The sequence below is a fragment of the Amblyomma mixtum genome, chromosome 10 (genome assembly GCF_055824585.1).
Source record: "Amblyomma mixtum isolate Tamu chromosome 10, ASM5582458v1, whole genome shotgun sequence".
Lineage (NCBI taxonomy): Eukaryota > Metazoa > Arthropoda > Arachnida > Ixodida > Ixodidae > Amblyomma > Amblyomma mixtum.
This window is the reverse complement of record NC_143021.1, coordinates 152,330,061-152,474,239: the sequence shown is the minus strand read 5'-3', so window position 1 is coordinate 152,474,239 and position 144,179 is coordinate 152,330,061. Positions and strand designations below refer to the sequence as shown.

Below are 144,179 nucleotides of genomic sequence, written 5' to 3'. Positions count from 1 at the left end.
CCTTTTGCGTACCCTTCCACTGCGCCTCGCGGTGAGTGTATAGGAACCGTGCAGCTCACTGATTTTGTTCTTTAACGGGATGCGACTGACAATGTGCTGTCCCTCACCGTAAACGCCTTGAGCCCCCCACTTCCCGCTCTCGACACTTCGCATACAGACGTTTTCCTTCGCTCCATCGGCACAACCCTTCCTACACCTGAACGCACGCAACTTCTTTCTCTGCTTCATCAGTGTCTTTCCTGCTGCGATCCCCACAAGCCCTCTTTTGACCGCACGTCAATTGCCGACCATCACGTCGACAGCGGTAGCCACGCTCCTCGACGCCAGCCCCCAAACCATATCCCTGCCACTGAGAGCCATGTTATTGAGGGACAGGTTGACACCGGGCTTCTGAGCCGCGTAATCGCAGGCCTCTCACAGTTCATAGGCTTCGCCTGTGGTCCTTGTGAAGAATAAAGACGGCTCTATTCGTTTCTGCGCTGATTGATGCCGCCTCAATAACATCACACAGAAAGTCGCTTACCCTTTCCCGCGTATTGATGACGCTCTGGACTGTCTCAGAGACCTCAACTATTCTCTTCTCACGATTTGCACTCTGGGCACTGGCAGGACCCCATGGGAGCCGCAAATAGTCCAAAAACCGCCTTTGTGACCAGTGACGACGCGTATGAATTTACTTTCTTGCCTTTTAGCCACTATAATGCTCCGGCTAGTTTTGAGCGCATGATGAACATACTTTGCGCGGCTTGAAGTGGAAGCCGTGCTTGTGTTATCTGCACGATACCGTGGTCGTGGCGCCTCGCTTCGCGATTAATCTGTCACGGCTCAAGCACGTATTGACCTGTTTTACATATACCGGCCTGCAGGTTGTGTCTCGTGCTGTTCCTTTGTGTGTGTTGTTCCCTAGTTCTCTTCTTCCCCAGAACTTAGCGCTGCCCAGTCTCAGCCTGCAGCTCAACTTGAAAAAGTACCGCTTTGCTGCTTGCGAATTAACCATTTTAGGCCGTGCAGTGACAAAAGAGGGCATCCGTCCTGAACATGCTAAACTTCATGCTATGACTGCTTTTCCCAAACCTACTTCCATCAAGGAACTGCGCAGCTTCCAAGGCCTCTGTTCCTATTTTGGACATTTTATTCAAAACTTTTCTGTGATTGTTGACCCTTTAACTCACCTTCTTGGCAGCAGCGTAGATTTCTCGAGTTGATCGCCAGCATGCGACGATGCCTAGTACACCTTGCGCTTTGTCTCACAGCTCCAGCCATGCTGCGCCACTTTGACCTGCAAGCACCAACCGAAGTGCACTCGGACGTCAGTTGTATTGGCCCCGGTGCTGTGCTCGCTCACCGCAAATCTGGCTTCAAAGAATATATAGTTGCGTATGGCAGCCGCACCCTGACTAAAGCAGAGTCCAACTACTCCGTAACGCAAAAAGTATGCTTGGTGATCATTTTGGCCCTCGGCAAGTTATGCGCTTACCTCTATCGGCGTCCTTTTGACGTCGGCACACACCACCGTGCCCTTTGTTGGCTTTCTTCATTAAAAGATCCCTCCGGTCGCCAGGCTCGATGGGCTCTCCGCCTTCAAAGCAGCGTAAGGATCAATGGATTGCCTCTCTTCTAAACTTTGTCTCCGCTTTATCTACGGTTCGGCATCCCGGGCCCTTCACCGCCAAGCATCACATTTATTATTCTTGATAACCTCCTTTAACGGCGTAACTATAACCTCGATGGACGTAAATGGCTTTTTGTCATTCTACGCCATCTAGCTCCATCTACGCCAGCTGCACCTGTTTTCACGCTAACACCGCAATATGGACACGCCGGAGTATTCAAGACATAAACTCGCATCCATCTCAGATACTACTGGCGCGGCATGCGCCACTTCATCCTCAAGTACGTCCGGTCGTTCCCACCTGCCATCGTCGTAGGCAACAGCGTGGTCGCACCGCTGGTAAGTTGCAGCCACTATCCTGTCTGTCTTGCCCCTTCGACCGAGTTGGAATCGATCCATGCGGCCATCTGCCATACAGTGCAGCTCGCAAACGCTGGGTCATTGTTGCCATTCATCATCTCACCAGGTATTCTGACACCGCTGTGCTCCTGGCTGCTACAGCTCGTGATATGGCATCGTTCATTTTGCAGCTTTTTATTTTTCGCCACGGTGTTTTTCGTGAACTCCCCCGTGACAAATGACGCGTCTTCTTGTCGGACGTCGTTGAAGCTCTGCTCGCCGAGTGCAATAGTGCAATATAATTCATCGGACCTGTACTATTTACCACCCAGTAAAGTTGTGCCGGTGATGTTGGTCCGGTGGTTTCCAGCAATTGGATGCACCGCTTGAAGGGCTTCTCGATGAAGTGACTTCCAGGCGAATCGATTTAGGGAGAAACGAAGAACTTTTATACAGGCTATTTACAGATGGGTACAAGATTCAGTACGGCCAAACTATCGCGGCCGGCCTAGCCGACCGCCTGCACAGAGGCGAGGGACACCACGTCCCAACAGTCGAACTGGCGCGCCTTGCACCAGCTCTCAACGGCCGCTACCTCCGCGCTCGGCCCGACCGAGCGCCTGACAGCTACGAGTAGCTAGAGCCAAAAAAGCCCCCGGGCGCGGGTCTCTTCACGAGTTCACCCCGATCCCGCGCCCCTTTCCGCACGCCAAATTTGAACTGTATTACAGCTTCCTGCCTGACATCAGTTTTAACGAATAGGAAAGCTCAGAACTGATGTCAGGGTTTTTCCCTCACCCCGAAATTCCTCCCTACGTGGCTGCGCAATCCTCCGCCAAGTGGACCGGAGGCGCGCCAGACGTGTGGGGCCAACGGACACTTTCAGCTCCTAACCGTGCTGGCCTAGTATACCGCCCGTCGCGTAACGCGACGAAACCGAGACCGTTCTCGCTTGTTTATGGCCGGCGGCTTCTCCCCCCGGGAGGCAGGATTCCGGGAAGATGGGGGACAGGAGCCCAAGGTCGATGTCGGCAGAGAGCCCCGCCATCTGGAGTGGCAAGGGAAAACGCAAGTACGAACGGGGAGACCAACCGAAGAGCATGGTCGTTCGAGCCGCTCCTCCCCTTCCAACGGCACGCACTAAAACAAAACAAACAAAACGAAACAAAACGGGGCGCGCAGCCTAGTCCACTCTCTTCTCGCGGAATGTTCGTAACACATGTACAAAAAGAGGCGGCAGCGTGCCGAACCCTACACCTTCCCCCCAAGACTCGGTTAATCTATTAAGAGATAAGCCGAGGCAACAAACAACAAAAAGGGTTCGGCAAGGATAGCAGTTGAGTACATCGGCACGAGTAAGCTGCAGGAGCCTGTGGGCCAGCATGCCGCGGCCTTTCGTTACACACTTCACAGATACATGCTAGAGAGTTCACTAAACAAACACACACCGAAATTTACCACTTTCGCTGGGTTGGATCAGGGTGTGTCTCTTAAGTCCAACGAGTCAGTGTGCACTGTTCCCTGGTCCAGTTTCCCAGCGGTCACTGCGGGACGTCAGCCAGTGTACTATTCCAACAAGCGTTGGGGATCCCAGACAAGGCATCCGCGTCACCGTGGTCGACTCCCCTGCGATGCTCAATGTTAACATTGTAGCGTTGGAGCGCCAGAGCCGAGCGCGTAAACTTTGCACTTTGGGGCACGCTGCTTCTAAGAAATGAGAGCGGATTGTAGTCAGTGATGGCTGTCACGGTGGCGGCAAACACCTAAGTCTCAAACTTTTATTTAATGCCCAGAATAACCCGAATTCCTCCCTCTCGATTGCAGGTCCCCGCATTTGCAACGGTGTGGCTGGAGAAGGCTCTCGGTGCCTCAGTGCCGTGGCCAGAAAGCTGCACTAAACATGTGCGCACTGCTACTGCCAACGCGTCTGTAAAAAGCAGATACGGTTTTCGCGGGTCCAGAATGGTCCGTGAAATCGCCTCGCGCAGAGCTTTCCTTACGGCATTCAAACATTTCGTAACAGGCAAACGCAGTTAAGGGTGAACTGGCCCCGGCCAACGCGACCGACGATTTCGGCGGTGTCCTCCCGGGTCGAACACCCGCACTTGCCGTTTACGACCGAACATCCCTGCGGCACCGGCAGTGCGCGCAGTGACGATATTCCCCTTTCGCAGCGCTGTTTTTGCTTCAATTGTGACACCGGCCGTCAGCGCACTTAGGCCGCGGGTTGTCACTCTAGACGCACTTTTGTGCGCTGGGGGCCCTCTCACGCACGGCATTCTCAGCTTAAAGTGTGCCGGTGTTCCTTTGTTCTGGCCACTGTGACTGACGCATTCCCTGTCACCACTACTGCACTTCCTTTCATCTGGTAATCGCTCTGCTGCCTTATTGTCTGTACCTGCATTAGCTGTTTCAGAATCAGCTCTCAGCAGCTGCGACACGGGTTCCTCGTGCGCCACCGCTGCTACTGAGGTCGCTGTTTGAACCACGTCATCGCTGCAACACACTTGATGCACTGTTTCCACGTCGGTGGGCGACAAGAGCTCCCACGGGACACCAGCGCCTGTCCAGTCGCCCGTGTCCTCATGCTCATGCGGTTCAGCGCAAATGTCTTCCACGCCCTCACGCGCGTCGGCTACCTGGCCACTTTCAACGACATCTTGCATGTCACCCAGCACGCTCTCGGGGCTCATCTCAGTACAGGCAGGTCGGGATTGCTGTTCTCTTTCAACCTGGATGTCTGACTCAGCTACATCCGGCAACTCTGCGTCAACACTCTCTGAAGCACTTGACGGGACGCGCCATTCCACTCGCACGCTCTCAATTTCAACCGGCTTCATGCCGTCGCGACCAGCCGGCTCATCTGCAGCCTTGCTCTGCGCCTTACTGACATCTCTATCTGAAGGGGATGATCGGCTCCGAGTTCGCTCTAGTTCATTACTGTCAGCCATCCGCTGGGGTAGGGTTTCGCATTCGAACGCCAAGACTGGCTCGGCGCCTGCGTTTGGCCCTGATTCATCTGGTCTGTCTTCACCTGGTGGCGACAGAGTTCCAACCGCCTGCTCGAGACCCTCGCTGTCCGATATGCGCGTGTCGTGCAGCTGTTCCCATGCGTCTGCCGAGATTAGACAATCGGCGTGCGTGAGTTTGTCGGTGAGCGCACACGTCACCGGTGTCGCATCGTCCACATTTTCAATTAAGGAAGCACCACGATACAGCTTCAACGGAACAACTGCCAGCTTCGCCTCTACTTTTTCCCCGAAGGCGGAGATGAGATCTATTGTCCCATGTGGGGACACAAACTCCTCAGGTACAAGGCTTTCGCGCACTACGGTGATATCTGCGCCGGTGTCCACAAGGGCGCTGATAACTGCTTCCCGACAGCTGATTTTAACGTCCCTGAGAGTTGGACGCGTGGTTTCCGAGGCATGGGTGGACACGCGTACCGTTAACCTATCCTCGCGCGGCGGACGCTCTCGTTTGTCAGCTGGGTTCTCACGATCAAATGGGCAGTTCGCAACAACGTGCCGCCAGCTTCCGCATCGGAAACAGCCACCCGATCGCAACGCCTTTCTCTTTTCTCCTCCTGGCCTGACTGCAGCCCTTACGTCTCCTCGTTCTGCCCCAGGCTTCTGAGCTCGTGGGGCCTCAGTCCTCGGTTTTGGACGGTTGTCAAAACCCTTAAAGCTGTCGGCTTTCCGCTGTGCGCTTCCTTTCCCAGCGGCTTCCTCGTACGTCTGTAGTAATGCGGCTAACTCATCCGCGTTCAGCCATTTTTCCCCCTCGCGCAGCTTGACATATCTGAGTGCTTCCTCTGATAGCCCCTCTTTGAGCTGGTCGGCAACCAATAGCTTAAGCAGTCCTTCAAAAGACGACACACCTCGAGACCTTAAATAAAAATTTAAGTAGCTCTGCACGCGTGTGACGAAACCCTTCCAAGTTTCTTCACGTCGCTTGGTGGCCCCAGAAAACCGCTTCTCGTACACTGCGGCTGACAGTTTCAACTCGTCTAGGACCTAGAGATGTAAAATTTCAAGACATTTTGAATAGCGTGAAAAAAACAGTTTTTTTCAGGGTTTTTTTCATGAAAAATTGGAAATTTTGCAAAACATGACAAGAACAGATTTATTTGCAATAGCACAACAATCAATAATAATGCTCCGAAGTTCAGTCGAATATGCAGTTATAGATGTCATATTGTGAAACGAACTTCTTGTTCTATTGCACCGAGAAGATAAATAATGATTTCCACTTGATGCGAATATGGAGGTATAAATGTCATATTTGTGGAATGAACTTCTTGTTCTATTGCACCGAGAAAGGGAACATGAAAACTGATCTATAACTGATCTATATGGGACTCAGAATCACTGTCGCTGGATGCGGCACTACGCGCAGCAGCATGGATTGAAGCTGTGTCCACAGCTAGGTTCGACTGCACATACACAAGCTTTCGAACGCATTTCCCTGAAAGCCTGTTGCGAATCCTTGTATGGACGTTCCCGAAACGTGACCAGTTTGTTCGCAGCTGGCGGATGATGGTGGTATCTGCAGCAGCCGGCAAGCCAGACGAGTTAGCGACTGGTTGGGGTAAAGGCCTTGCCACCAGGTAGATGGGGTCACGTGCTTCGCTGAAGTCCCCTGTCCTGTACCAAATTCCTGCGGATGTTCTGTACTCTGCTACGTTAGAAATCAAGAAGCTAGGCTTGTATTTGGCTAAACCCGCTTACATGCACAGCAGCCTATGTTATTTATGCCGTGTGTGTAGCGCTGTAGAATTTGCAGCCGTTTTGTTCTACTTCAGACGTGAGTTCAAGTATTAGTGTGTTTTTAAGTCAAGCCTGGATCTTATATGTGACCTGGCCTTCAACCCGCGTACTTGTAGCACGAACGTTTTAAAAAGCACTACCTGGCACCGGCGATGACGACTGCCCTCCAATCTTTCAACGATGCACGCTGTACTTGTTTTCAAAGCAAAAACAAAAACCTAAACTAAAAGCAAGCAATCGTAAAACCTTGAAATTTCATTGTGAAATTTTCAATGTTTTTTTCCATTTTCCCTCGTCTGAAAAAAACGAAAAAAAACGGTTTTTTTCCAAAATTGCAGTGTTTTTTTCAGGCCTTCACATCTCTACTAGGACCACCGTCTTCAACTTATCGTAGTCCCTGTGCTGTTCTGCGGTGAACCGAGTCGATAAGTAGGTCACCCGTTCGGCCAGCACTGGGAACACAAGCTGCGCCCAGTGTTCCTTCGGAACGTTGTAAGCCCTGAGCGAGCATTCCACTGATTCAAACCAGACGGGCACTTCACCGTCTGCAGGCAATTTGGGGAACGCGCCGGCGAGTAGCTTAGCGTACTGTCTCACCCGTTCGTCTTCGGAAGGCGCAGCATTCTGGCTTCGAGCACGAATGTTTTGCATTTCAAGCTCTAAGGCTTTTATCTTTTTTTCGTACAATTCCAGCTCTTTATCAATGTTTTGACTACGCCGTGGCCTCGACACCTCCTTGCTGCCCTTGTCACCACCGTCCCCACTGTCACCACTGTCACTATCGCTGTTCATTGTGGATGCCTTGTCGGGGTTAAGATGCCCAAATCGGGTTATCATTAAAGTAAAGATCAGGTTCTTCTTCTTCTTCTTTATTGCACCAGCGGTGCCCCGTCGGAGACGGTTGTTTCCAACTGGAAGACTGAAGCTCTTCGCACCAGTGGTGCACCGTCAGAGACGGTCTCACGATGAGTTGACACGCAGGGATGAAAAAGGCAATGACTGGAGATTTATATACAAATATGTACAATAGATACAAGTTAAGGCACTGGAGACATTAAGCAGCAAAAAGGACAAACCAAACAACAAAAAGGGTGGAACTGGCTAATCACTAGGGGAGGCCCCTACTCGGCGTAGCCGACGATGCATAGCATCTCACCTTAGCCCAGAACCCCGCTTTCGGCTCCGGGGCCCAGTTTTAAAGACTTAAAGGCCCGGCCCACATTTGGTGGCTTCCAATCATGTTACGATGTTCACATGATTGGTTTATCGAGAGCCTGGCCAGCCCTCCAGCTTCCGTAGGGCAAAACGCCCTTTCCACAAACCCAAACGCCCGGTCGTGTCAAATGAAAATAAACACAAACATACATTCATGCTCGGTACCGCGTGTCGGGTGGACACCCGTACTTCCCGGCGCGTTCGCGAGCGGCCGCGTTCCAAGAAAGGAGACGCTCCGCTTTGAGTGCCCCCAGCCGCGTTCCGATGACCCCCGCGAACGCTACCGATACCTTACAATTAACTACGCCCGCCGTAGTCAAACAGTGACCGCCAAGAAAAAGGAACCAGGGAACTCGCTCGGAGCTGCTCGCAGTGTCCTTTTTTCGGGCAAGAATGGAGTCGACCTCTTAAGGTGCCGATTGAAGCCGCTAGCTGCTGCTGTTGCTCGGGGATGCCACTTGGCGTCCGCTGAAGGTCGTGTCCGCTTCAATTTCCCAATCGCCGCCGTTGCTCAGGGATGCCACCCTGTGTCCGCTGAAGGCCTTGTCTTCAGCGCTTCACGCCCGATGCTCCTCGCACCTTCGTACCCTTAGCCAGTCGTCCACTCGGTATCTCGCCTTGGATACCGAACTTCGTCCTCTCCTGGGGGCCGCTGCAGTGCACCAATCCTGTCGACTGCGCCAGTAAAGTTGTGCCGGTGATGTTGGTCCGGTGGTTTCCAGCAATTGGATGCACCGCTTGAAGGGCTTCTCGATGAAGTGACTTCCAGGCGAATCGATTTAGGGAGAAACGAAGAACTTTTATACAGGCTATTTACAGATGGGTACAAGATTCAGTACGGCCAAACTATCGCAGCCGGCCTAGCCGACCGCCTGCACAGAGGCGAGGGACACCACGTCCCAACAGTCGAACTGGCGCGCCTTGCACCAGCTCTCAACGGCCGCTACCTCCGCGCTCGGCCCGACCGAGCGCCTGACAGCTACGAGTAGCTAGAGCCAAAAAAGCCCCCGGGCGCGGGTCTCTTCACGAGTTCACCCCGATCCCGCGCCCCTTTCCGCACGCCAAATTTGAACTGTATTACAGCTTCCTGCCTGACATCAGTTTTAACGAATAGGAAAGCTCAGAACTGATGTCAGGGTTTTTCCCTCACCCCGAAATTCCTCCCTACGTGGCTGCGCAATCCTCCGCCAAGTGGACCGGAGGCGCGCCAGACGTGTGGGGCCAACGGACACTTTCAGCTCCTAACCGTGCTGGCCTAGTATACCGCCCGTCGCGTAACGCGACGAAACCGAGACCGTTCTCGCTTGTTTATGGCCGGCGGCTTCTCCCCCCGGGAGGCAGGATTCCGGGAAGATGGGGGACAGGAGCCCAAGGTCGATGTCGGCAGAGAGCCCCGCCATCTGGAGTGGCAAGGGAAAACGCAAGTGCGAACGGGGAGACCAACCGAAGAGCATGGTCGTTCGAGCCGCTCCTCCCCTTCCAACGGCACGCACTAAAACAAAACAAACAAAACGAAACAAAACAGGGCGCGCAGCCTAGTCCACTCTCCTATCGCGGAATGTTCGTAACACATGTACAAAGAGAGGCGGCAGCGTGCCGAACCCTACACACCCACAAACAAATGATCCAACCGAACGCTTTAATCGCACCATTGGTGACATGCTGGCCATGTACGCCGCTGCCAACCACACGTACTGCGACCTCGTTCTCCCCTATATAACGTACGCTTAAAACACTGCTACACAGTCCACCATCGGCTTCTCTTCATTTTTCTGCTGTATTGCCTGCATCCAACCGCTCCAATCGACGCAGTTCGCTGCCGCCCTTCCGCGTCTGAATGTACAACTGTCTCTGAAGCTCTCCAGCACGCCGAGCACTGCCGCCAGATCGAACGGTTTCTCACTACACACACGCAGGGGCGCCCAAACATTGCAGTTACGTAGATCAGCTTGCACCGGCCTTCCCACCCGTTTCCCTGGCGTGGCTGTGGATATCTTCCAGTACTCCCGTCCTCTCCAACAAACCTATTTCCCAATATAAAGGCCCCCACCGCGTTTTGGAGCTGGCATGCACAGCTAAGTACTGTTGTGCCATAGAGGTGGTCCCGTAGCGCTCGCCACCCGTTTCGTGACTGAGCGCTGCCAGCTCTCCTGGCGGTAGCGTAGACTCCGAGTCCGGCGTCGGTGAGATCAGGAAAATGGTTTATACATTATGTACAGGGCATAATATAGTTCAACATCGGCACGGGGGCCGAGAGCTACACAACGCGACTGTTCTCGCACAGCGACTATCAGCGAGACACCAGCACGTCACACCATCCGACTCCACTCGTGAGCAGCACTCGACTAACGGTGGGTCGGTCACTTCGGTAGTTGTAGCTGTAGCTGCTATCCAAGCGGCAGCGGTGGGGCTTATATAGCCTGAGGAACGGCGGTCCCTCAGAACTGGCCAATCCAAAGGCAGCACTCGACGGCAGTCCGAAAGGACCAACCAGCGATCGCGCGGGCCAACCGCTTCAAGTTTTGCCGCGCGCGGTGGCGTCCGGGAGAGAAGGAATCCGGCGCCTCGCTGTCTGGCCTCTTGCGACAGGTCCAGGCGTGTTGCTTGCAGATGCTTCTCCTTAGGACTCCGCTGCCGTACGGCGCAGCATCGTGGCTTGTCAGGGAGCGTTAGGGCGCGTGCCTTGCGGCGCAGCACCGGGGCTTGTCAAAAGCGACGCTCTTAGGAGAAAGCGGCCGGCAGAATTGGAATCCGGGCGGGTTTCCCGGCATGACAGCATCCGCGCCATCAGATAAGGCGCCGGGAAGTCGAGCTGCTTCCAAGTGGCTCGGATGCCAGGCGCGCATCTTCGTCAGGCTCTTCCAAGTTCACGTCCAGTCCAGGTAACTTCACGAGCACCAGGTCCCACTCGCAGGCCAGGAGCTCTGTTGACCTCGTTGTCGCCAAGGCACCTCGATCAGCTTCGCAGAGGTCGTTCTGATCCCCTTGCTTCTCGCCACTGGTCATGGTTGGTCGTTCTGCAGACAACAAAACCGACCGGCAAAAGGCAACACCCAACACAAGCAAGTGCCCTCTGTCTCCCATCAAACACCAGACGAAGCCATAATCCAAATTAACCTAACAAAATTGCTGTCCGCATTTATTGCCGCTGCAACAAGAGGCATGTGTACGATCTGGTACACAAGGTTCAAACAACCATTTTGCAAAGTATCAACACATCAAAATAGCAGGAGCACTTAATAATCAGCAATAATAATGAATATCAGATTGGTCCACTTGAAATCATTTGGACCGAAAGCACACTACTGAGGAAGCAAATGAGGTCAGTCATTTTTGCCCCTTTCTTCCTTCGAACATGATAGTTTGTTGCAAAGCGAGAGAAGGTAAGTAACGAGGAGGTCACTGAAAGAAGCGAGGCCTAGAATGCACGACTTAGAGCATCGGCGTTCGCGTTCAACCTTCCCTTCTTATAGCGGAAAACCAGATTGTGCTGCTGGAGGGTCATGCTCCACCTCAGCAAACGGCCGCTTTTAGACGACATGTTACTTAACCAGGTTAGAGAACAATGATCCGTTTCCAGAACAAACTTAGAACCGGAGACATAACAAGCCAGCTTCTGAACTGCCCACACAAGGCAGGCGCACTCTTTTTCAGAGGTGCTGTATGCCTCTTCCCTACAGCTTAGTTTGCGACTCAAAAACAAAATTGGTCGTTCATGACCACTAGCATCTTCTTGGCATAGCACCACTCCCATTACGCGATCACTCGCGTCACATTGAATGATGAAACCTTTCGAAAAGTCTGGCGCCGTTAGAACCGGCTTATGGCTCAAGGCTTGTTTCATCATTTGGAACGCATTCTCTGCCTTCGTGTCCCACGTCACCTTAACGGGCTCCGATTTTCGAAGCGCGTCTGTCAGCGGTTTGGCAAGGTCAGAGTAGTCTCTCACATAGTGTTGGTAATTTCCAGCTAAACCTAAAAAAAGCCCTTATATCCGTCTTGGCGGTTGGCTGGGGATAGTTTACAATAGCGGCTACCTTGACGTCGCAAGGTCTACGCCGGCCGCGCCCCACCACATGGCCCAAATAAGTCACTTCACCGCAACCTAGATGGCATTTAGCTGGTTTCACAGTAAGGCCTGCCTCTTTCAACCTGCACAATACGACTCACAAGTGCCCGAGATGTTCTTCCCAAGTGTCCGAAAAGATGGCAACATCGTCGAGGTATAGCAATGAAAACTCGCCCAAAACATGAAGCACTCTGTCCATCAGGCTAGAGAAACAATACGGCGCGTTTTTAAGTCCGAAGCTCAGCATGAGTGGGCGGAAGGTTCCGAACGGGGAGACGAACGCGGCGCAACGGCTAGCCCGTTCCGTAAGGGGTACTTGCCAATAGCCTCGCACGAGGTCCAGCGTAGATATATAATTTGACCTCGACACCGTCTCCACTCTTTCTTCTAGGTTCGGTATCGGATATGTCTGATCTCGGGTGACCGCGTTCAGACGCCGATAATCGACGCATGGCCTCGGATCCTTTCGCGGAACCTGGACAAGTATCAGGGGCGATGTGTAGTCGCTCTCACTTGGCACTAAAACCCCCAAGTCACGCATGCGCTGAATCTCCTCAGCCATGATTTTTTTCTGCACGGGTGAACAACGATACGGTTTACTGCTGATCGGTTGCTCAGATTTTAGCTCGATGTCGTGCTCTAAGACCGTGGTCTTTCCGGGACCGTTCGCAAAAACCTCCTTAAACTCGGAAACTATTCCCTTTCAATCCTCCTTTTGGGTGGCACTTAGACGCGCGTCCAAAGTCAGCTGTTCTAACATTAGCTCTGAACCACAATCTTTCATGTCAGCTGTCGTGAGGATTTCCGCCCCTTCCTCATCGGCAGCATTTATCAGCATGCTTACAATCACGTGACGCTGAATGTAGGGCTTCATCAAGTTGCTGTGATAAATTTTGTTGGGCCGTCTCCCTAATTTCACTTCGTAGTTGGTATCGGAAAGCTTCGGTAGAACCTTCGCTGGTCCTTCCCAGTGAACTTCGAGCTTGTTTTTCTTCGACGGACGCAGCAACATCACTTGACTACCTACTTCGAAGGTGCGTTTTTTTTGCTGACTTCTCGTAATATTCCTTTGACAAGATTTGCGCCGCCTTCATGTGGTTCTCTACAATATCTTTTGTTTTCCCGAGCCTCTGAAGAAGGTCGAAGACGTAGGAGACTACATTTGGGTCGTCATCACTGCCTTCCCAAGACTCTCGCAACATGCGCAGCGGAGTTCTAAGGCTTCGGCCATACACGAGCTCTGCGGGGCTAAAGCCTGTGCTCTCATGGGGAGCAGACCTCAAGGCGAACATAGCGGCGGGAAGGCAGGCCTCCCAGTCACAGTGACGCTAAAAGCACAGGGCTCTCAATATGCGTTTCAGCACCGAATGCATTCGCTCTACTGGATTAGATTGCGGGTGATGGATAGAACTGTGCACCACTTTAATGCCGCATCTTTCCAAAAAGGTAGAAGTTAGGCAGCTGGTGAAGACGCTGCCATTGCCGCACTGGATCTCAGAAGGGAACCCGACGCGTGCGAACAATGAGAGCAGAGCGTCCACGACCTGGGAAGAATTTAGCTCCTTAAGTGGTACCGCCTCTGGGAACTTGGTCGCGACACACAGGGCGCTCAGAACATACCTACACCCGTTCGTTGATTCTGGCAGAGGACCTACAATATCAATTACCAGTCGCCGAAAAGGTTCTGTTATGACTGGCACTAACTTCATCGGCGCCTTCCATTTGTCAGTGGATTTGCCCACTCTCTGGCAGGTTTCGCAAGATGGCACGAATTGTTCGACATCCTTCCAACAATACGGCCAATAAAACTCCTGAGCCAATCTAGCCTTGGTCTTTTTTAAGCCAAGATGCCCTGCCCACGCATTTTCGTGCGCGAGTTCCAGTAACTGACAGCGATATTTTCGAGGGATCAAAATCTGCTCATATTTGCGACCCTGCTTATCGGTGTAGCAGCGATACAATAAGCCAGATCTCTCGTAAAATGAAACCCTCTTTTTCTTCACTCCCAGTCTGACGCTCTTCATCAGATCGGCTATTGAGCAATCTTGCTGCTGCTCGCGAATGAGCGTTTGCTTGTCAACTGCGGCCAGCTCCTGCCAGCTGGCGGAAACCGGAGCGAGTTTGGAGCCCGCGTCGCCTAACTGCGGCGTCGTGTCTAGATCGCAGCCAGCAGTGCACGTATCGCTCTCAGTCTCGTCCAAACCGCGCTCTCCCAAGCCAGTCTCCGAGCTCTGCATCTCCCGTGTCCCGTGTCTCCCGCCACTCAAGTTACCTTGATCGCTCCGCGTGCCGAACCACTGTTCGTTCACCGACTCTAAGTCCAGTTCCCTCGACAGTTGGTGCGCTTTGGATCGCGTGAGGGCCATGTACGCCACGTCGGCAAAGAATGATTTGCCCTGATCCTTCAGCATCTGCTCCGAGCTATTTGAGAATAGGTAGGGGAAGTGCTCCGGAAGGGCGGCAGACACAGCGGCTTCTGTGTTAAGTTTTCCAAACTCTCCTTCAATGATGACCGCTGCGATCGGTAAGCAGACACTCTCATCCTCGGCCACTTGCCGTATCCAAGCGCATTCTCCTGTAAAGTCACTTGAGGAGACGAAAGACGGGTGGACGACGTCCATAGTTGCTGCCGAGTCCCGAAGTGCTCTGCACTTCTTGCCGTTTACTTTAATTTCCTGCATGTAGGGCTCCAACAGTCGCATGTTTTTGTTTGTTTCCCGTATCGTTGCAAAAGCAAGTTTCTCCTGGCAGTTCGCCGCGATGTGCTCTTGCTTTTTGCAGTTGTAGCAGATTAACGGCTTCCGTTTTTCAAAAGAACGCGTCGCATCGTTTCGCTGCTTGGGACCATCGTTAGCATTCTGAGATGCATTCTGTCCTTCCTTTACATTTTCTTTGGTAAGGGACTCGTCATTCCGAAACTCGCGACGCGTGATTTGCTTCCGTTCGTCGGGCTTCCTTGAAAACCCGTCTCTCTTATCTGCTTTTTCTACATGCACTGCCCTGCTGTGCAAGATGCGGCGGATGTAATACTCTCCAGCTAACTCTGCTGCCTTGTCTAGCTTGACCTCCTTTAGCCTATCTTGCAGCCAGAGCCTTACATCCTCATCAATGCAACGATAGAACTGTTCTAACGCGACGGATTCGACGACTTTATCGCGGTCGTCGTAAACCTCTTCGCCTTTCAGCCATTCAACCAGGTCGGCTTTTAGACGAAACGCGAAGTCAACATGTGACTCCCTGCCCTTTTGTGCATACCGGAACCTCTGCCGGAAAGCTTCGGGCGACAGTTTGTACTTTCGCAATAGCGCCTCCTTCACATCACTGTAGCTCTCAAACGCCTTCTTCGATAAGCAAGTTATCACGTCAGATGCCTCCCCGGGAAGCAAGGCTAACAGATTATGTGCCCAGAGGGATCGCTCAATGCCATTCCGTTCGCACACATGCTCAAATTTAACGAGGTATTTAGCCATATCCTCGCCGACTATAAAGGGCGGCAGTTGGTCGCGTATTTTTGGAGCGTTAAAGGGAACCGTCGTAGAAGCAAGACTAGGCGCTGACGAGGCTTTTCGGAGTTCCAGCTCTTTCATTTTAACCTCGTGCTCTCTAAGCGCCTGGCGCTCACGCATCTCCTCCTCGCGACGTGCCTTTTCTCTCTTTTCCTCCCGTTCACGCCTTTCATTGATATCAGCCCAGGCCTCTTCGGCTTCCGCAGCCGTCACTTCCTCGGTTCTCATGACCTCAAGGATCGCTTTCTTTCTTTTTGTTGAGCCCAAATCAATGCCCAACTCCTCACAAATTTGGAGAAGTTCTTTAACCTTGTAACTCTCCATCGTTCACACTGCCTCTTGCTGTTTGCCCTTTTAGAAACTACTTGCCGTACACTACTATATCGCTACTAGTTAGGTACGCGCAAGAATTTCACACACTGCCTTGTTTACCCCTCCAGCATCCCTTGGTTTTCAAAACACTCTTCCTAGGCTTGAAACACACAAGGTTAACGCAATGCTACACCAATTCTTTCTCTAAGCTACTATAACCTGTGTTAGAGAAAGTCTGGCGTTTGAGGAAACCTTCAGGCACTCACCGCGCCGAGGTAGCTGATGTCGGTCGATCCCATAGCTGCCATCCAATGTTGTGCCATAGAGGTGGTCCCGTAGCGCTCGCCACCCGTTTCGTGACTGAGCGCTGCCAGCTCTCCTGGCGGTAGCGTAGACTCCGAGTCCGGCGTCGGTGAGATCAAGAAAATGGTTTATACATTATGTACAGGGCATCATATAGTTCAACATCGGCACGGGGGCCGAGAGCTACAAAACGCGACTGTTCTCGCACAGCGACTATCAGCGAGACACCAGCACGTCACACTATCCGACTCCACTCGTGAGCAGCACTCGACTCACGGTGGATCGGTCACTTCGGTAGTTGTAGCTGTAGTGCTATCCAAGCGGCAGCGGTGGGGCTTATATAGCCTGAGGAACGGCGGTCCCTCAGAACTGGCCAATCCAAAGGCAGCACTCGACGGCAGTCCGAAAGGACCAACCAGCGATCGCGCGGGCCAACCGCTTAAATTTTGCCGCGCGCGGTGGCGTCCGGGAGAGAAGGAATCCGGCGCCTCGCTGTCTGGCCTCTTGCGACAGGTCCAGGCGTGTTGCTTGCAGATGCTTCTCCTTAGGACTCCGCTGGCGTACGGCGCAGCATCGTGGCTTGTCAGGAAGAGTTAGGGCGCGTGCCTTGCGGCGCAGCACGAGGGCTTGTCAAAAGGGACGCTCGTAGGAGAAAGTTAGCGGCCGTCAGAATTGGAATCCGGGCGGGTTTCCCGGCATGACAGTACATCACTAAGCCATTCACGCCATCTGCCGATCTCCGCCACTGTGGACGCGAGACTGTGCATGTCAACGCATCAGGCCGTACTACCACCTGCTTGTATTGTAGGCTCCATGAGTCGCCAGGATGGCATCTTTTCCAATCATACAATCTTAGGAATAGGCTGGTAAGAAAACTTCTAATGATAATTATAGAATGTCGCTTGCTAAGAAATTCTAAAGTTCATTGGCATGAGGGAAGAAGCTATACTTAAATAAGTTAGCTCGGACATAAAAGGGCTAATTATTTTGGACATGGTGGCTCCTTGAAAATGGCGGTTTATAAAATGCGAGATAACTTCTGGCGAAGAAAAATGAGGTGAATTGACAAAAGTGTACATGAATTTGAGAAATTCTTGGAGACGACCTGCTGCAAAAGCGCTTGGTGATGCAAGAAGCGACCAGACTTATCTGCATTGATCGCATCCAGATGGAGCTGATTGTACATTGTTCCAAGATGTAGTAAGTTTGCGCGCGTACTTCGAATGTTCGCTATCAGCGTTAAATTCAGTGCAGCTGAGCTGAGAGCGGAAGGCATTCGGTTCGACAACCACCGAGCACTCTTGTTGCTTCGCAGCCGCCTAGTGATTCAGAAAGGCATATTGACGGGCTAGTTGGTATAGCATCTTGAAACTTGGAAAAAACCTCTTTGGCGCCTGTCCGTTGTCTTCTCGTCTGTTTTGTCCTTGTGAAATCATTTGCGCCTAGGTGGTTTTTTCCAAGTTCCAAGAGTGATTGAAGTCTTTGTGAGCGCAAGTCAGCCTAACAAAGAGTTTCATTTGGAAGGCCCAATCGCTGTCTTTCTTCACGCTGGACTGGCGTCACCACTGCATGAAAATATAGTGATCACTATTCTCAACACTCAAAGTGCGTCTCCTTGCAAGCCATTTGTCTCTTTGTTCCTGGCGGGTAAAACGACTGATGATGCCGGGTGTTTTGCTTTGTTTCGACAGTAGCCTGTGAATAGCTGTGATGTCTTGCATCACGAAGCGTTCGAGACTCACAGTTGCACCAACTTCCATGATTTTATCGGGAAGAACTTCAGCTTCAGGGATGCCATGAATTTCTAAGTGAAGCTTCCGGCTTCGTCCTTCAATGTCGTTCAGTTCAGCTTTTAGTTGTTAGACTTCATTCGAATCACATTTGGTTTCCAATGTGCTTATTCTTTCTTTCAGCAACTTTGTTCCTTTCTCTTCTGCATCAAGTCGGGAAACAAAGTTCTCGAATTCAGCCGAGCGCAACTCAATTTACCTCTCAACAGAATCGCAACTAATCCACCTCTTTCCCGCCCTTATCCTCACGAATACAATAATACCTCTGCACATCTCTAGCCTAACCCACTCAACGACAATATTTAGGAACACCTGGTGGAGCGTCAAGCCACGAGCAATAGGAGGGTGCGCAGCTTATAAAAGAGGCACCGTATCAGGAAATATAGAAACCTGTTCATAACGTGACCACGTGGTTCAGTTCTCTTTTTGAAGCTCTCAGAAGCAAGAATTGATTATCTTGGGCACATCAACAAATTTTTCGAGTTGATACACTAACAGTTTGCAGTTTTGTGGTTGATGCTTTTCCTCTGGCAAGTGAGCTCTCACCCAGGAATATTTCCTTTATGATTTTGAAAGGTTTCGCTATAAGTCAACGCCTAACCCGTGACACCATTGCTGCTCCCTGTAGCTTCGCGGTGTTTTTGAATACAATGTTTTTGGAACCATAGTGTGGAGTGGCACCGAATCTTTGGCACTGTGTACCTCGGAAATCACATTTATGCCGGGTGTGTAAAAGAGAAATAGTATGACAATGTCAGCGATGCATTTTGACAAAGATTTTATTTTTAACCGCGCTCACAGAGAAGACGGACGAACAAGTGCAGTTCCCTTAAGGCCGTTTTCAAACGACGCAGCGCTGTTGCTTTGTCTTTTTCAGCCTGAAATAGAAAACCGCAGGGCTCGCTAAATTATACTGTACCACCCCAATCATATAGCGAAAATGGCTGTTAACATAACATTCAATCCTACATTATCCGTTCGTATTTCCAGTAAAATTAACATGAATTAAAATATTACATTGGGCTGGAATGTTGGAGGTGCAACGCTGCTCTCAAAATTTTCTCTCGCTTCTGTCCGTCAGAAAAATTTTGTTACTTCGAGTTAAGATGATGATTATGTTCATCTATGCAGGGCATAGTATATTCTTAGGTCAAAAAAGCTGTAGGTCAAATAAGGAAAGATACACAGATTGAGGGCCCTTTCTTGATTCAGCGGATGGTGGTGAATGGCCAGTCTTAGTTGGTGGAGCGATTTTTCTCCTTAATTCCGATAACAAAGGAGGTTCTAGCCTATTAAATATGTGTAGGGTTCCCAGAAGCTTACAACTTTCTCAGAGGGACAAACGGCTCCTGGCCGCATGAAACAGAGCAAAAACCGTTGTCATGCCCTTAGTTGCCCTTCAACCGGAGCGATTATCTTGTGGTAAAACATGCGCCTCGCATTTGGGAGATGCTGGGTTCGATCCCCCTTGCCACCGAGTGCCCAAGTATTTTCTAATAAATACAAGATTTCCGCCGGCCTGGTGCTCGACTCTTCTTGGCTGAGATGGTTTGGAAAAGGGTTTTGGACGAAAGACATGTGCTGACGGGCGAGTGATTTGTTCCGCCGGCAACCAACGCTAAATCGTCCCCGTGCGGTAAAAGCCCCCTTGAGGCCTTTATCATTTAGTATTTAAACAAGGTAGTAAAGTTGCATAATCCATATGCTACAAAAACAGCAAGCGATCAATTTCAGGTGTGAGCTGCTGGCACTGAATCCTTATGTATTGCCTTTAGCGGGAAGCCGCGCAGCTCGGCGGGTTCGTTGAAAGTGTGGTGGCAGTTGTAGCCCATTCTGAATCCGCAACAGAATGCGAACACGACGGGCTACGCACGCCTTTTGAACAGCATCAGAGAAAACAGGGCACCGAGACAAAAGGCAGTACCAACTTTGGTTAACGCGCCGGCTACGCACTTATTCAACTTTTCGCAAAGAACGTCCTCCGACCCTCTCGCCAGAAATAATGCCACAGTTGAAATTCAATGTAATAACAAAATCTAGCATCAGTGTGCAAAAAACTCGCACGAGCTCAAGCGTGAAAAGATTTCGAAGTCAGCCATGGAAACAAAATGTAATGGTCTTCATGTTGGACATTGTAAACAAGGAATGTGCAGGAAGATAGGTGGGAGAACATGGCCATGTTTGAAAAAGTTGTCGAAGTCCGTACTGTATTAGGGACTGTGAACTCAATGGAGTAAGCTTTTTTTCTTCATGTAGAATCACCTGCTCTTGATGTGCCTATAATTCCGGTGATAGCGGTCAACACTGCCCAAAATAATAGAACCTGCTTTTTGAATCATACTGTAGCAAACATACCACACTCCGTAGTGAACTCGCCTATGAACTGCAACCTATAAGTGGCGCATTTTCCTACTTAAACTTTACAACGTTTGAGAACCAATTTCACCACTTTGCTTTCTGAATCCCGATGACAAAAATCAAATTTCTTTTGGGTTGCCATGGCTACTGCTGACGTTTACAGAGCGTAGTACCAATACGACGAATTTTATATTTTATTGGTACCGAATGCACGTTAACGACGTGATAAGGTCTTTCCGATACGATTTTCTTTTCTAGAGACAGACTGCGCGGTGACGTCTTACAGTAATTTTCATTATTCCCTTGTACTATGGTGTCTTTACTTTTACAGGAATCAACGTATAATGAGCTTTGAGGAATCATATCGGTATTGCTAACTGAAACTAAGCAATAGGAATCAACTTACTTTTAAATCAGTTATCAAACTGAAGGCGTCGATGAGGAACAAAAATCGTCCAGATAAAAATTTGCAGGTACTCTTTTGTACGATAGCTATTTAAAACTAACCGCCAACTCATACCTGTAGTCGTCATCGGAGACTACGAATATCGGCAATGACGAATCACACTCGTGCGGCTCGTTACTGCGGTATTGCGATATTGACTCGACATTGCCAAAGAGTAACTACTGCTGCCAATTGCATAACTGGATATTTTCAAAACTAGAGGACCGTAGTTGCCCAAGAAAAAAACGCGTTTCATGCCTTCTCGAGCCTGTTTTAAGCGTGGCAACGATCAATCCATAATGCCGTCACCCATGAAGGATGCCAGTAGCGGCGATGACGGGAGAAAAACGCGCTATTTCTTGGAGCAGTTCCAACAACAGCGTTCCTGGTGGTGTAGAATTTCTTTGCGACAGTGACTCAGACATCCGCTAGAGGCGATTTCAGATGACAGCAAGAACAACGGCAACGACGACGATTATGACGCGGTGTTAGCGCACGTTAATTATTAATATTGAAACCTTGCTTGCGTTTGGAGGAAGCAAATTCTGGCAATTTGCAGAGTGCTACTTCGTACCGAATAAAGTAAATACGGCGAATTTTTGTACGTTCTAACTTCTTAGTATGTATGACATGACCTAACAGATAGTAGCCCTCGAAAGCAGCTTTTTACTTGTGAAATTTTCGCGTTAATTCTATTGAAACATCAATGAAGTAATATACAATCTCAGTATGTGTTACATGTAAAAACTTGTGATAAAAAAATTAAATTTGGTAGTTATGGTATGTTTTCTTGAATTATTTTGGTTGTTAGAGTTAAAAATGAAAACCTTGGCGTGAAAATGGTCACCACACATCACAGTCCACGATTTCACAAACAATCATTCGTTTTTTTTCTCGCGCACCAAGAACTGACAAGGAGTACTGCATCGAGCCCCGACGCATTGGGAGTGCTATATGTCCACACTGCAAAGTGTGCCTACTGCTGTTATCAGACGCTCATTAAGACAGCCTCATCAACACAGCGCCGTGCTCTGGAACCAAGAAAACATGATAGCAATCTTCTTAAGCAAACATTGCCGGCCGGCGCTCTCCGCCACAGAGAAAGCCTATCAGAAAGCTTTATCACACGCACACATTATAGTTTTGTCAACTAAAGCGCTTTCTGCAAATCTGGGCAAAGATTAAGTTCCAGTTTACCGGAATTTTGAAGTAAGAGCAGGGGCAGAGAAGTCACTACAGATAAGTGCGTTCCAACTGCTCAGGCAACTCTTATGTGCAATGCACAAGGTTAGTGCAATAATTTTTAAGAAGTGAAAATTTTTACGCACAACTAATTAGCAGTAATTGCTATTCAAGGTAGGCCCTATTCCTATTAAAGCTGTGCATAGAAAGCTTCCGAGGCGTCATTCTGCACATTACAAGATGTCGACACCGTACTGCGCCGTGGCAGAAGACTTTCGTGTCCAGAAGCTATAAATTGACTCCATCCAAATTTTTTAGGGGACAGTGCTCTAGAGATTGTCGCCTTTGTTCTTTTCTTAATATGATGGGCCTTGAAACAGGCAGCGTTTAAATATTGAAGGCACTGGGGGAGGGGAGCGGAAGCTTTCACTACGGTGTTTATTTGTTTTTCCTGAGGGTGACGAACACGCCAATTGCCACTATAAGCAATCGAAGCACGGCGATTTATGCTCTACAATCAAAGAACTGAAGTCCAGGGTATTGAGTAATGATTAGAGAAAGCACGCTTGCAGTCGAGGATTATTCTACCGAATCCACTTGCGACCAGTTACAAGAGATCTTACTCAAATCGCTGAGGTAAACAAACAGCGTGATCACGAAGATAGAAAAACGTCTTTGATTATTATCTCTGGCATAATTGGTCGCTACTGAGTAGATGGCCTTCAATAGAAGTCGGGAGGTCATTAAGTTCAACTGCGATATGCAATTAAGTGTGGTTGTGATATAGTTTTCACGACTCACCGCGCACACACTGCCTGTGGCAGCTCGCGTAGGACAGGAAGTTGTTCCGTCCGGCCCCGCATCCGTAGAAGGGAAACCAGTAGCACCGGTTAGTATTTTGGTGGTAGAAAAAGCGATACGATGGACGTCCTTGGGGGCAGGGGTATCCTTGGGTAGGGCGCTCACTGCAGCGGCCGCCAGCCCGCGAAGCGAAGTTCGTGACTCTTGAGACTGAAAAGTGTGGTGTTCATTACTGCTTTTGCAGACATGACAATCTAGTTTGTTACTAGCAAGCAGTCGTGCACGTTTTAGCAAGGAAACGTTTTTCACATTTGTGCCCTCAAGGGAGAGCCAATGGAGAGGTCTTAAGAAAGCATATTCGCACTTGTGTTCAAGCAAGCAAAACCATTGAAACTGGAAATGTGAAAACAAAACATGCCGCAGTTACAAAAAGAAGGCATCAAAGCCAGTGAAAGTCTATATTACAGAAAAAAAACAACCAAAATGAGACATTTAAGATCCCCCTTAAGGGTGTGACACCATTGACTTAATGGTGTAATGCCCATGCTAATTATCTACTTTACATTCATTGATCGCTGGAAGTCCGTATACCCCTCCTGACGCAGAGGTGCAGCGTAGAAGCGAGGCGCCTCAGCCCTGCAGGTGTTGTCACAGATGGGGCGTGTGAGACCCGGTTTGCTTTCTCAGAGCAACTCGTCATGACTAATTAATTTAATTGCTACTTGTTTCAGTGGGCAATTTGCTCACGATCTGGTGGCAAGTTAACATGACGTCACAAGATTATGTCCCCAAGGTGGCTCAGCTGCCCCTTGCCCCTTAGGTTACAGCTTCTTGGATATTGCGTAGAATTTTCGCTCATGGACAGCGACACCGACTACGACGCCAGGTATTCTGCTACCCGGACTCCTTAACGCAACCGCATATCTCAACCAGTCCAGGAATGAATCCTCCATTCATTATAAAGGATGTCTCAAGGGTAAGTACTTGAACTAGGCGAAATTACGCATGTCCACGTCAGGCTGGCGCGCAAAGCCGCAAAAATACCTCAGTTAGCGCATTCTATCGTAGCCCCTGTTTTCGCAGCGGCGCGAATGAAAAAAAAAAAACGTAATTTGTTCACGAGCTCAAACCAACGTTGGCAGCTCCTTCCTCTGTACATGTGTAGCCCCAGTGACGCTTCCTCGCTATGATTGCTGCAAATGCACATCGAAGTAACAGACGCTTAAAAAGACAATTTCAACGTCAGAAGTGCGAGGCAGCTGAAGTTCAACGCTGATTGCGCAACGCAACACCAACTCCTCCTAGACTCACGTGCGCGCAGCTGACTAGCTTTAAAAGCAGCAAACTGATCTCTAATTTTGGATTGCGGTTGGGCGCAAGCTACGGAGGTTGACTAAAGTAAAGCAGCTAAGGTAGCCTGAATTTTCTTTCAAGTTAGCCTACAGCCATCGCGATTGAGCAGTTAAAGAAGGCACAGTTAAAACTTTGCATTAGTTGAAAACATTTGCATATCAGTTTATTTTAAATTTTTTTCACACTTGCAACTTCATGCATACTGGCTGCCGCAAGACACCGGAACTCAAAGCGTACACACCAGCCTCGGCCAAGCAATTTTGGACAGTAGTTTTCTGAAGAAAAAAAATTGCACTATGCGAACCAATCTGCACAGCTCAGCCACATCCTCAAGATGGCAACGGCGACACTTCTCATTGAAGAAAGGGTTAATCGACGCATATTCGGGCACTAATTTCTCTGGGGCTCATCGTAGCCTGGTTTGGTTTCCAATTCTATTGTTAAGCGCGCAAATACAATACACGAGTTGCGTTAAAAATATGAGCTTTGGAATAAGATAATTTATTATAATGTTTTTAAAATTTCCTCAAGGAAGAGAGTAGTTCTCTAAATTATTCCCTTACAATGTGGGATGTCTTAGAAACAGTGTCTTCGTAGTGTGATCTTATGGCCAGTGGTGAGTCCCTAGCTTCGCCAAGGAGTAGACAAGAAACAGTACCTTGCTGCGCAGATGAATAAGGCGCACCTGTATTTTACTCAGAATTCAAAGATTTGGAGTGTGTGATTTCAAAAAATTAATATCGGTCTCAAAAGAACTCTCTAACCTTTTTGATGGAAATTACTCATACATGGCAGCCAAAACAAGACGCATACAAATACTGTTTCCTTGGTTCGCTCTCGGCTGGGGAACAAGATTATATCAATTGGAAACATTACCTGCCGCGAGCACTGTAAGCGATCAAACAAGGTCGTAAATGAGCTGGTCGGAATGAGGTTTGTATGCAATGGCGTTGCCTTATCGTGCGCGCAGCAACAGCCATAGGGGCAAAGAAATGAACGAAACACAATAGGCGAGGCTACTGCTAGTGGCCGCGCTTGTGCGCTTAGCAATTGCTGCGAGCGGTGCTTGCGGGCTCGCCTTCTTCAGCACGCACAAGGCTGCTCGGCCGGCAGACACTTAACGGGGGCGGTAGTCATTCCTTCATAACCACCCTATGGCGAGGGATGATGCTAGCTCCAAGCAATAATAACCTAATATCGTCTGCTGAGAATAAAGAATGTAACCTCCTAAATGTTCTCCCGTTATTCTGTAAGCATAATGTAGTCGGTGGTGTGAAGTTACGCCACGGAATGTTTTCCATCCTTTTTGCCATTCTGATATAGGTGCAGTTCTATAAGGCAGAAGTATATTATTTGGCTAGAATGAGAGCATGGATACTGGCATGAGTGATAAAAGAAAGCCTGGCGAGAACCTCAAATGGCTAATTGAGTGAGCATTCTGTTCCCAAGTAGAGAGAACTTCGTTGCCCGAGAGCAATAAGTCGGCATTACCTTCTTCAAGGATCCGAATTTTTACGCTCACGACTGCATGCAACTTAAACCTGATAGCGACCATTCGAAATCAGTCGCTCACGACACCCACAAGAGCCACCAGCATGGTGGAAGGTGATATGCCCTGTCACGGCGCTTCCAGAGCAGCGTGTCAGTGCCTCACAATTGAAAAAAAAAAGCTCATTATTCGGGTGGTAAGCTTGTCATGAGGAAAACCGGCTAAAACATATGCTGTTGTCAAGCGGTAGCGAATACAACAGGGAAGTGAAGAATGGAGCAGGAGACTGAGAAAAGCTAGGCGTTTGAACTAACGGCTGTTTTTGAGCTTCAGTCCTTTACAATGCCTCAGTCGACGAACGGCGACCCCGACCCGACCGCACTTTCCCCTCCGATCGTCCTTCGCAGCGGCCGAAAAGTTCTATGCACCACACCTGCCACCTCCCTTTCTTACGCGGACGGCGTCAATGTCTCCTCGGTGGATTTCTTGGCGGATTCGGTGCCTTCCCCTACCGAATTCATGTGCACTATATGCCAGCAGCTGCGCGACCTCATGAACTCTGTCACAGTAAACCTGGCCGCCCCGCGATGCCTTCCCCCGTTCAGCGTCGCTGTCGGATTACGGCGGATTTCCTGAGGACCCAGTTCAGCGCATTGAGGCCATCGAAACGGCTGCCCGAAGCTCGGCCGGTCTTCTGAGACCGCTCTGGCCATGACGGGAGATAGTCTCCGCGGTGTTGCTCAGGTTTGACACCAATACGAAGGTCGGAACTGCTCCACCTAGTCGGCTTGGACAGCAGGCCTCGTGGCCGCTTCCGCCCCATTGCCCAGTGCGCATTATGCAAAGTACGTGCGCATGCGATCACGGCGGAGAGCACAAGATGAGGACGTCGCCTCTTACAATTACGTGAATCTCGGTCTGCAACATCTTGTGGCCCACGCCCGCCGCTAGGCAGTGCATAGTATATGGACTGCACGATGCCACTCACGCGTCGATCTTGGCCATCTCGAGACCCTTTTATTGGTCCTCTCAAAAAAGAGGTAAAAAAGACATAAAAGAAAGAGAGAGGCACAAAACCGCCCTATGTATTTGCACTTAACTGGTCGTCGAAGTTTTTTTTTTTCAAGCATATAGGCTCGTTTATTCAGGGCAGCGGTTTTTTCTGGCAAGTCAGGATCAGTTACGGAGGGGTCTATCGGCAGCCACGCAGCTAATTCATATAGCGAATGAAATAATGATGACACTAGGTCATGTCGTACACTAAGACCAATATTTTTTTTTCTTCAAACAGCGTTTGAGTTGTTATTGCATCCTGACGTACTGTTAAAACTTCAGCTGTTGGTAAATAACCGGCAAGTTGCAAAGTTACATTCCTGCATATCACAGTGACACCAGCTTGATCGAATATCTCCTTATAATTCCTCAACAGGAACAGTCATGTCCAGGAATCCTCTAACCATCCGTCCTAAGTCCGCTTCTCCACGTTATTTATTTTAATGACACGTCCTTCGGTTTCCGCGTACGTGGCCGGTTGTTAGACAACGACTGCGATATATACCTAAGCTTCCATCGACACAAGACTAGTCACACTTAAGCGTCTTACACTCTGCTATGTCTAATAGTCTGGACACTTGTAAAATAGTCATACAACACTCCAAATCGAGAGAAATGACCGTGCATTGAAAACAAAACAACTTTAACACACATGCCACATTAACTGCCTTCCGATTACTCTAGATAATCAGCTAAAACATCTCTCTGCGGCTGGAGCCGCCGCGGTGGCTCAGTGGTTAAAGTTCTCGGCTGCTGACCCGAAAGACGCGCGTACGACACCGGCCGCGGAAGTCGAATTTCGATAGAGGCGAAATTCTACCGACCGCCGTGTACTCTATGATGTCAGTGCAGGTGAAATAGCCCCAGCCGGGTGAAATATCCGGAGCCCTTCACTACAGCCTCCCACACAGCCTGAGCCGCTTAGGGGTGTTAAACACCCATAAACCTAGAGCAAACCATCTCCGTGTAACTGAGGCTTACATATCAAGTCCGCTGTGTCGGCAGTGTCCGATACTGTCTGGCTATTGAAACACCCGCTAAGCACTTAAAGAACAAGAATAAATTCGTAGCATACACATCTCTCATGCAGCCACTCTTACAATACGCCGACATTGTCTAAGGCCGGCACCCCAAAATAGAAATAAGCACTACTAAGAGATTCTAAAAAAAAAGAATTGCAGTTCATATACCACGCGTAGGGTACATAGGTCTAGGCGTCAGCCGTTCTGGGTTCAATGCGCTAAAATCGCGCCGCAAGCGTCCACATTGCATATTCTGTTCAGCATAGTACCCAACAGACGAAGCTGAAATTTCATAGCGACATGATATACAACACCTGGTATGCCACACCTGAAACATACATGAGCGTGAGGTTTTAACGGTAAACTGCAGGGCTAATGCTGTCTAATTTTCTTTCTTGCCACACAGCATTTGCAAATGGCACGGGCTGCCACGTCCTATGCGTACCATGTAAACTGAAGAAAGTTTTTTTCGCGCTGTTTCTTCTCGTGTGTTGCGTAATGTGTTCATTGCTTGAATTATTTTGTTTGCCATTGTCTTCTGCGCTTGACATTATGTGATGTTATCACTTGCTCCTATTTTTTGGTCTCTCAACTAGCCTACAGTACCATATACTGGCGGCTCACTGCTATATTCTTCAAAAAAAGGAGGCTATCCGAAGGAGGAGAAAGAAGACGCGCAACGAAAAAAAAAGCACCAAGGAAATTGGAAGAGCACAGGCTGCGCAGGGGCAGAGTGTGTCCTGCACGTTCGCCTGGTGGGCATTTTCTCCCTCACCCTTCCCTTTTTTTGCACCTATCACAAGTGGCATACATTTTTATAGCTCTCATCTTTAGCATATTGTGGTGAAGAGGCAGCGATGCGTTTCCGTGCTTCCCCTCGATCTTATCCATAACGTCCCCTGGGGCGACAACACCTTGATATAAATATATGTTTCCGACACATGGTATGTACTTTTTGAGAATTCTGCCATGCAGTTGTGACCGCAAGAAGCAGCAAGACCTTTTCGCGAGAGTGCTTTTTTTTTTATGGCCACGGCATGGTGGATAAATTCAGTTCCTGGAGTTCGTGGACCAACAAAGAAGGCACCTACCGCGCTTAAGGCTTTTTACCGCTGTTTTCGTCTGAATGAGTCGAATTAGGCGAGATTCTTTTATAGCTAATGGCAATCTGATCACGGAAGCGTTCGATCTTTACAGCAAATATTTAACAATCTGAGCGGTGACAAACCCAGTATGCTCGTGTTTCGCTTTAAAACGACTTGGGAATAATTTCACTTTCCTATTTGGTCTTTCTGACTTCCTGGTTTATTTATAAGACGGATGTGCCAGAAAAATCTGCGCGACGTCTTCTGGACGTTCTGAATGGTGGTACACAACTGGCTGGCACTTCGCTCTTCTCTACCTTCGTAACGTCCAAGTGAAGCAGCAAAATAATGCCTGAATTGCTCGCTCTCTGCGCTGTGCCCTCTCCACGCATATAAACAGGGCGTTATAGTTCAGCTTCTTTCACAAATGTTTATTCTGTGCCAAGTTATATCAGAGCTATGGAAAAGAACAAAAAAAAGACAATAATATTTCTGCATTAAATTTTCAGGTATGAAACCCGGGTGCTGCATACTCAATGTGGCGACTGTTTACTTTTTTATATAAAATGATTTCAAGGTAGTGATAATGTGCCAACTTCCCTTTTTAAATACTTTCCCAGCAATGGCTGTCGCCTTATTGCTTGCCCTTGGTAACACAAAGTGTAATTTTTTACTTAGACATTATCGGTGCAGCGCATACGACGGAAACGAGAAGACACACAGACACCAGGCTGAGCGTGGTGTATGTCTCCTGTTGTCCTCGTCGCATACGCTGCATCTAAATGTGTAACCAACATGACCAAGCGTCTACATTTTTACTTAGGTACGCCTCTTTCGAGAACTGCATATCTCGTCTTCACGGTTACCCTTTTGGCTGTGTTCTATTGCAACTCACTATTTGCTTTAATAAATGCAGTAGTAACCTTCACTAAGACTAAAAAAATCAAGCCCTGGCCTTGGCTTTTCCTGAAAATCGTGCAAGACCAAGTTAGTCATGATGTCAGTGGTTGCCAGTTCCGAAGGCTATTGATCTTCTGACTTTTATTTTTATAAGCCATGCCACCATATCTCATATATCAAGGCGCGAACCAAGTGTGACCTCAGAGCAAGTGGGGCGCTTATGAATGATTATACAGGGTAACCTCATGAGTGTACACTGCGCACCGGTTCCTGTATAAAGCACGCAGTTCTCAGAGCTTTCACTTTATATTGTGCCAGTCATGCCTTATTTAACGTATATGAACGTAGAACTTTAAAACACAAGTTAGCCGCAGCTTCTGCAGGATAAAAAAAAATACTTACTGCTGCCACAAGTTTCCTCGCACTCTTCTTTGGTTGGAAAATTATTGCCAAAGTAAGTGCATGTCTGGGCTTCAATACATGTTCTGCTGTACTGGTCATAATAAAACACCGTCCCTTCGGAACCGGGCTTGCAAATTGTCGCCGGTCGTGGAACTGTGCAAATCACTTCTGAAATTGACAAGAAGTATGAGCTTAGGAAATATCCTTCACAACGGAGGCAAAGTTTTTTTTTCTGATTTACGAAGAAGCCATTATGCGGAAAAACACTGTTACCAAGATATGGCTGTTTAAACTCAGTATTTTTCATTTTTCAACTCTTTTTCGCCAAAATAATCAATCTGGCTTAACTTTTGACCGCAAAAAAATTGTCTATGTTGAGTGATTTTGGCTTCAAAATAAAGAATACTAGATGTAAAAGCTCAAATATAAAAAAACATGGTCTCTGTGCTATAATTCATCTCCAATAACAATCAATGTGGCTTAGTGAAACAAAGTGCACGGCCTTAAGCCGCGAAGAAACCCCACAGAGTTTTCAGGCATAAACAAAATAATCAATTGATTCAGATCGTTTACGCTGATTGAAAAGCGCGCACTACTTTGATAGTTAGTCGCGAAAAATAGTGTTTCATATATTTTGAAGCCTGTGTGACGAAAAATGCTCCTGTTTTTATAGCCGGGAAATTTACTACGCAAGAGGCCCGTGCTGCAAGCGCCCGTGTTGTCTTCTTTCTTGTGTATGCTGTTTTGGCGCAAAAATCTTTTTAGTTTGCTAAACCAGCTCTCTTTTTACTGTGAGTTACCGGGTCGTTAATGCACTGCGGTGAATAATCTCCCTTCACGCATTATCTATGTTCCTCACGGCCTCACTAATGTAATAAATTTATGCTACGCAGCTGAACTACACTGAGAAAGAATTAAGAAATAATATAATTTGGATTGGTTGCTGCAATCTTTATTTTCAAATCAAAAGTCAATGCTGACCATATACAGTATTCCACAGTTAGGCATTGGGTGATTGGCCTGCCCAAAGATATTCTGAATTGTGTAACATTTAGTTCCTCTCTTTAGCTACATGGTGAAGGAGGAAACTTAAATTGACAGCGTTCATATCTATTACCTACAATAGACAAGTAAGGCAGGTTCTTCAACTGTCTACCCTAGCTCAGCGAGCCTTGAATAAACACACGCAGCTCCTTTCAAGCATTAGAATATAGAGAACTGCGCTTTATAATACGGCAGCATATCGGATGGTCTTCAATAGCTCCGAGGTAACTTCCTAGCGCAGGTTTGAGCATATTCTCGATTCAATTATTACAGAGCATGGTGGGAAACGATGATATGAAACTTCTCTGTGGTTTTATTCAGTGCAGGGGTCAGCATGTTCGGAGCGCAGCTGCAACGTGGGGGAGGGTCGCGCCGTATGCGACAGGTTCCTAGGGGACGAAGAGGCAGATCCATGCATGTGACTTCGTTGGACACGGTATTACCCTAAACACGCTAGCTAGAGTTCGGACAGTGGAAAAAGTGTCCATCACCACTGATTGCTATCCTCTCCTTTCAAAGCCGAATGATGAGAAACATTTTAACGATGCTTTTTTTTTTCCTTAACAGTGGCTCCACACATCCACTCAGCAATATACGAAAATCAATGAAGAGGAAGTAGGTTTTAAAGCGTCTATGTACTACTGCCCAAATTTTTCTGTCCCTGTTCTTCTAGATGCAACGCACGATAAGCCGCACGTCCGCCATGGTCATCAGGTGGAATATGTTAAATGGTGGAATATCTTACGTGCAGCAGAAAAGCTGTTAACGCTGTGTTCATCTCGTAAGAAAGAGCTTGTTTAAAATAATATCCCTACTCATACTCCTACTGAGTAGATATATGTGTGTTCTCTATCAACTGATTTCCTAGTAACAGCCTGTGCTTTATTCCCTCTCTGCTTGGTGGTCAAACACACTTTCGTTATCTTTCATGCTTCCTTACCTATGAGTGGATTAAACAAAGATTACACCTTTGCAAACACTGCCCTATTCACGGCGGTACAGTAGTAGCCAAACAAATGTATGAAGTATTCTTATTGTGGAATGACCGCATTCGTTCTCCAAAATTGCTTCTCGGCTTCCACATTCCTTCCAGGCTATGACGCCGGACACTTAAAGTTGCAGTGAAAAGGTATCTGAACTCGTCTTTTTGCCGCGGGAACTCGATCTACACGTTCCAAGCGTTCTTAGAAACTCGGAATTATTGCCCTGTGTGGCCGATTTCTCTAATTAAATCGGATTAACGTCCAGCTCCCGCCTTTTTTTTTTTTAATTCTCCGCGTACGGTGGGCGGAGTCGACCAATGCGTGGAGTGCCTTTCAGCCCGCTCCGTGGAGGCTTTGCTTTCGCTTTACTTTGTTTTTTAGGTTTCCGTGAATAAATAGTTTCGTTCGCAGATAATATAGCCGCAGAGTAAGCCCGCAGAAATAAATATACGCGCGGACTATTTGCTACTACGGACTACTACGTATTACTCCGCCGATAGCAAAGCGGCAAGCCTCCACGGAGCTGGGTGAAAGACACTCAACGCGTTGGTCGACTCCGCCCACCGTACGCGGAGGATTAAACAAAAAGGCGGAAACCCGACGTTCATCTAATTTCTTTAGGGAAATCAGACACACAGGATAATAAATTGAAGTTTCTGAGAAAGCTCGGAACGTGTAGATCGAGTTCCCGCGGCAAAAAGACGAGTTCAGATTCCTCTTCACTGCACTTTTAATAGTTATGAATGTGTGTGTCTATTCAACGAAAGATGAGGCCTCCTGGAATGAAACATGCAAGCACTAAGCACATAAGAAAAAGAAAATTCTGAATACCTTTTCTATACGCCGAAAACAAAAAGAAGGACACCAGGACATAAGAAGAACACTTACATAAAGAAGGACATAAAGAAGGACATACAGAAGGACATAAAGAAGAACACTTACTACTACGGCAGTGTGAATCGCATGTCATTTTGTCGTTAAAAGGCGCCTGGGCATGACAAGTAGGCACGCACTGTTTCAACCTTCTATTAAACTGGTAACCAGGAGTAGTACAACCTGTAGTCACGCGGCGTTTGATATTGCAATTTGGATCTGTAATAAAAAATACCATTCATCACACAACGCAATCTCTGACCCTTCAAACTAGCCCCGATATGTTCGAAAACAGCACGTTTGTGCGGTGAGCTCAACATTAAAAAGGCATTGGGTGTAATTCTGTTCGCTTTTCCGACAAATTTATTCCATTCTTCTTTTTGCTATGATAACAATTCTGCTGCAAAACAAGTCTCACTTATGCTGACAGCCTTGCATTTATAAGGGAGAATTCTTTTAGCCACGTCATTTCAACTCCTGCCGAGAAGTCCTAAAAACACGCCTTATCCAACGTATGAGAGTCAGTGACGGCTTAGCCAAGAGTCGGATATCGGCAGAAAAGAAAATTGTTTTGATGATTGAATAGTCGGTATGTCAGAACAGGCGGTTGTGGCAATTACTCTAATTGAATTTTGACATTTTCATTCTATTAAATGCTTTCTTTTTAATTAAAGCTGTCTATGTTTTGTTTGAACTCGGTAGGCGCTCTATATAACCCAACTTCAATTTTTTTCCGAATGTTTTTAGGCATTTTGAGCATGCTTTACTGTTCTACACCATTTCTTTGCAACCCAGTGAAAGCGGACGTCCAGAAATACACAATATGTGGTCAATGGACGATATTAGCCTACTGCACATATTTAGTTCCTCTTAAAACATCGAATATTGGTAATACTTCTTTATTACGATATATTTGTAGTGTAACTGCCCCGTTTGAATGTAGGAGAGTCACGTCGAGAAAACTCTTCGAATAAAACCAGTTTTTTAGCAAGTATGATTATAAGGAGCTTCCACTGATGGCACCAGCTATACCAACGACGGAGCGAAGCAAACAAAACGCAGCGAACAACTGGCCAGACAGCATTCCTGCAGCCGAACTACCGTTGTAGTGACAGAGTTAGAGACTCTGCGGTCTTGCAGCTTTCCGTTCATAGCTAGATAAAGTTGCCGCCGAGAAATGCGATTAATAGGTGCCAATTATGCCCTGTTCAAGATCTGTAATGCCCGGTTATAGGCGCTAACAAGCCTTGTCGTTTCCTCCGTGTTCGAGAAGGCGGGATTACATCAGCACTTTTCTTTCAATATGCGGCTGACCTCGCCATCCACCGAATTAGACCACGCGAAGCTACCGTACGGAGCAACTTCAGAAGCACGGGTTTGCAAGCCCATATGTGCCTTATAAAAAGAGCCAACGTTAAGAAACGCTAAACGGCTATAAATCCGTTTAAGAAGAACATTGATGCTTAGCAGTGTTTTTTGAATTCATAAAACGTTGAAAATTCTGGTACAGTGCGTAACAATTTCAACCGCGCTCTGCCTTACACCTTACACCAGTATTGACAAAACACAGATCGACTTGATACTGCACTGGTATCCATCGAGTGGAGAAAACATTTGTTCCTGCGCAAATAGTCGTGCAGGATCAAACAACGCCCCGCGGCGTTCCGCCCGATGAGGCACTCCTAGAGGGATCTTCCTCCTCAGCGCTTTCTTCTAAAAGCCGTCAGTGCCGTGTGGGGAGGTTATCAGGACGAAACATTGACCACCGCTGCGGTAGCGTAGTGGTCTGAGCATTTGCCTTGCATGTTGGAGGTGCGAGCTTTGTTCCGCCAGTGGCGCCGGTCCCCCACCAGTGATACAGTGGGTAGAAGCTTTGGTCGGCTTATTCAGGCTGAAATGCTTGGGATATAGGTCGTTTAGCTCGCCTTGAGTAGAACAAAATACCTTGTTCCATGAGACTCCGCCATCATCATCATCATGGTTACTATGGCGGGTTATGTCTACGGAATGATCTTAATAAGGAACTTCGTTGTTTTTACTCCAGTTTAACCTGTTTTTCCTGGTGTGCAGACGAATCTTGAACCAGAAACTGGCGGAAGCAATTTCGCATGTGTAACGCGCTGACGTAGCCTTTGCGTACGGTGGTCGGAAACGATCTGAAGCATTTCAAAGCAGGTGGCAATCTCTGTAAACTGTATAGAAAATAGGGCCTTCAACCCACTTGTGCAAGCGCATAATTCCTTGAACCATAGCGCTCTTTGACCAAACGATGCCCTTTTCCCATAAAAAAATTCGTAATTTAATCGCAGTCATCATACTTGTGAATTAATTTCAATACCTGCTTTGGAAATACATTTCAGCTAGATATCTTGCTAAATGCTTGAATCATACTATTTTCTGGGCCAAGGAGGGCACACTTAGAAAACTTGAAATGCGCTGCGCGGCGGTGCATTTCCGTACATAAAATGAAGAGTGATGCTTTTGTCCTGCTCCTCTGTTTGTGCGAAATTTAATGGACACTGTTTTTTTTTTCGCTGAAGTTGTTATATTAAATGGCTAATTGTGCATCTTAAGCGTAACAGCGTTACAAGCGTCAACATCGCCCCTAACGTCTCAGAGAAAAGAAAGAATCCTTAGGCTCCTCTTATGCTCGCATCATTTCAACATTTTTAAACACAATTTTCGGTGAAGAGTTCCTAGTCCTAGACTGCCTGATTTTATTTATAGTGCGCTATTGCTTGCTGACCTAATGGTGACTTCACATCCACTTTTCTTTCTCTGCGTAATTGTAGTGAAGTGCGCATCATTTCTCCATTACACTATCGAGACCAAGTGCATTCTTGTATTACGTCATTCTTTTCAAGAACTCTGGAGATGCTGGAACATTTTAGCACCAGCAAACATCAGCGCCACTTCAGCGCACAAAGACAAGAAAGAAAGAGGTTATTTGTTTCGAGTTCCATTTTCACCGCGCTAATAAAAGCAGTTCATGCTTACCATTCTCCTGCGGCCTCTCGCCAAGAGCGAGTGCGATGAGACAGGTACCGAAGACTGTGTAGACCAACATAGTGCTCTGTGTCGTCTGAGCCTGCGAGGGTTCGTGCACTTTTATATGTGGTAATCAAGTTCCGTAAAAAAAAAACTCTGCTGCATGCATTTTTTGGAAACAAAGAAAGGGCCTTTGAAAATGAAACTTCTAAAATTATGTCTAAAATTCACTAGCAAAAATTCAGTCCTAACACCACAATGCATATAGTTCCGGTTTTACCTTCTTCCCTGCATATCACACACAATAGTTATCTGGCCACCAAAACAAAAAGAAGGCTAGGTTACTAAACAAAATGCATGAGTTTTGGAACTCAAGCGTTTGTCTGCTGAACGAAAATCTAAGGTTATTTTTAAATTGATCACTTTGCGCTGAGCGCGGAGCGCGTGAGAAGAATAGAATATATTTTTCAGTACAGCGGCTTCTGTTCTTTGTTCTTTTCTCCGAATGCCTTTTAACTAACCACAACAATGAGTGCGATTATGAGTAACGTCTACTTTTCTTTTTTTAAGGAAACGATTCGTTAGCATGTGGGGTGTCGTAGGAAACGCATACCAAAATGCACGATCTTTGCTTACTGAAGTAAAAGAGATCGCCTTTCGTTACTAAGCATGAATAGGGGCGATCGATTGAATAATACAATATTGTCACGACCAGAGGAGCCGTGAAGGTAGACGTCGGGAAGAACCCAAGACTGGGAGCCTTCTTTTAATTATGGAGCCAGCTTCCACGACACAGAACAGAACAGCGCGCCACGAGAGCCCACCGCCGCTTCGTCGTCGTCTTCGACTCAGCGCGGAGGCCGCGCGGCGCGTTAGGCGCGTGGCAATATAATCAAATCTGGGGACTTGCAAAGTAGCCACGAATGAACGCACAACCACAAATTGTCTAAATTTCTAAATATGTCATGTGAATGCTTTTGTGATGTGCACGAAATCATAGGGTTGTTAGAGGAATATTCGTGTATTGTACGGTTTCACTATCACACCTGGACGCTTTTCTTCCGTCACTCCGCCCTGGATTTATGAGCTGACTCTTGTTGAGAGTCAACGCTAAATCTTAAAATCAGCAGGCATGGGCTTATCGAGCTTCTTCTTGACGCTGCCGCGCCCTAATGCACTATCTTATTCATAATTAATGCCACATTGGGTTTCAACTTCGGCGCTGTCGAAAAGAAAGGCAGGAAACCTCGAACTTATCAGGTTCCAACGAAATATATTCGCAAAACTATAAATCGCACCATCAACGGCTGTTTGCAGAAAGCCGATATTTTACCTTTTGCAGTTGTACCTTCTGCCTTCCGCAGCGTAGTACAATTGCATGTTGAAATTTTCTTCAGGGTACTTGTCAGTACAGCACAGAAAGAAACAACTCCTGAGACCAAGCAGTCGCTTCTGAACCTAGACAAACGTTTACTTTTTATTGGCTTGCACTTATATTGGCCACTCCTTGCATTTAACCGTTGTGTGTTCGTTTTGTGGCAGACTGCTCACCTGCCCACCGGAGGGGGGCAACCTGCCCAGGTGTGTGTGTGTGTTTGTGTGTGTGTGTGTGTGTGTGTGTGTGTGTGTGTGTGTGTGTGTGTGTGTGTGTGTGTGTGTGTGTGTGTGTGTGTGTGTGTGTGTGTGTGTGTGTGTGTGTGTGTGTGTGTGTGTGTGTGTGCCTGCGTGCGAGCGTGCGTGTGTACTATGCGATGTTCGCGGCACAGTTTCTCATTCATCACAGAAACAGCAGCGCCAGTATCGACAAGCGTCAAGGCGGTGTGGCTCTCCACAGAAATATCGAGCCCGCTCGCTCGGGACAAACGAGGCCTCAAACTTCCCGCCGAATACGCAGTTCTTGCCTCGGGAACTGCGGGAACTAGTCTTCCTGGGGCGTAGGGGCATGACTACGCAATGGTGAAACCGAGGGGCGCTGCGGGAATGGCGAACGGCGGCGAACATACGGCGGCGATCAGATGCATCAAAGTGTTCTACAGACGGCGGACTTGAGGGGGGGGCAGTGCTGTCGCGTAGGCGTTGGTTCGGTGGTCATCCACAGATGGTATCACACGGTGACGAAAGAGACGCGCTGCGTGACCAGGGACACCACACGCATAAATAAGATTAAGGTTGTCATTGTAACTAGTGCGCCAAGGGTTAACACGAGCACGGGGTGGCCGGGATGGAAATGTAGGTGGCGGCGGCGTTGCAGGACGAACAGCACGAACAGGCTCTTAGGGCAAAAGGACGAGGAGACGCCGGGATAATGAAACATAGGGCATTATGGGGGTACAACAAATATGAAGTACTAAGAGGTATTTGGAAAGGAATAATGGTGCAGTGGCTTACTTTCGGCAATGCGGTTCTGTGCAGTAAGGGCAGAAGTTGAGTCGAGATTAGACGTAAATCAGAGAGCTGTTGGAAGATTAGCACTAGGTGCCCACGGAAAAACCACAAACGAGGCAGTACAAGGGTATATGGGCTGGGCATCGTTCGAAGCTCGGGAAGCTAAGAGTAAAATACTATATGAAGAACGCCTGAGGAAATTGGACGATAACAGGTGGGCAGCTAAGGTATTTAAATATTTATACAGAAAGAGCGTTGACACACAGTGGCGGAAAAGAACTAGAAAACTAACCAGTAAGTATGCCGGTCATGAGGACGGAGAAAGAAGGAGCATTAGAAGAACAGGTTAAAAACGCGGAAGTTAAAAATTGGATGAATTCAGTGGAAAAGAAACATAGTGTAGAACTATATCGATACTGGAAAAGGCAGATCAGGAAGGAATTTTTCTATGATAACTCAAGAGACAGTGCCCTACTTTTTGAAACTAGGTCAGGGTGTCTTAGAACGCGCAGCTACAAAAAGAAATTGAACGAAGAAGACACATGTGCAGTGTGTGGTAGATCTGTGGAAACAATTGAACACCTCGTAAACAAATGTGATGGTATCCGAATGTCGATGCAGGCGCAGTCATTCTTCCTGAGGCCCTAGGGTTTAAAGATAGCAATGGTCATGTAAATAAATCTGCAGTGGAAGTTAGCAAAAAGCGATTGGAGGATTGGTGGCTGAAAAGCAGAGATGTGGCATAAGGTTAGAACTGAAGGAAACCGTAAGTTAAGATGATGGCGATTTTTAATGAGAATTGCCAACGCAGTAAACAAAAAAATAATAAAGAAAGAAAAGCTCAGCATGGTAGCAATTGCCACTACCCCGTTTCAAAGGGGGCGCTCCTATCCATCCATCCATCCATCCATCCATCCATCCATCCATCCATCCATCCATCCATCCATCCATCCATCCATCCATCCATCCATCCATCCATCCATCCATCCATCCATCCATCCATCCACCCACCCACCCACCCACCCACCCACCCATCCACCCATCCACCCATCCACCCATCCACCCATCCACCCATCCATCCATCCATCCATCCATCCATCCATCCATCCATCCATCCATCCATCCATCCATCCATCCGTCCATCCGTCCATCCGTCCATCCGTCCATCCGTCCGTCCGTCCGTCCGTCCGTCCGTCCGTCCATCCATCCATCCATCCATCCATCCATCCATCCATCCATCCATCCATCCATCCATCCATCCATCCATCCATCCATTGGAACGGTACAAACTCGTCAGGCCTTGCACTTCGAACGCGTATGTCGGCGTATGTGAGCGGCGCCGCAGCAGGAGCCGAGGGACGAAGAGGTGATTGCGCTTCAGATACTTGCTCGCGAATCACAGTTTGGAGGGTCGGAGCGAAGTTGGAGGGAGGTGCCTGAACGCCGTGAAGAACTGACAGCGAGCCACCTCCTCACGCACAAAGCCTTTGATCTGGTCAAGCAGCGAGCTGTCAGATGTTGTCGCATCGAGGCTGCAAAGCGAGACAGGCTGCACGGAAGGCATTGGCACCAAAATGCGCTGCTTGCGGAGCTCGTCGTAAGAGTGACACGGGGTGTATACGTAGGCAAAAGTGGCAGGGTTTCGGGCGATAAGCATCTGAACTGCCTCAGCTTCGATGCCTCTCAGGACGCTCTTCATCCGGTGCGCATTGTACATCGACAAGTCCACCCATGTACAGATGTTGATGAGATACTCGATGTTGCTGGTGAACGATTCTCCCTGCAGCTGTTCATCGCGCAGCTTGGGCACTGGACTGCGGCCAAGGATATCAGAAAACACGCATTTTAAGACCGACCAGCTAGTGAAGTCTGCTTCGAGGTTTCTGTGCCATAGGCTGACCACGTTTGGCACGTAAAACACCACGTTGTTCACCGTCATGGCGTCGTCCCACCGGTTGTGGGCGCTTACCCGCTCATAGGAGGCAAGCCAATCTTCCTTGTCATGGTCATCGGACCCGCTAAAGATGGCTGGGTCCAGTTGTTGGAGAGAGGAATGGCAACCGACGGGTGTAGGTGAAGGGGCCGATGACTGGCTTGCGTCGGTGGACACAGTTGGCGCAGGGTTCTGCTGCGAAGCTCGTGAACGTGGGCCAAAGGCTGGACCCAGTACATACACCAAATTGTAACAGGATTTCCAGAGAAATAGCCTAGGGACAACGAGTGAAAATGGCGGTACGAGCTCCGGCCATCAGTCTGCCCAATGACCACGCAATTTAATATTTGGGGTGTCATAGCTAACTTCGATCAAGATTTCAAAACAATTCTATACGTTCTTGAGAACTGAAATCGCGATGATTTTCGGGGTTCTCTGAAGTTACAGTACCATTTTTTGGTCGTCCTATTCGAATAATTATTCCAGATAAATAAATTAACTTTTTACATGTACCTTGAAGCGTTCAGGCGTCAATACGAAAGTTGTGGAGCTCCAAAAATATTCTCCAACACAGGCACATCTAACGAGATAGGCTTAGGGTTGCCGTTTTTATTCGGGATAAACGAAAGGCCGCGGAGTTAAAAAATACCTCATGAAAGCGCGCTCCGTGCGCCCAAATACGCCGCGATTACAGCGCTCTCATCCATGGTCTGTAAAAAGCATGATTCGCTTCGCGTCTTTCGTGCTGCCCAAGGCAGAGCTTTGCGTTATGCTTGGTTTTAAGATAAGCGTCAGTGGGTTCAGGCGACAGTTGAAGGAAAGCGCGGCTCCTGTTTCAGCGGCGATCATTGCGTTCTCACGTTAGCAGAATGCATGCGGGGTAACGATGAAAATCTCATGAGTTTCAATTTGGGAACAAGATCCCATCAAGCAAAGTAAATTACGATGAAAAAAGAGAGCCGCGCTTTCTTTCAACTATCGCCCGAACCCACTGGCGCTTATCTTGGAACCAAGCGCAACGCGAACCTCTCTCTTGGGCAGCACGAAAAGCGCGCGAAGAGTGTGATGTGTTGACAAAGCACGGATGAGAGCGCTGTAATTGCGGCGCATTCGGGCGCACGGAGTGCGCACAAATTGCCCCTTTGTACAAGCAAAGGACAGCGTAAAGTATCTCGATATCACGCTAACAGCGAAGTTGGATTGGACCGCACACGTCAACACGATAACTGCCAAAGCTTCCGGCGTTCTCAACCTTTTTCAGAGAAACTTTAAACATACAAGTCCATCCCTAAACGAAACAATGTACATTACGAATGTCAGGCTAATTCTCGAATATGAATGCGTCTGTTCGGACCCGTTCACAAATATTTTAAAAGACAAGCTAGATCGAGTTCAGAAGCGGGCAGCAAGGTTCGTAACTGGGAATTATAATTTTAAGGTTATAAGTTCTGAACTTCGGGAAGCTCTTGGTTGGATATTTTTATCCCACCAGAGAAAAGCTTCGGGAGTAAAGTTTTTGTATGAATCTACAATCACAAAACAGGAATTAATAAAAGCGTCAATTTAAGGAAGTCTTACTACGTGCAGAGAAGAAGATACAATACGATGAAAATCAGAGAGTATAATTGCCGGATTATTACACTTAAATATTCCTTTTTACCAAACACAACAAATGACTGGAACTTGCTGCCGAATGAAGTATTTGAGAGTGAGCATTTCCAAGCCGCAATTGACAATGCAGTAATCTGATTATGCTGTTCTCAGCGTTGGTTCTGCGTCTCGGATGTAATCGGAATACTATTGTCTTTAGTGGAAGTTCTTAAGAATTTTCTGTAACTTCTTTTTGTTCTATTATGCTGTATAGAATTTTACGTTAATGTACTTACACCCCCCCTCCCCCCCTATACAATAATACCTCTCAGGGGGTTGTAGCTACCTTGACTAAATAAGTGAATAAATAAGCAGTGCTCCAGAGAAAACTTGCACGAAATTCGCAGCGAACGCAGGGGATAACTGGGCGAAGGTCCGGACTTCCCCGCCCGTTGAGCACTTGGAGAGTATTGAAGTCGAGAATGTGCTCAATTTCGGGCTTGCGATGCCGTGAACATGGGAAATAAGCCTCAGACTCCTACGTTAGAAATGCTTTATTTCTAAGACAGAAAAGAAGGAATTCGAGAAAAATGCGTTGACATGAAAGCAAAATAAGGGAGTAATTACTCAATGCCATCCACCCGAGCGCTGCCATACGGCTACAAAGGAAAGCTATGCAGCTTTCTCAGAAACTTCGCAGTTAAAGAAAAATTCGTCCTGGTCCGGGGTTCGAACCCGGGACACACCGCTTCACCGGAGCAGTCGCTCTATCAATTGAGCTAACCGGGACTTCTTTTTTTCTTCAACATGGTATTTATTACAGTGGTGTAATCTTCTATGTACATGAACTATATACAAGCCATTATGAAAACAGTGTTAAACAATACATATTGAAAAGACCACGCACTAGAAAAGGGGCACTGCAGAGCACATCACTAATAGTGAGTGCCACTCCGGTTCGTACTCAGTCTGGGCATACACGTCTCTTAGATGAACAACCATTCGACTGAAGTGATCCTTTGTAGACACAACAGGTTCACAGTGTCTGTCCATCATGCGGGTTTTCCAGAGGCTGCGCAGTCCAATCAGAAAGAACATGTCCAGGGGTTCATCAACAAACGGCAGCGCAGTGAGATAGCGAACAGAATGTGGAGTCAGATTAATGTTTTTTTTTAAATGTGCGTTGCAGGATATCCCAGAAGAGTACTGCATCTTTGCAACTGATGAAACAATGCTCAATTGTTTCTGGTTCATCACAAAGGCGGCAATTAACAGTAGACACAAAAATGCCCTTTTTCTCTAACCATGTTCTAACGGGCCACGTACCGGTGTGTAACTTAAAGAAAAAGGTCTTTGTACACGGCGAGACTGGCATCTTACGTACTCTTTTGAGTACGTCATGCCCCGGTAAACCAAGATACAGAGAGCAGTAGATGGGCGGAGGGAAGAGCATAATAATCAATCCTTGTACAACTTTTTCCTCGACACTATAAAAAGTTACTCGGGAGAAAAACAAACAAGTAGGAAACGGACAGCCAAATACACCTCTTGCATCATGCCCCACAAACACGGACGGTCACAAACATTGGAAGACAAAATAAGGTTGGGTAAAACATGAACTAAATTTGTTTGTAGGAATGAACGTACTATTGGGTGTGTAGTGTCCCAGAAAAACAAGAAACGTGACACTATCTGTCGGACATACAGATGAACTAGACCAAGGCCGCCATCGTTTACAGGCCGAAAAAGGTTATCACGCTTCATGGATTCAAAAGACGAATCCCACACAAAGGTAGCGAAAACCCTGTGAAAATGCTGGATAGGAAGTCTTGCGCAATGAATAATTTGCAGTACATAATATATTTTAGTGGCGAGAAACAGATTACAGGCGGGCGCCCTGCCAAAAACTGAGAGGCCATGGGGAACAAACGTTTGAGCATAGCGCTGAAGAGTTGACGCGCGGTCTTTCCAATAATGTGCGCTATGCTTATAGGCACTCAAAGGGACGCCAAGGTAATTTGGTGGCCTGCATGTCCATGTTATACCAGCATATTCAGCAGGTGTCGAACCCCAGCTACCAAACCAAAGACCGCAACTCTTAGAGCGATTAATCCGACTTCCTGACACCGAAGTATAATACGAACAGGAGCGGAGACAGTGGGCACCCTTGTTTCACCGAAGACTGAATTGGGACTGGTTGCGAGAGACAGCCATTAACAATCAAGCGCGTGGTACAGGATTTGTAACAAAGGCGTATGCCAGTAGAAAGTATTGAACCGAGATTGACGTCATTTAAAAGTGCAAAAAGAAATGAATGGCACACTCGATCAAATGCCTTTGCCAGGTCAAGTTGCAGCATTGCTAATCGTTCTTGAGCGTCACTGCAATACTGCAACACCGTACGCGCTACATGGAGGTTAGATTGCATTGATCGTCCCCGCAAGCCACATGTTTGATGAGGCCCAATCAAAGTAGACATTGCAAGCTGCAGCCGATTTGATAGTACTTTAGCAAAAATCTTATAATCTACATTAGAAAGCGTGATTGGTCTGTAACCATCTACAAATCGAAATTTTTCCTTATTCTCGGTTTTTGGTATAAAGACAATATGACTTTTCGTAAATGACTGAGGCAGAAATCTAACATCAATACTTGTCTCGAAAATTTGGAGCAGGACAGGGGCTAGAACGGATTTAAATGCCTTGTAAAATTCTCCTGAGATGCCGTCAGGCCCCGGGGTTTTCGAAAGCGGCAATTGATCAATTGCATCTTGCAATTCAACCAAGCTTAAAGAGCCATTTATTGCCTTGCACTCATCCTCATTGAGTGGGATAATCATGGACACCAATCGCGCTATATGATCATCATCAGCAGTGCTAGACGTGGCAGCAAACAGAGAGCTATAGTGGTTTTCAAACTCGGTAACTATGACATCTGCACTTGTGACCAGGGCACCACCACAGTAGAGCTCAGAAATTCGCTTGGCAGCCACGTGACGACGCTCATCTAGCAAGGCCTGTCTAGTAGGCTCCTCAGAGTGCAGAGAACGGTTGCTGCGGGATCGTACACGGGCCGCACGATAGCGTTCTGCATCAAACTTCTGAAGGTTGCACTTAACAGCACCAATTTCCTCTGTGTACAAGCCAGGAGGCTCACATTCAAGCGCATGCAGATTATAAAGAATCCGAAGTAACCGTTTCTCCTCACCATGCTTAAGATAAGACTTCACGGAGCCGATCTCAATAGCTATGCTACGAACTTCAAGATTAAACATCTCCCAAGCTGCAAATAATGGGACATCCATGACCAAGCAAGATTCCAAAGCTGTCATCACTCGCTGCTGAAAATGCTCATCATTTAGAAGCTCGCAATTAAGCTTCCACAGTTCCCACTGCGGCTGAAATTTGAGACGGCCGCATTCTCCAATCCGCGCAATGACCATAGCATGATCTGAGAAAGAAACAGGCTTGAAATCACATGAAATGTGCCGTTTAAGGAGATCTACGGAAACGTAAATGCGATCAAGGCGTGAATGTGAGGCTCCTCTGATGTATGTGAAGGCGGATGACAATCCGGCATCAATTGAACCTGCGTTTTCGGTAATAGACAATAATATACCAGAGGTCTTATCGGCGTTTTGGTTAGGACCTGTGCGATAGCGTGGGTAGCACACACAGTTGAAGTCACCCATGAAAACGACATAACGTCGTATCCTAGGAGAGTTCCAATGTCATGAAAAAAACTGCTCGTTGCACCGGATTATTTGAAGCATACACATTGATAACCCTCCACGACTCGCCATACAGTCGAAAGTCACAACATATCAGACGCCCTTCTATGTCAACCTGGAACTTAAAGTCAGAAATATGTAGGCTGTTCTTTAAGAAAAGAAAGCAACCTGCCGAAAGACCCACTGAGTGCGACACACAGACGTTGTAATCTGTTAGGAAAGGTCGCAGGGCTGTCTCTGTATCCACTTCAGTTTCTATCTTAGTTTCTTGAATAGCGACAATGTCTAGCCGATTGCCCAAAAGCAATCGGCGTAACTGTACCTGTTTCTGCCTTGAACGGAGTCCACATATGTTGAGTGTTGCGACAGTGAACTGCTGGTTAGACGCCATGGTGGCTAACTTGAGCTTCAATCAGGCATCCACGATGTCTGGGGGCATCACTCCGGAAGGTGAGACCTCCCTAGAGTTGACGCCCTTTCTCCTTTATCTGAAGCGCCGAGGAGGTTTCTTATTCTTTGACTTTCGATGGCGGGACTTGTGCTTGGCGGGGACACTGTCCTCCTCAGAGGAGGCAGAACTCGGAGACACACCGCGCTTCGAGGCCACACTTAAAATTTGCTCATCGGCATCACAGTTGCCGTCGGGGAGTGAAGTGCCAGATTGGCACTCTGTTACCTGTGTGGCACATCCGGCAGGAGCCTCAGAAGATGTAGCAGTCCAGGCACTCGGCGCCGGAGCTACACCGTCGTCCTTGTCTTCCTCTGGCTCACGCACAGCACTGGCACGTGCGCCAAGAGTGCCATCACTGACACTGCATATAGCTGGAGCCTGCTCTGCCAGGCATTGACGCTCATCATCTGCAGAGATCTGCTCATCTGTGAAGGCTGGGTAGGCTCATGCTGCACAGTGTTGTGTGGCGCCCTCTTGGGTCGACACACAATTCACTTAGCTGATTTGTAAATCTGGTCTAACAACAATGACTTTGTTTGCTGTGTGAATAAAACCGTGGGGAACGGGCGCAAGCCCGCTTTTTGTTCCGCTCGGAACTGAGTCGTGTCCTTCAGTGCCCGATGCGGGCCTTGCCGGGGTGTTCATGCAACACCACACACAGCAGGAACGGGGCCAGACAGCGGGTCAGTAGTCGTGTAGTCAATGGGCGCAACGGCTGGCGTGCCACCAGCAGCATCCAAAACTTCTGTTGCGTCCATCAAGTCCTCCTGCAATGCGTCGTCCATGGCACGGGTGCCACCGCGTAGCTTATCAGCATACGACACTACGCTCTCCTCTGTAGTATGGCCGAAACGCCGACAATCATCGCACCGAGGAGTGCGGCAATGACGGCGTATATGGCCAACCCTGTGGCAACGGAGACACAGTGGTGGCCTTCCTGGCACTAAAACCAGACATTGTACACCGCAAATTGTCAAAATGTGAGGCACGTCGTTGACAGTGACGCCATCAGCAAGAGTCAAGGCAACGTCTCGATTCAAGGTGCGCATGCCCTCCATATCTGGAACCCTCCAGTGCTCCACTGTGATGGACGTAATCGTTCCGCAAGCGCGAAGGGCGTCCCAAATGTAAAAATCTTCAAGATGTTCTAGGAGCCAAAGTATCTTGAGCTTTACTATCTTCGGTTCAGGGTCAATCACTAGACAACGGCAGTTTTGTAACTCCTGAGTGCCCACGAGCTTAGCTTTCGCTAACGCTGTCTTGCATGTTATCATCCATACGTGAGACATCTGAAACTTTCCGATAGAGCTGATGTCACAGAGGTCAATGACACCCCATAAGACATCTCTAAAGTCCTGGGCACGATAGGGACGGCCAGCAAAGTCCGCATGCAGAAATACGCAGTTGAAAACCAGCTTACCAGCAGGCAGACGGGGAAGAACAGTACGGTAAGTATTACTGGCAGCAGAAGCCGCAACAGTACCTCGGCCTAGGGCCGATTTATCTATTTCTGCGGAGAGCACCAAAAACGCGACCGTTCGGAACGCCGTCTTCGTCTTTCTCCGAGCTGCGCTCGGCTGCTAACCGGGACGGCAAGCTTATGGTAGGGCGAGAGAGAATTGATCAATAACTCGAAGTGGGAACAATGTTGGCCAAATGTTTAGGGGAATCCCCCAAGATGGAGTAGATTTGTAATAAGGGAGTAATTACTCATTGGCATCCACCCGAGCGCTGCCATACGGCAACAAAGGAAAGCTATGCAGCTTTCTCAGAAACTTCGCAGTTAAAGAAGAATTCGTCCTGGTCCGGGATTCGAACCCGGGACCACGGCTTCACCATAGCATTCGCTCTACCAATTGAGCTAACCGGGACGGCAAGCTTATGGTAGGGCGAGAGCGAATTGAACAGTAACTCGAAGTGGGAACAGTGTTGGTCAAATGTTTAGGGGAATCCCCGAAGGTGGCCTAGATTTGTAATAAGGGAGTTTCAGAAAAAGCTGCAGAGCTTTCCTTTGTAGCCGTATGGCTGCGCTCGGGTGGATGCCAATGAGTAATTACTCCCTTATTACAAATCTACTCCACCTTGGGGGATTCCCCTAAACATTTGACCGACATGAAAACATATTCTAAGAAAATGTACCGTCAAAAGTGGCGTATTTGGTGAAGTGCATGCCACACCAAATCAAAAGAATAAACTGTATTTGCGCGTCATTTGACAGATATCGTTGTTATGTGAGGTCAAGGAGTGCTATGATTAGGGGAGTAAAGGGGCTGCGAATGTTTGCACCTAAACAAAATAGACCTGTATATATACCAGGTCTGTCAGCGAAGATGTTCTGCAATTTTTAAAAGTAGTCGATAGGGCGCTTTTTTCTTCATAGGAGTCGTGCAGTTTTTTGGCGCACGATAGTCTTAGATGCTTATGCACCACTAAACCCAACACAACACAATTCGTTGTCAGCCGTGCAGCGCATCATAATACAGGGACGACGTGCGAGCTGTTAGTTTGGTTAACTAATATTCAATCGCTAACTTTTGAACTATTACTGTTAATCTCCTAATTTTTTTGTTTTTCCTACTTTTCCTTCTTTTTACCTCTTTTTGCCTTTTCTTTAGTATGACCGTCGGACACCTGTATACCCCCCTCCACTTTTGTAATGTCCCCACGGGACTCTTATGTGTTCATAAATGATGATAATGGTAATTGAGAGGCGTGTAGCGCATCGTATCTAGTAGCCATGCCAGTTTTCAGCATTTGAAAAATGCAGTTACCGCGTACTGTGCGATGTCAGTGCACTTTAAAGAACCCCAGGTTGTTGGAATATTCAGAAGCCCTTCGCTACGGCATCGCTCATAGCTTGAGTCGCTTTCAGCAGTGTGCCGAAGCCGTAATATCCCGAAGACGTCCGAAAGTTTCGCTGCTGCCCGCGCGTTCGAGCCTTGACCAGTCATGGAGCTCAAAGATGCGCGAGTAGTTGGGAACCTGCGTTTCAAAATGTGTGGAAGCGGCGATAGCGTCAACTCGCTTTCGGACATTGTCTTTAAATGGTCCCTTAACAGTTAATGTATGCTCTTCTTCTTTGAACGCCGATAATTTCATAATATACGGTAACGTCTCTTTGTCCTCGGTGTCCCTTCAACATATCAGGAAATTTCCCAATGTGTATATCGCAGCGGTGGCTTCGTGGCAGGCGCAGGGTTAACAACCCGCATGGGCAAAGAATTTATACGCGTTGCCTTTTGATTTCAGTTGTTTGTACAACATGAAAGATCATGGCCTAGTCCTGAGAAAACCTGTTTAAAGGAAGTCCTTTTCTTTGTCGAATTCTAGTGTAAAGTATTTCGTCTAGCAGGGCCTGCACAAAAGAACCTGCCCATATGCAAGCCGCACACAAAGAACCCTTTATTGCAACGCGGCTGTTCGTTTCGCAGTTTAGTCTACACCACCACCGAGCGGTTTTTCGATGAGGCTAACAAAAGTACAAAACGTCACTTTCCATATCGAGATACTTTTCCGTGTTTCTTTGTTCTGCGCTCAACAATTGTGTTTTTATTCCACTGACGTATCCTCACCCCAACTTGTCTTTGTCTGCCGTGGGCAGAGATGCTTCCGAATTGCACAGCCTCTTTGTCTAGTTGTCTTGAATTCGTGTCCAGGAGGCGCAGGACGCCTTCAACCGGCTCGTTACGCAAACAATGCACGCGATCTATTAAGGCTTTTCTTAGAATTTATGACTGCTGCTTCTGTTATAATCCTTTTATACCTTTCTTGGCTTTTATCCGGAAGCTAAGGAAACGACGCTTCCGTGGTAGCATATGCGACAAGCGAAGTTTCTCTGCCTGCATGGAAAAGGGGCTCAAGATCAAAGATTATGCGGAGTGTATTAGACTCGCCTTAACCCAACACCAGAGGCGTCTGCAGATCAGTTTTCAGCCCTGTTCTTACTGATCCACGCATAACATCCGGCTGGTTCATAGACAAAGGACGCGGTTAATAGAAAGGGGATAGGCTCACAACTTTCCATTGGATGCTATCGAAGAAGCCACTCAAAGTGCACCTAGGCGTAACAAATTCCTTTCAAGAACTTGGAAGAAGATGCACTTGACAACCGGTTGGACATAATGAATGACGTATACCAAGGAGGAAAAATTACAGTCGAATGGAAACACTCGGGGATGGCCTCAGTATTAAACGCTGGGAACCCTCCCAGAAGCGTACAATCTTTCCGTCTGTTTCACTAAAGCCCAAAATTTGCAAGATTTATGAAAACATGAGTGTCACGCGCCTATCATAGTGTTCCGAAAATCAACGAAATTACTGTGCTGGACAACTGGGTTCCTTAAAGGTCTTGGCGAAGCATTTGGGTTGGTATACTGGCGGTTAACGTCATGCACGTTCCGCACCATTGCCACCTTAAACCCGCAGAGCTGGCTACTGACCTGGCCAAGCCATACGACTTCGTGTTGCGTGCCCTGAGCCTTGACAACATGGAACGTGTGGGCGTTGCCCAGCAGTTCATAAAAGTGGTAGATAATCTGCTTAAGAGCAGGACTTTCCTTTTCGGATAAATGGCCAACAAATCGATGATTACACCTCGCACAGGGGTGAGGCACAAGGTTCTGTTTTAAATATTTTGTTATTTAATATTGCGCTGGTATCATTTTTGTAGAATTTAGCTGAAGTACCAGAGGTGAAGTTCATTATTTAAGCAGAAGATGTCAAGGTTTCGTTTACTCATAAACAGCTTGAGGCACAAACTTTTTATCTGTAGCAGGCCTTAAATGGACTAGATGAGCACGTCCATGACGCAGGCATGAAATTGCCGCCCCAATAGTGCAGCTGCTACATCTATGTTGCAAACAAGAATGCAAGAAAGCAATCGGCAGCGAAAAGATTCACGCAATTACAAGAGGTAGACGAGATAAGAGTTCTTGCCCTAGACATACATATTTCTATCAAAATAACACATTGGCTCCATAGGATGAAAACGCAGTTCCGGGTTGTTCCACTTTGATCAAGCACATTTCGCACAGCAGAGGAGATCGAACAGAGATTGCAAGGCGTCTTGTACAATCGGAACTTCAACCCATGATATTTTATCGGGCCGAGTTCCAATGATTGACGAGGCGAGAATGTGCGGCAGTAAGTAAGACAGAAATGCGCATCATCACGGCATCGCCATAACCTAGCCCAATCCTTATTCTCCAGTATTTTGGACAGCTGACCACACGTACAGAACTACTAGAGGAGCGAGACGCAACAAGAAATATGAAGCGCAAGTACGTTATGCCCATAACGACCTTGTACAATTTGTAGCATGCAGTGAGAGCGCAAAACTGATAATGGCTGATTCCCCTCCATAGGAATTCACGGGTAATGAAACGAGCAAGACGACTAAACTTTGTCCTCCAGAGAAGCAGTGAACTCAACCTCTGGTTGATGTGCGCCTAGGAATATGTATTGCATATACGGACGCGTCTATTATATAAAAGGGCGGTTGAACAGCAGCCAGGAGCCCGACACAGAGGCAGGTAAACAAATATCTTGAATAAGTATGGAACCACCGAGAGCCGCTTGTCATGGAACTTTATTCAATCCGCAATTCTGTGGGGGAAGTAAATAAAATACTCTATAACAGAATCCCATATCTATACAGACTGTTTAGCTGCCATAAAACAACTCAAATGAGTAACAAAACACTATATGTAATTCAAGAGATCCGTAGACTCAACAAGAAAAGAGACGCATCCAAAACATTCAGGGGACACTTTTTTGACCTAAAGTGCGGTGAGGCGGAATCCTTAAGCGCGGTGTTGCTGCTTGTGTCACTGATGTGTGGTTAAGAAGTTAAACTTTTTATCTGACTGGAACGGAAACGCTGCCTTGAAACGCTGCCAGGGAGTCCACAGAACGCCTTCGCCCGTTCGGTTCTACGCGTTGCTTGTCGTTAGATTGGTTTTTCAGGAAAGGGAATCTATCTGACTCGCATACCTCGGTGGACACCTGAACCTCGTCGTAACGGGAAGACAGGAAGATGGGAGGGAAAGAAGACACCGTATTCACCAGACGCGCCTTTGTTTTAATTCCACATCACCGAGCTGGCATGGCGGAGTGCCTTCAGGTTGTTGGAAGTGCGTTTTTCACTAGAATAGCTGTGTAACGTTCCCAAAAAGAAGCTGTATAGGGATCTGGTTGATATTATGCTGCCGCCACTTTTGTATCGTGCGCCTTACCGTGGAGGCCCAGGGCAGGATATATTAAAACGGGTGAAAAAGATGCCGGTCCGGCCGACAGTGAAAATATTCTTTTTCAAAATTGCTCTCTAATACACTACCCGTTACCTGGCTCCATGAAAAAGGAATCTTTGTCCCATGGACAACAAATTGCCTGTTATGTAAGCAGCCGGAGACAATTGAATATGTTTTCCTAGACTGCTGGGACGCCATATTTTTCTGGGATGTCCTGCAGAGAACCATCAAGAAAGAACTACCACTGCACCCTTATTGTATCAGATTTCTATCAATTGATCGCAAAGAGGTACCCTATGACTTATTAATGCTTCTTGGCCTCCACAGCTAGTGGAAAACGCGAATGCAAGTAAGGCATGCGGAAATAAACACTCGTAGTACACGTGAGAACTTTGTTGAAAGTGCTGTTTATCTGCGGGAATGTTACCAGGCGCAGCGTAACCCACCCCAGTGGGTAACAGTACTAGATGATCTAGTGAAACTTAAGAAATTTTAACTTCACCCGTATCAGCTCAAGTGTAGCTGAAGTGTTCTTGTTGTTTTCATGTCAGTCTCGAAAATTAAGAAAAAAAAAACCTGGCATAGCGGAGTGGTAGCGTGCTCGTCTCGCACTCCGGAGACCGGGGTTCGATTCCCGAGCTCGACCAGTTTCCTACTCGGTTTTATTTACTTACCTGACCTGACTAGAAAAGTTAATTAGGCTTATTAGGTAATTAAGCACTTAACTGAACTCATTCCCACTTATTTGGAGCATCATTATAACACCCCTGTAATTGGTTGCGTCGTTACTAGCCTAAGTACAATTGGCCCCGTTTGAAATTCACGCGCTCTGACGTCACGACCTTTTTGACCAATTGATAAGCGTGACATATCTGTCGACAACTTCTGCTTACAACGATGAGGCATTAAAGGCTTCCGTCTTAATACACTGCACGCAAGAGGGCGCTGAGTTTAACGGGAACAGCGCGCAAATGAGACGACCGAGAATGGGAGACATTACCACACACAGCGCTGGTAGGTTGAGGACGCCGAGAAGAGATAAGTAAATAACCTTACAAATTTCCAAACAATAATCCATCCCCTACCAGCTTCCCTTTTAATGCCTGCGCCGCTCTCCATATACCCATTGCACATGCATAAAGAAATAAACATTTATTACACGCCGCCGCGGCGGCTCAGTGGCTATGGTGCTCGGCTGCTGGCCCGAAAGACGCGGGTTCGATCCCGGCCGCGGCGGTTGAATTTCTTTGGAGGAGAAATTCGAGGCCCGTGTACTGTGCGATGTCAGTGCACGTTAAAGAACCCCAGGTGGTCGAAATTTCCGGAGCCCTCCATTACGGCGTCTCTCATAGCCTCAGTCGCTTTGGGACGTTAAACCCCATAAACCAAACCAAACCAAACATTTATTACACATTACACATACAAGCATTACACTACACGTTACACATTACACACATTACATTACACATTAAACATACATTCATTCCACATATTACATCAGGAAAGTACACGTGCCCTCCTTCTCCCGTGCGCATAGGCCTTCCCTCATTATCAACGCGTTTTGAGGAGGTATTCCTTCGAAGGATAAAGGCTGGGAGGCCCTTTCCTTGTCGTTTGCATTACGGTGCAGCTCTCACTACTCAGGACCCACCACCTGTCCTGGGTGTTCCCCACCGATTGCAGAGGTGGATGCTCTCCAGCTGCTGTGGACATCTGCAGGGACAACGGCTTCAAACATACGGATTTACAGGAAGTCGGATGAATGGTGACAAAGATGGAGGATTTATCCAAGTGGCAGGTCGACAGCAAGAACACAATCAGCGTTCTCCGGTTCCTGCACGAAAGTACATTACATGAATTCCTATAGTATACAAAAAGTGTGCGTAATAAAAATGCAAGTGTGTGTAATAAAAAAACACTATTTCTCCAAATATTGAGACGCACTTTACCCACAGCAATCACCTAAAGGTTCCCATTCCAGTGGTCTGTACATTGGACATTTGGTGAATACGTTACATGGACATCGTCGCACTCTCAGTTTAAGATAACCAGACTACTTTTTTACTCTCTGCTGCGAAAATTTGTGCGAAACAAAACGAAACTACTCACTTCGAAACTTCGCACAGAAAGTCTAAAACAAAAATACTAAGTCCAATTGCATGACGTGAGGGGCATTGAACACTCCGCTTCCACTTATTATTACTCATATCGGCTGTCAGTATATCATGGAGGATATAATTGGTAACAACACTAATTGAACAATAAATACGAAGCCTCTTGATGCTTAGCCAAAGTTTAGACATGATCACTTGTTCTCGTTTGTTCAAGTCCTCTCTTTGAAACACTGGCTAAGCGCCGTGAAGCTCTCCCTTACATTTTTACTTTCTCGATGCAGTTCTTTGTTGAAACCTTTTTTATCCCTTTTTTTTAATATAACCAGCTACACAACGTTCAAATACGTTTTCATAATGCCCAGAGGGTGCACAAAAATCGCTATTAAAGTTTCCGTGCGCAACACTGACGCGCTGGTCGCTACATAACACCACAACCAGAACTCGTGTTCGCTTCACAAAGATCAGAAAGTGAATAGGCACAGCTATCATTATGTGGAGCACAGAGCAAATATATCGAGTCAACAACTCGACAAAAAACGTGCCGTAAAACAGCAACCGTGTGCAATATAAAAAATGAAGTTCCATCGTTACACCTTTCTTTCAACGAAACCGAATAATGAGTGCCTTTTTTTTTGCTTTTTTCTATCTCCGTCCTCTGATTTGCTTTCTACTTGTGCCAGCTTCAATGTCGATCTCGGAAGTGACAATGATGGAAACTATTCAGTGAATTTTTGTGCTAAAAATAGATTCCATGCCGCATTCTCACTGTGTCAATATTTTCTTGGTACAAAAGACGCATATATTGTGACGAAGACGAAGCTGGCAGTGGCGCGGGACGGAGCGCTCGCGCTAGGCCAGCGGCCATTAAATCATCTCTCGTTCATGGTTCACCACGCCTCATTCTTCGGCTGGCCGCCACGTTACATTTGGTGTGAGGTGCTGGGATCCCTTCATCGCCATCCTGGTCACGGAGCTTCGGTGTCCTGCGCCTGCGTTGGCCGTCGGCCGTGGGTGCCTGCTCCGCGCCGCCCGGCCATGCCCCAGCCTGCCCGACCTGAACCGACCTCGCCGCTCACCCCAGCCCCGTCCCCCGCCCGGACCACCAGACACGACGACCCAAGACCCGACCGACCCGAGACCCGATCGACCCAAGACCCACACGTGAAGACACCGCCCCCCTACCCCTGCAGTCAGGTGTGTCCAAGGACCTCGGCCGTCAGCTCCTGGCACCCTCCGGCCCGGATGCTTCGTGGACCGGGACTCATCCTTCGATCATCTCATCCACCGTAGCGACCAGCACTGCACCATCTTCTACATACTGTTCAACCCTCCACTCAAGACCATCGCAATTTCGCGCGTCTGTTCGTCACTGATCGGGACGATCGATCGGTGGCCCCGGGTAATGTTACGAAGAAGACGCAGCTGGCAGTGGCGCGGGACGGAGCGCTCGCGCTAGGCCAGTGGCCATTAAATCATCTCTCGCTCATGGTTCACCACGCCTCATTCTTCGGCTGGCCGCCACGTAACAATATTAATGCGAACATTTCAGCTACACACGGGGGATTTTTTTCGAGCCACTGAACTCAAACTCGTCACATCAAGAGGGAAAAGGACTCCTTGATGGCCCTTTGGATGAACTTGAACTTTTTCCCCAGCCTGAAGAACCCGCATGAAGAACGGTATTGGCACAGACGTGTTTCGCTTTCAAAAGTGTACCTGGTGGCACTGCTGTTTCAATTTCGTCCTTTCCCGGATTATCAAACTCAGGTTGCTACCTAATAAAGCGTATCCATCACCGGAATGCATTGATGTATCGAGAGGGACAAACATTCCAGGCAACACAAAGACGTCCTGAGTTTCACCTCAGGCTGTTCAGGAGTAGGACCTTAGGGTGGGCCTGATGTAATACACTGTAAAGGGCATTTAAGGGCCCAATAAACGATGATGACGATGATGATGACATCCTCAGGATGTGTCTAACTGGTTACAAGCAGTCTATTTATTTATTTATTCATAATTGCTTACAGGGCCTAGAAGGGCATTGATTAAGGGTGGCAAAGAAAGACAAAATGTGCAAAAGAAACTAATTCCTCTGGCATGCATTTCGTCCGTCCGTTGCACATACTCATTCCTTGAGAGTCATGTTTGGGGAGGTCTTCAATAGTACTTCAGGATATATATCAAGAGTTTTTTTATAGTACTGCAGTATTCAAAGCTAATTTAAGAGATGCTACCCAGAACAAGCAAAACGCAGAGTCACAGCCCGGGTCGATGTGCTCCCGCAGCCGCAGAGAGTTATAAAGCTCTCTGCAGTTCTATTCTGCTCCCCAAATTGAGAAGATAAGTGCCCCAAAAATCTACGGTCAAACTTCACCAGAATCATGCGATATATTAGATTAGGTGTAACAGCAAACACACCTCAAGTCATCTCTTCAAGGCAGATAATTTTTGGGGCGACAAAAACGTCCTTTCATACCGCAAACATGATTTAAGACATTACTCAACGCAGATAAATTTTGCGGTCACAAAGATTTCCTTCAATATGTGTTCATAGACTTGAAACGTTGCTGTTACTCTTGGCTGCTGACATCGAAGAAAAACTCGGACATAACACCCGGTCCTCATCGCAGCAAGCATCATTCGATGTCATCTCTATGTTGCAAGAAATACAAAGCGGACAAGCCACCCCCGTAATAGAGTTAGAGTCAGTTTATTCCCAACTAACCGAAAACGACAACGTGCTTCAAGGTTTAACAGAAAGACTAACAAAGTTAAAAGGCGGAAACTCTTCTTTGAACTTTAAAAAAAACGGCTTCGAAAACATGCAGGCCCTCGCAACCGAAAATAGCCAGAAAATTGATAACCTGTCAGCCAGAATTAACGCTTCTGAGAATCACGCTAGAAGATGAAGCCTTGGTTTTTTTTTTCATCGGAATGACAGCGACAAAGAAACCTGGTCGCAATCCGAAATAGCAGTTCTTGGAGTGTGCCACTCGAAACTGAGCATCTCTCTCCAACCAAGGGAGCACAGAATCAGTCGATTTGAATTTATTAAGAACAGGCCCATTATTGTTTGCTTTTCCCACTTTTAAGATAAATAAGTCCTACCAAAGGCAAAAAAAGAACAAGGGTTCAGATTACAGCATGTCTGAAGATTTGCCTTCAGACTCGCGTATTGCGCCCAAAAAACTGGCTGATTTTGCTAAAGCACCCAACCAAATCAAAATACGCTAAAACAAACTGCTTATCGACGTTGCAACCCACGTTTTCGACCCGACTTCACAACTGGTTACCTTACTCAGTACTTAGCTAGCACGGCGCGCTCCTGCGCAACCCGATATAAATAGGACCCCATTTCCCTTCTTTATGCGAACGTTAGGGGTATCATGCCTAAACGTGACTCACTTTATCATAATTTGAATGCAGCCAAATGCAACAAACTTCTCTTGACCAAAGCCTGGCTAAACCCATCAATGGCCGATAGCCAGCTGTCATCTTGTCTCCCCAACTTGGACATATTTCGTCGCGACCGTGTTAAAGCGTGGTTGCCGCGTACTGATAGCTGGACACCACGAGCTGCTGTCTTCTGTTGTCATCATTTCATCAATTTAAAAATACTGTTCGTATCGTGCAACGCATCGTACCCGCCATTTGTTTTCTGAGTTGGTTACCGCCCGCTAGAACACGAACCAGCATTCGTAATGCACTTTTACGAAGCTCTTAAGCAAATTACTAGTTAACATCCTCGCATTCCTATTGTACTACCGGGTGGTCTGTACCTTCGTGTGATAATATGGTTAGATTTCTCCCAAACGCTATCGATCCACAACATCAAAAGCGACTTTGTAAATTCATACCTAACGCTAGGATTAACTCCGCTTATTCCTGAAACAAATAGACAGGCTGGTCGTTCGTCTGATATTCTTTATTTGTTGCTCACGCCCCCCCCCCCCCCGATCGCCTTGCATTCACCACTAACTGTGGGACTGCCCTGCTCTCAAGCGTACAAGGATCCGGCACCTGAAGGCAGCTGGTCTTTCAGGCAGCTGGCAACCCTGCTTCATATTGTCACGCACCTAACGCGCCGCGCGGCCTCCGCGCTGAATCGAAGACGACGACGAAGCGGCGGTGGACTCTCGCGGCGCGCTTGTTCTGTTTTGTGTCGTGGAAGCTGGCTCTATAATTAAAAGAAGGCTCCCGCTCCCAGTCTTGGGTTCCTGCCGACGCCTACCTTCGCGGCTCCTCTGGTCGTGACACTGGTGGAGGTGCGACCGATGCTCCCTACTCCTGAGGACGACTCGACGCGCCCGCCTCTTGTGTCCACCCCCGTCCATCGTGCCAGCCGGAGGATCCGAGGCCTGTCCCCCGAGGCCCTCCCTGTTGTCAGCGCGCCTTTAACTACCATTCCACTCATGGCGACGCCACTGCCCGCCCTGCCTACAACCGTCCCTGCAGCCAGCCCCACCTATCTCACCCTTCAGACTCCACGCACGCCTAAGCCCTTTCACGGTGACCTGTTTGAAGATGCCGAAGACTGGTTGGCTCAGTACGAACGGGTCGCGACCTTTAACTGCTGGGACGACGCTACAAAGCTGCGTAACGTGTACTTCAGCCTTGAAGACTCCGCACGAACGTGGTTCGAAAACCATGAGACTACTTTCTGTACGTGGCCGGACATTCGACGTCAGCTCGTGAGTACGTACGCCAACAGCGACCGCCGGGAGAGCGCAGAGCGTACACTGTCCTCTCGAATTCAGCTTCCCAATGAGGGTGTTGCTATGTACGTCGAAGATGTGACGCGTCTTTGCCATCGCGCCGATCCGGCCATGCCTGAAGAAAAAAAGCTGCGGCACCTGATGCGCGGCGTAAAAGACCAGCTCTTTTCCGGCCTCGTGCGGAACCCGCCCAACACCGTCGCGGAGTTTCTGGCCGACGCCGTGCACATGGAGAAATTCTTGCAGCAGAGATCCCATCAGTACGACCGGCACCTGCGTCAAACTTCGACTCTATCAACGTTGGACCGGTTCGACCATGAACCCAGGCCGAATCCGGACTCCCTTCGCGAACTAATCCGTTCCGTGGTCCGCGAGGAGCTGCAGCACCTTCAAGCCACCTTTGCCCCTCGCGTCGATTCCGTCACCAACGTCATCCGCGAGGAAGTCCGGCAGGCACTCAGGGCACAAGACGCTGCAGCTGTGCCGGCGCCGCAACCGACCCCATACGATCCCGCGCCGTACCCGACTCCTGTCCAGCCAGTCACGTACGCGGACGTCGTGCGCCGCGCGGCCCCACCTCCTGGGCATTCGCCTTACACCGCACCATTGGTCGCGGTGCACTCTGCCCAGCCGACTCCTTACTGGGCGGATCGGCGCCAGGCACCGCGGAAGACTGACCTCTGGCGGACTCCGGATCAACGCCCGCTCTGCTACCACTGTGGTGAGGCCGGCCATCTCTACCGGCGGTGCCCCTATCGCGAAATGGGACTGCGCGGTTTTTCCATCGACAGCCCCCGTCCACGCCCTGGCGAGCGCCCTCAAGACATCGCTGAGTATGTCACCCGTCAGCGTAGTTCATCGTCTCCTCCGCGCCGCGAGTCGCGATCGCCCTCTCCACGCCGGTCTTCGCCCGCTGGGTCCCGTTTCGCCCCAGGACAACGTGATTCCTCGAGCCCTCGTCGGGAAAACTAGCTCCGGCGGCCTTTGGAGGCGAGGCCGCCGAACGCCGTTCCGACGCAAAGCTTCCACCGCCGCAGCAACTGAATCGCCCCGACGTCGCACGCCGCATCGCTGCACAGTTTTCCCCGACGCGCCTTTCGTATCGCCGCGATGCCGCAACCCCGATCGCCGACCAGCTTCCGCCGCCGCACCGACCCAATCGCCCCGACGCCGAACGCCGCATCCCCGAAGAGTTTCCCCCAACGCACCGCTTGAATCGCCCCGACAGCGCAACCCCAGTCGCCGACCAGGTTCCGCCGCCGCACCGACTGAGTCCTCCACAACAGCCATCGACGGGCCGTGCTGAAGGCAGGGTCTCCTTGGATATCCCTGTTCCCGTCGACACAAAGGAGGTCAGTGCGTTGGTCGATACGGGCGCAGATTACTCTATCCTTAGCGGACGGCTTGCGACGGCTCTGAAAAAAGTGACGACACCCTGGGACGGCCCCGACATACGCACGGCAGGCGGACATCTTGTCGCACCACTCGGCATGTGTGCGGCCCGGGTTACGGTTCGAGGCTGCACATTCGTTGCCACTTTTCTCGTTCTCCGCGAATGTTCTCGCGATGTCATCCTTGGCATCGACTTTCTTCGCGAGCACGGTGCTATCATAGACCTGCCGAACCGCTTGGTGACGTTTTCTACCGCAATGGCCACAGAAGAACCTGCGCACCAGGGTTCTCGGTCCGCCCTGCGAGTCGCCGACGATAACGTTACGGTGCCACCACGTGCCAGCATTCTCGCTAGAGTTACCTGCGACGAGCCACATAGGGGACTCCGGGTTGTCGAGCCTAATGTCTCCCTCGTGCTCACTAAGGGGGTTGCGGTGGCACGGGGCCTTGGATCCCTTCATGACGGTTGTACAGAGGTCCTTGTCACCAACTTCTGCAATGAGCATCGACATCTGTTCCGTGGCACAGCCATCGCTTACGTCGACCATGTTCAGGAAGTGGCCGAATGCTTTGCTTGTGCGGAGGACACACCTGGAGCTGACGCCGAAGCGGTCACCAGCGTAGACATAAATCCTGGCCTTCCACCCACTGAAAAGAGGCAACTCCAGGACCTCTTGCGGGAGTTTGGTGCGTGTTTCACGTCGTCGTGTAAAGTGCGCCAAACGTCGATAGTTAAACACCGCATTATGACGCATGAAGGAGCCCGCCCCATCCATCAGCAGCCCTATTGTGTGTCCCCTCGTGAGCGAGATGCTATTCAAACACAGGTCGAAGAGATGCTCACAGACGGCGTCATCCAACCGTCAAGCAGTCCGTGGTCGTCTCCTGTCGTCCTCGTGAAAAAGAAAGACGGGACACTACGGTTCTGCGTCGACTACAGGAAGCTGAACAGTGTGACCAAGAAAGACGTGTACCCGCTCCCGCGTATCGACGACTCCCTCGACCGACTTCGTCAGGCCAAGTACTTCTCTTCGGTCGACCTCAGAAGTGGTTATTGGCAGATAGAAGTTGATGAGAGGGACCGTGAGAAAACCGCCTTCATTACACCGGACGGGCTGTATGAATTTCGCGTCCTCCCTTTCGGGCTCTGCTGTGCTCCTGCCACGTTCCAAAGAATGATGGACACCGTTCTCACCGGTTTGAAGTGGCAGACCTGTCTTGTTTATCTTGACGATGTCATCATTTTTTCCGCAACGTTCACGGAACATCTGCACCGCCTAAGGACTGTCCTCAAAGCCGTTCGATCCGCCAACCTCTCCCTCAAACCAGAAAAATGCCACTTTGGGTTCACCGAATTGAAGTTCCTCGGGCACGTCATTAGTGCTGACGGAATCCGCGCTGACCCAGAGAAGCTTGCTGCCGTTGCTGCCTTTCCGGTCCCCTGCCACAAAAAAGCAGTCCGACGTTTTCTGGGCCTGTGCTCCTATTATCGCCGCTTCATTAGAAACTTCGCCCAGCTCGCCAGCCCTCTGACGCTCCTAACCCGTGATGACACGTCATTTTCTTGGGGCAACGAACAACAGACTGCCTTCGACGAGTTACGACGCCTACTCCAATCACCGCCCATCCTGGCACATTTCGACGAAGATGCCGACACGGAGGTGCACACGGATGCGAGCAACGTCGGTCTTGGCGCCGTTCTAGTTCAGCGGCAAAACGGTGTCGACAAAGTAATTGCCTACGCCAGCCGCGCACTGTCGCGTGCTGAGTTGAACTACTCTACCACGGAAAAAGAATGTTTAGCGGTAGTCTGGGCCGCCGCCAAGTTCCGCCCATACCTCTATGGCAGACCGTTTTGTATCGTCACCGACCACCACTCGCTGTGCTGGCTGAAAAATTTAAAGGACCCTTGCGGCCGCCTAGCACGTTGGGCATTACGCCTGCAGGAATTCGATTTCACCGTCACCTACAAGTCAGGCCGGAAACATACCGACGCTGATACCTTGTCACGCGCTCCCGTCGAACCTCCTCCGCAAGACACCACCGACGATGATAGCTTCCTTGGAGCGGTCAGCACATCTGAGCTCGTTTCCAGACAGCGTGCCGACACTGAGCTCCGTCTGCTCATCGAACATCTCGAAGGTGGTTGCCCTGAAATACCACGATACCTAGCTCGTGGACTATCGTCGTTTTGCCTGCGGAGAGGGGTGCTTTATAAAAAGAACTCTACTTCAAGTCCGACAACTTACCTGCTCGTCATACCGTCTGATCTGCGGGATGAAGTCCTCCTTGCCTGCCATGATGAACCGACTTCCGGCCACCTTGGAGTTACCCGCACCTTATCCCGAATCCGGCAGAACTATTACTGGCCCAACCTAACTTCAAGTGTCAAGCATTATGTCCGGACATGCCGGCAATGCCAGCGGCGAAAAAAACCTGCGCTCAAGCCTCCTGGACTGCTTCAGTGCATCGAGCCGCCACAAATACCATTCGACAAAGTCGGCATGGACCTTCTGGGGCCATTTCCTCTCTCGTCTACCGGCCACAAGTGGATCGTAGTCGCCACAGACTACTTGACCCGCTACGCTGAAACGAAGGCCCTTGCGCGAGGTACTGCCGCCGAAGTTGCCCACTTCTTTATGCACGACATCGTGCTTAGACACGGCGCCCCATCGGCCATCATTACTGACCGAGGCAAGGCGTTTACAGCCCGACTACTACGTGACATCTTAGCGCTTAGCCATACTGCTCATCGACCAACAACAGCGTATCATCCCCAAACCAATGATCTAACGGAACGGCTCAACAAAACATTGGCGGACATGATCTCGATGTACGTCGACGTTGAACACAAAACCTGGGATGAGGTCTTGCCGTACGTCACCTTCGCATATAATACCGCGATGCAGGAAACCACCCAGTTCACCCCGTTTCGTCTCGTGTATGGCAGAGAGGTCCGCATGATGCTAGACGCCATGCTGCCGTACGGCGACACAGAGCTTCCCCCTGAAGCTGGCCACTTCGTGGAGCAAGCAGAGCAGGCCCGTCAGCTGGCCCGCTTGCACATCAAGGACCAGCAATCCGCCGATGCCCGACACTATAACCTTCGGCACAGGGACGTGCACTACGAGCCCGGCGACCACGTGTGGGTGTGGACCCCCGTGCGCCGCAAGGGATTGTGCGAAAAGTTTATAAATAGGTACTTTGGCCCGTACAGAGTCCTGCGCCGTTTGAACAGCGTCAACTACGAAGTTGTACCCCATGGAACTGTGATCGTCGGCCCTCAGCGTCAACGGCCTGAAATTGTGCATGTAGTGCGCTTAAAGCCGTACTTTTCGCGTGACTGAGCGCTGCGTTCACGCTGTGTTTCTTACCTTTTTCCCCTTACCCCACGTGTGACCTTGACTCTCGCCGCATTTCATTTAGCGCAAGTTGTATAGTTCACCTCACCCCTATTCTTCTTGTTTTTGCTCCTCCTCCTCTCACTGTACATACCCCATTCCACATCGAGACGATGTTTCCTTTCGCGGGGGGGGGGGGGGGGGGGGGGGATAATGCCACGCACCTAACGCGCCGCGCGGCCTCCGCGCTGAATCGAAGACGACGACGAAGCGGCGGTGGACTCTCGCGGCGCGCTTGTTCTGTTTGGTGTCGTGGAAGCTGGCTCTATAATTAAAAGAAGGCTCCCGCTCCCAGTCTTGGGTTCTTGCCGACGCCTACCTTCGCGGCTCCTCTGGTCGTGACAATATATTACCTGGGCGGAGGCACCATACTATCGCACACTTCTATATTTCATACAGTCAGCTAACCTATTGCCATTACTTTAACCATTACTGTATCCTTCATCACACTTTCTCCCAATGATGGCTTGAGGCAATAAAACTCGTAAAATAACTTACAGTCAAGAAAACAACTCTAACACAAAGGCAACTACAACACTATTGAATAACTAGCTTATTTTATGACATTTTTTGCTTGAATTTTCACAACGAGCTGTTTAAGCTAACTGGATTCTGTTTAAAAATGAGATGCAGAGCCTAGTGCAAACTTAATTCACAGCATCACCGCTACTAAGCGAATCCTTTCACCATTGCCCAACATAACATTAAAGTGTTTTAAGAACAAAAAAGCGACAGTTCCGGATTGCCAAGCACATTATTACACAGAGGGTATGGCAAAAAATACCGAGCAAAGAAAGTAATTTCAAATCCCTGCAAAGAAAAGTAGCTTTCACTTTTCGCATCGACATTAGCTAATATGTTTCGCAGTAACCCCAGGAATTTTTGTTAACGCTACTTATCTGTTCTATATTTATCTCGCAGCCAGGAAAACAACTACCTGATTTTCCTTTCTCCAATCTCTCACCTATGTCTGCAGTATCGTTTAACGTTAGCGGCATTGCAAAACTAAATGACTGAAGCTGACTTCCTCCGCTAGTGCAGATGGTATTAAGTCGGCAACATTTCACAGTGTTAAACTTACAACTGGGTCCATTTTGCCGAGCATTTTTCAGAAGTCGCTCTCATCGGGTGTTGTTTCTAAAGACTGGAAAGAGGAAAAGGTCATTACAGTTCCAAAAAGAGATGATCCGTTTTCTACAAATAATTACAGCCCTGTTTCCCTCAAAAATAGTGGAGCATATAGAATACTCTCAAGTACCAAAATTTATTTGTTCCAAGCTTTTTTATCTTAAAGAGCACGGTTTCTCCTGCGACTCTCTTGCGACGCTTAACTAGCCCTCTTTATAAACCATATAAGCCATATATAACATTGACACCAACACCTCGATCGACGGCTTGATTTTGGATGCCAAAAAAGCATTTGATAAAGTACCCCACAAACGTCTATTTCTAAAACTTTCGTCTTTGGCCCTCATTGAATTAGTCGCTAATTTTTAACCAACAGTTATCAATTCGAACAAACTAACAATGGCTCTTCCCTCTTGCCCTCGTTATTTTAGGTGTGAAACTAGCGCTACGCATGGTCAACTTTTATTATTAAATTATATTATTGATCTTCCAAATATCATCTTCTCAAATATCTGCTTATTCGCAGATGAATGTGTGATCTATCGCCCTATTAGCAGTGTAACCGATGTTAATCCACTTCCGACGTATCTTGACAACATCGAAATTTGCTCTGAAAAAGGGCTTATGTCTTTAAATAATGCGAGTTTGGGAACGCCCGGCGCAGGCTTTATTGCCACCGTCAGTACGACAGCGACCGTTCAGGTCGCAAGTTAGAGGGATGACGGGGGACGCGCAAAGGGCTTGAGGCGCCACACGTGAACGATCTGGATGCCACGACAGCGACGGTTCGTAAAAGGTGATGCGGGAGCGCCACGATAATTTAACGGTGGACGTTTGTTCAAGCACTGTATAGGAACCAATATAGCAGCTCATAAATTTTTCACACAACACTGGAGTGCGCACCGGTGTCCAGAGAGAACCTCATTACCAGGGGGAAAAAAAGCGGCACGTTGGGTAAGGCCTTTGCGGTGCTTGCAGGAGGCCTGGGAAGCTTCTGTGATCAATCGCGAAGGTTCACGGCATCAGGGCAGGCGGGAAGTGAATTGCTCGTGGTAGGGTGCTGAAGAGAAGAAGGGGACAGAAAAGAAAGGTGCCTCCCTGGTGAAGGTAGGGTCCGACCTAAAACAAAGAAAAAAGGCGAGTAACGGGCTCTTCGTTGTAGCGCAGTACTGTAGGCAAAGGTAACAAATAGGAGCATTTAGTCCCAGTTGGTATGGTGAGGTTGAATATTGGACGAAAGCATGTTTGGAAGCGTGCGATGGAAGCGCTCTGTGAGGCCATTAGTTTGTGTGTAGTAGCGGATGTTGTCTGTTGCCTACAAGGCATTTTCTAATGTAATCGCTAATAGGGTCTGGACAACCTTAGACTTCAGTCAACCTAATCATCATGCAGGCTTTCGTAAAGGATACTCGACAATAGGCCATATTCGCGCTATCAATCTGGTGATAGAGAAATGCCCAGAATATAGAGAGGCCCTATATATAGCGTTTATTGATTACGACAAAACATTCGACTAAGTAGAAATCTCCGCAGTCATGCAGGCATTTCGGGGTCAGGGTATAGAAGAGTGTTACTTGAAAATAATGGAAGATATTTATAACGATTGCACAGCTACCATATTTATCCATTAAGTGAGCAATAAAATTCCAATAAGAAAAGCTGTCCGGCAGGGAGCCACGGTAAGAGAAGGCAAGCATAGCAGGGGGCGGCAGAATGTTAGGTAGGCGGAGGAGATTAAGAAATGTGCGGCAACACGGTGGCCGCAACCGGTGAAGGAAAGAGCTAATTGGAGAGACATGGGAGAGGCCTTTGTCCTGCAATGGGCGTAGTCAGGCTGATGATGATGATGATGATGATGATTCCAGGTATGAAGAACTTGCTCCAGTATGGCGTACAGGAAAGTCTTGCCGTGGTCGCTGAGGAGAACACGAGGGGCCCCGTGGCGGGAAAGAATGGCGTGCACAAAAAAAAAATGGGCAAACCCTGCAGCGGAGCCTAAGAGAAAGGTAGCAAATGGAAGCAGGGAGTCCCAGTCTGTATGGTTGGGTTGAATTCAGCATTAGTATCTTTCCTTGACGTTAATAGACGTTTTCATTTCAAACATTCATGACTCAAAGCTTATGTCGGGTGTCGTAAGCGCACTATTAGTGACCACTTTCTGATACCATAACCGACCCCTTACTCGAATCGCGCGCTCGAAGCGTAACAAGATTTTCATGTAGGAATTGGAGGGAATTATTTAAGTCTAGATACATACAACACCTACAGTCTATATTCGCTATCAAGCAATACTCATGGTTCAAGTTTTGTACAATATTTAGGTCCAATGACACTTGACAGCGGGTCTTTAGCGCAAACTGACGCAAATGAAGTTATTGGAACTTTTGACCCAGTTAAAATAGCAATTTCTGTGACATTGACGGCCTTCAAATAAGACCGATCAAGCAAGTCCAAGACCTGATCGTCACTGTGCTTGACCTTATATTAAGTCTTAATTTTCTGCATGTAATCTTTCCGAGACAATTACAGGCTGCAAAGGTAAAGGATTCGCATGGAGGCGGCGACAGAAGGGAACTCTTTAACTGCAGAGCTATTTCAATTTTAGAACTTTTTTTCTAAAGGTCGGAAAAATATTCCATTCTTCAGAGAAAAACACCAAGCAATGACACACGCACAATTTCAGTTCACAAAAGGGCGCTCTATCGAGACGGCTGTCTTCCAACATTAGAAAGTAATGTGAGACGAGTTTGAGCGAAAAATATGCGCATTAGACATATCTATAGACATTTTCAAGGTCTTAGACACCTTATTAAATTTAAATCATTACGGTTTCCGGGGCATTTTTCTTCAGTTGCTAAAATCCTCTCTTTAATGTAGCCACCAGAAAATGTTATCAATAATCATTTGCCCGATCTGATAACCGTTTGCGCAGGAAGAGTACTTCAGCCTTGAGACATTATGATTGAACGAAGCCTCTTTTTTTCAGGACTATAGAGCAAAATATTTCTCCTAAAAAAGTCTTCCCGAGACAACAATGCATGGAAAGACGTAGTTTCGACCACTTCTGTTTTATCCACTTACTTCTAAGCCTTACTTTCTAACCAATCCTCAGAGTAGATCCCGGCACAAAGAACCCTTTATTAAAGCAAGACACTTCGTTTCGTAGTCTCGTTTCTAAGAACTAAGAAGGGTTTTTCAGCCGCATTTATGTAACTACGACCGTCACCACTCACATAAGAGAGCCTATCTAGTGTTCCTTTGGATTGCACTTAACACATCCACTTTTATTCTTCTGACGCACACTCTTTGACGCACACATTCTTCTGACGCACAGCTGCTCTTTGTCCATTATGTGCACTGGCGCTTCCTAATTTCGAAGCCTCTTTATGTAATTCTTTTGAATTTGTTTCCACTGCCGCACGTGGATTTTACCGGCCTGCGACTCAAACAATGCACGTGATCCATCGTAGCTTTTCGCATAATTTTTCACTGTTGCACCTGTTACACTTCCTTTTCATGCCTTCGTTGGGTTTTGTCCACGAGCTAAGGACATGAAGCCTCCAGTGGGGTATATGCTACTAACAGCATTTCTTTAGGCTTGCTTAGTGAAAGGTGGAGGAGAACGGTTGCGTTTCACGGGTGGTTCAGTTCGAAAATTTGCAATACCACAATTACCACGATGGTCCTCTTCGAATATAAAACTATGTCATGTCAAGACTTAGGCGTTGCAATTCATGCGGATTTTGATTCATGTGTCGAGGGGTCCGGCAACGCAGTAAACACAAATTAAAAAAAAACGACGTGCAAAGGCGCATTGACGGATTGGAAATAACAGCGCTTTTTGAAGACGGCACTGAGGACAAGACTAACTCCTACACCTCGTTTCCTGTCGCGTCTTCAAACAGCGCAGTGATTTCTTTTCCGTGAATAGGTACACAGCCAGCCCGTATTATCTTCTTCTGATAAATATTCTCTTCAACAGTGCCTTAGTGTTCACTTAAGAGCGTTAGCTATGGGAGCCTCAAGTGCTTACATCGGTGTGCCCTGTAAACGCGTTGATGATGATGATAAAATGACTTTATTTGTACCCGCCAAGGAATCATAGGGCGATCAATACTTGAATCCTCACCACCGTCACCTTCCTACCCGTTCCGCAGGATGAGATCGCTTGGTATCCAGTGGTGTCCAGGGACAGATGGGTGACTTTCTTTTGGTCTTCTTCTATCTGGCTGGCCATGAAAGCCTACCAGGACTCTATATTCCTCTGTGGTCCATTGTAGCTGTGCATGTCTACACCATATGAATCATGTCGGCAATTTCATTGCAGGGTTTACACCTCGGGTCATGGATCGCCGGATGCCATCTGCTTAGTGATAGCGGGTTGGGAAAAAACCCCCGCCTGTAACTTTTTCAATAAGACCTGTTCCTTTTTCCTGGGGCCTTTGGCTGCTCGAGGTAGTATCTGTCTTCCGGATCTGTGATGACTAAGGATATCTTGGTACGTTTTCAGGTCCTCATCCGTGTAAAGAGGCTCCCTCCTCGACGAGACCGCATTGTGTGTGTCTTTGGGCCAATGTGTCCCATTGGCCGTTTCATCCCAGGCCCTCGTAGGCCTTACTCCAGATTACATTCCGACCGGCCGCCAAAATTTGTACTGCTTCGAGAGATAACCTGCCCGTGATGCAGTTTACGATTTGGAATCAGTTATAATCACCCTGACATTAGCCACTGTGCTGGCCCTAACTCAACAAACGGGGAAAAGATTTAATGCAAGCATCTGCCGATGTTTCCTTCTCGGAAACATCCCTTTCAAGACGCAAGCAGCGCCATTTGCCTCATGCATTTTCCAATACCGTAGTTTTTGAAGGGAAGCTTCCCTACGGGACTTCGTGCCTCGATCACCGGGTGAACAGTTTTTACCTTCAACTGAGTTAGAGGTCAAACCCTGAAAAAGTGAAAAAGAAATTGAATCAATATCCATGACTGGGACTTGAGGCCGCGGCTCAGCGAGACCACCAGGCTATCACCTTTTTTTTTCATTCATGGTATTTATTCGACATGGTTATGCACAGAAGTGATAGATATACATATATATGTGCGTGTTTATATACACACACATTCGAATTTAGGTGGTCGAATTTCGATGTAGGCGAAATTCTAGAAGCTCGTGTACTGTGCGATGTCAGTGCACGTTAAAGAACCCCAGGTGGTCGAAATTTCCGGAGATCTTCACTACGGCGTCCCTCATAACCTAAGTTGCTTTGGGACGTTGAACCCCAATAAAAAATGCACAAAAAATAAACATTTACAGGGACCCAAGGTAAGCGTAAAGTGGCATAAACATGATAGAGAACCTAAGAGACCTAAAAGGCCAGTAAAGATATACAGCGCATCAGGAGAGAAAACCAATCCGGTAAAAAGTCCAATTCTTTGTAAATGTCCATTACCGGCCGCAACATTTGGCTAAAATGAATTCTGGGCGAAACAACTGGTTCAACGTTGCTGTCTTGCATGCGCGTTTTCCAAAGGCTAAGAATTACAATCAGTAGAATCATATCATAGGTCTTCCAATCAGGTTGGGAAACAGCAAGGTAGTGCACACTGTAGGAATTTAGGAGAAAATCTTTCTGTAGCGTCCTCTGCAGCACATCCCAAACCAAAATCGCGTCTTTGCAGTCTATAAAACAATGTTCAATTGTTTCACGCACATTGCACAAGCAGCAGTTTACTGAAGACACAAAATTGCTTTTCCTATCGAGCGACATGTTGACAGGTAGAGTTGCGGTGTATGATTTATCGAAAAATGTTTTGCTGTAAGGAAAAATTAAAATTGGCATTTTACGCACTGTCTTTAAAACTTAATGACCCATGAGCCCAAAGTAGACAGAATGATAGAGTGGGGGCGGGAATTGCGCCGTTATCGAATCCCTGTACAAATTTTTGCGCGAAACAGAGCATAAGTGCTCATTTGAAAACCAAATTATCAAAAAACGCACGCCGGCATAAACTTCCTGCATAAACTCCAGCAAACGGGGGCATTTAGTAAAATTTGAAGAAACTACTAAGTTCAGAAGTAGAGTCATGAAGGTGACCTGCAAGAATGCTCTAATAATCTAATGGGCACAGTCGCGAAAAAAAATTGAGGGGGGCACTTTGTTGACTTGAATTGCGGTGAGGCGAAAGCCTTAAGCGCGGTGTTGATGCTTGTGTCACTGATGCTTTGTTAAGATGTTAGGCTTCGCCTCTGAGTGAAACGCGACACCGTCTTGCAACGCTGCCAGGGAGTCCGTATAACGCCATCGCCCGTTCGGTTCTACGCCTTGCTCGTCGGTAAATTGGTTTTTCAGGAAAGGAAATGTATCTGTCTCGCATATCTGGGTGGTCACCTAAACCTCGCCGTAACGGGAAGGGAGGAAGATGGGAATGAACCAAGACACCGTATTCACTAGACGCGCCTTTGTTCATTCCAAACCATCGAGCTGGCATATTGGAGTGGTTAGCATGCTTGTCTCGCACTCCGGAGACCGGGTTTCGATTCCCGAACTCGACCAATTTCCCACTCGGTTTTATTTGCTTACGTGGCCTGACTAGAATGATTAATTAAGCTAATTAAGTAATTAAGCAAATAACTAAAGTCAGTTCAACTTACTTGAAGCATCGCTATCGATCCCTTTAATTTGTTGCATGGTTACTAGCCAAAGTACAATTGACCCGTTTGAAATTCGCGTACTGTGACGTCACGACCGTTTCGACCAACTGAAAAGCGTGACATTTTAGTCGACAACTCCTGCTTACAACGATGAGGCATTAAAGGCTTCCGCCTTAAAAGAAGAAACGGGGAACCAACTGTCTCACATACAGGTTCTCTTGGTCCAGTCCTCCTGCACAAACAGGCCTAAAAAGGTTATCACGCCGCATAGGCTATAATTTTGACTAACAAATGAACATCGCAAATATATGATGGAAACGCTGTATGTAATGTCGGGCGCAGTGAAGTACCTGGAGTACGTAACAAATTCCTTTTGCCAAAAAGGTGTTGCAAGCCTGGACTCGACCAAAAATTGAGAGGCGATGCGGTACAAACGTCTGAGCATAACGCTCAACGGCCGCAACTCGCTCTCTTCAGTAATGCGAACTGGATTTAATGGCATGAAGTAGAACACCAAGATGTTGAGGAGGCACACGAACACTATTCCAGCGTAGAGGGGCGGAGTTGTGCCCCATGAATCAAACCATAGGCCAGAAATTTTCGAGCGATTCATCTGAGCACCAGAAACGATTCCAAACCGATCTATCCTGGACAACACATCATAAACGCAGGCTGTTCAATGCAAAAAAAAATGCTAGATCGTTAGCATATGCCAGCAATTTGACTTCATTACGCAAAACAGAGATCCCATGGATGTTACTGTTACGCAAAGCACTCAAACAAAGCGGTTCCAGGTAAAGAGCAAAAAGCAGAGGAGACGTCGGACAGCCTGGCTTCACGGAAGAGCAGATTGGCAAGGGGTTCGAGAGCTGGCCATTAATGATTAATCGTGTTGAACACTTGCTGTAGCAAAGTTGTCCCCCTTATGTACAGTAGACTATCGCCGCAACCCACACGCCTCGTGTTAAACTGCACCAGACTCTCGCGCTGTGACTTGGAGAGAGCGCCGTGTTCATCAGCTTCCATCTCCTCCGTCCCGTGGCATTGCCTGCTCGCCGTCGTCTTCTACGCTGCACAAATCCGAGCTTTCGCTCCTATTCGAATGTAGTTAACATTCATTCTAGTTTTAAAGAAATGAAGTGCGCATAACTGGCTCCCTGGTTCAGTGGACGCATGAATGGCGCTTTGAGGTGCGTGGGGTGGTGAAAGAGATAGATGCGGGCTGCAAGCCTTAGCGCTGAAAACGTTGTTGCCGACACGCGGCACTGCTACAATAGGCAGCAGCGTTCATTGGGTCAGCAAACTCCCGCGATCAACCATTAACGGCCACTAGCCAGGGTGTGAGGGTGGGCGCGCTGCCTATCCTGTTTCCGGGACGCACTCAACGTTACAGACGCCATAGCTTTCGCTCTCTAAGAGTGTTCAGAAGTATTTAAACCGCACCTTATTTTTTTATACTTTTGACCCTTGCTTCACGGTCGTTAATCGGAGAGTATGGAATGCAAAGCATAAAAAAATTCATATTTCATAACGAGTGAATTTTCGAACTTGTGCACGTCCAATTGCTCGACAACTTCAACAGGCAAAGCATTCCAAATTACGATCACAACCCGAAAAAAAGAGTAAGAAAAACATCAACACATGAGTAGTGCGGCTTGATTGATGTAGTGTGGTTTGCTCTCGCGGTCCATTTTGTCGGGGACAGATCACATATAGCTGTTTTCATCTTCAAATTCCCTTGAATTATTTGAAAGAAAAGGTTTAGTCTAGAATTTCGATTCGATTTTAAAGTAGCCCGATCTCACATGAATTTAACCTTTCCGTCTCTGAGTCCCTTCTTCTGTATCCTGACGAAATAACACGGGCAGCCATTCTTTGAATTCGTTCCAGTTTATCTTTCAAAACTTTTTGGTGCAAGTTCCACAACACAAGCATACTCCAAGGATGGGTGGATGAATGTTTTGTAAGATATTAATTGGGTATGTTTTGCTGCAGATTCATGTTGAGCACTCATTATTAATACCTTTATCCCACTGCCGATTATCTCTAATTGTGACTCCTAAATACTTGGAGGTATCAGCACTTTTTAGATTATTTTTCCAACGTTATAAAGAACTACCCCTACAATCGTTTTATTAGTTACGTGCGCAAAAGTTGATATAGTGTAGTTAATTTCAATGCCACATTTCTCGCACCAAAGATGCAAGGAAGGAAGGACTCGGTTAATTCTAATCTGGACATCAGCTTGTGCTATTTGCGAATAAATTAAACACACGTCAGCAAAAGCTTCAATTGTAGGGGAGACTCAATAATCACGTTCATATCGCTAATATAATTGAGGAACAATAATGAAGCAAGAACAGACCCTGGAGGAACGACAGAAAACACTTTAATGTAGGAGAGAAGCAGTCATCCACAGGCACAATGTGCCTGCGATTGTTCAAATATGCTTCAATCCACTTCAGAATAGTTTCGCTAATTCCCGCTTGATGTAATTTGATAAGTAATTTAGTGTGGAACATTGTCAAATTCTTTTGCGAAATCTATGAAAATGACATCTATTTTTTCTTGGGCATCGGTGGCAGAACTATAATCAAGTATCTTTTCTATGAGCTATGTTACGGTCGATAGTCCTTTTCAGAACCCGTGTTGATGCTGATAAAACAACGCGTTATCCTCGAGTTAGTGTATATTTACACACGATAGGTTCTACGAGTTTACAGCTGATACTTGACAGCAAAACAGCAAAAAAAGTAAATAAAAACAAACGGTGGCCAGGAAACGCTTTTGCCTTGCAGCACTTTAGAGCCAAAGTGCCGCCTGAATTTTTTGGTACAATCTCCGACGACGACTAAAGCTCTAAGTTGGCGTTTAAAGGTTTAGTAAGCTACCGTAGAAATGAGTACCTTCATAATTTCTTCTGCACAATTTTTGTTACTCATGGACGTGTAGAGTTTGATAGCAGGTTTAAAAGTAAGCTGGCTCCTATAGTTTCCTTTCAGTTAACAATAACTATATCTTTCCTCGAAGCTCATTATTTGTTGACCTCTGTACTAGTAAATACACCGTTGTACAGGGGAATAATAAAAAACGCTCAAAAGCGCCACCATCCAGTTTGTCCGTAGCAAAGAAATTCAGATCGGAAGGACAATTTCAAGTCGTTATCAAAAGAGTATCAAAAACTTCATATTGATATAGAGTATCAAAAACTTCATATAGATATTATCGCTCTGGAAACGTCAGCACTTGCCGTGGCAACGCAACAGAAACTTAAATTTTGTAATCGGGATTCAGAAAGCAAAGTGGTGAAATTGGGTTCTAAAAGTTTGCAACGTTAACGTGGCTTAGGTAGGAAAATGCGCCACTTATATGTTGCAGTTCATGGGCGAGTTAACTTCAAGTGCGGTCTGTATACTACAATTTGATTCAAAAAGCAGGTCATATTATGTTGAAAGAGTAGAACGTTATCAAATGAATTGTAGTTACCTCAAGAAGTGATTCTACAAGAAGGAAAAAAAAGCGTACTCCATTGAGTTCAGTGTCGTTTTCACAGTACTGACTTCGACAACTTTTTCATTCAAGCCCAAGTTCTGAAAACAATCTTCCTGCACATACACTGTTTTCAATGCCCAGCATGGGGATAATTGTGTTTTTTTTTTTTTCCATGTTGAATTCTGAAGCCTTTTGACGCTTGAGCTTGTGCAATTTTTTTGCACTTCGATGCGAAATTTTGTTATTGGATTCCATTGCAACTGCAACGTTATTCCAGACGACTAAGTTAGAGGACATTCAAGGCGGAAAGTAGGATGAGTGCGTAACCGAAACGTTAATCAAAGTTGGTACTGGATTTTTGTCGGTGCCTTGTTTTCTCTGGCGCTGCTCAAAAGGAGCCTGCGACCCTTCATGTGCGGCATCAGTAGCGGATTCGGAATGGGCTACAACCACTGCCACCACATTTTCAACGAACCCACCACGTTTCGCTCCAACACGCTAAATGCCAAACAGAAGGATTGAGTGCCAGCAGCTGCAGCCTACAAGTCATTGCTTGTTGTTGATGTAGCATATCAATTACAACAAAGTCTAGTACCTTGCTTAAATACTAAATGATAAAGGCCACAAGCAGCCTTTTACCGCACGAAGCGGATTTAGCGTTGGTTGACGGCGGAACAAAGCAATGGCAGACGAACAGAACTCTTTTGTCCAAGACCGTTTTCGCACGCATCTGACTCCACAAGAGCGGAGCAGCAGCCCGGGTGAAATGTTGTATTTATTAGAAAACGGGCGGATACCCGGTGGCCTTGGGGATTGAACCGAGCACCTGCCGAATGCGAGGCGGATCCTCTGCCACAAGTTAATGCGTTCAGTTGAAGGGCAATTGAGAGTATGACAGGCATGTTATTGCTCTCTGTCGTGCGGCTAGGAACCGCTTGTCCCTCCATGTAGGTTATAAGGTGCAGGGAGGAAAATGAAATTCCTCTCGATAAAGTCAATGAAGTGTATGCAACTGTCTCGAAACTATAGCCGTGTATAGCGGATAATAGCTGTGGCCCAACACGTCACAGCTATTCACAGGCTACTGTCGAAAGAAGACAAAACACTCGGCATCAGCATTTTTTTTTACCCGCCAGGACAGAGACGCAATTTAATTCCTAAGAATAGCGATCACTATATTGTCAAGTAGCAGTGACGGCAGTCCAGCGAGCAGGGGACAAGGAATCGGGCGTCCAACCAAACATTTCTTTAGGCTTACTTGCTCCCACAAAGAACTCAATCACACGGTATCAGCGAAAGCAACAATCATTTTTAGGGGTCGGCGAACCGTATGCCTGCCGCTCTCCGCTGCACAGAATTTAAAGCTGATATGGATCTTTCGAAATACACGCGCAAACTTGCCACAACATTGTCGAACAGCGAGGAGTCGCAGCCGCAGCTTACTTCGCTCACCGACGTCATCCGGGACGAGGTTCAACAGGCCTTGGGTGTGGTGCCGACACCCACGCAGCCTCTGCAGCCCCCAGCCATGACTTACGCCGCAGCTGTGCGCCGTCCTGCCCCTCGACAACGGGACCCAAGCCCCTATCGCCCTCAGCCAGCTGCGCTGGACCGCCGCCCTCTCGCCCCAACCCGCCCGACGTAGGAGCGTCGCACTCAGCCGAGGAAATGCGACGAGTGGAGAACTCCCGACCAGCGGCGCCCACTATGCTTTCACTGTGGCGAAGCCGGTCACGTCCTCCGGCACTGCCCATACAGAAGACTGGGCATCCGAGGGTTCTCTTACGACGCTCCACGACCCCGACCCGGCAAGCGACCAGCCGAAATCGAGGAATTTTTGCGTCGGGAAGGATGCTCATCGCCGAGCCGCCTGTCACGTTCTCCGTCGTCATCGTCACCACGCTTTGTATCTCCTAACCGAGGTTACGCCGTGCGTGGACGCTCCCCCAGCCCCCGAAGGTTAAACTGAATAAAGCAGCCTCTGGAGGTGAGGTTGCTTCTAAGCGCAATGACAAAGACCCTCCATCGACGATTACTCAAGACCATACCTCGACTACGACGACAACACCGACGACGACAACACCGACGACGACGACGCGGCCAGACTTGAAGTTTTTACCGCTGCCCAGTGAAGTAACGTCGGAGTACGCCCACCGCAGCCCCACTACTCGACGAAGCCGAGATCGGACACCGAAGACAACGTGCAATACGAGAACGCGAACAAGTGACCTTGAAGTTACGGTTGACGGTCACGCGGTTACTGCCTTGGTCGACACGGGAGCGGACTACTCAGTCATGAGCGGGCCACTCGCTGTCCGACTCAGGAAAGTGACAACAACTTGGGACGGCCCGCTGATCCGCACCGCAGGTGGTAACCTTATTACGCCGTCAGGACGCTGCACCGCGAGAGTTACAGTAAATGGGCGAACCTATGCTACAACCTTCCTGGTCCTACAGAAATGCTCGCGAGACGTGATTTTAGGAATGGACTTCCTGAATGAACATCGGGCGATCATCGACCTTCGATCCAAGTCGATCAAGCTTTCTACGGACAAAGCCATATCTGCAGCGACGACAGCGACTCATCGCGTTGCCTTAAACGTCCTTGACGAAGTACTGAGCGTGCCGCCCCGATCAAGTGTCTTCGCCTGCATAGGTACTGGAGACGTCGAAACTGCCGAAGGCGTCGTCGAGGGGAACACCCAGTTACTCTTTGATCGAGGACTGGGCGTCGCAAGGGGAGTCGCCCAAATCCGGAATGGCCAAGCCCAGGTGCTGCTAACCAACTTCACCGAAGAATACCGGCATCTAAACAAAGGTACGACGATTGCCTTTCTCGACGAGCTGCCAGCCATAAGAGACATATCTGCCCTCCCCGACCAACCCGCACAACCATCTGACGAAGGCCATCAACCCACGTTCGACATCAACCCGGCATTACCCCGGAGCAGACAAAACCAAATACACAGTCTTCTTCAAAGGTACAGCGATTGCTTCTCATCAACATCGAACGTGCGACGAACCCGGCTTGCCAAGCACCGCATTGTCACAGACGAACACGCCCGACCACTGCGGCAGAGCCCCTACCGCGTATCGCCGATAGAACACCAAACTATCCGCAAACAAGTAGAGGAAATGCTACGTGACGACGTCATCCAGCCATCAAGGAGCCCCTGGGCAGCACCAGTTGTCCTAGTGAAAAAGAAAGACGGCACCCTTCGCTTTTGCGTCGATTACCGCCGCCTGAACAGCATTACGAAGAAGGATGTCTAGCCCCTCCCCCGCATCGACGACACATTGGATCGGCTATGCAACGCTAAATACTTCTCATCGATGGACCTGAAGAGCGGATACTGGCAAATTGAAGTCGACGAAAGAGATCGCGAGAAGACTGCGTTCATCACGCCAGACGGACTCTTCGAGTTCAAGGTGGTGCCCTTCGGCCTCTGCTCCGCCCCAGCGACGTTCCAGCGAGTAATGGATATGGTGCTCGCAGGCTTGAAGTGGCAGATTTGCCTAGTCTACTTAGATGACGTTGTTGTCTTCTCCTCAAGCTTTGAAGACCACGTCAGAAGGCTTCAGATAGTGCTGGAAACGATCAAGTCTTCAGGCCTGACACTAAAACCAGAGAAGTGCCACTTCGCCTACGAGGAGCTGCTCTTCCTTGGTCACGTCGTAAGCAAGGATGGAGTTCGCCCAGACCCCCAGAAGACGGCTGCGATCGCAGACTTTCCACAGCCTAATGACAAGAAAGCTATACGCAGATTTCTTGGATTGTGCGCTTATTACCGGCGATTCGTCAAGAATTTTTCGCGCATCGCTGAACCTTTGACCCAGCTTACCAAGAGGGACGTGCCTTTTAAATGGGAAATGCCGCAAGAGGAAGCTTTCAAAGAGCTAAAACGCCGCTTACAGTCCCCTCCTGTGCTCGGGCACTTTGATGAAAACGCCGAAACCGAAATCCATACAGATGCAAGCAGTGTGGGCTTATGAGCCGTGCTCGTTCAGAAAAATGGTAGAGAGGAAAAAGTTATCGCGTACGCTAGCCGTTCACTGTCGAAAGCCGAAGCCAACTATTCGACGACCGAGAAAGAATGTCTCGCCATTATTTGGGCCACGTCGAAATTTCGCCCCTACCTATACGGACGACCATTCAAGGTTGTGAGCGATCACCATGCTCTGTGCTGGCTGGCCAATTTGAAAGATCCCTCCGGCCGCCTTGCTCGTTGGAGCCTGCGTCTTCAAGAATTCGACATAAATGTAGTCTACAAATCTGGCCGCAAGCATTCCGATGCAGATTGCTTATCGCGAGCCCCCGTAGACGCAGCACCGGAAGAGGAAGACGACGACGCTTTCTTAGGACCGGTAAGCGCCAGCAGTTTCGCGCAGCAGCAGCGCTCGGATCCTGAGTTGCAAAGCCTAGTTGATTATTTGAAAGGCAAGACCGCATCGCCTCCCAAAGGGTTCCAGCGCCAACTGTCGTCCTTCGTCCTTCACAATAATGTCCTCCTGAAGAAGAACTTCGCGCCCAACAGGACAGTGCATCTTCTTGTCGTGCCCAAAAATCTCAGGCAAGAAATTATGCAGGCATGTCATGATGAGCCGACTGCAGGGCATCTCGGGATTGCTGGCACGTTGCACCGCATCCAGGAGAAGTACTATTGGCCGCGGCTAGCTACGGACGTTTCCCATTACGTGAAAACGTGCCGTGAGTGTCAGCGACGCAAAACGCCTCCGACTAGACCAGCCGGACTCCTGAACCCCATACCACCACCAACTAAGCCCCTTCAGCAAATGGGGATGGACCTGCTCGGCCCCTTTCCGACTTCATCATCAGGTAACAAGTGGATCATCGTGGCCACCGAATACATGACCCGGTACGCCGAAGCAAAAGCGTTGCCTAGTGGTACCGCAACAGAAGTTGCAAAATTTTTTGTCGAACAAATTCTCCTGCGACACGGCGCCCCCGAAGTACTCATCACGGACAGAGGAACGGCATTTACAGCGGAGCTGACGCAAGCCATTTTAAACTACAGCCAGACAAGCCATCGGAGGACAACTGCCTATCATCCACAAACCATCGGACTCACAGAGCGTCTGAACAAGACCATCGCAGACATGCTCTCCATGTACATCGACGCCGAACACAAGACGTGGGACTCCATTCTGCCCTACGTTATCTTCGCCTATAACACTGCCGTCCAGGAGACAACCCGGTCTACCCCATTCGAGCTTGTATACGGCAGGAAGCCCACGACAACACTCGACGCAATGCTCCCGCACGCTTCAGACGAAGACAACCTCGACGTCGCCGCCTACCTCCATCGCGCCGAGGAAGCCCGAAGACTTGCGCGGCTTCGCATAAAAGACCAGCAGCGCACCGACGCCCGACGCTACAATCTGCGCCGACGAGACACGCATTACAAGCCAGGTGATCGTGTTTGGATATGGACACCAATTCGCCGCCGTGGATTGAGTGAAAAGTTGCTGCGACGCTACTTTGGCCCATATAGGGTTCTCCGCCGCATCGGTGACCTGGACTATGAAGTCATCCCCGACGGAACGACAGCATCTCAGCGACGACGCACACGCCCGGAAGTCGTACATGTCGTACGTCTTAAACCCTATTATGAACGCTAAAGGACTCGAAGTTTGCATTATCCGTGCTTATTTTCATTTTAAAGCATCGAGACGATGCTTCTTTGGGAGGGGGGTAATGCCACGTACCATTGTAATGTCTGTTCGTTCGCGCAAGGCCGCATGAAAGGGGTGTTATCATTTTTGTTTGTGACGCGAGAAGCGACCGGCCTAATCTCGATTGTTCACAGCCATGAACAGCTGCATCTACGCGTTTCCAGATTAATCTAGATGATCTCGGCCTGTTATCTCGAAGTTTCCTTGCCGGCTTTAAATTGAATGATGCCGCGAGCAGTGGGCATTCGTAGTTCGACGACCGCCGAGCACGCCTGTTGCTTACGCCGCCGCCGAGTGATTCAGTTCTTTTGAGGGCGCAAGTCAGCCCAAATAAAGAGCTTCGTTTGAAAGTCTTTGTTGCTGTCTTCCTGACCGCTGGACTGCCGTCACTACAACGTGACAATATTGTCAAGTAGCAGTGACGGCAGTCCAGCGAGCAGGGGACAGGGAATCGGGCGTCCAACCAAACATTTCTTTAGGCTTACTTGCTCCCACAAAGAACTCAATCACACGGTATCAGCGAAAGCAACAATCATTTTTAGGGGTCGGCGAACCGTATGCCTGCCGCTCTCCGCTGCACAGAATTTAAAGCTGATATGGATCTTTCGAAATACACGCGCAAACTTGCCACAACATTGTCGAACAGCGCGGAGTCGGCACAGCGTGGATGCGATCAATCGATAAACAACGCCTATTCCGATGGACGTCGTCTTGAAAGCCTTAAATTCATTTACGGCTTTGTCAATACACCTCGCTTTTCTTTCCTTTACAAGGAGCCGCGAGGTCCAACATACAGGGTCTGTTCTGAAATTAGTACGACTGGTTTTTTCCTGTGCGAACAGGCGGACGAGAGGCAATCTGCGCATGGAGGATCGTTGAAGGGGATATTGGGAATGCTCGGATAAATCAGCAGTCGGCTCTCGGCCGTTGAAGAGTGCAGGTGGCTTGTACTGTGAACCTCTGTCGAAACGTCTCGTCACGCCGAATCATAGAGCGTTTACTGGATCACCGATACGCGATCAAATTTTGTGTAAACCTTGATGAAACGGGCAAAGGGACTCACGACATAAATAAGGAGGCCCACGGTGACGCTGCATGGGTAGATCAGGTGCTTTTTGAGTGACACAAGCTGTTCCAAGAAGGCCAGGAAAGAGTGAAAGACGACGACCGCTCCGGGCGCTCATCAACCAGCAAGACCAACGAAAATGTGTCGCGACGAAAAATTTACTTAACAGTGATCGTAGAAGGAGTATTAGAATGATTGCTGATGACCTGAGCATTCCTAAAACCCAAGGTTTTGAGATCGTGACAGAAAACTTAGCCATGAGGAAAGTGTGCGCGGAGTTGGTGGCCGCGAGTGTTGTCAGAGAAGCAAAAGGCCAGCCGGAAAGCGATCTGCCAGGATATTGTTCATGACGTGAATGACGACCCCGATTTTTTACATAAGATAGCGACCTGTGACGCGACGTGGGTGTTTGAATACGACATGGAGAGCAAGCGGCAGAGCTCAGAATGGCCCACCCCTTCTTTTCACGTCCCAAGAAAGCGGGAAAGAGCAAATCCAAGCAAAAGTCCATGCTCATTCCCTTTTTTGATCGACATGGAGTCACCCACAAAGACTTCGTACCATCCGGAGAAACAGTTAATGCAGTTGTTTTACGTGGAAATCCTCAGAAAACTTCAAAAACGCATTGTTCCTGTCTGTCCAGCCATCGCCAACAAATGGCGGCTGCACCATGACAACGCTCCAAGCCACACAGGGTTCCTCGTAATAGAGTATCTTGCCTAGCACAAGGTAGCAACGCTGCCTCGCCTTCCCCCCCCCCCCCCCCTCTAGAGCCCCGACTTGAACCAGCGAGACTTTTTTCTATTCCCGAGAATAAAGTCGATGCTCAAGGAGAAGCATCACGGATCGGTAGAGGCTGTTCAGCAGGCCGTGACGAGGGAGCTAAACAGCATTCCGTTCCAGGCGTTCCTGGAGGTGTGCGAAAGCTGGAAAACGCATTGGCAGCAGTGTGTAGGTGCGGAAGGGTGCTCCTTTGAAAAATGCTAATTATTTGTACTATTATCATGAATAAAATATAGAAAAAATCAGTCCTACTACTTTCGGAACAGACCCTGTACCTCGCTTTCTATACCCGCACTTGCTTCTTTGAGTATAGCTTTTTCCCTCATGCCATTGAAGTTTTGACTTCCTTAGCGGATAACATACCATCGTTATCGTTAGAACTCTGACTAGCCTATTCCTATTCCTGTGTGATTGTTTTCATTGGTTATTTTGTATTGTTACTTGATTCCAACCCATTCCTGAAATTTCCTCGCTAGAGGCTGCAATCTATAAATAAATAAATGAATAAATTGTAAAAGTGGTCTACATGGTGATGCTGAGGACGAGGAAAGCCGCGTTGCCAAGTAAACCACCGTTACAAACGCAGCAGCGGTGAAGCAGTGGCGGTCGGCCGTCGGTCAGGCTGAACAGGTTCTTCCTCGGAGCGATGGCAGTGGTGCTGGGCCAATGCCCACTTTCTTCGCAAGGGCCGCGGAGAAAAAAGGATCCATCCTGGCGACTCATGGTGCCGACAATAGAACCGGCTGCAGGCGTTGAACATGTTTAGCCTAGCGGGCACAGCAGTGAAAATGGGCAGAGGGCATGAGTGGCTCAGTGATGTAGTTAACTGTGGATGTGCATCCCAGGACGTGGTAGAGGCCATGATATTTTGAAATCAGTTTTTTGGAGAGGCCGGGAGCACTGAGAGGAATACACAGCCACACGAGCGAACCGGGTGGAAAGGCCGGTGCAAGCTTGTCTTCGTCATGGCTGTGTTGTGGCACCCTGAGCACATGTCGTTAGCAACCGTTAGACCTGGCGGCAGAGTTCCGCGTGCTGGGCAGCTTAAGAGACAGTTGTAAATTCAAATGCGGAAAGGCGGTAGGGGAGAACTGTTCTGATGGGAGCGGATGGACGCCGGCCGTAAAGCAGAAAAAGTGGAGAGAAGCCGATGCTAGAATGTGTGGCAGAGTTTCAGGCGTACGTGATATAGGGTAGAACGAGCTCCCAGTTCGTGTGGTTGGCAGCTGCGTACATGCCAGCATGTCACCAAAGGTGCGATTAAAGCATCTCCTTGGACCATTTATTTGTGCATGGTAGACGGTACAAGTAGTCCGATAAATTGTAGTCACAGTCGGCAAGCAGAGCTTGAGCGATGTCGTTCAAGAAGGCGTGTCCTCCGTCACTGAGGAGTTCACGGGGAGCACCGCGGCGGAGAATAAAACGCTGCAGTATGAACGATGCCAAATCGCGAGCTGTAGCAGCCTGGACCGCAGCGGTCTCAGCATACCTGGCAATGTGATCAATGGCAGCAATGACGGATGCGAGTGGCAGCCGCCGCGGTGGCTCAGTGGTTATGGCGCTCGGCTGCTGACCCGAAAGACGCGGGTTCGATCCCGGGCGCGGCGGTTGAATTTCTTTGGAGGAGAAATTCTAGAGGCCCGTGTACTGTGCGATGTCAGTGCACGTTAAAACACCCCAGGTGGTCGAAATTTCCGGAGCCCTCCACTACGGCGTCTCTCATAGCCTTAGACGCTTTGGGACGTTAAACCCCATAAACCAACCAACCATGCGAGTGGCGGATGCGATGAGGCGGATGCGAGTGTATGCCTTGGATGCTTCGGCGCGACCCCATTACGGAGCAGCGTGGAAACAGGTGCAGATTTTAGAGCTAGATTGCGTTGGAATAACGAGAATCTATTACCTTCCATCAGGCTTGTAGTTACACCGATAAAAGAGGTTATCGCGAATGGCAAAATGTGAATATTGCAGCGAAGAGCGTGAGATGCCGGAACCGTAGATGGAGCGGACAAGAAGCTGAGAAGAGAGGGCACCCATTGCTCTTTATGCTGCTCTGAAGGCATGTCGCTGATGGTAAGTGAAGGCGCACTGACTTCATGGTTGGAGAGGCTGTCAATCTGTTCCTATACCAGGTAGCTCGAAAAAGACATCGGCGTTCTGATGCTTCCGGACCGACCGGTAGACGACGCATATGGTGTATTCTTGGAGGCGGAGAGCCCATCGAGTAAGGTCACCGGAGGGTTCTTTTAACGCAGAAAGACAACAAAGAGGATGATGATCGGTGACTACGTCAAAAGGACGCCGACAGAGGTAAGGGCGAAACTTCCCGAGGTCCAAAACGACAGCCAAGCACTTTTTATCTGCGACGGAGTAGTTGGAGTCGCATTATTAGGGGTGCAGCTGGCGCAAGCGTATACACATTCTTCGAAGCCAGACTTGTGTTGAGCGAGCACAGCGCCGTGGCCATACTAATGACGTCCATGTGTATTTCGGTTGGTGCTTTAAGATAAAAGTGGCACAGGATGGGTGCTGCTGTGAGGAGAGTGTGCTTGGTGGTGCATTCATCGTCGCATGCTGGCGACCAACACGAGAAGTCCACGTTGCTGCCAAGGTCCTCAGATAAAGCGGAAACAAACACAGAAAAGTTGCTAATAAAATGCCAAAAATAGGAACAGACGCCTAAGCCGCTGCGTCGTTCTTTAATGGAGGTAGGTTTTGAAAAATCAGTCACAGCACGATGTCTAGCGTGGTCTAGAGGGATACCCTTATTTGACACAGCGCTGCCTAAATTGGTTATCTCGCGAGGAGCAAAGCGCCACTTTTTCAAGTTGAGCTGCAGGCCGGCGTCCATTAGCTAAATATCATGTAGGCAACTCAGCTAAAGCTCAAAACTAGGCACCCGGCGATCGAATCACGAAGTCCCGTAATTAAGCTTTCGGTTTAAAAAACTATAGCATTGGAATATACGTGAGTCTGATGGGGCTCCTTGCGTCTTAAATTGATATTTCTGAAAAGGAAATATCTGCGCATGCTTGGATTAGGCCTTCTCTCCGTTTGCTGAGCTGGGCCCAGCGCAGTGGCTAATGTGAGCGTGGTTTTAACCGCTTCCAAAATGAGCTATCCGAAGCTACAACGCAGGCATGGTAGCACTCGAAGCAATCAAAATTCTGGCTGCCCGTCCGAGAACGTCAGAGATAATGAACCTAATCTGGACTGATCGAATGATCAAACGAGATAGCGCATACATTGGCCCAAGAAGGTGCACAATGCGGTCTCGTCGAGGAGAGAGCCCCGTCAGATTGATAAGGAGCTGAACACGCACAAAGATATCTTAGTCATTAGAGATGAGGAAGACAGACACTACCTCGAGCAGGCAAAGACATCAGAAAAAGGGAAGAGGTCATATGAAGAAAGTTGCAGGCGGGGGGTTTTTCCCAACCAACTAGCACTAAGCAGATAGCATCTGGCGATCGATGACCCGAGGGGTAAACCCTGAAACGAAATAGCAGACACAATTCACATGCTGTGGACATGCCCTAGCTACAACAAACCAAAGGAGAATATAGAGTCCTGGGAGGGCTTAGTGGGCAGCCAGAAGGAAGAAGACCAAAAGAAAGTCATCCATCTGCCCCTGGACACCCATAGACACTAAGGGATCCCAACCTTCGGAACGGGGAGGAGTATGACGGTAGTCAGGATTCAACTATTCAACTCCCCGTGATTCTTTCACTGGTGCAAATAAAGTTATTTGATCATCAGCATCGTCATCTACAGGTTCCCAGGGCACACGGGTGTAAGCACTTGAAGGTCCCGTAGCTAACGCTTCTAAGCGAACACTGAGGCAGTGTTGCGCGGACTTTTTTCGGAAGAGGGATACTACGGGCTGACTGGAACCTATTGATGGGAAGCAAATAACTTTTCTAGTTGAAGACGCGACAGAAAACGAGGCGAAGGAATATGATTCATCCTCAGTCGTGTCATCAAAAAGCGCGGTTATTTCTAATGCATGAATGCGTCTTTGCACAGCATTTTTTATTCTTTGTTTACTGCGTTGCTACACCACTCAACACACAGATCAGAATCCTCAACAATACCAAGGCCTAAGGCCTGACTTTCTGGTTTTCATGACAGGATTTGGTTTTAGATTCGAAGATGAGTATCCTGGTAAGTTTTGTACTGTACATTTCCGAGACTGATCCACTCAACACATGCAACTGTTCTCACCGGCCTTTCACTAAGCAAGCATAAAGGAATGCTTTTGGAGGCATATACCGCACTGGAAAGCAATATATTTTGCTAACTTCTACTCTCGTCTTTCATATTGCATCTTAGTTTGGGGAGTTACAACCATCCATAATTGCAATAAACTGGAGCGACTACAAAAAAAAGTGCTACGAATTCTTGAGAACTTTTATGGAAACCCTAGCCAGCTATCTACTGATCCCTTGTTTACTAAACATAATCTGCTTAAAGCATCTAAGCTATATGACTACAAACTGTCTCTGTATATGCATAAGCATAAGCTTCCAAACGATGCACACCGTCCCATGCATGCTTACAGCTTACGTAGGGAAATAAAACGAGTGCCGCGTACACGAACTAATTATGGCCGGTCCACACTTGACTTCTGCATACCATCACTTTATAATAAACTTAAACCCCACATTGATTTTACAGCCCCACTTAGCTCATTTAGATACGAATTAACAAATTTTCTGATGAGTCAATGAATATTACTGCAATCCAAATAAATGACACTGACCAATGAACTGACACCACTACTCGTCCGGCGGAAAACTGATGTTTGTAAGCTGTTTGTGAGTTTCATGTTCATATTCATCTTGATATCTGTTGTGTGTGTAATTCTTTAGGAAATGTAAGCACTGCATTTCCATGTTCATATTCAATTTTATAGTGCTGTGAGGTCCACTGCGTGACGCTGCCTTAACTTTTGTTTGCATCATAATGTGCTAGCATGCATTGGTTTGTTTCTTTTTAAACGTATTGAAATCAAATATATTATATTGAAATATTATTGTATACCTCTTCAGGAAGTGTAAACACTGTATATGGTGTTTGTAAGTTTCATGTTCATATTCATCTTGATATCTGTTGTGTGTGTAATTTTTTAGGAAATGTAAGCACTGCATTTCCATGTTCATATTCATTTTTACAGTGCTGTGAGGTCCACTGCATGATGCTGCCTGTAGGCCCCCAGGGCCCAGTCAAGCTGTCTGAGACAGCTTTTTGCCTGGGGGACCCCCAACTTGTAGGTTGGAAATAAAGTGGATTTGGATTTGGATGTCCTTAGCTGGTAGAAAAAATCCAGCAAAGGTATGAAAAAAAATTGTAACAGGCCCAACAGTAAAAAAAATTATGCGAAAAGCTGGGATGGATCGCGTGGATTGTTCGAGTCGCAGGCCGGTGAAATCCCACGTGCCACAGTGAAAACAAAATGAAATAAAGAGGCTTTGAAATTCGGAAGCTCCAGTGCAGGATGTGAGTCACAAGAATAAACGCGCACTTGTTAAGTGCAACACAAAGGAACACTAGACAATCTATCTTATATGAATGGTGACGCTTGTGGTTACCTCAATGTGGCGGGAAAACCGTTCTTAGTTCTTAGAAACGAGACAAGGGAAGAGTCTCGCTTCTATAAAGGGTTCTATGTGCCGGCATCTAATCTGAGGATTGGTTAGAAAAGTAAGGTTTAGGAGCGAGTGGAGAAAACAGAGGTGGTCGTAACTACGTCTTTTCAATCATTGTTGACTCGGGAAGACGTTTTTAGGAGGAATATGTTACACTAGATTTGGAAAAAAGGGCTTCAATCAAACAGGATTTCTCATAGCTGAGGCGCTCGTCTTGCGGCCACTGTTATCACATCGGACGAATAATTATTGATAACACCGCTGGCGGCTGCATTAAAGTTAGCATTTTAGCAACTAAAGACAAGCGCCCCGGAAACCTTAACGATTTAAATATCATAAAAGAGCGTTGTAATTGGTGGTGTCTCAGGCCTTGTAAAAGTCTATAATTATGCTTAATGCGCATATTTCTCTCCCAAACACGTCTGACAATATTTACTTCTGTGTGAAGAGGGCCGTCTCGTTAGAGCGCGTATTTATAAACCCGAAATGTGCTTGTGTGGTTACTGAATGCTCTTCACTCAAGAATCGAATAATTTTTCTGACCTATGCAAAACAACTTGTATATTTTAAATATTTCTGTATCTAGAGAATTCCCCTCGGTAACCGCCTTCATGCGAATACTTTACCTTTCTAGGCAGTAACTGTGCGGAAAAATTCCATGCAGAAAATTGAGACTAAAGATGAGATCAAGTCCAGGGAAGATCAGGTCTAGGACTCTCTTGACCGGTCGTATCTCAAGCTCGTCACTGTCACAGAAGTTGATATTTTAACTGGCTGGAAAACTCTAAAAACTTCATTAGCACCAGTTTGCGCTAAAAACGCGCTCTCAAGTGTCACTAGATGTAAATATTGCGCACAGCTTGAGCCATAAGTACTGGTTGAGAGCGAATCTAGACTGTATGTGCACCTGTGTAACTACACTGAAATAATCCTCTCTTATTCTTTCTGAAATGTCTTATTGAGCTTGGAGAGTGAGAGACGAGTGACGGGTCAGTTATGGTATCAGAAAGTGGTCACTGATATGTGCGCTTACGGTCACCCTATATAAGTTTTCTCTCATCAATGTTTGGGATTAAAACGTCTATTAACGTCAAGGAAAGGTACTGAATGCTGAATTCAACATAACCGTACAAAATGGGTCTCCCTGCTTTCATTTTTTTCCTTTCCTTCATGCTCCGCTGCAGAAGTAGGCCATTTTTTTTCTGCACGCCGTTCAACTTCGCCACGGAGCCGCTCCTGTTCTCCTTAGAGACCGTGGCAAGGCTTCCATCTACGCCATCTTGGAGCAAGTTCCTCATGCCTTAAATACCACCCACCAATTACAATCCGTTACCACCCCCAAACCAATGGCCTCACTGAGCACTTCCATCGAACCCTCTCGAACATGGTTTCCTCTAATATTCAACCGGACCATACGGACTGGAACCAAGTGCTCCCATTGCATTGCTTTTGCCTGCAATACTGCGCTGCAAAGAACAACGCGTTACTCGCCATTTTTCTTTTTTTTATTCCAAACCCCTGCCTTCGTCATGAAAGCATCTTTCTTTTCTGTCCCGTTCCCCTCTTCAGTACCCTTCCACGAAAAATTCACTTCCCGTCTCACCCAATGCCGGAACCTGCGCGATTGAACACAGAAGCTTCCCAGCCCTCCTTCAAACACTGTAAATGCCTTACCCACCATGCCGCTTTTTTTCCCTGGTGGTAAGGTTTTGCTCTGGACACTGGTGCGCACTCTAGGGCTGTCTGAAAAATTTATGAGCCGCTGTATTGATCCTTATACAGGGCTCGGACAAAACGCCCCCCGTTAACTACCGTGGCGCTCCCGCATTACTTGTTACGGACCACCACTGTCGTGTTATCCAGACGTCCACGTGTTGCGCCTCACGCATTTTGTGCGTCGCTCGTCATATCTCTAACTTGCGACCAGGAGTGTCGCGGCCATCTTGACAGTGTCAATAAAGCTTGCGCCGGGCGATCCCGAACTCGCAATTTTTAAAGACATAAATAAGCCAGTTCTCGCAGGAAATTTGGATGCTGTCAAGACCGGTGTGAAGTGCATTAGCATTGGTTATGCTGCTAAAAGGACGATCGATCACGCAGTCATCCGCGAATCCGCTCGTAATTGAGGAGTAGTTATTTGGAAAATCATTAATGTGACTGAATAATAAAAGAGGATTGAGCACTGTGCCTAGTGGCACACCTAAAATAACGGCAGACATGAGGGAGGAGTCATTGCTATTTTCTTCGAATTGATAACGGTTGGTTAAAAATTAAGGACTAATTTTTTGGTGGACAAGACGAGAGTTTCAGAAATGGACGTTTGTGGGGTACTTTATCGAATGCTTTTCCGGCATCCAGAATCAAGGCGTCCACCATGGTGTTGGTGTCTTTGCACGTTGTCGTCATCAGCTAACATCTCGGCGCAAGTCATGCAGGGAAAGGGAACGCGCTTTTAATAGCGCTTTCAAGAACGGGGCGTTGGTGACCACATGCAAAAGCCTGTTTTCACACAATATTTCGTGGTTGGCAATAGTAAACCACGCGCAATATATCCAGACGACAACCGGGCTATCCCTGACGCACCACTAAAAGCTAGCGACCACCACAAAGTTATTGACAAATAATCATTTCTACTCATTCTTTACACTTTTCTTTGCATTGTGTAGATTGCACGTTTCGAGCTATTTCAGCAAGTGGAGTTTTTTATTATTGTGATCCCGATTACCAGGAGCCGATTAAAGTTGGACGATTCTCCACATCTCTTCTCACCCAGTGTTGTTCATTCGCACCTTTTTAATTCTTCTTACCGAGTAAAATATTTAAGACTACACTATAGGTACATAACTGTCTTAGGCTTTCGTAGACTCTTTTCCAACGCGAATCCGCCGCTGTGGCTCAGTGGTTACCGCGCTCGGCTGCTGACTCGAAGGACGCGGGTTCGATCCTGGTCGTGGTGGCCGAATTTTGATCGAGGCGAAATTTTAGAGGCCGGAGTTCTGTGCGATGTTAGGGCACGTTAAAGAAGTAGACCGTTCTTGCGGGCTAGTTGGTTCTTTGCAGAAAAAAATAGGTTTGGTTTATTGGGGTTTAACGTCCCGAAGACACTAAGGCTATTAGGGACGCCGTGGTGAAGGGCTCCGGAAATTTTGAGCACATGGGGTTCTTTAACGAGCACTGACAGCGCCCACCACACGGGCCTCTAGAATTTCCTCTTAATCTAAATCCGGCCGCCGCGGCCGGAATCGAAACCGCATCGTTCGGGTCAGCAGCCGAGCGCCTTAACCACTGAGCCACCGCGGCGGGGCGCAGAAAAGATTAGTACTGCGCTAACGGGACAGGACAGGAGAACGAGGAAACACAGTCGACAACACAAGCGCACACTTGCAACTGTTTCTCAGGGCGATAAGGTGAGAGCATTCAGTCAGCACGTCCCCAGAAACGTGTTGTCAAGGAAACGATTAAAAACTAGCAAGCAACCAAAAAATCAGCGAGAGTTAAGAGCTTGAGAAATACTCGAAGTGATAATGCAATTGTCCCTACAAACAACAAGAGTAAAAAGTATGAAGACGCGATAAAATCTTGGTGTGGCATATGGAAAAACCTGCATGAGAGCATGGTAACAACAATCAACAAGAGTAAAGGTGAAAATGAAAACCAGATAAAAGAATGGGGTACGGAAAAACAACCATTACATGCAAGGCAACAAAGCACAGTCTAAATGTGAGCATAAAACCAGATAAATCTACATTTCTGGCCTTGAAATACATCTTAGGGACACAAGTAAAACAATTATAGGTGGCCTTTTAATAACGTGATTTCGCTCAGTGAAAGCGAAATAGACGGAGTGCTGAGACATTTTTCACCATTTGTTACGATGTGAAAAGCTTCGAGGACCTCGTTTACCGCCGTATCTCTTGGCCAATACTTTTTTGTTTATGTTATCGATGTTAATTACAGTTGTTAAGGTGGGCTTGTCTAAAAGGAAAGAAAAATAATAGAGCCCAGCCCGCAATATTAGTGGGCTACACGCCTTTCAATAATTAAGGAGCCTAAGAGTTATGGTAGATAGACAGTGAACTATTCAATATTACTCCCAAGCACCGCATGTAATCGGCCAAATCATGGGAACGTATTGGGAGCGGACATTGCTAGAGAGGACTTGGGTGAAACCACCAATCTGCAATATTGGAGAAAAATGCCTGTGCTTCCTGACCTTAAACGTCCTCTTAAAGCAGTGTGGCCTTATCAGAAAAAAGCAGAATTGTGCTAAATTCTCGGCTGGTTAACTGATACTGAACAGTTAGGTTTTCAAAGATTTTCTTTATTCTCCGTATTTGGTGAAAGGCATGCAGTCCAGCTTGAGTAATAATACCTACATTAAATTTTTTTTATGAATTCTAGAAGACGTTATCCTGGGAACTGCTGGGAAGCAAATTTTATCTGCATTTCATCAAACTACATGACCTTTAGAAAAACTTGCTGGCAAAGCAACTCCGTCTATGCGTGCTACTCGTCAAAAGTGCCGAAATTGTCGGCTCAATTTCTTGTTGGAGAATGCAATTGGTGTCTGTTGCTGTATCGACGAACCGTATGAGATTTCAAACTCTAGAGGTCTCTTCTTCATTTTGCGATACGTAGACTCATGCGATACGGGGGCAAGCATGCCACCAAAGGTGGGATTAAAACATTCGGTCAGGCCATATGTTTGTGTATGGTAGACAGAACAAGTAGTCCGATGAATTATAATCACACTCGGCAAGCAGAACTTCCGCGATGTCATACAAGAAGGCACGTCTTCCGTCACTGAGGAGTTCGCGAGGAGCACCGTGGCGGAGAATGAACGCTGCAGTATGAACGACGGCACATCGCGAGCTGTAGCAGCCGGGAGCGCCGCGGTCTCAGCATACGGGGTCTTGTATTCAATGGCAGCAATGACCGTGCGGTTGACGAGGGCAGTGTACGACAGAGGGTCGCATAAACAGATTCCAACTCGGCCGAAGGGGCGAGACGGACAGGGTAGTGGCTGAAGTTCACCAGAGGTGCGATGAGGCTGTTTCTTACGGCGTTGGCAGGCGGGCACGAGCGAGGGTACGTGAGAACGAATTTCTACATGCTGCGCCACTAGTACCTGAGGCGGATGCGAGTGTATGCCTTGGATGCTCCGGCGTGACCACATTACGGATCAGCGTGGAAACGGGTGCAGATTTGGGAGCTAGGTTGCCTTAGAATAACGAGAATCCATTCACGTCCATCATTGTCGTAGTTACACCGGTAAAGCAGGCTATCGCGAACGGCAAAACGTGAATATTGGCAGCGAAGAGCGCGAGATCCGGGAACCGTAGATGGAGCGGAGAGAAAGGTGAGAAGGGCGGGCATCCATTGATCTTTATGCTGGCCTGAAGGCATGTCGCTAATCGTGAGCGAAGGCGCTGTGGCTTCGACGAAGGAGATGGCTATCAATCTCGGCCTGTAGCGGGGAACGGGACAAGGCATTGGCGTTCTTATGCTTCCGGACCAACCGGTAGACGACGCGTATGGTGCATTCTTGGAGGCGGAGAGCCAATCGAGTAAGGCGGCCGAAGGGTTCTTTTATTTATTTTACCCTCAGGGACTTGCAGGCATTACAGAGGGGAGTGGGCAGAAAATATAGAACAAAACAATGGAGAAAAGGGAAACGGGTACATCAAAGATTAGTCCTGTGTATACAATGTTAGCTAGACAAAATACATTAGTGCAGAACAAGATAGAGTTTACACAACACCAGCCAAAGCTTTGCGAAAGTTATTTACGTCAGTAATGTATACAATTTCACCAGGAAGATCGTTCCATTCCTTAGAAGTACGCGGGAGAAATGAGTGTAAGAAAGAAACTGTTTTACATAATGGGATGGTAACTTTGTGGGGATGATCAATGCGGCTAGATAAGTAGTAAGGTCTATGAAATAAATTATTGTGTAGGCTTGGGTGGTAATATAACTTGTGAAATAGGGTTAGCCGACAAATTTTTCGTCGCGAAGCCAATGACTGAAGACTCAGGTTAGCTTTCATTTCCGTTATGCTAGCTGCTCGGTTATAGTTAGAAAGAATGAAGCGAGCGGAGTTATTTTGAAGACGTTCAAGCGAAGTAATTAAGTAGTCAAGGCTAGGATCCCAGACTGCTGGTGAGTATTCTAGCTTCGGACGTATTAATGTTTTATAAAGAATTGATTTCAAAGAAGAAGGCGCGCGAGAAAAATTACGTCGCAGATAACCTAAAGTTTTGTTAGCGTTATTGATTATGTAATCTATGTGAAGCCTCCAAGATAGGTTAGAAGTAATGTGAATGCCTGGGTATTTATAAGAATTGACGCTTTCAAGTGGAATGTCATTCAAGTAGAACACGGGAGACGGATTAGCAGAACGGGATACACGCAAGACCTTGCATTTGTTAAAGTTTAGTTCCATTAGCCACTGATTGCACCAATTAACTATAGCCGTAAGGTCGCGCTGTAGGATGTTGATATCGTTATCGCTTTTAATCTCACGAAAAATCCCACAGTCGTCGGCGAATAAATGTAAGTTAGAGGACACATGAGAAGGAAGATCATTGATATAAATTAAGAACAGTAATGGTCCAAGAACGGAACCCTGTGGAACACCAGAAAGTACATTAAAAAAGGGTGAGTTGTAACCATTAGCAGCGACAAATTGGGAACGGTTAGTCAGAAAGCATTCAATCCATTTGAACAAGTTATTGTCAATATTTAGGTGACGTAATTTATGAAGAAGCAAGTAATGGCAAACCTTATCAAATGCTTTTGAAAAGTCTAAAAAAATGCAATCAGCGACTGATGACCTGTCAAGTATATGTTGCAAGCTGTTTGTGAAAGAAATTAGTTGAGTGTCACATGAATATGATTTCCGGAAACCATGTTGTACAGAGGAGAAAAATGAATTGCTTTCGAGAAAGTTCACAAGTGTAGTGAATATGATATGCTCGAGCAGTTTGCAACATGTGCTAGTGATAGATATGAGGCGATAATTAGCAGCAGATGTCTTGCTCCCCGATTTGTGAAGTGGAACTATCTTCCCGATTTTCCATTGTTCAGGTAGTGTGCCTGTCTCCACTGACTGTTGAAATGTATGTGTTAAAATAACTGAACTATAGACACAAGTATAGACGCAGAAAGCCAACAAAGAGGATGATGGTCGGTGACTACGTCAAAAAGACGCCCACAGAGGTAAGGGCGGAACATACTGAAGGTCAAAACGACGGCCAAGCACTTTTTATCAGCGACGGAGTAGTTGGATTATTAGGGGTGCAGCTGGCGCAAGCGAATACACATTCTTCGAAACCAGATTTGTGTTGTGCGAGCACAGCGCCGAGGCGATACTAATGACGTCCATGTGTATTTCGGTTGGTGCTTTAAGATAAAAGTGGCACAGGATGGCTGGTGCTGTGAGGAGAGTGTGCTTGGTGGTGCATTCATCGTCGCATGCTGGCGACCAACATGACAAGTCCACGTTGCTGCCAAGGTCCTCAGATAAAGCGGAAACAAACACAGAAAAGTTGCTAATAAAATGTTAAGAATAGGAACAGACGCCTAAGCCGCTGCGTCGTTCTTTAATGGAGGTAGGTTTTGAAAAAGCAGTCACAGCACGATGTCTAGCGCGGCCCAGAGGGATACCGTCCTTTGACACAGCGCTGCCTAAATTGGTTATATCGGGAGGAGCAAAGCGCCACTTTTTCAAGTTGAGCTGCAGGCCGGCGTCCATTAACTAAATGTCATATAGGGAACTCAGCTAAAGCTCAAAACTAGGCACCCGGCGATTGAATCACGAAGTCCCGTAATTAAGCATTCGGTTTAAAAACTATAGCATTGGAAAATACGTGAGGCAGATGGGGCTCCTTGCGTCTTAAATGGATATTTCTGAAAAGGAAATATCTCCAGATGTATGGATTAGGTCTTCTCCCCGTTTGTTGAGTTGGGGCCAGCGCATTGGCTAACGTGAGGGTGGTTATAACCGATTCCAAAATGAGCTGTCCGAAACTACAACGCAGGCATGGTACCTCTCACGTCAGTCAAAATTCTGGCTGCCGGTCCGACAACGTCAGAGATAATTAACCTGGTCTGGACTGAGGCCCACGAGGCCCTCTGATCAAACGAGATAGCGCATACATTGGCCCGAAGACACACACGGTGCGGTATCGTCGAGGAGAGAGCCCCTTTAGACGGATGAGGAGCTGATATTACACCTCGAGCAGGCAAAGGCATCAGGAAAAAGGTAGAGGTCATATGGAGAAATTTACAGGCGGGAGGGTTTTCCTAACACAGTAGCACTGAGCAGATGGCATCCGGCGATCCATGACCCCATGTGTAACCCCTGCAACGAAATTGCAGACACAATCCACATGCTGTGGACATGCCCTCGCTACAAAGAGCAAAAGGGGAATATAGAGTCCTGGGAGGCTTTAGTGGGCAGCCAGAAGGAAGAATACTAAAAGAAAGACATACATCTTCCCCTGGACGCCGATGCATACAAAAGGATCCCAAACTGTGGAACGGAGAGGAGTATAGCAGTAGTCAGGATTCAACTAATCGGCTCCCCGTGAATCTTTCACTAGTGCAAATGAAGACATTTGATCATAATCATCATCTATAGGTTCCCAGGGTACACCGGTGTAAGCACTTGAAGCTCTCATAGCTAACGCTTCTAAGCGAAGACTTAGGCGTGTGTTGCGTAGAATTTTGATCGCAAGAGGGATAATACGAGCTGACTGGAACCTATTGATGCAAAATAAGCGTTCTGTTTGAAGACGCGACCGAGAACTAGACATGGGAGTATGTCTCATCATTAGTCGGGTCATCAAAAAGCGCTGTTATTTCTAATTATTTGTATACTGCATTACTACACCACTCGACACAAAGATCAGAATCCTCAACAATACCAACGCCTAAGGCCTAACCATACGGCTTTCATGACATGATTTGGATTTAGATTCGAAAAAGAGTATTAATTGTGGTACTGTACATTTTCGAGACTAATCCACTCAACACACGCAACTGTTCTCACCGGCCTTTCACTAAGCAAGCATAAAGGAATGCTTTTGGAGGCATATACCACACTGGAAGCTGAATGTCCTTAGCTGGTGGAAAAAACCCAGCAAAGGCATGAATAAGAAATGGTAACCGGCCAACAGTAAAAAATTATCCGAAAAGCTGGCATGGATCGCGTGGGTTGTTCGAGACGCAGGCCGATGAATTCGCACGTGCCGCAGTGAAAACGAATTTAACAGAATTAAAGAGGCTCTGAAATTTAGAAGCGCCAGTGCAGGGTGTGCTTCACAAGAATAAGCGTGCACTTGTTAAGTGCAATAGAAAGGAGCACTAGAGAGTCTACCTTATATGAGTAGTGACACTTGTGGTTACCTCAATGTGGCTGAAAAACCGTTCTTAGTTCTTAGAAACTAGACAACGGAACGTAGTGTCTTGCTTCAATAAAGGGTTATTTGTGTTCCGATCTAATCTCAAGATTGGTTAGAAAATAAGGTTTAGGAACGAGTGGACAAAACAGAGGTGGTCGAAACTGCGTGTTTTCATTCATTCTTGTTTGGGGAAGACGTTCTTAGGAGAAATATTTTGCACTAGATTTCGAAAAAAGGGGCGCGAACTGTTATCACATCGGGCGAATGATTACTGATAAAATACTGCTGGCGGCTGCATTAAAGTAAGGAGTTGAGGAACTGAAGAAAAACTCTCCGGAAACAGTAACGATTTATATTTATATAGAAAGTGGTCACTTATGTGTGCGCTTACGGCACCGATATAAGTTTTGAGTCATGAATGTTTGTGATGAAAAGGTCTATTAATGTCGAGGAAAGGTACTGAATGCTGAATTTAACATAACCGTACAAAATGGGTCTCCCTGCTTTCATTTTTTTCCTTTCCTTCATGCTCCGCTGCAGAAGTAGGCCATTTTTTTTCTGCACGCCGTTCAACTTCGCCACGGAGCCGCTCCTGTTCTCCTTAGAGACCGTGGCAAGGCTTCCATCTACGCCATCTTGGAGCAAGTTCCTCATGCCTTAAATACCACCCACCAATTACAATCCGTTACCACCCCCAAACCAATGGCCTCACTGAGCACTTCCATCGAACCCTCTCGAACATGGTTTCCTCTAATATTCAACCGGACCATACGGACTGGAACCAAGTGCTCCCATTGCATTGCTTTTGCCTGCAATACTGCGCTGCAAAGAACAACGCGTTACTCGCCATTTTTCTTTTTTTTATTCCAAACCCCTGCCTTCGTCATGAAAGCATCTTTCTTTTCTGTCCCGTTCCCCTCTTCAGTACCCTTCCACGAAAAATTCACTTCCCGTCTCACCCAATGCCGGAACCTGCGCGATTGAACACAGAAGCTTCCCAGCCCTCCTTCAAACACTGTAAATGCCTTACCCACCATGCCGCTTTTTTTCCCTGGTGGTAAGGTTTTGCTCTGGACACTGGTGCGCACTCTAGGGCTGTCTGAAAAATTTATGAGCCGCTGTATTGATCCTTATACAGGGCTCGGACAAAACGCCCCCCGTTAACTACCGTGGCGCTCCCGCATTACTTGTTACGGACCACCACTGTCGTGTTATCCAGACGTCCACGTGTTGCGCCTCACGCATTTTGTGCGTCGCTCGTCATATCTCTAACTTGCGACCAGGAGTGTCGCGGCCATCTTGACAGTGTCAATAAAGCTTGCGCCGGGCGATCCCGAACTCGCAATTTTTAAAGACATAAATAAGCCAGTTCTCGCAGGAAATTTGGATGCTGTCAAGACCGGTGTGAAGTGCATTAGCATTGGTTATGCTGCTAAAAGGACGATCGATCACGCAGTCATCCGCGAATCCGCTCGTAATTGAGGAGTAGTTATTTGGAAAATCATTAATGTGACTGAATAATAAAAGAGGATTGAGCACTGTGCCTAGTGGCACACCTAAAATAACGGCAGACATGAGGGAGGAGTCATTGCTATTTTCTTCGAATTGATAACGGTTGGTTAAAAATTAAGGACTAATTTTTTGGTGGACAAGACGAGAGTTTCAGAAATGGACGTTTGTGGGGTACTTTATCGAATGCTTTTCCGGCATCCAGAATCAAGGCGTCCACCATGGTGTTGGTGTCTTTGCACGTTGTCGTCATCAGCTAACATCTCGGCGCAAGTCATGCAGGGAAAGGGAACGCGCTTTTAATAGCGCTTTCAAGAACGGGGCGTTGGTGACCACATGCAAAAGCCTGTTTTCACACAATATTTCGTGGTTGGCAATAGTAAACCACGCGCAATATATCCAGACGACAACCGGGCTATCCCTGACGCACCACTAAAAGCTAGCGACCACCACAAAGTTATTGACAAATAATCATTTCTACTCATTCTTTACACTTTTCTTTGCATTGTGTAGATTGCACGTTTCGAGCTATTTCAGCAAGTGGAGTTTTTTATTATTGTGATCCCGATTACCAGGAGCCGATTAAAGTTGGACGATTCTCCACATCTCTTCTCACCCAGTGTTGTTCATTCGCACCTTTTTAATTCTTCTTACCGAGTAAAATATTTAAGACTACACTATAGGTACATAACTGTCTTAGGCTTTCGTAGACTCTTTTCCAACGCGAATCCGCCGCTGTGGCTCAGTGGTTACCGCGCTCGGCTGCTGACTCGAAGGACGCGGGTTCGATCCTGGTCGTGGTGGCCGAATTTTGATCGAGGCGAAATTTTAGAGGCCGGAGTTCTGTGCGATGTTAGGGCACGTTAAAGAAGTAGACCGTTCTTGCGGGCTAGTTGGTTCTTTGCAGAAAAAAATAGGTTTGGTTTATTGGGGTTTAACGTCCCGAAGACACTAAGGCTATTAGGGACGCCGTGGTGAAGGGCTCCGGAAATTTTGAGCACATGGGGTTCTTTAACGAGCACTGACAGCGCCCACCACACGGGCCTCTAGAATTTCCTCTTAATCTAAATCCGGCCGCCGCGGCCGGAATCGAAACCGCATCGTTCGGGTCAGCAGCCGAGCGCCTTAACCACTGAGCCACCGCGGCGGGGCGCAGAAAAGATTAGTACTGCGCTAACGGGACAGGACAGGAGAACGAGGAAACACAGTCGACAACACAAGCGCACACTTGCAACTGTTTCTCAGGGCGATAAGGTGAGAGCATTCAGTCAGCACGTCCCCAGAAACGTGTTGTCAAGGAAACGATTAAAAACTAGCAAGCAACCAAAAAATCAGCGAGAGTTAAGAGCTTGAGAAATACTCGAAGTGATAATGCAATTGTCCCTACAAACAACAAGAGTAAAAAGTATGAAGACGCGATAAAATCTTGGTGTGGCATATGGAAAAACCTGCATGAGAGCATGGTAACAACAATCAACAAGAGTAAAGGTGAAAATGAAAACCAGATAAAAGAATGGGGTACGGAAAAACAACCATCACATGCAAGGCAACAAAGCACAGTCTAAATGTGAGCATAAAACCAGATAAATCTACATTTCTGGCCTTGAAATACATCTTAGGGACAAAAGTAAAACAATTATAGGTGGCCTTTTAATAACGTGATTTCGCTCAGTGAAAGCGAAATAGACGGAGTGCTGAGACATTTTTCACCATTTGTTACGATGTGAAAAGCTTCGATGACCTCGTTTACCGCCGTATCTCTTGGCCAATACTTTTTTGTTTATGTTATCGATGTTAATTACAGTTGTTAAGGTGGGCTTGTCTAAAAGGAAAGAAAAATAATAGAGCCCAGCCCGCAATATTAGTGGGCTACACGCCTTTCAATAATTAAGGAGCCTAAGAGTTATGGTAGATAGACAGTGAACTATTCAATATTACTCCCAAGCACCGCATGTAATCGGCCAAATCATGGGAACGTATTGGGAGCGGACATTGCTAGAGAGGACTTGGGTGAAACCACCAATCTGCAATATTGGAGAAAAATGCCTGTGCTTCCTGACCTTAAACGTCCTCTTAAAGCAGTGTGGCCTTATCAGAAAAAAGCAGAATTGTGCTAAATTCTCGGCTGGTTAACTGATACTGAACAGTTAGGTTTTCAAAGATTTTCTTTATTCTCCGTATTTGGTGAAAGGCATGCAGTCCAGCTTGAGTAATAATACCTACATTAAATTTTTTTTATGAATTCTAGAAGACGTTATCCTGGGAACTGCTGGGAAGCAAATTTTATCTGCATTTCATCAAACTACATGACCTTTAGAAAAACTTGCTGGCAAAGCAACTCCGTCTATGCGTGCTACTCGTCAAAAGTGCCGAAATTGTCGGCTCAATTTCTTGTTGGAGAATGCAATTGGTGTCTGTTGCTGTATCGACGAACCGTATGAGATTTCAAACTCTAGAGGTCTCTTCTTCATTTTGCGATACGTAGACTCATGCGATACGGGGGCAAGCATGCCACCAAAGGTGGGATTAAAACATTCGGTCAGGCCATATGTTTGTGTATGGTAGACAGAACAAGTAGTCCGATGAATTATAATCACACTCGGCAAGCAGAACTTCCGCGATGTCATACAAGAAGGCGCGTCTTCCGTCACTGAGGAGTTCGCGAGGAGCACCGTGGCGGAGAATGAACGCTGCAGTATGAACGACGGCACATCGCGAGCTGTAGCAGCCGGGAGCGCCGCGGTCTCAGCATACGGGGTCTTGTATTCAATGGCAGCAATGACCGTGCGGTTGACGAGGGCAGTGTACGACAGAGGGTCGCATAAACAGATTCCAACTCGGCCGAAGGGGCGAGACGGACAGGGTAGTGGCTGAAGTTCACCAGAGGTGCGATGAGGCTGTTTCTTACGGCGTTGGCAGGCGGGCACGAGCGAGGGTACGTGAGAACGAATTTCTACATGCTGCGCCACTAGTACCTGAGGCGGATGCGAGTGTATGCCTTGGATGCTCCGGCGTGACCACATTACGGATCAGCGTGGAAACGGGTGCAGATTTGGGAGCTAGGTTGCCTTAGAATAACGAGAATCCATTCACGTCCATCATTGTCGTAGTTACACCGGTAAAGCAGGCTATCGCGAACGGCAAAACGTGAATATTGGCAGCGAAGAGCGCGAGATCCGGGAACCGTAGATGGAGCGGAGAGAAAGGTGAGAAGGGCGGGCATCCATTGATCTTTATGCTGGCCTGAAGGCATGTCGCTAATCGTGAGCGAAGGCGCTGTGGCTTCGACGAAGGAGATGGCTATCAATCTCGGCCTGTAGCGGGGAACGGGACAAGGCATTGGCGTTCTTATGCTTCCGGACCAACCGGTAGACGACGCGTATGGTGCATTCTTGGAGGCGGAGAGCCAATCGAGTAAGGCGGCCGAAGGGTTCTTTTATTTATTTTACCCTCAGGGACTTGCAGGCATTACAGAGGGGAGTGGGCAGAAAATATAGAACAAAACAATGGAGAAAAGGGAAACGGGTACATCAAAGATTAGTCCTGTGTATACAATGTTAGCTAGACAAAATACATTAGTGCAGAACAAGATAGAGTTTACACAACACCAGCCAAAGCTTTGCGAAAGTTATTTACGTCAGTAATGTATACAATTTCACCAGGAAGATCGTTCCATTCCTTAGAAGTACGCGGGAGAAATGAGTGTAAGAAAGAAACTGTTTTACATAATGGGATGGTAACTTTGTGGGGATGATCAATGCGGCTAGATAAGTAGTAAGGTCTATGAAATAAATTATTGTGTAGGCTTGGGTGGTAATATAACTTGTGAAATAGGGTTAGCCGACAAATTTTTCGTCGCGAAGCCAATGACTGAAGACTCAGGTTAGCTTTCATTTCCGTTATGCTAGCTGCTCGGTTATAGTTAGAAAGAATGAAGCGAGCGGAGTTATTTTGAAGACGTTCAAGCGAAGTAATTAAGTAGTCAAGGCTAGGATCCCAGACTGCTGGTGAGTATTCTAGCTTCGGACGTATTAATGTTTTATAAAGAATTGATTTCAAAGAAGAAGGCGCGCGAGAAAAATTACGTCGCAGATAACCTAAAGTTTTGTTAGCGTTATTGATTATGTAATCTATGTGAAGCCTCCAAGATAGGTTAGAAGTAATGTGAATGCCTGGGTATTTATAAGAATTGACGCTTTCAAGTGGAATGTCATTCAAGTAGAACACGGGAGACGGATTAGCAGAACGGGATACACGCAAGACCTTGCATTTGTTAAAGTTTAGTTCCATTAGCCACTGATTGCACCAATTAACTATAGCCGTAAGGTCGCGCTGTAGGATGTTGATATCGTTATCGCTTTTAATCTCACGAAAAATCCCACAGTCGTCGGCGAATAAATGTAAGTTAGAGGACACATGAGAAGGAAGATCATTGATATAAATTAAGAACAGTAATGGTCCAAGAACGGAACCCTGTGGAACACCAGAAAGTACATTAAAAAAGGGTGAGTTGTAACCATTAGCAGCGACAAATTGGGAACGGTTAGTCAGAAAGCATTCAATCCATTTGAACAAGTTATTGTCAATATTTAGGTGACGTAATTTATGAAGAAGCAAGTAATGGCAAACCTTATCAAATGCTTTTGAAAAGTCTAAAAAAATGCAATCAGCGACTGATGACCTGTCAAGTATATGTTGCAAGCTGTTTGTGAAAGAAATTAGTTGAGTGTCACATGAATATGATTTCCGGAAACCATGTTGTACAGAGGAGAAAAATGAATTGCTTTCGAGAAAGTTCACAAGTGTAGTGAATATGATATGCTCGAGCAGTTTGCAACATGTGCTAGTGATAGATATGAGGCGATAATTAGCAGCAGATGTCTTGCTCCCCGATTTGTGAAGTGGAACTATCTTCCCGATTTTCCATTGTTCAGGTAGTGTGCCTGTCTCCACTGACTGTTGAAATGTATGTGTTAAAATAACTGAACTATAGACACAAGTATAGACGCAGAAAGCCAACAAAGAGGATGATGGTCGGTGACTACGTCAAAAAGACGCCCACAGAGGTAAGGGCGGAACATACTGAAGGTCAAAACGACGGCCAAGCACTTTTTATCAGCGACGGAGTAGTTGGATTATTAGGGGTGCAGCTGGCGCAAGCGAATACACATTCTTCGAAACCAGATTTGTGTTGTGCGAGCACAGCGCCGAGGCGATACTAATGACGTCCATGTGTATTTCGGTTGGTGCTTTAAGATAAAAGTGGCACAGGATGGCTGGTGCTGTGAGGAGAGTGTGCTTGGTGGTGCATTCATCGTCGCATGCTGGCGACCAACATGACAAGTCCACGTTGCTGCCAAGGTCCTCAGATAAAGCGGAAACAAACACAGAAAAGTTGCTAATAAAATGTTAAGAATAGGAACAGACGCCTAAGCCGCTGCGTCGTTCTTTAATGGAGGTAGGTTTTGAAAAAGCAGTCACAGCACGATGTCTAGCGCGGCCCAGAGGGATACCGTCCTTTGACACAGCGCTGCCTAAATTGGTTATATCGGGAGGAGCAAAGCGCCACTTTTTCAAGTTGAGCTGCAGGCCGGCGTCCATTAACTAAATGTCATATAGGGAACTCAGCTAAAGCTCAAAACTAGGCACCCGGCGATTGAATCACGAAGTCCCGTAATTAAGCATTCGGTTTAAAAACTATAGCATTGGAAAATACGTGAGGCAGATGGGGCTCCTTGCGTCTTAAATGGATATTTCTGAAAAGGAAATATCTCCAGATGTATGGATTAGGTCTTCTCCCCGTTTGTTGAGTTGGGGCCAGCGCATTGGCTAACGTGAGGGTGGTTATAACCGATTCCAAAATGAGCTGTCCGAAACTACAACGCAGGCATGGTACCTCTCACGTCAGTCAAAATTCTGGCTGCCGGTCCGACAACGTCAGAGATAATTAACCTGGTCTGGACTGAGGCCCACGAGGCCCTCTGATCAAACGAGATAGCGCATACATTGGCCCGAAGACGCACACGGTGCGGTATCGTCGAGGAGAGAGCCCCTTTAGACGGATGAGGAGCTGATATTACACCTCGAGCAGGCAAAGGCATCAGGAAAAAGGTAGAGGTCATATGGAGAAATTTACAGGCGGGAGGGTTTTCCTAACACAGTAGCACTGAGCAGATGGCATCCGGCGATCCATGACCCCAGGTGTAACCCCTGCAACGAAATTGCAGACACAATCCACATGCTGTGGACATGCCCTCGCTACAAAGAGCAAAAGGGGAATATAGAGTCCTGGGAGGCTTTAGTGGGCAGCCAGAAGGAAGAATACTAAAAGAAAGACATACATCTTCCCCTGGACGCCGATGCATACAAAAGGATCCCAAACTGTGGAACGGAGAGGAGTATAGCAGTAGTCAGGATTCAACTAATCGGCTCCCCGTGAATCTTTCACTAGTGCAAATGAAGACATTTGATCATAATCATCATCTATAGGTTCCCAGGGTACACCGGTGTAAGCACTTGAAGCTCTCATAGCTAACGCTTCTAAGCGAAGACTTAGGCGTGTGTTGCGTAGAATTTTGATCGCAAGAGGGATAATACGAGCTGACTGGAACCTATTGATGCAAAATAAGCGTTCTGTTTGAAGACGCGACCGAGAACTAGACATGGGAGTATGTCTCATCATTAGTCGGGTCATCAAAAAGCGCTGTTATTTCTAATTATTTGTATACTGCATTACTACACCACTCGACACAAAGATCAGAATCCTCAACAATACCAACGCCTAAGGCCTAACCATACGGCTTTCATGACATGATTTGGATTTAGATTCGAAAAAGAGTATTAATTGTGGTACTGTACATTTTCGAGACTAATCCACTCAACACACGCAACTGTTCTCACCGGCCTTTCACTAAGCAAGCATAAAGGAATGCTTTTGGAGGCATATACCACACTGGAAGCTGAATGTCCTTAGCTGGTGGAAAAAACCCAGCAAAGGCATGAATAAGAAATGGTAACCGGCCAACAGTAAAAAATTATCCGAAAAGCTGGCATGGATCGCGTGGGTTGTTCGAGACGCAGGCCGATGAATTCGCACGTGCCGCAGTGAAAACGAATTTAACAGAATTAAAGAGGCTCTGAAATTTAGAAGCGCCAGTGCAGGGTGTGCTTCACAAGAATAAGCGTGCACTTGTTAAGTGCAATAGAAAGGAGCACTAGAGAGTCTACCTTATATGAGTAGTGACACTTGTGGTTACCTCAATGTGGCTGAAAAACCGTTCTTAGTTCTTAGAAACTAGACAACGGAACGTAGTGTCTTGCTTCAATAAAGGATTATTTGTGTTCCGATCTAATCTCAAGATTGGTTAGAAAATAAGGTTTAGGAACGAGTGGACAAAACAGAGGTGGTCGAAACTGCGTGTTTTCATTCATTCTTGTTTGGGGAAGACGTTCTTAGGAGAAATATTTTGCACTAGATTTCGAAAAAAGGGGCGCGAACTGTTATCACATCGGGCGAATGATTACTGATAAAATACTGCTGGCGGCTGCATTAAAGTAAGGAGTTGAGGAACTGAAGAAAAACTCTCCGGAAACAGTAACGATTTATATTTATATAGAAAGTGGTCACTTATGTGTGCGCTTACGGCACCGATATAAGTTTTGAGTCATGAATGTTTGTGATGAAAAGGTCTATTAATGTCGAGGAAAGGTACTGAATGCTGAATTTAACATAACCGTACAAAATGGGTCTCCCTGCTTTCATTTTTTTCCTTTCCTTCATGCTCCGCTGCAGAAGTAGGCCATTTTTTTTCTGCACGCCGTTCAACTTCGCCACGGAGCCCCTCCTGTTCTCCTCAGAGACCGTGGCAAGGCTTCCATCTACGCCTTCTTGGAGCAAGTTCCTCGTGCCTTAAATACCACCCACCAATTACAATCCATTACCACCCCCAAACCAATGGCCTCACTGAGCACTTCCATCGAACCCTCTCGAACATGGTTTCCTCTAATATTCAACCTGACCATACGGACTGGAACCAAGTGCTCCCATTGCATTGCTGCGCAGCAACGAACAACCTTTTTCCTTGTTTTAGGCCAAACCGCTGCCTTCGTCATGGAGGCATCTTTCTTTTATAACCCCTTTCCCTCTTCAGTACCCTTCCAGGAACATTTCAGTTGCGGCCTCGCCAAATGCGGTGAACCTGCGCGATTGAACACAGAAACTTCCGAGGACTCCTGCAAACACCGTAAAGGCCTTACCCACCATGGCGCTTTTTTTCCCTGGTGATGAGGTTCTGCTCTGGACATCGGTGCACGCTCCAGGGTTGCCTGAAAAATTTTTCAGCCTCTGTATTGTTGTTTATACAGGGCTGGAACAAAACGTCCCACGTTAACTATCGTGGCGCTCCCGCATTACTTGTTAGGGACCGTCTTTGTCCTGGCATCGAGATCGTCCGCGTGTTGCGCCTCAAGGCCTTTGCGCGCTGCCCGTCATCCCCTTAACTTGCGACCAGGATGATCGCTGCCGTCTTGACGGTGGCAATAAAGCTTGCGCCGGGCGATCCAAAACTCGCAATATTTAAAGACATAAGCCAGTCTTCGGAGCAAATTTCGATGCTGTCAAGACCGGTATGAAGTGCATTAGCATTGGTTATGTTGCTAAAAGGGCGTTAATGACACAATCATCTGCGAATAAGCTGGTAATTGAGGCGATGTTATTTGGAAGATCATTAATATAACTGAATAATAAAAGAGGATTGAGCACTGTGCCTAGTGGCACACCTAAAGCAACGGGGGACAAGAGGGAGGAGTCATTGCTAGTTTCTTCGAATTGATAACGGTTGGTTAAAAATTAAGAACTAATTTATTAAGGGACAAAGCCAAAAGTTTCAGAACTGGACGTTTGTGGGGTAGTTTATCGAATGCTTTTTGGCATCGAGAATCAAGGCGCCCGCCGTAGCGTTGGTGTCTTTGCACGTCGTGGTCATCAACTAACATCTCGGCGCAAGTCATGAAGGGAAAGGAAACGCGCTTTTAATAGCGCTTTCATGAACGGGGCGTTGGTGACCACATGCAAAACCCTGTTTTCATACAATATTTCTTTGTTAGCAATGGTAAACCACTCGTAATATTTCCAGACGACAACCGGGCTGTGCCTGACGCACCACTAAAAGATAACACTTTTGGTTACCGCGCTCGGCTGCTGACCCGAAAGGCGAGGGTTGGATCCCGGTCGTGGACACTGAATTTTGATCAAGGCGAAATTTTGGAAGCCCGTCTGCTTTGCGGTGTCAGGGCACGTTAAATTGGTATAAAGTTTTTGCGAGGTAGTTGGATCGTTGCAGAAACGGTTACTACTGCGTGAATGGCACAGGACAGGAGAACGCGAATACACAGACGACAACTGAGGCGCAAACATCTAACTGTTTCTTCTAGACCGAAAAGCAAACGCTATATATGGGATGAAGCTATGCGCATAACCATCACTGTCAATCATACAAGGCCTGATTAAAATCTAGACCACGTCGGTCAAAGATTGCGTTGCAGAAAGGCCAATAAACCAAAGAGCATTCAGTCAGCACGTCCGCAGAAGCTCCCTGTCAAGAAAACGACTAGAAACTAGTAAGGAACCTAACAATCAGCCAGAGTAAAGAGCATGAGAAATACTCCAAGTGGGAATGCAGTTGTCCCTACTGACAACAAGAGTAAAAACGTATAAGAAGGCGATAAAAACATGGCGTGACATATGGAAAAACCGGCAAGAGAGCATGGAAACAACAAACAACAAGACTAAAGTTGAAAATTAGAACCATATAAAAAAGTGGGGAATGAAAAAACAACCACGACATGGAAGGCAACGAAGACTAAGTGTAAACGTTAACATAAAACCAGAAAGAGCTTCACTTACGGCATTGAAGTACATCTAAGGACGCAAGTGAAACAATCATAGGTGGCCTTCTAAAAACGCGGTTTCGCACAGTGAAAGCAAAATAGACGGAGTGCTGACACATTTTTCACCATTTTTTACGATGTGAAAAGCTTCGACGACCTCCTTTTGTGTCTTTACTCCTGACCACTTCTTTTTTGTTTAAGTCATGATATAAGACGGAAACCGAGGTCGTCGAGGCTTTTAAAATCGTAAAAAATGGTGACAAATGTGCCAGACATCCGCCTATTTCGCTTTCATTGAGCGAAATCACGTTTTTAGAAGGCCACCTGTAATTTTTTCACCTGTGCCTTTAAGATGTACTTCAAGCCCGGAAATGTAGTTTTATCTGGTTTCATGTTCACCTTTCTAGCTGTTCTTCCTTGCCCTCCATGTCATGGTTGTTTTTCCATACCCAATTCTTTTATCTGCTTTTAATTTTCACCTTTACTCTAAAATGGTGGGAAACAGTGTTAGTAGATATACGTGTTCTCACCTGACGTTCACAGAGAACATACAAAGCGTTATTTGTAAGAATACCGAACAGCACCTGAGAAGCAATCACTTCATACTCTCTCTGGAGATAAGGTGAAACACGTGCAAGCGCAAAATAGGTATCGCAAGAGTTACGAACTGGGACAGGTGGAGAGAGGACCAATCGTTTACTGCAAACCCTATTATCGACCTAGAGGAATGGGTTAAGGATAAGTGCACACTTTGAAAGCCTTTACGAAAGAGGTCTGCACGACAGGAGATTGTCCAGCGGTCGATGCGCACCTTCTATATTTATAGGATGCGAGGCACTCGTTGACAAAAAGGTGGCGAAGACACCGGCTTAACCGCAAAGTAAAATAAATAGAGAAGATAAACAAAAAGGCACAATCCTATGTCATATCTATAACTAGACACAACTGGAATTCGCTCTGCGATGGTATTCAGGGGAAGCGAGGAATCTCAAAGACATGGAAGCTCCTACGTGTCCTAATCGACCCCGGCAGCAGCAAGGCGGCCACTAAAGACAGGCTCACGAAGATCGTTCACACCACCCCGGGTACGAACACATAGTTGATGGAAAAGCTCAAGACGAGGTATCTGTGAAAGGACCAAGATGTGGAACACCCGGAGTATTCTGGGCTGCCGAATCCCAAGCTGGATCTCCCACTCACAAAAGAAGAAATCAAAGCAGAAATCACGGCCATGGGAAAAAATGCCGCTCCGGGTCCAGATCAAATAACAGCGAAGCTCTTAATTAACCTCAGTGATGACACCATCACCTCGCTGGTGGAGTGCTTAAACGAGCAGCATTGGGCTGCAGGAACGTTAACAATATCCTGGAAGACAGCCGAGGTTCGGTTCATTCCGAAGCCGAGCAAACCCCTTAAACTGGATAATCTAAGACCGATATCACTGACCTCGTGTTTGGGGAAGCTCATAGAGAGGGTCATCAACACGAGACTGAGTGGATACTTAGAAAATAACAACCTCCCACCTAACACTCAATTCGGCTTTCGCCCTCACCTATTGACACAGGACGCCTTCTTGTACTTGTACAAAGACCTCCTTGAGGCACCTCCCAGGTCACAGAGAAGGACCATCCTGGCACTTCATTTGAAAGTAGTGTTCGAGAACCTTCTACATAAAAATGGCCTGCAAAGTCTCGTCGATACTAACTGTTGCGCAATAACCTCCAACTATATCAAAAACGTCTTCTCAGCCAGGCAAGCCGCTATAAACTTCGCTGGAATAAAGTCAGATCCTATCACTCTAGGCCCGAGAGGAACTCCGCAAGAGGCATAACTGTCACCCCTCTTGTTCAATTTGGCTATGAAAGATCTACCAGGCCTTCTTTCCGAAATCCCCGGCATCAAGCACACATTGTATGCGAGATGATATCACTGTCTGGTGCAACTCGAGGAGTGACGCCGAAAGCGAGAAGCGTCTTCAAGCAGCAGCCGACACGGTGGACCGGTACGCCAGGGAGAGAGGCCTCCAGTGTGCGCCGGAAAAGTCCCAGTTGCTCATCCTGAAGAACCCGAGGACACCCCTAGCACAGGACATCACGGTGTATATAGAGAACCACCCAGTACAGAGACCCACGGAGATCAAGATCCCAGGGCAGAATATCCCGCAGGAGCGCCAGAACACCACAGCTATAAAGAAGCTTACAACATCCACAAAGCAAATCCTCCGGATGATACATCGTATCAGAAATAAACACCACGGCATGGAGGAAAGGGACACCATCCGCTTAGTGCATGATTTCGTGATCTCTCGGATTATGTACGAGACGGCACTCCTTAACTTCTCTCGATCAGAAATTGAAAAGTCGGAGACACTGAGCAGGAAAGCCTACAAGACGGCACTGGGGCTATCGAACTCCACGCCAACGGCAAAGTTCATGGCTCTAGGACTACATAATACCCTCAAAGAGATGTGGGAAGCACAACGGCTCTCACAACTCAACAGGCTCGCACTCACAAAACCCGGCAAAGAACTGCTCGAGAAGATCCATGTTAATCAGCCTTATACAATAGACCAAAGGGAAGAGTTCCCATGCGATGTGACAAGACGCATTAACGTGCACCCCATTCTGCGGAATATGCATCCCGCTTATAACATCGAGAGGAGGAAAGCAAGTGGGGCAGCCTTGCAGAAGAAATGGGACAAGCAAACTAACACCCTACACGGGGACGCAGCCTGACCTAAGAATGGAGTCATGAGTGCTGTGGTCTCAACGCCTTCAGGATCGATGGTGAACTGCTTCTCGATGAAAACCTCTAACCCCACTCACGCAGAGGAGGTAGCTATTGCATTAGCTGTAGCATCTATCCCCAACGCCGTTGTGCTCACTGATTCCCAGAACGCCTGTCGCAACTTCAATAACGGATTAATTCACAGGTCATGGTTGTCATCGCTGACTAAGCATCCAACTAACCAAGCCTCAGTCATCTGGTTTCCCGGTCACCTGGAACTACCAGGAGGACAAAAAGCTGCTCACAGGCATGCCCGAGCTCTTCTATACCGGGCATCTCCCCCTGATGATCATGAATGGTACCGCGTCCTAATAGGTTTACCAGTGTATGCTGACAATCTCGCGCCATACAGAACATCCTGAAAGGAGTACCAACACCCTTAGGAGACTACAAACCAACGGATACCACACTCCAGCTAAGTTTCACCAGTGGTACCCAACACTATATTCCCTGCAGTGCCCACACTCTGGAGAGGCAGACAACCTCTACCACGTGGTGTGGGCATGCCAATTTAATCCCTTAGTTGACCCCATTCCAAACACCTCCGAGGAGCAGTGGGAGGCTATTCTGCTCAGCGATGAACCTCACCGTCAGCACTGGCTGGTGAGGAGTGCCAGAGCAGCAACAACATGCCAGTGCACTACCGGACTACCGGCCCACCCACATGTTCCAAGAATATTGAGCAAATAAAGATGTTTTCAATCAAAAAATCAATCAATAAATCAATCAATCAAACACCTTTACTCTTGCTCTTTGTTGTTTCCATGCTGTCATGCCGGTTTTTCCATTAGTGACACCATGTTTTTATCTCCTTTCCATACTTTTTTACTCTTCTTGTCTGTAGGGACAACTGCACTGTCACTTCGAGTATTTCTCATGTTCTTTGCTCTAGCTGATTGTTAGGTTCTTTACTATTTTGTAATCATTTTCTTGACGAGCAGTTTCCCGGGACATGCTGCCTGAATACTCTCTGGTTTATTGGCTTGTCTGCAACGCAAATTTTGATCAATGTGGTCTAGATTTTAATCACGCTTTGTGTGACTGACAGTGCTGGTTATGCTTGTAAGTTCACCCCATATATAGCGTGCTTTTCGGTCTCGAATAAACAGTTAGAAGTCTGCGCCTGTGTTGTCTTCTGTGTTTCCTTGTTCTCCTGTCCTGTCCCAATTGTGCAGTACTACTCTTTTCCACAATAAAAAACCCGAGGTTGTCGAAATTTCCGGAGCCGTTCACTACAGCGTCCTTACAGTCGTTAAATACCAACCAACCAATCTTTTGCAACCCGTATAAACTAGCTAAGTAGAGTGCATTCATAGCAGCGCGAAACAAACCCAACTAGGGTAAAGGCGGTTTTTCAGTCCGATACTTATTGTTTTGAGAAGAGGACTTACCTACGAGACAGCAAGTGTGTAGTCTCTCAATGGCCAGGCTTACACAGGGTGTTTCACCTAACACTTTACACAACTTTTAAAAGAAGGCTTTTTGAGTTAGCAGGGCAACTTTTTTGGCATAGCATTGTCAGCATTGTAGAATATTAAAGTAAAGCTAAGGTGTGCTAATTAAGAGAATTGTTAAAAAATATTGAATTGTCAACAACATTTTGTCTGTTACTGTTAGGCTCCCTAATTATTAAGAGGTATGAAGCCTACCGTAATAAATACCCAAAACAGTTTTCAGAATTTTGAAATTGGGGTTACCTTCGGCGCGGTGACAGAGTAAATTTTGGCTAAATCGCGCCAAAATGCATGAGCTTTCTAGAAGCTTGCATGGAAAGCAGCCTCTCCAGTGCACGTGTCACGGTGATAAAGACAAAATGTGTTGGGCCCAAGCGCCTACGGTAGCATTTTCAAAACTCTAAAAGCTGATATGGATGTTAATTACAGTGGGCTGCACCACTATCAATAACTGAGGAGCCTAACAGTAATAGATAAACAGTTAGCTATTCAATAATTCTCCCAAGCACAGCATGTAATCGGCCAAATCATGGAAACGTATTGACAATGTATTGGGAACGGACATTGCTAGAGAGGACCAGGGTGAAAATAACCCATCTGCAATATTCGGGTAATTGCCTTTGCTTCCTGGGGTCTAGCGTCCTCATAAAGCAGTGTAGCCTTACCAGAAAAAAGCAGAAATGTGCTAAATTCTCGGCTGGTTAACTGATACTGAATAGGTAAGTATTCACACATTTTCTGTATTCTCCGTACTTGGTGAAAGACATGCAGTGCAGCTTGAGTAACACCTACATAATTTTTTTTAGGAATTCTAAGAAGCCGTTATCGTGAGAACTGCTTGCAAACAAATTTGATCTGTAGTGCATCAAACTACATGCCGTTTAGAAAAGCTTGCTAGCAAAACAACTCCGCTGTGCGCGCTACTCGTCAAGACTCCCTGAATTTTCGCCTCAATTTCTTGCTCAAGAATGCAACTGGTGCCTGTTGCTGCATCAACGAACTGTTTGAGATCTCAAACTTTGGAGGTCGGTACTTCATTTTGCGATATGGGTCTCATACACCTCACCAAACTCGCCGTCCGAGTAAAAAACAACCCCCACCTTCTGGGTTATTGTTACGTACGACTGCAGCCTGTTCTCATGCACCCGTTTCCTTCGTCAGTGTCAATCACATGGCTGTTATCTCGCTTCGTCTCCTTTATAAAAGCTGGTCCCCGCAACTTTGGCTGAAATTTACCTACTTGGCCACTTTCAAGTCTGATCGCTTTATCCCCCTATCTGAAATCTTTTGGTCTCGTTAGCTGTGTTATTGGCACCCGGTCTCTAACTGTTGAATGCGAAAACGATTGGCACATGTGACAGCTGCAGCAGTGGTTCTTCACGTCCATTACCATTGTTGGCCAATAGAATGCACTTCTAATCCTCTGCTTGGTTTTCTTTTCCGAGAAAGGCTCACCGCTTGGTCTGTCATATGCTAGTTCGAGCATGCAACGCGTTCGAGATTCTGGAGCACTAGCAGTTTGTACATCTTCCCATCAATCTTTTCTTCATGCCAAAGTTATTCATCATGTACAGCCATCCCGTCGCTACCCTCCCCTGCCTGTCTCCATGCATCTGGCAACGATATATCGTCTCGCTGTTCCACCTTAAAATCTTGAGCCCTCGATGTAGTTTCTGACGCTGCTCGTTCCTGACCTATTGCAAAAGATGAGGCAACTATCGGCTCCGCATTATCACCCTCCTCGAACTCGAGTGTGGCCTCTGTTTTGTCCTCATCCACCCCGTGTGTAGAGCTCACCTCTCGCTCAAAAGCTGCCCTCTCTTCTGCATCTGCCACCTGCTGCGTTTGGGTTCTTTGAAGCAGTGAATGAGTTTCGGGTGTCAGCAAAGCACCTACACCTTCGGCTAGCTGTGCGGTTACAGCGCAAAGCAGTGGCAACTGCCTATTGACTGTTTTTCCTTCCGGGACTAACGACATAGGTGCATACATTAGGTCTGCATCCACTACCTGTCCAAAAGAACCTCCCAGTTTTATTTTACCGCATCAGTCATCCCGACACGATGCGGGTACCGTCGCTGCCGTCAATAATGTAATCTCTGCCCGTGAGTCCACACAAGTTTCTGTCCGGCTATCTCCAATTTGCAGCTTTACCCAAGCGAGGCAATCTCCATCAACCACTTGATCGGATTCTCTCTTCCTTTTCGGTCCAGAGTCCAGTTTATCGGGGACAAGCCTTTCCGCTCGAGCATTTAGCTTGCTCGTGTCCCTTGTGGAATCTGTTGCGTCCGGCTTTTGCTGTGCATTTTGGTTATGAATAGAGATGTGCCCATATTTCTTGCACCGAAAGCATTTCAGACCTATATGTCAATTTTTTTCACCAGCAGTAGGGCTTACAGTTGGCGGCTCCTTTTTCCGTTTCTCCCCAACTTCCAGCGGTTGTGTGGAACCTTCGAAACGCACCCGCGGGTTGCCTACCCGTCGGCTTTCCTCAAGCGTTTCCGCTAATCCGGCTATTTCATCACCCGCGAGCCACGCTGCTTCTCATTTTCCATGACATAGGTCCTGACTTCAATTGGCAGCACTTGTTTGAAACGATCTGCTATCATCAAATCTCTCAAATCCTCCAAACTTTCAACCTCTCAGCTATTAACATAGTACGTGGTCGAGCGTGGTCGCTACTTGATGTCTTGAGTGACCTTGCTCTTTGCGTACTACCGTAAACAACCTCTTGCACTCATTTGGAGTAATTCTGAGCTCTTTCAAAACTCTCCCTTTAAGCTTCTTGTATGGCATAACTCTTCCATCTGACTGAATGGCTATAAACGCCCTCATTTTCTCTGTCAGTAATGGCAATATAATAGCCCCACGAATTTCTTCCGGAATTTTGAAGGTCTCCATCATTGCCTCAACACTTTGGACCATGCGGGCACCATTGGATATTTTTCTCGCATCGACGACAGCACCGCTTTCAATTCTTTGCATAACCGCCCTGCTTTGGAGCTGATATCTCTACATGTTGCGAATCCGCCAGTGGCTGACGTTGCATCTGACTTAGTTTTATTTTTCCAGCTCAATTTGGAGCTTTAACTTCCCAATTACACACAGTTGAGCCTTATCCTCCCTTTCTACCAGCAACGCTTGTGTCATATTTCCTAGTGCCTGCTCTGTCGCTGGCATTGGCTCTGCTGGCACAGTTTACTCGTTACGCTCTGGACCATGCCCTGCGGCATCCATCTCTCTATTAGTATATATATTTAGCTGCAGTGTGCAATCACTACACAACAATAAAGCATGGTGCTGGGCTAGTTGGTAATTAATATTTTGTAGGAAGACTGCGCAAAAAAACGACAACCACAGGGGAGGACAAGACACAAAAAACGCTTCTTTTGTGTCTTGTCCTCCGCTGTCGTTGTCGCTTTTTTGGGCTCTCTTCCTACCAAGTAAGAATCACTACACAGACATGGAAACTTCATAGAAAGCAGAAAGGTGTCCTAAATCTTTCGACGCTGCGTTGACCGCACTGCTGTAGCACTCGGGTCGATGACAGTATGCTCCAGGGAAGGTAGCCACGCTTGAGTTGACCCTGGTCCCTCAGTAACTCACCGCCTTGGAACTTGCTCGACCTGGTCGCCTGGTTCTTGCTCTGCACTTCCGATGTGGACGCCTGGTTCCTTTAAGCAGCTTGCTGTCTCGAACCACCGAAGGCTTGTCTTCGCCCGACTCTGTCAGCTTCTCGCTGACTTAAGCCTCCCACGTCCTCTCGAACTCGACCAGTGATCTTGAAGTTTCTGGACATCTGTTTCTTGACGCAAGTTCACGTTTACTCCTATAGGCAGAACTGCTCTATAGCTTGTCCAGCGAATTTTTCTCTTTATCTTCCGTCAAATGCCTCGAGTAGAAAGTCATTGCGACCCTGTCACGACTGCGCCAGTTGAGCTTCCTCTTCAAGTGGCGACGTGAGGAAATACTTGTTGATGATGAAATCAGGATTCTTGACGGATTGCTGGTTCGGACTCGCAAACATTCATATTGATACATGCCTTCCTTAGAAGATGAGGAAGAACGCAACGGGCCATTGGAGAAAGACGAAGTGACTCTGCTCCGTCTCGTGCTGACCTGACTGGCTGCCGGTGTTCCTCGGCGCAGGAGACTTCTTTGTAACGTTACGTTACAAATCTGGTGGAGGCAGTGCCGGGTACGCTTCCAGCGCATAATCTACCTCTCACTACGGAGCTTACTCCGGTACATCAGCGCCTCGGCCGCCGCCTACGTGGAGAGCCCCCGGAATTTGGACCCCTTCCGGCCGCTACCAGGTCGACGCAGCCTCGGGCCCCTGTAACACCTGCGGCAATGACATCTGAGAGTAGGCTTCCCGCAAACATCCTCTGCCATCAGCCGCGAACACCACCGTCTTTTCATGGAGACGTGTTCGAGGACGCCGAGGACTGGCTTGAGGCCTTCGAGCGTGTGGCACGTTATAACGGGTGGACCGATGAGCGTAAGCTCCACAACGTCTACTTTGCTCTTGAAGAGTCGGCGCGGACATGGTTTGAAAACCATGAGGCTTCCTTTCCATCCTGGGAAGCCTTCTGTCGTGACTTGAAGACCACTTTTCCAAGCGCCGACCGCCGGGAGCGAGCAGAAGCTGCGCTGCACTCGCGGAACCAGCGCCAAAACGAGAGCGTGCGCATGTTTTATGAAGACATGACGCGTCTTTTCAAGCGCGCAGACCCACAGATGCCAGAAGACAAGAAGCTGCGCCACCTGATGCGAGGCGTGAAGCAAGAACTTTTCGCAGGACTAGTGCGCAGCCCACCGCGCACTGTTGCGGAGTTCCTCAGTGAGGCTACCACCATGGAGACGACGCTGCAACACCGGGCTCGTCAATACAATCGCGACGTGAACATCATTGGGTCCGACGCACTACCTATGCAGGGCGGAAGCGATATGGATGCACTACGCAACCTCGTCCGTGCTGTCGTGCGAGAAGAACTGCAAGCACTCCGGATGCCTTGCAACACGCCGTCCTTTCCATCACTAGCTGAAGTCGTCCGGGACGAGGTGCGTATGGCAGCTGAGCGAGTTCCTGACGTTTCCTACCAGCTCGACGCGAGACCCACCTACGCGTCCGTCCTACGTAGGGCTCCCACGCAAGACAACAGTATCAATACCGCAGCTCCAGCAATGGAGCCGCAGGGTCCTCCTCGCTACACCCCTGCGCCAACCTATCAGCGACCCCGTAAGAGTCAAGTATGGCGGGCCCGCGACCGTCGGCCCCTCTGCTTCCATTGCGGTGAAGCAGGTCACCTCTACCGGGCGTGCCCGTACCGCCGCGTCGGCTTGCGCGGTTTCGCACCGGACGACCCCTGCCCTCAAAATGGCGAGCGGCCTACTGAAATCGAAAGCCACCTTGCTGCGCAACAGCATCCTGTTACGTCCGGCTACCAAGAACGTCGGTCTACGTCCCCAACAAGTTACCGTTCCTCAAGTCCGAGCTATCCCCGACGCCGACGCTCTCCCAGCCCTCGCCGGGAAAACTAATGTCAGCGGCCTTCGGAGGCAGGGTCGCTGATGTCGCGAAATGTGAAGATCCTCCGTCCGCGTCACGCCGGCTCGACGAGATTTCGCTGGGGTCAGGTAGCAACAGCATCCGACGGGCTACCTTCGACCGATACGACGACATTCCGCTTGGGACAGGTGGCGACAGCATCCGACACACTACCTCCGATTTGCGCGTAAAGATTGATGGAGCCGATGTAACGGCGTTACTAGACACCGGTGCAGATTACTCGGTAATGAGCCATGGCCTCGCCCGCGAATTGAAGAAAGTTTTGACGCACTGGTCCGGCCCGAAAATTCGCACGGCGGGAAGTCACTTGATTACCCCTGTAGGCAAGTGCACAGCGCGTGTCGGCATCCGGGGTTTTGTGTATGTCGGAGAATTCGTCGTACTTCGCGAGTGTTCCAAAGACTTGATCCTTGGCCTAGACTTCCTGCAGACTAACGGCGCTGTCATTGATCTGAAAGAAGCGCGTGTGACGTTCTCGACGAAACGGGCCGTGGAGCGCATTGAAATCGAGGATCCGGAACTCAACGTTCTGCGTATTGTCGACGATGATGTGAGGGTGCCAGCACGGTCTAGTGTGCTTGTTCTTGTGCGTCATGACTTGTTTCACGACTACGAGGGCATCGCGGATGGGCACCTCCCGCTACTTCTCGAGAAGGAGATAGCCGTTGCTCGAGGACTCGTTCAACTCCATAACGGTTGTGCTACTGTCCTCCTGACGAATTTTGCTAAGGAGATGCGGCACCTCGCCAAGGAAACGGCTGTTGCCTTCCTTCACGACGTTACTGCCTCGCCTCGTTTATGCACCGCCGGGGCCAACCCTCAAGAGGAGGCTACATCTTGCCGTCTCCTTCAAACCGTTAAAATTAGCCCGGACTTGACGCCCGATCAAAGGAATCTTCTTTCGGCTCTTCTGACTGATTTCGCAGACTGCTTCGCCACTGGCTCCAAGGTCGGTCGTACTCCTGTCGCCAAGCACCGCATCATAACCGATGAGGCCACGTTACCGGTATGCCAACGCCCGTACCGGGTTTCTCCTAAGGAACGTGAAGCCATTCAAACGCAAGTGAATGAGATGCTTGCGGACGACGTAATCCAGCCTTCGACGAGCCCATGGGCGTCGCCAGTAGTCCTCGTCAAGAAGAAAGATGGCACCCTGAGATTCTGTGTCGATTACCGGAAACTAAACAACGTGACCAAAAAGGACGTCTATCCGCTCCCCAGGATTGATGATGCCCTCGACCGTCTACGCGATGCCAGGTACTTCTCCTCATTAGACCTCAAAAGCGGATACTGGCAAATCGAGGTGGATCAGAGAGACCGAGAGAAGACTGCATTTGTGACGCCCGACGGCCTATACGAGTTTAAGGTGCTTCCGTTTGGTCTTTGCTCTGCGCCGGCCACGTTCCAACGTATGATGGACACGGTTTTATCAGGTCTGAAGTGGCAGTCGTGCTTAGTGTACTTAGATGATGTCGTCGTTTTCTCGCCTACTTTCGAGCAACACCTGGACCGGTTGCGCATTGTGCTTCAAGCACTCAAAGGCGCACAACTAACGATCAAGCCGGAGAAATGCCATTTCGCTTTCAAAGAACTTCGCTTTCTCGGCCATGTTGTCAGTGCACAGGGCGTTCTCCCTGATCCCGACAAGACTACCGCAGTGTCAAGTTTTCCACGTCCCAGCGATAAAAAGGCACTTCGGCGATTTCTGGGCCTTTGCTCTTACTACCGACGCTTCGTCCAAGATTTCTCCAAGATAGCTGAACCATTGACAGCACTAACCAGAGAAGACATACCCTTCCTGTGGGGAGGCGATCAAGAACAAGCTTTCCATGAGCTCCGAAGCCGCCTCCACAGGCCCCCCATACTCGCCCATTTCGATGAAAACGCAGCAACTGACGTCCACACTGATGCCAGCAACGTTGGCCTTGGGGCTGTACTTATACAGTGGCAAGATGGCGTAGAACGAGTTATAGCTTACGCGAGTCGAACACTATCCCGATCGGAGGCGAACTATTCAACGACCGAGAAGGAGTGTCTTGCGGTAATCCGGGCCATAAGCAAGTTTCGACCATACCTGTATGGACGACCCTTCCGTATTGTCAGCGACCATCATTCGCTGTGCTGGCTGGCCAGCCTCAAAGACCCGTCTGGACGCTTGGCTCGATGGAGCCTTCGTCTTCAAGAGTATGATGTTACCGTTGTTTATAAGTCGGGACTTAAACACCAAGACGCAGATTGCTTATCACGCGCGCCCTTAGACTCCGCTGCAGTGGAAAACGCCGACGATTTTCCCTTCATTGGGGCCATTACTCAATCCCATATGGCTGACCTTCAACGCAAGGACCAGGAGCTGGCGCCGCTCATCGAGTATCTAGAAGGCCGCGGTGGTCGGGTACCGCCTGTTTTTCGTCGTGGCTTGCAGTCATACACTTTACGAAGTGGGGTTCTCTACAAGCGCAATTTTGAAAGATCACAAGAGACATTTCTGCTCGTAGTACCTATGGACCTACGGCCTGACATCTTGAGCGCTTGTCACGACGAACCATCCGCCGGCCACTTGGGAGTTAGTCGCACGTTTGCCAGAATTCGGGCGAAGTATTATTGGCCGAAATTATTACCTTCAGTACGATCCTATGTTAAAACCTGCCGTGACTGTCAACGTCGAAAATCTCCCCCCATGAAACCAGCCGGATTTCTTCAACCTATTGCTCCACCGAAAACTCCTTTCCAACAAGTGGGAATGGATCTTCTTGGCCCTTTTCCAAAGTCCACTAATGGAAAGCGTTGGATTGTTGTCGCGACGGATTACCTGACCCGGTATTCTGAGACCGCGTCGCTCACAAATGGAACTGTCACCGAAGTCGCCGCATTCTTTGTTCACGACGTCGTATTGCGCCATGGCGCGCCGGCTATTATTATTACCGACCGTGGGGCAGCTTTTACGGCCCGCCTGACTAAGGCAGTGCTGAATCTTACACACACTAGCCATAGACGGGCCACGGCGTACCACCCGCAGACTAACGGCCTGGTGGAACGGCTAAACAGAACTCTGGCCGACATGCTGTCCATGTACGTGGATATAGAGCATAAGACCTGGGATCAAATTCTCCCATACGCCACGTTCGCATACAATACGGCACTTCAAGAGACGACGCGGATTACTCCCTTCGAGCTTGTCTTCGGCCGCCGAGTGACCACTCCCCTGGATACGATGTTGCCCGTATACCCCGACTGCGAAAGTGAACTTGATGTGGACGTCGCTAGTTTTGCTCAGCGTGCAGAAGAAGCGCGGCAGCTGGCACGGCAGCGCATATACCTACAACAGCAACTAGACGCTGATCGCTACAACCAGGGACGGCGCTTCGTTTCCTACGAGCCTGGAGACTATGTATGGATTTGGACACCCGTTCGCCATCGCGGACTGTCTGAAAAATTACTGCGCCGGTACTTCGGGCCATACCGTGTCCTCCGCCGCATCAGTGACGTTACTTACGAAGTAGAATCTGCCACCCGAGACCCCTCAAGCCGCAGACGACGCACGCTCACTGACGTTGTACACGTCGTCCGAATGAAACCCTACCACAGCCGCCCTGCTGACCGATCTGGAGACTGATAGTGCCCCGTTTTGTGTTGTGCTCCTCCTGTACCAACCTAGCCCACTATCTGTCAGCCCGTAGCTCACCAGTATGCTCCTAGTCGGCCGCATCGAGGCGATGCTGCAAACAAGGGGGGCAATAATACATGCCTTCCTTAGAAGATGAGGAAGAACGCAACGGGCCATTGGAGAAAGACGAAGTGACTCTGCTCCGTCTCGTGCTGACCTGACTGGCTGCCGGTGTTCCTCGGCGCAGGAGACTTCTTTGTAACGTTACGTTACAATATTACCGACGGCAGGAAAGAAAGGTTAACTATTTATTTACACATAAATGAACAAGAAGAAACAAGCAAGCAGAAAACTATTTACAGCATGACTGAACCATTGATTAGACGAAATCAACCCCCGCTTTACCCAGAGCGCTTAGATTTAAGCCCTCTGTCTCCACCCTTAGTGGGGACAGCAACCATTCGTAAGTCAGGGGCCACTTCTCACCAATCGATGGTTAGGGAAACGAAAATAAGTTTCTCTCGGCTAATCAAAGGCTGAGGAAAGGATATCGGCGAACCGAATTCTTGGGAAAGGAGGGCTACCTAGCACACATACAAACAAAACTGAATTCACTGCATTCCGAACTTCGGCCTTTCTCTACGTTTCTTTTCCGCACACGTGCATACGGGACACATGTTTGGCCCGGAAACAATCACTTAAGGTTCTCCAGAAAAAAAAAAGAAGAAAGATTTCGTTGAGGGGTCAAGCGCCCAGTGGCAACTACAGCCTAACCAGGGGCGTCATCTGAATGCCCAAACCTCAAACGACCTATTGGCGCCGCATCACGCACCGATCAGCAACCGTACGCCTGCGTCCTCACAATAAATAAGTACATGAGCATAGCCAATGACTGACATGTAGGAAAATGATAAGGCTAAAAAGAAAACATCCTTTATCCACAAAAAGACGACTCCAGGCATTCAAACTCTGCACACTGCACAAAGCTGCCTGCTGGGGAGATATTTGTGGTAGGAAGGCAAGACGGAGACGGAACGAGCGCTCTGGCGGCGGTGCCGTCGGCAACAACAGAGCAGCCATCGAGCCTCTGTCGTTCGTCCGCGGTTCCACGAATTTGGTAACCCTTCGGCCGGGGACACGTGCACATGTCAAAGTAGCTAGCTCGCGCCATACACTCTATGCTAGAGACTGAATGACGCATGAGACAGTTGAGCGAACTTCACATTTACTTTATTCGGTACGATGCAGCGCACTGCAAATTGCTTGACTTTGGTTCATCCTAACACAAAGAAGGATTCAGTATTAATAGTTAACGTCAACTGCCCAGCGCGTCACTATCTTCCTCGTTGCTGTTGCTTTCGTTGACATCTGAAGTCTTCTGTAGCACAAGTCGAATTGAATGTAGGAAATAAAGCCCCCACCACCAGATATGCGTTTGTAGCAGCTCCTCCATGAAAAAGATCTTTTTTTTTCATGACATCGCCGCCACTGGCTATCTGCATGTGTGAAAGCTTAATGAAATGAGTCTTGTCAGGCTTAAAATAGGCTCTAGAAGGCATGAAACACGTTTTTTCTTGGGCAACTACGGTCCTCTAGTTTTGAAAACATGAAGATAAGCAACTGGCCAGTGTAGTTCGTCCTGAGCGATGTCGAGCCAATATAGCAATACCGCAATTACGAGCCGCACGAGTGTGATTCGTCATTGTCGGTATTGGTACAATCTCCGACGACGACTACAGCTCCGAGTTGGCGTTTAAAGGTTTAGTCAGCTACCGTGCAAATGAGTGCCTTCATAATTTCTATCAGCACAATTTTTGTTACTCATGGACCTGTTGATTTTCATAGCAGGATTAAAAGTAAGCTGGCTCCTATCGCTTCGATTCAGTTAGCAATAACTATATATTTCCTCAAATCTCATTATTTCTTGACGTCTGTACTAGTAAAAACACCGTAGTACAGGCGTTTAATAAAATTCGCTCAAAGGTGCCACCACGCTGTCGGTCCGTAGAAAAGAAATTCAGATCAGAAAGACAATTTCAAGTCGTTAACGTGCGTTGGTGAGCGATAGAATATTAAAACTTTGTATAGGTGCTATCGCTCTGGAAACTTCAGCACTAGCCGTGACAACGCAAAAGAAATTCCTATTTTGTAATCGGGATTCAGAAAGCAAAGTGGTGAAATTGGGTTCTCAAAGGTTGCAATGTTGACGTAGCTTAGGTAGGAAAATGCCCCACATATAGGTTGCAGTTCATGCATGAGGTCACTTCGCAGTGCGGTTTGTTTACTACAATTTAATACAACAAGCAGGTTTTATTATGTTGAAAGACTAGAACGTTATCAAGGTAATTGTAGCAACCTCAAGAAGTGATTCTACAAGAAGAAGAAAAAGTTTACTCCATTAAGTTCACTGTCACTTTCACAGTACTGACATCGACAACTATTTCAATCATGCCCAAGTTTAGAAAACAATCTTCCTGCACATTCGCTGTTTTCTATGCCCAATATGGGAATCATCATGTTTTTTTTTTCATGTTTGATTCTGAAGATTTTGACGCTTGAGCTGGTGCAATTTGTTTGCACATCGAAGCAAGATTTTGTTATTGCATTCAGTTGCAACTGCAACATTATTCCTGCCGACTAGGTCAGAGGACATTCAAGGCGGAAAGTAGGATGAGTGCGTAGATATAACGTTAATCAAAGTCTGTACTGGAGATTTGTCGGTGCCCTGTTTTCTCTGGCGCGGCTCCAAAGGCGCGCGTGACCAGTCGTGTGCGGCATCGGTAGCGGATTAGGAATGGGCTACAACTGCCACCGCACTTTCAACTAACCCACCGTGCATTGTTCCAACATGCTAAATGCAAAACAGAACAATGGAGTGCCAGCAGCTTCAGCCTACAAGTCAGTATTTGTGGTTGATGTAGCAGATGGATTACAGAAAAGCTCTGGTACCTTGCTTAAATACTGAATGATAAAGGCCACAAGCTGGCTTTCACCGCGCGAGGCGGATTTAGCGTTGGTTGACGGCGGAACAAATCACTGGCCGGTGAACACAACTCTTCGGTTCAAGACCCTTTTTCCAAGTATCTGACTCCACAAGAGCCGAGCAGCAGCCCGGGAGAAATCTACTATTTATTAGAAAACCTTCGGGTACTCGGTAGCCTTGGGGATCGAGCCGAGCACCTCCCGAATGCTAGGCGAATCCTCTGCCAGAAGTTAATCGCTTCCGTTAAATTGAAAATAAGGGTATGACTGTTATTCCTCTGTTTCGTGCGGCTAGGAACCGCTTGTCCCTCCATGTAGGTTGTAAGGTGCTGGGAGACCCGCACATATTCAAGAGGATAGAGTCTCGTTTGGTAGCGGAATTAACGAGAAAAATCGCTCCACGAAGAAAGAATGGTCATCCACTACCATCCGCTGAATGAAAAAAGTGCTCTCAAAGTGTCGATCTTCTATTTTTACCTACCGTATTTTTTACCTACGAATAAACTCTGCCCTGCAAAGATAATCATAATTATCGCTATAACTATAAGTAACGAAACTTTTTCGACGCACACAGACCACCGGAGATCTTAAACGCAGCGTCCAAATAAGGCTATTCTTGTGCACGTGCAACATTCTTACCCAAGAAAAATTTTAATCTATGTAAAATGTACCCGAAATCTGAACGGATGATGTAGTCTTTAATGTTATGCATGAAGAGAACTTACCCACGTGACCATGTTATGAGCACCTTTCCATATTTCCTGATACACATCTTATTGTACGAGCTGCGCAGCTTGCTCTTTCTTGCTAGTGGCTTATTTCACCAGGTGCCCCTAAATGTTGTCGTTGAGTGGGTTAGGCTGGATTTGTGCAGAAAAATTGTTGTACTGGTGAGGATTAGGGGCAGAATGAGGTGTATTATTTATAATTGGAGTGAGAGCTGAACTGAGTTGCGCTCAGCTGAATTTAACGACTTTGCTACCCGCCTTGGTGCTGAAGAGAAATTAACAAAGTTGCTGAAAAGAGAGGCAAGCCATCTTGGGAAGCAAATGTGATTCGAATTAAGTGTCTCAACTAAACGTTGTACAGAACGGCCACGAAGTACGAAGCCTAAGGCTTCACCTGGACATTCATGGTATCCCTGAAAATGTAATTTTTCTCGATAAAATAAATGAAGTGTATGCAGCTCTGTCTCGAAACTATAGCTATGAATAGCAGAGGCACAAGACTTCACAGCTATTCGCAGGCTACTGTCGAAAGAAGACAAAACACTTCGCATCATCATTTTTTTTTTACCAGCCAGGACACAGACGCAAATTAAGTGCCAAGAATAGCGATCACTATATTGTCATGTAGTGGTGACGGCAGTCCAGCGAGCAGGAGACAGGGATTCGAGCTTCCAACCCAAACTTTTCGTTCCCCTCACTTGCTCCCACAAAGAACTGAATCACACGGTATCGGCGAAAGCAACAATCATGCTTAGGGGTCGCCGAACCGTATGCCTGCCGCTCTCAGCTGCACAGAATTTAAAGCTGATAGGGAGCTTTCGAAATACACGCGCAAACTTACGACAACAGTGTTGAACAACGCAGAGTCGGCACCGCCTGGGTGCGATCAGTCGTGACAAATCTGGTCGCCTCTTGCATCACAAACAGCGCTTTTGCCGCAAGTCGTCGGCTTGACCGCCTCAAATTCATGTACTATCGCGCTCAATATGAGTTGCAACGCGCGGTCATCGACCGGGGTTCGTTCCGTGGTGTGCCTCCTCCAAACAGTCGCTCGGAATTCTGGGAGAAACTTTTTCCTGAGCGGGGGTGCTGTTGTTTCCTGGAACAGCAGTTTTTCCCTGAATTCCGAGCGTCTGTTTGGAGGAGGCACACCACGGAACGAACCCCGGTCGATGACCGCGCGTTGCAACTCATATTGAGCGCGATAGTACACCTTTGTCAATTCAGCTCGTTTTTCTTCGCTATATAATTATCTCGCATTTTTAAATCCGACCTCTACAAGGAGCCACAATGTCCAAAATATTTCGCTTTTTATCCCCGCACTAACTTCTTTATAAGTATAGCATTATACCTCATGGCACTGAAGTTTGGAATTCCTTAGCAGGCAACATCCTATCGTTACGGCTAGAATAAATCTGAAAAGCGTATTTCTATTGTTGTATGATTGCTTTCTTTACTTAGATTGTATTGTAATTTGTATTGTTTTTTATATTCCATCCCAATCTTGCAATTTCATCGCTAGAGGCTGCAATGTATAAATAAATAACTAACTTGCAAGGGTTGTTTATTTGGGGATTCTAAGGACGACGAAAGCCGCGTCACCAAATAAACCACCCTTACAAGACGAAGCAGCTGTGAAGCAGTGGTGGTCGGCCGTCGGTCAGGCTGAGCAGGTTCTCCTTCGGAGGGATGGCAGTGCGGCTGGGCTGATGCCCACCTTCTTCGCAGTGGCCGCGGGGAGAAAAGGGTCCATCGTGGCGACTTATAGTGCCAACAATACAACCGGCTTCAGCCATTAAAGATTTTTAGCCTCAAGGGCACAGCGGTGAAGATCGGCAGAGGGTTTGAGTGGCTAAATGATGTACTTAGGCGTGGATGTGCGCCCCAGGTTGTGGTAGAGGCCTTGATATTTCAAAACCAGTCTCTTGGAGAGGCCGGGAGCACTGAGAGGAATACACAGCCACACGAGTGAACCGGGTAGAAAGGCCGGTGCAAGCATGCCTTCGTCATGGTTCTGTTTGTGATGCCCCTGAACACCTGTCGTGAGCAACCGTTAGATCTGGCGGCTGAGTTCGGCGTGCTGGGGAAGTTAAGAGACAGTGGTGCATTCAAATGCGGAAGAGCGGAAGTGGAAAACTGTGTTGATGTGAGCGGATGGATGCCGGCCTTAAAGCAGAAAGAGTCTAGAGAAGCCCATGGTTGATTGTGTAGCAGTGTTAGAGTCGTACATTATATAGGGGAGAGCGAGGTCCCTGTTCGTGTGGTTGGCAGCGGCGTACATGGCAAGTATGCCACCAAAGGTGCGATTAAAGCGTTCGGTTAGGCCATATGTTTGTGGATGGTAGACGGCGCAAGTAGTCCGATGAATTGTAGTCACAGTCGGCAAGCAGAGCTTCAGCAATGTCCTACAAGAAGGCGCGTCCTCCGTGACTGAGGAGTTCACGAGGAGCACCGCGCCGGAGAATAAAACGCCGCAGTGTGAACGACGCCACATCGCGAGCTGTACCAGCCGGAAGTGGAGCGGTCTCAGCATAACTGGTCATGTGATTAATCGCAGCAATAAACCTAGTGGTTGACAGGGGTAGTGTACGACAAAGGGCCGCATACATCGATTCCTATTCGGCCGAAGGGGCGAGACGGACAGAGTAGTGGCTGTAGTTCCGCAGCGCTGCGATCAGACTGTTGCTTACGGCGTTGGCAGGCGGGCACGAGCGGTGGTGCTTCAGAATGAAGTTCTACATTCTGCGCCAATTCTATCTGAGACAGATGCGAGTGTGTTACCTGGATGCTTCTGCGTGACTCCATTGCGGATCAATTTACGTCCATCAGAGATGCAGTTCCGCCGATAAATGAGGTTATCGCTAATGGCAAGATGTGAATATTGGCACCGAAGAGCTCGTGGTGCCGGTACCGTAGAAGGAGTGGACATAAAGTTGTGAAGAGAGGGTGTGCATTGATCTTTATGCTCCTCTGAAGGAATGTCGCTGATTATGAGTGAAGGCGCAGTGCCTTCGTGGTTGAAGAGGCTGTCAATCTCGGCCTTTAGCGGGGAACCGGACAAGGCATCAGCGCTCTGATGGTTCTGGACCGACAAGCAGACGACGCGTAAGGTGCATTCTTGGAGGCAGAGAGCCCATAGAGGCAGGCGACTGGAGGGTTCATTAAAGAAGAACGCCAACAAAGAGGATGGTCGTCCGTGACCACGTAAAAAAGACTCAAAGAGAGGTAAGGGCGAAACATGCAGAGTGCCCAAACGATGGGCAAGCACTCTTTATTAGCGACGGAGTAGTTGGACTCCAATTACTCAGGGTCCTGCTGGTTTAAGCAAATATATATTTTTCTAAGCCAGATTTCCATTTAGCGAGCACAGCGTCGAGGCCAGTACCAATGACGTCCGTGTTTTTTTTCCCGTGGGTGCTCGCAGGTCAAAGTGGCACAGGATGGATGTTGCTGTAAGGAGATTGCGCATGGCCGCATGCTGGCGACCAACACGAAAAATCTACGTTGCTGCCAAAAAGCTGAGTTAAAGCGGAAGCAAACCCAGCAAAGTTCCCAATAAAGAGCCGTTATTAGGAACAGAGGCCTAAGCCGCTGCGCAGTTCCTTATTGGAGGTATGTTTGGGAAAAGCAGTCATGGCACAATGTTTAAGGCTGTGGGGACTGATACCCTCCTCTGACAAAACGTTGCCTAAATTGGTTAATTCACGATCAGCAAAGTGCCAATCTTTCAAGTTGAGCTGCACACCGGCGTCCATTCGCTAAACGTCAACTAGGGAACTCAGCTAAAGGTCAAAACTAGGCACCCGTCGATCGAAGCACGTGGTCCCGCAGTGAAGCTTTCGCTTCAAAAAACTATCTACCGGATGTAGCGAAGGTGGCTGTAAATCTAAGTACTATTTGGAAATGCATGAGGCAAATGACGCTCCTTGCGTCTTAAAAGGGATATTTCCTCGAAAGGAAATATCTGGTATGTTTGGATTTAGTCTTCTACCCGTTTGTTGAGTTAGGTGCAGGGCAGTGGCTGATGTGAGGGTGATTATAACCGATTCCAAAATCAGCCATCCGAAACTACAACGCAGGCAGAGTTTCTCTCGAAGCAGTCCAAATTCTCGCTGCTGGTCCGAGAATGTCAGAGATAATTAACCTAATCTGGACTTAGGCCCACGAGGGCCTGCGATAAAGCGAGATAGCGCATACATTGGCCCGAATGCACACACAGTGCGGTGTCGTCGAGGAGAGAGCCATTTCAGGCGAGAGCAGAGCTGAAAGCATACCAAGATATTCTTCGTCATCACAGATTAGGAAGACAGAAACTACCTCGAGCAGGCAACGGCATCAGGAAAAAGGAAGAGGTCATATGGAGAAATTTACAGGCGGGGAGTTTTTCCCAACCTACTAGCACTAAGCGGATGGCACCCGGCGATCCATGACCCGAGGTGTAAACCCTGCAACGAAATTGCAGATACAATCCACATGATGCGGACGTGCCTTGGATACAACGAACGGAAGGGCAATATAGAGTCCTGAGGGGCTTTAGTGGCCAGCCAGAAAGAAGATGACCAAAAGAAAGTCATCCATCTGCCCCTGGACACCGCTGAATAGCGAGAGATCCCAACCTGCGGAACGGGGAGGAATATGACGGTGGTCAGTATTCAACAATTCTTCGCCCTGTGATTCCTTGACGCGTGCACATAATGTTATTTGATCATCATCACCATCTTCTGCACTATTACAGGGCACACCGATGTAAGCACTTGACGCTCCCGCAGCTAACGCTCTTAAGTGAACACTAAGGCAGTGTTGCGGAGAGTTTTTTTATCATAAAAGGGATAATATGGCTGGCTGGTACCTATTGACGTAAAATAAAGCACTGCGCTGTTTGAAAACGCGACAGAAAAGGAGGTGTTGGAGTCTGTCCTGTCTTCAGTCCCGTCTTCCGAAAGCGCCGTTATTTATTGTCGGTCAGTGTTTCTTTCAATGCTTTCAATGTCTTTTTTTCAATTTGTGTTAACTGCGTTACTGCATTACTCGACAGACACATCAAAATCCGCAACAATTCCAACACCTCAGGCCTGACCATGCGGTTTTCATGACATGAATTAGTTTTAGTTCTGAAGAGGAACATCTTGGTAATCGTGTCACAGTACTTTCTCGAGTCTGAACCACACAACACACGCAACCGTTCTAACCCGCCTTTCACTAAGCAAGCATAAAGGAACGCTTTTGGCCACATATACCACACTGCAAAATTGCTGTCCTCAGCTGGTGGACAAAACGCAGCAAAGGCATGAGAAGGAATGGTAGCAGGCCGAAAAGTAAAAAAAAAATGCGAAAAGCTACGATGGATCGCGTGTATTGTTTTATTCATAGGCCTGTGAGATCCCACATGCCGCTGTGAAAACAAATTCAATAAAATTATATAAGACACTCTGAAATTCAGAAGTGCCAGAGAACATAATGGACAAAGAGTAGCTGCTGTGCATGTGCGTCACGAGAATAAAAGCGCACATGTTAAGTGCAATACAAAGGAACACTAGAGAGCCTCTCTTGTATGAGAAGTGACGCTTGTAGTGACCTAAACTCGGCTGAAAAACTGCTCTCAGTTCTTAGAAACGAGACAACGAAACGAAGTGTCTTGCTTCAGTAAATGTTTTTTTGGGCCAGGATCTAACCCTGATGATTGGCTAGAAAAGTAAGGTTTGAGTGTGAGTGGAGAAAATAAAGGTGGTCGGAACTACGTCTTTTTATTCATTGTTGTCTTGGGAAGACCTTTTCAAGATAAACACTTTACACTGGAGTTCGAAAAAAGATAGCTTCATTCAAGAACAATGTCTCATGGCTGAGGTATCCGTCCTGCACGAACTTTCATCACATCGGATGAATAATTATTGATAGCTAGCACACTTAGGTTAGGATTATAGCAACCGAAGAAAAACGCCCCGCAAACCTTAACGTGTGAATATTTGATAACAGAGGGTTATTCTTAGTGGTGTCTAAGGCCTTCGAAAGGTCTGTTGCCCATGGCGCATGTTTATCGCTCAAACACATCTCATATTATTCCATTCTGTGTTAAGAGGGCAGTCTCGGTAGAGAGCCCTTTTGTAAACACAAATTGCGCTTGTGTTCTTCACTCAAGAATGGAACAATAGGAATATGGACATATGGACATCATATTTCTCAATTTTATGAAAACTTTCGACAATGTAAACCACCGAAAACTTATCTCGAAGATGAGGCACGTTCTTAAAAATTATTCAATGGTACAATTGATTGAAAGCTCCTTGAATCGCCGACGGTTCGTATCCATCGAAGGAACTATGTCCATAACATGCAAAGTAAGACCAGGGTTATCGCAAGGTTAAGTGCTTCGACCGTTATTGTTCCTGTTGTATATTAATGACCGTCTGACGGACAGAACAATTAAATTAAGATTATTTACAGACGACTCCATAATTTATACTAGGATGCAGACAGTAGATGACCAAATTCGACTAAATCAATACTTGGATAAAATAAATGACTGGTGTAAATTGTGGCAAATGTCATTAAACCCCAATGAATCAGCATGCATGACTATATCGCACAAACGTCAACCACTACAATTTTGGTTACTCTGTACAAGGAAACACATTGCGACGCACAAATGAATTTCGTTATCTAGGGGTGACTATCGCGTCGAACTTTAATTGGAGGCCACACGTCATGTCCATTCTTGGTAAAGCTAGTAAGAAGCTAGGCTAAATCAGGAGAACGCTAAAGTTTGCTTCAAGTGAAACAGAACTAATTGCTTAAGAACGTTGGTGCGCCCCTTGCTGGAATACGCATGCGAGGTGTGGGACCCGAAAAGCAAAATATTAGTGAAGGAACTGGAGCATGTTCAGAGACGCGCATTGCGTTTCATATTCTCCCGCTTTCGGAGGAAAGATTCAGTATCTCCTTTGAACCATAAAGCCAACTTACCGCTCCTTTCTGTTCGACGAAAACATAAACGACTTTGCGTCTTTTATAACATAATGAATAAAACTGTTGGGATAGATAAACAATGCTATATAAAGGATTGCACATCTCACATAACCTTTAATAAACAGACTCGATATGTCGAAGAATTTCATGCTGCTAAAGAACGCTTTAAATATTCCTTCTTTCCGCTGACCGCACATGACTGGATTCGGCTACCTGATGACGTGGTGTCGGTGGAATCTCGTGATGAGTTTCCGTCTCTGCTTTATGACTATTTGTGTAGTACTTAGTAAGCATATTTTTTACGGGTTTGTTTGTACCAGTTTGTCTTGGTATTTCGGTCACTATACATGCACTGTTTCCATTCCTACCTTAGTTCTGGAAATTACCGGTAGTATGAAATAAATAAATAAATAAACAAACCGCCCGCAATATTTTCAGACAACCGCGCTGTGCCTGACGCACCGCTAAAAACTAACACTTTTATGACCACCACAAGTTTATTCCCAAATAATCAATTTTACGGCTTCTTCACACTTTTCTTTGCGTCATGTTGATTTTCCGTTTCTAGCTATTTCAGGAGGTGGAGTTTTTTTATTATTTTCGTCCAAATTACCAGGAGCCGATGAAGGCTTGACGGTCTTGCACATCTAGTCTCAGCCAGAGTTGTTCATTCGCACTTTTTTACTACTTCTTACTGACTAAAATATTTAAGAATAGGTTTATTACTGTCTTAGGCTTTCGTAGACTCTTTCCAACGCGAATACGCCGCTGTGGCTAAGTGGTTACCGCGCTCCGCTGCTGACCGGAAAGACTCGGGTTCGAACTCGGTCGTGGTGACCGAATTTTGATCAGGGCGAAATTTTAGAGGCCCGTGTGCTGTGCGATGTCAGGGCACGTTAAAAAAGCAGAACTTTTTGCGGGCTAGTTAGTTCACTGCAGAAAAGATTACCACTGCGCGAATGGGACAGGACAGGAGAACGTGGAAACACAGACAACAACCAAGGCGCAGACTTTCAACTGTTCATTTGAGACCGAGAAGCAAACACCACTTAAGGGGTGAACCTAGGCGAATAACCATTACTATCAATCACACAAGGCCTGATTAAAATCTAGACCACATTGCTCAAAATTTGCGTTGCAGAAAGGCCGATAAACCCGAGAGCATTCAGTCAGCACGACCAAAGAAACTCCTTTCCAAGAAAACGATTAGAAACTAGTAAGGAACCTAACAATCAGCCAGAGTAAAGAGGATGAGAAATACTTCAAGTGGGAATGCAGTTGTCCCTACTCACAACAATAGTAAAAAAGTATAAAAAGGCGATAAAAACATGGTGTGACATATGGAAAAACCGGCATGAGAGCATGGAAACAACAAACAACAAGAGTAAAGGTGAAAATTAGAACCTTATAAAAAAGTGGGGAATGGAAAAACAACCACGACATAGAAGGCAACGAAGACTAAGTGTAAACGTTAACATAAAACCAGAAAGAGCTTCACTTACGGCCTTGAAGTACATCTAAGGACGCAAGTGAAACAACCATACGTGGCCTTTTAAAAACGCGGTTTCGCTCAGTAAAAGCGAAATAGACGGAGTGCTGACACATTTTTCACCATTTTTTACGATGTGAAAAGCTTCGATGACCTCCTTTTCTATCTTAACTCTTGACCACTTCTTTTTTGTTTAAGCCAAGCGATAAGACGGAAAGGAAGGTGATCGAAGCAGGATGACCAGTAGTGAAGCTACCGCTCCAAAATACTCTCCACCGGATATACCAAAGGTGGCTGTAAATCTAAATAGTATTGAAAAATGTATGAGGCAGGTGGCGCTCCTGGCGTCTTGAAAGGGAAATTTCCGTGAAAGGAAATATCTGCTATGTTTGTATTTGAACTTTTACCCGTTTGTTGAGTTGAGTGCAGCGCAGTGGCTAATGTAAGGGTGATTATAACGGATTCCGAAATCAGCCATCGGAAACTACAAAGCAGGTAGGGTGTCTCTCGAAGCAGTCAAAATTCTGGCTGCCGGTCCGACAGTGTCAGAGATAATTAACCTAATCAGGACTAAGGCCCACGAGGACCTGCGATGAAAAGAGATAGCGCTTACATTGGACTGAGGACGCACACAGTGATGTCTCGTCGAGGAGAGAGCCCCTTCAGGAGAGAGCGGAGCTGAACGCATGCCAAGATATTCTTAGTCATCACAGATTAGGAAGGCAGAAACTACCTCGAGCAGCAAAAGGCATCACGAAAAAGGAAGAGGTCATTACAAGCGGGTAGTTTTTCCCAACCTACCAGCACTAAGCACATGGCACCAGGTGATCCATGAACCGAGCTGTAAACCCAGCAAAGAAATTGCAGATCTGATACGCATGATTTGGACGTGGTGTGGACGAACCAGAGAGAAAAATAGAGTCCTGAATGCCAGCCAAAAATGCCCAGCCAGAACGAAGAAGACCAAAAAAAAAAGTCATCCATCTATACCTGGACGCCGCTGGATACCAAAGAAACCTAACCTGCGGAACGAGGAGGAATATAACGGTGGTCAGGATTCAACTATTCTGCGCGCTGTGATTCCTTGACGCCTGCAAATAAAGTTATTTGATCATCATCATCATTACCTACACGCTTTCAGGGGACACAGCTGTAAGCACTTGAAGCTCCTGCGGCTAACGCTCTTAAGTGAACAGTAAGGCAATGTTGAGGAGAGTTTTTATAAGAGCGATAATACGGCTGGCTGGTACCTATTGACGGAAAAGAAATCACTGCGCTGTTTGAAAACGTGACAGAGAAGGAGACGTAGGAGTCTGTCTCGTCCTCAGTCCCGTCTTTTGAAAGCTCCTTTATTTATAATCTGTCAATGACTCTTTCGAAGTCTTTTTTTTTAATTCGGGTTTACTGCGTTACTGCAGCCCTCGACACACAGATCAAAATCCGCAACAATTCCAACGCCTAAGGCTTGACAATATGCATTTCATGTCATCACTTAGTTTTATATCCCAAGAAGAGGATCTTGCTAATTGCGGCACAGTACTTTCTCGAAACCTAACCACCGATCACACGCAACCGTTCTCACCTGCCCTTCATTAAGCAGGCATAAATTAATGCTGCTGGCCGCATATGCCACAATGGTAGGTTGATGTCCTTAGCTGGTGAACAAAACGCAGCAAAGGCATGAAAACAAATGGTAACAGGGCCAACAGTAAAAAAAAATTATTCGAAAAGCTACGATGGATCGCGTGGATTGTTTGATTCACAGGGCCGTGAAATCCCACATGCAGCAGTGAAAATAAATTCAACAGAATTATAAAAAGAGGCTCTGAAGTTCGGAAGCGCCAGTGCACATAATGTGCGTCACGAGAATTAAAGCGCAATTGTTAAGTGCAATACAAAGGAACACTAGAGAGTCTCTCTTGTATAGGAAGTGACGCTTGTAGTGACCTACATCCGGCTGAAAAACTGCTCTCAGTTCTTAGAAACGAGACAACGAAACGAAGTGTCTTGCTCCACTAAAGGTTTTTTTGGGCCAGGATCTAACCCTGATGATTGGTTAGAAAAGTAAGGTTTGAGTGCGAGTGCAGAAAATAGAGGTGGTCGGAACTAAGTCTTTTTTATTCATTGTTGTCTTGGGAAGACCTTTTTAGGATAAACACTTTACACAGGAGTTCGAAAAAATGATGAATTCATTGGCACAATGTTTAAGGCTGTCGGGACGGATGCCCTCCTCTGACAAAACGTTGCCTAAATTGGTTAATTCACGATGAGCAAAGTGCCAATCTTTCAAGTTGAGCTGCACGCCGGCGTCCATTCGCTAAACGTCAACTAGGCAGCTCAGCTAAAGGTCGAAACAAGGCACCCGTCGATCGAAGCACGAGGTCCCGTAGTGAAGCTTTCGTTTCAAAAAACTATCTATCGCATGTAGCGAAGGTGGCTGTAAATCTAAGTACTATTTGGAAATGCATGAGGGAAATGACGCTCCTTGCGTCTTAAAAGGGATATTTCCCCGAAATGAAATATCTGGTATGTTTGGATTTAGTCTTCTACCCGTTTGCGGAGTTAGGTGCAGGGCAGTGGCTGATGTGAGGGTGATTATAACCGATTGCAAAATCAGCCATCCGAAACTACAACGCAGGCAGAGTGTCTCTCGAAGCAGTCCAAATTCTCGCTGCCTGTCCGACATTGTCAGAGATAATTAACCTAATCTGGACTAAGGCCCACGAGGGCCTGCGATAAAACGAGATAGCGCATACATTGGCCCGAATGCACACACAGTGCGGTGTCGTCGAGGAGAGAGCCATTTCAGGCGAGAGCAGAGCTGAAAGCATACCAAGATATTCTCCTTCATCACAGATTAAAAAGACCGAAACTACCTCTAGCAGGCAAAGGCATCAGGAAAAAGGAAGAGGTCATATGGAGAAATTTACAGGCGGGGAGTTTTTGCCAACCTACTAGCACTAAGCGGATGGCACCCGGGGATCCATGACCCGAGGTGTAAACCCTGCAACGAAATTGCAGATACAATCCACATGCTACGGACGTGCCCTGACTACAACGAACGGAAGGGGAATATAGAGTCCTGGGAGGCTTTAGTGGGCAGCCAGAAGGAAGAAGACCAAAAGAAAGTCATCCATCTGCCCCTGGACACCACTGGATAGCGAGGGATCCCAACCTGCGGAACGGGGAGGAATATGACAGTGGTCAGGATTCAACAATTCTTCGCCCTGTGATTCCTTGACGCGTGCATATAAAGTTATTTTATCATCATCACAAATCTTCTGCACTTTTACAGGGCACACCGATGTAAGCACTTGACGCTCCCGCAGCTAACGCTCTTAAGTGAACACTAAGGCAGTGTTGCGGAGTGTTTTTTTATCATAAAAGGAATAATATGGCTGGCTGGTACCTATTGACGTAAAATAAAGGACTGCGCTGTTTGAAAACGCGACAAAAAAGGAGGCGTAGGAGTCTGTCCTGTCTTCAGTCCCGTCTTCCGAAAGCGCCGTTATTTATAGTCGGTCAATGTTTCTTTCAATGTCTTTTTTTGAATCTGCGTTAACTGCGTTACTGCATTACTCGACAGACGCATCAAAATCCGCAACAATTCCAACACCTCAGGCCTGACCATACGGTTTTCATGACATGACTTAGTTTTAGTTCTGAAGAGGAACACCTTGGTAATCGTGTCACAGTACTTTCTCGAGACTGAACCACACAACACACGCAACCGTTCTAACCCGCCTTTCACTAAGCAAGCATAAAGGAACGCTGTTGGCCACATATACCACACTGCAAAATTGCTGTCCTGAGCTGGCGGACAAAACGCAGCAAAGGCATGAGAAGGAATGGTAACAGGCCGAAAAGTGAAAAAAAAAATGCGAAAAGCTACGATGGATCGCGTGTATTGTTTGATTCGTAGGCCTGTGAAATCCCACATGCCGCAGTGAAAACAAATTCAATAGAATTATATAAGACGCTCTGAAATTCAGAAGTGCCAGAAAACATAATGGACAAAGAGTAGCTGCTATGGATGTGCGTCACGAGAATAAAAGCGCACTTGTTAAGTGCAACACAAAAGAACACTAGAGAGTCTCTCTTTTATGAGAAGTGACGCTTGTAGTGACCTAAACTCGGCTGAAAAACTGCTCTCAGTTCTTAGAAACGAGACAACGAAACGAAGTGTCTTGCTTCAGTAAATGTTTTTTTGGGCCAGGATCTAACCCTGATGATTGGCTAGAAAAGTAAGGTTTGAGTGTGAGTGGAGAAAATAGAGGTGGTCGGAACTACGTCTTTTTATTCATTGTTGTCTTGGGAAGACTTTTTCAAGATAAACACTTTACACTGGAGTTCGAAAAAGATGGCTTCATTCAAGAACAATGTCTCATGGCTGAGGTATTCGTCCTGCACGAACTTTCATCACATCGGATGAATGATTATTGATAACATATTGCTAGCAGTTACACTAAAGTTAGGATTATAGCAACCGAAGAAAAACGCCCCGGAAACCTTAACGTGTGAATTTTTGTTAACAGAGGGTTATTCTTAATGGTGTCTAAGGCCTTCGAAAAGTCTGTTGCCGATGGCGCATGTTTATCGCTCAAACACATCTCATATTATTTCATCCTGTGTTAAGAGGGCAGTCTCGGTAGAGAGCCCTTTTGTAAATACAAATTGCGCATATGTGATTACTTGGTGTTCTTCACTAAAGAATGGAACAATTTTTCGGACCTTTAGAAAAAAAACTTGCGAAATTGAAATATCTCTGTAATTAGAGAATTCCCCTCTGTCACCGCCTCATGCGAATCCTTTACCTTTTCAGCTTGTAACTGGCTTGGAAAATATCCATGCTGTAAACTGAGACTGAGATAACGTCAGGTCTAAAAAAGATCAGACCACGAACTTGCTTCATCGGTCGTATCTCAAGCCCGTTAATGTTACAGAAGTTGCTATCTTAACTGGCTAGAAAGTTCTCAAAACTCTGCGCTAAAAACGCGCCTCAAGTGTCATTGGGCCTAAATATTGCGCACACCTTGAACGATGAGTACTGGTTGAGAGCGAATCTAGACTGTATGTCTATCTGTGTATCTAGACTGAAATAATTCTCTCTTATTCTTACGGGAATGACTTGTTCTGCTTCGAGCGTGAGTAACAAGTAAGGGGTGAGTTATGGTATCAAAAAGTGGTCACAGTTGAATTTTTGTGATTAAAACGTCTATTAACCTCAAGGAAAGTTACTGAATGCTGAATTCAACCTAACCAAACCAACTGCGACTCCCTGCTTCCATTCGTTACCTTTCCCTCAGGCTGCGCTGCAGAGATTATTATTTATTTATTTATTTATTCAAAATACCACCAAAGGACCTCATTTGCGCTTATTACATTGGGGGGGGGGGGAGTATGTACAAAGCATTGTTATAATGTTAAAAATATTGCACTACAATAAAATAGAAATAACAAAATATTAATCATAAATTGGCATTCACAGAAAGGGCCGCAACAATGCACATAACAGCAAAATTTGAGGATAAATAACTAACAGCACCGCTAGAAAAAGAAAAAGACGACACTGGAAAATGTGCGCTGAAGTACAAAACAAAAAAAATATAAAATAAAAAGAAGACAAGGCGGAAGAAAGAACGCTGAAAAAACCTTTTTAGTTGTTGAAACACGAGTGCATAAGATGTTGGAATTTATTTAGATCAGATTCTGTGGCAATTTCTGATGGCAAAGCGTTCCATTCAGTTATTGTGCGTGGTAAAAAAGAATAGGCGTAATGGAATGACTGGCAGTTAATGCGTTTAACTTTGTAAGGATGATCGCGACGTGGAAAGATAACTGGCGATGGCTGAAAGAATTCATCATGAAGGGTAGGATGGTGATAAACCTTGTGGAAGAGTGATAGACGGGAAATTTTTCCACGCAACGCTAAGTTATCTAACTCGGCTTTAGTCCTCAATGAGGTGACGCTGGTGTAACATGAATAATCAGAAAAGATGAATCGCGCAACACGGTTTTGCAGGGCTTCGATGTTACTGATGAGGATCCCAAATGGCAGACGCGTATTCGAGTTTCGGACGGATTAATGTGGTGTACGCTAGTTTTTTTACATGTGTCGCAGCCTCTTTTAAATTACGTTTGAGAAGTCCGAAAGTACGGTTAGCGGAGGCAAGAGTGAGATTAATATGATGGTTCCATGATAAGTCGGATTGAAGGTTAATGCCAAGATACTTGTAACTTGTGGTGAATTCTACACTATTGTTATCAAGAAAGTAGGCGGTAGGAATACGTGGCTTGTTATTGAAAGACTTGAGCTGAGTTTTGGAAAGATTTAAAGGCATTAACCAATTAGAACACCATGTGCTTATCGCTTCAAGATCTTACTGCAGTGGCTGGCTGTCAGTGCTACAGGTTATACATCGATAAAGCACACAATCGTCAGCAAATAGTCTGATTTTGTACGTCACGCAATTGGGTAAGTTATTAATATAGATGAGAAAAAGTAAAGGTCCCAATACACTGCCTTGTGGAACTCCAGACGTAACATTAGCGTAACGTGAGTTAAAGTTGTTAACTGATGTGAACTGGTTTCTAGATGAGGGAAAATCTGCTATCCATGCAATAATATTAGGGTGAATGTTCAGTTGGGAAAGTTTGAGCAACAACCTTTGGTGTGGAACGCGATAAAATGGTTTAAAAAAAAACTAAAAATATTGCGCCAACTTGAAAACCAGCGCCAATCAGTGCATGAATATTGTTAATAAAACCGGCAAGTTGGGTGTCGCATGAGTAGCTCTTGCGAAAACCGTGCTGATGATCGAAGATAATGTTTTAATCTTCAAGGTAGTTGATGACCTGAGTATGTATAATATGCTCGAGTAATTTAGAAACTGTACTTGTTAAGAAGATGGGACGACAGTTAAGCGGAGAAGCACGATCACCTGATTTGAAAATGGGTATTATCTTAGCTATGCGCCAGTCGTTAGGAATGGTGCCAGTTGATAGCGACTGGGAAAATAATGCGGTTAACATGGAACAAATGCTATGTGATGTATTCCTTAAAACTTTATTATTGAAGCCCATATGATCAGCGCTAGAAGATGTTTTGAGATTGTTTAGTAGAGACAAAACACCAGGCTCACTGATGACTATCTCGTCCATAGTTAGTCCCACTAATGCGCTAAATGTAGGCAAGGAAGTAATGTCTTCATCTGTGAACACAGTTACAAACGCATCGTTAAGAAGTTGAGCGCACTCTTAATCAGAGATGGGAACACCAACAGAATCTGTAAGAGTGATGGCAGGTCAAATTACTGGGTTTACCACACGCGAAAAACGGCGAATATTATTTTTCAGCATGGAAGAAAAGCCATGAGAAAGAAAGTTGCGCCGAGTAGATTTTAATAGTGCCTTATAATCCTTTTCAAATGCTCTGTATTTGTCATGTGAATACACAAGACCATTCAGTTTTGCCTGTCTGTATAGTTTTTTCTTTTTGTTGTTCAGCCGCCGAAGACTGTTGGTAAACCAAGGAGAACTGCTATCACAAGCAATGGTTAACATGGGAATGAACTGGTCGATGAGATCATTGGGGGCAGTTTTAAAAAGGATCCAGTTCTGCTCTATAGAGCGAGAGCAGAAATCATGCAAAAATTTATCAGAAAACTTTAATAATTCTGCATTAATTGCATCAAAATTGGCTTTGCCGTAACATCTTATTTTCTTTTTAGTAGTTATCTTTTTACTAGCGCGAAAATTAATGTACCCAGTGATAACATCGTGGTCAGAGATGCGTTCCTCATGTTTTCATGCCTGAAAATATATCAGATTTGTTTGTGAGAACTAATTCAAGTACATTGGGAGAGGCTTTAGTTGATCGTGTTGGTTGGTTAATGAGTTGTGTTAATGACAAATCAAGGCAAGTGCTGAGAAAAAAATGTGCTTCTGCATCTGTGTCCACTGAGGAAAGTGTTGGCCAATTAATTCTTGGAAAGGCCATTGTTTTCTGCACGGAATTCTTCTGTGCGACGGAGCCCCACTTGTTCCGCTTAGCGACCGTGGCAAAGATTTCCACTACGCCATCGTGGACTAAGTTCTTCATGCCTCGAATACAACCCACGAAAAAACATCCGCTACCACCCGGAAACTAGTGGCCTCACAGAACGCTTCCATGGAACCCTTTCGAACATGCTTTCCACTAATATTCAACCTTACGATACGAACTGGGACTAAGTGGTTTCAGTTATTACCTTTGCCTACAATACTGGTCCCAATATGGTCCCTGCGCCAAGGTATTATATGAAGCAGGGTTGGGCGCTGAAATGCCAGCTGCCTTCAGGAGCGGGATCCTTGTACGCTTGAGTGCAGGGTAGTCTCAGAGTAAGTGGTGAATGCAAGGCGATCGCGGTGTGACGTGAGCAACAAATCAAAGATATCAGACGAACGGAGAGTCTGTCTAGTTGGTTCAGAAATAAGCTGAGATAACCTTAGCATTACGCGTGAAATTACAAAGTTGTTTTTGGTGTTGTGGTTCGATGACATTTTTGACAACTTAGAACATACTATCCCAGGAAGGTTTAGGAGGAGGAGGATGTATAAGAGTAAAGGCAGGGAGGATAACCGGAAGAATAATCGGTTTGCTACCCTACACGGGGAGAATGGGATGAAGGGATCAAAAAAATGAAAGAGTAAGGAGACTCACAGAAAACTCAAGACACATGGAAAGTCAGAGTTCGTTAAGTCAAAGCCTATCATGCAGGCCAGGAGTTCGCAAGGAGCGCAGCATTGCCTTGGAGGCCTTCACCGCCGACGATCGCCGCGGCCAGTGGCCGAGAATCTTCATTTCCGTCAGTGGCGTGGATCTAGACGCTCCAGCGCACGGCTAAGCGACTGCCTTTTGGCGCTGTTGGCAGGGCAGTCACAGATAATGTAGGATATAGTCTCGTCATACCCGCAGATGGCGCATGTAGGGCTATCAGCCATTCCGATTGAGAAAGAGTAATGGTTGGTGAAAGCTACACCAAGCCACAGGCGACACAGTAAAGTTTCTTCACGTTCTGGTAGGTCGGATGGAAGCCGGAGCTTAAGGTTCAAATCACCTAACAGTCAATAGGATCGTGAGGATGTTAAGTTTTATTTTGCTTAGGGGCCTCGTGAAAGTACATTACGAAAGTTGGTTCGTGTTCTGGCGGGCGGTAACAAACTCCGAAAATAAATGCGGGTACGCTGCGTTACACGATACGAACGGTGTTTCTAAAATGATAGAATGTAGGAAAGAGGGCACTGCTGCTTGTTGCGTGCAGCTGTTAGTACTCCACCGCGACGATTATTGATACTGTCGCGTCGAAATATGTCGAAGTTGGGGAGACAAGATGACAGCTCGCTATCGGCTATTGATGGGTTTAGCCAGTCTAAGTCAGTTTATGTCACGTTTTGGCACGATACTTCTAACGTTAGCGTAAAAAAGGTAATTCAGGGTGCCATTTTTTT

The 144,179-nt window shown here is 47.3% G+C and overlaps 1 protein-coding gene and 3 pseudogenes across 1 annotated transcript; 2 read left to right on the top strand and 2 right to left on the bottom strand.

Moving 5' to 3' along the window:
• Positions 1 to 1,225: 1,225 nt before the first annotated feature.
• Positions 1,226 to 15,834, bottom strand: LOC149327400 (uncharacterized). Its single transcript, XM_089564859.1, has 3 exons — positions 14,116 to 15,834; positions 4,459 to 5,967; positions 1,226 to 1,279 (listed from the first exon to the last, which is right to left on the bottom strand). The coding sequence occupies exons 1-3, from the start codon at positions 15,832 to 15,834 to the stop codon at positions 1,226 to 1,228; spliced, it is 3,282 nt and encodes a 1,093-aa protein (XP_089420985.1).
• A 3,811-nt stretch (positions 15,835 to 19,645) lies between these two features.
• On the bottom strand, positions 19,646 to 19,906 carry LOC149327399 (MICOS complex subunit MIC10 pseudogene; annotated as a pseudogene).
• A 30,464-nt stretch (positions 19,907 to 50,370) lies between these two features.
• On the top strand, positions 50,371 to 89,024 carry LOC149327398 (uncharacterized; annotated as a pseudogene).
• Positions 89,025 to 92,954: 3,930 nt separating this feature from the next.
• LOC149327397 (MICOS complex subunit Mic10-like) lies at positions 92,955 to 125,493 on the top strand (annotated as a pseudogene).
• Positions 125,494 to 144,179: the final 18,686 nt, after the last annotated feature.

Bases quoted from the DNA above. Each gene is read 5' to 3' on its own strand.
- LOC149327400 (XM_089564859.1), bottom strand. From the start codon at position 15,834: ATGGAGAGTTACAAGGTTAAAGAACTTCTCCAAATTTGTGAGGAGTTG. The intron at 5,968-14,115 runs GTTTCCGCCAGC...TTACATCTCTAG, and splicing joins CGGGCTCCAAACTCGCTCCG to GTCCTAGACGAGTTGAAACT. The intron at 1,280-4,458 runs GTGTGTTGCAGC...TGGTGCTTGCAG, and splicing joins ACGTGGAAACAGTGCATCAA to GTCAAAGTGGCGCAGCATGG.